The following is a 144,179-nucleotide window of genomic DNA, read 5'->3' as shown; positions in this document are numbered from 1 at the left end:
ATGTCCAGTAAGTCTTTGGTTATGTTGCTGTTTTTGTCGTTAAAGAACGACGTGGCCAGGCCTGTGGGTGAAAACACCAAATCAAACATTAAGAGTACCTGTGACATGGGTGTGCAAACGATGCAATAGATAATTGAGTAATCCAAAATTTATCTCATTATTAATTTGTTGTGTCGGTCAGTGATGTTTAAAGGACAACCGACATCTCAGACAAGTTGCGTCCATAATTTGTAAAATGTGCTCAGTAGAAGTCATTTGAAGTGATTTTACAAAGATTCCACCGCATATAGCTATATTTCATGTTTTCAAGTTGATGACGATGCCCTACGTGACGTCACGGAGGGAACGCCCGTGACCGAGAAAGCGACACACAATGGATTTTGGCTACTTTTTTTCTTCTGAAAACACAGTGTTAATCGCGAAATTAGAAGGAAAACTACATAAATAACGTAATGGTGAATTGTTGTGTGTCGCAGCCAATTGCGATAATACGCATAAAGAAGGTGTAAGCTGACACAAATTCCCAGTGGACAAATCAGCCCATTTCCAACGGAGCTGGTGCGCCATCTTGTGCATTTTCTGGGCGCTACATTGGAGTCCAGATGGCTCGAATTGATACGGAAGGACTTCTTTAATCGATTGCAAACATTTATGCTTTACTCTTCAGAACTATTTGAATCCGTTCCGAGCTCATTTTGTGGCAGTTATGGGACACCAAGTCATTTTTATTGGCGGTTTGCATTTGACTAAAAATATCAGCCTGCGTGTTTTGGCTATTTTAGATGCTAAAAAACGTTTTTCTGATGTCAGTTAGAAACAAAAAAATGCCGTTGGTTATCCTTTAAGACTTAGGCGCAGATTTTGTATTTAAAACCCCCTTCCAATTCATGCGCAGGCCTATTCTGTACAGCATATGTGATATAATAAATTGAAAATTGATTCATACCAAGATTGCCCACACGTCCCGTTCGGCCAATACGATGAACATATTCTTCAATGTCACTGGGCAGGTCAAAGTTAATGACATGCTTCACATTGGAGATGTCCAGACCTCTTGCAGCCACCTGATAAACAGAGATCACCATTTTGTCATGTCCTTGACTTGAGCATGTAATTTTTTTTTCATGGATGACTTACAGCCGTGGCCACCAAGATTGGGCAGCGGCCTGAGCGGAATTGGTGGAGAGCTTCCTCACGGTCTCTCTGAGACCGATCACCATGGATGCTGGTGCAGGCGTAGCCCTCATGATACAGAAAGTCCTCCAAAGCATCCGCACCTTTCTTGGTCTCCACAAAGACAAGAGTCAGCGAGTCTTTGCCTGCATAGAGTGGGGGTCAGGGGTGGGTGAATGACAATTTACTTCATTCACATTTTGTGCATTTCTGCAGGCAAAGACCAGAACTAGACGTATGAAGTCTTCTCAGCCATGACAAAAGTAAATTAAAATGACGACTTTGAAAGTGAAAAATGGATTTCAGTAGCTTTACGTCTGACGACAAATAATTTGCATTTATTTCAGTTAATCAAAATAATGACAAAAGATGGGCGCAATAATAGCTTATGAGGTCAAATCTTTGAACATCATATTTTCAATTCCCGAACAAATCTTTGATCCACATGACATTTACTCCAGCAGAAGGGAGAACAAAAACATTTTCATTCCTCAAGCACAAGCAGATTCTAGTGTCAGCCATAATGACTGGCAGAAAACACTGAGCGTAAAGCTACTTGAAACACTTAACATCCACAGCGTGGATGTGAAATGAACAGTTTTCAATCGCTGCTTAACTAAATTGATCTCAGATGTGGCACAGATCATGTAGCAATATGCGCCAATCGTAATAGACTTGCACTTGCGGAGTGGAGTTACAAAGCTGCGCCAGTGAGGTGTCATAATGCGCGAATGGCGCAGGGGTGCAGCCCAGATGCTTTCCTGTAACTAAGAATAAACGAGGCCAGAGTGCAAGCCTGCGTGGTACACAGTATTTGGACTTTTTTCCACACTCTCTATGAAACACTGAACAAATTCTCCAACCCCCATTTGGCTAGTTATGGGGGTACTACAGAGAAAGCACCATAAGAATTTACACTACAGAGGGAAAAAACAAAGGGGTCTTTCACCCGTGGCATTCAGAAGGTCTAGGAGAAAGGACCTCTTGTCGGTCTCCTCGACCCAGACCACCTTCTGAGTGATGTTTTCTGAGGTGGATCCAACGCGGCCGACCGCCAGGAAAATGTAGTCCTCAAGGAAATCGCGTGCCAGGATCTAAATGAAAGAAAACCAGTTGTTACAACTTGCAAATTCTTTGATGTGGTCAGGATGAAATATTAATCAATTTAATTGTGATTTCTCAGAAGCGCAAAAAGTTGATAATCCAGGTGCCAAATGTGCCCTTACTTGCACCTATCTTGTGACGCATGCCATTCGGCCAAATTTCGGCATGCATTTAATTTTTTCTTTAAACGGCCCAATGCTTCTTGCCCATATTTTGTTCAAGAAATAGTAGAGGATAACTCGTTTTCCAGACACCACTGACATGATGCAGTGCTCTGGAAAGTAATCATTTGGTTCCCTTTGAGTTCACACAGCACAACGCACCAATTACCTACACTGCAGTGAAAAATCAGTGAAGTTTTTGTTAATAGCATAGTGCACTAAGGTGGTGGGATTTGGAAGTGTGTACCCCAACTTTGTTGTGTGCCCCTGCTAACCCCCCGAGCAGTCAATAGATATGACACGCTAACATAAATAGCATTAAGTTACACTCTCTCAGAGGGCACAGAATGCACAACAAAGACCGTCTATTTGTTTCAAATTTCCATTATTTTAGCATTTTGGATTTGCTACATTTATTTTGTGTTTTTTTTTCATTTGGTTCCTATAGATTTTAAGTAAGGTTTTAGAAGTTGAATAAATGCTACGTTTTGACTTAAAAAACCTTGTTTATTAATGCTCAGACTGACTGGTGACCAGTCCAGGAATAACCTTCCCTCTCACCCTAAAAAATGTGGTGGTATACTCCAGCATGTTCGAAACCCAGGTGAGGACAAGCGGTTCAGAGAATGAAGGCATGGATAGTATTGTTCTCATAATCCAACAGCCTTATACAATACATATTGATTTATAAAGCGGTTTAACAACAGCTGAAGCTGCAACAAAGCGCTTATTAGATAGTATTGTTATACAGACCTGGATCTCCTTTGGGAAGGTGGCACTAAACATCATGGTCTGACGGAGTCCTTTTGGCGGCATGGTGTCTTGCTCCACAATACGTCTTATCTGTGGCTCAAAGCCCATGTCCAACATGCGGTCAGCCTCATCCAGCACCAAGTAGCTACACATTTTAACAAATACAGATAAAGACAAAGAGAAAGCTTGTTTATAACTCACATCGCAGGAGCGTCCATGGTTCAAAGTGTACCACAATGACAGATGAAAATGGACTTTCCTGAAATTACAAATGCGAGCACCTGGCCGATCATGCACGCGTGCGTGCGACTTGAACTGACTTATTAGGTTTGTCAACCTTTCTAATGTGGTCGGGTAAAATCTTTGTCAAAGTTCTTTTCCTCAAGCCGTGACAACCTGAACATGTTCCTAATACTCACGTCTATTGCATGCAAGTCAGCTTGCCTGTCTACTTGTTTGAACATTGCGCTGGGGACTCACCTGGCCGATCATGAATTAGTTTAGACAAAATGCTATTGAAATACTCCGCATTCAATGATTATTCTGTATTTTGTGTGTACACATACATGGCTTCTGTTCTCACCACAAATTTGAAATCTCAGAGATACGGTGAGGCCATGAGAATGCTACGCTCGTGAAAGGAAAACAAACTTGTGTTGGTTCGTTGTTGTCAAATAATCTCTGGATTGATTTCAAGCAATTTTCATAAAAATGCATTTCTATACAATGTTATACTGACTTGCAGTAATCAAGACCAATCTTTCCCCTCTCCATCATGTCGACCAAGCGGCCTGGAGTGGCAACCAGCAAGTGGCAACCTCTCTCCAACTCCCTGATTTGCTGGCCAATGTCAGCGCCACCATACACCACACACGGGCGCACACGTGAGCGATAGGCAAACTGGAACCGGAAATAGAAACACATTCTCATTATTGTTACAAATACTATTTAAATCTTCACAGTGGCATCGTCACAAACTCACCTTTCTGGCCTCATCATAGATTTGAAGTGCCAGCTCTCTGGTAGGAGCGAGGACTAGGGAGATTGGGTACTGCTTACGACGGCCATATCTTCCATTCTCCTGTTTGATTCACACAAACACCATAAGACTGAATATATTTTTGTAAGCTGGAAACGCTGTGAAAAATTATTTGCCCTATTCCTCTAATAGCGAGACTGGGTGTTGCCTGTGAAATTGAACTCAGCTTTGCCAAAACTGCCACTCGTCACAGTTACTTTGTGATTTAACAAAGGCGCCACGGGGGCACGCCAGATTCCAAAAACATGCATGACAGGTTGATTTAACACTCCAAATTGTCCCTAGGTGGGAATGTGAGAGTGGATGGTTGTTTGTCTCTGTGTGCCCGGCGCTTGGCTCGCAACCATTTTAGGGTGGCCGCAGCCCAGTGCCCGAAGACAGCTGGGGATAGGCTCCAGCACCCCCCGCGACACTAAAGAGGATGAAGTGGTCTGGAAAATGGATGGCTGGGGCAATTTTCCACAGAGCCAGATATCTTAGAAAGCCCCCCTTTTAGGAAATGATTTAGTAACATTGAAACTGTATTTTAGATTTCCTTGGGTTATGTCTGTGTAATATTAACTAATTCAATGCCAGACGTGCAAAAATGTCCAGTCCAGTGCCGGGGTTTTTGTCACTGTCACTCAAATTCCAGGACCCACAGAATATTGAGTTTTAGGACTACATAAACAGTATGCAATACATACATATTGGTTTATACAGGTAACATCTGACTTATGACCAGATTCCGTTCCGACCAACCGGTCGTAAGTCAAAATGGTCGGAAGTCGAAAACCATTCAACGTGTCAAAGAGAGACTCTGTAATATATGACTTGCAAACGATCTGATTCGGAGACCACGGGGGCAGGCGGGCATGGGTAGCCGGTTGCCCTCGGCCCGGCCTTACCCTGCTCTCCGCGCAGCCTGACCCAGCGGCCGTGCGCAGTGCTGACGCGCTCCACTCGCCAGGGGGCAGAACGAACTGTCTCAAAGAGGCGGCGGCACCGGCCGTCGGCCCGACGCGGCGCTCTCGTCGATCCCGTGCCCCTGAGTGCTAACGCCCTAGGCTCTAGTCCTGACCGGGCCGCGGCCGGCGTCGGGGGAACCTACCCCCGTTCTTTGTGGCAGTCACGCACGCCCGAGCACCGACGCCCACCCGCCTTGGCTCTCGTTCTGCCAGCGCTGCGGCCGGCGTCGGTGGACACTCCCCCCTCCGATGCCATCACACGGCCGATTGCTGAGCGAGAATGAGATGCTGGCTGGCCAAAATCGTCGTACACGTTGCGGGGCTACTAGCGCGTTGGCAGTGCCAGCTGTAGAAGTACAATTTTTTTAAAAAGGGTCTGGCGGTCATGGTCGTAAGTGTGGGTGGTCGCAAGTCGCGCCGGTCGTAAGTCCGATGTTACCTCGCTTTAACAATAGCTGAAGCTGGAAGAAAGCGCAAACATGGGAAAAAGGGAAATACTGCCCCTTGGTGGAAAGGAAAAAAATATCACCAGAGGTCTGGCCAGCGCTTTATCGGTACCCAAGCAATGATTCTGGAATGGCGCTCTACGTCATATTTTCAATTCCCGAATAAATTTGTGACTGGCAGTGAATGAGTTACAAATGGTGTGATGAATACAAACGTGTCAAACAACACACAAATTCGTAATGGGGCAAACAAAGACTTTCACAGCATTCTGTGTTTTCTACACGGGTTACCTGTCCACTACTCTTGGCTGCCTGCAAAGCATCTCCTGGCCCATCTGTGTAGATCTGGCTCAGGACAGGAAGCAGGAAAGCCGCAGTCTTTCCAGATCCTAAAATATAGCACATGGAAAAAGCTGTGAAAAAATGTGTCAATTGATCCTGTCGCTCTGTGCCTGTATGAGTCGAACAAATATTACCAGTCTGGGCACAGGCCATGAGGTCTCTCTTGGACTTGATAATAGGAATGGCATGCTTCTGGACTGGAGTGGGACGCGTGTAACGACTCAGGGTGATGTTGCCCATGATAATCTCGCCCATATCCACGTCATGGAACTACAACAAACGAAATAAGCTTTTGAGAAAACATGAGCGGATGCATGCAACTGTCGATGACCAACTCACACTTTCAATGTGAGGTGGGCAGTTGCTTCCCGTGGCTTCTACGGGGATATCATCATACTTCTCAAAATTAATCCCCGTATTGCTGCCTGAGAACAGCTCACTAGATAGAAAATGAGATAACTACATGTTTAAAAAGACACGAGCTGATATAGTCGTTTGATATTTCAGTTCATATGTGGCTTACTGTTCGAGACGCTCATTTGGGGCAGTAGGCTTGGACCAATCCTCATCTCTGGATTCTTCAGCCCAACGACTGTTTCCGCCACTAGAAAAGCCCCCGCGTTCATACCTGAACACACCGAATTTAAATACAGCGCTCTCAACGAGTTTTCACTCAAACACAATGAATAAAGCAAGGTTGTTTCTTGGTGGCAATTAGGCCTTTGGAAAAGCATATTAAACATGTCAATAACTAAAGCCTTCATTTTTAATATACAGGTAACATCCGAGTTACGACTGGGTTCCGTTCAAACAAAACGGTCGTGAATCGAAAAGCAATCAAAATGGCTGACGCGAGGATCACGTGATCATAACAGATGACGACACGCTGGCACCTCCGATATGACAGGTTAGTATACGATGTCAATCTGTTGCTTTTAAGCAACATTTTCTATTGAATACTATTATATACCAAAATGTTGAAATCTTTATTACTGTCGGCGCACACGCTTTCTGATGACCCAATACGCACGGCTTCCCACGCATGCGAGCTTTCCAAAAATCGCTCTCCCTGCTAACGGAGAAGCCAGAAGAGGTCACCTGTCTCAAAGAGGAGGCTGCGCGGACATAGAAATAGATAGGTTTAGAAGTGGCGTAGAGACGAGGTTGATTGCAAAGCCGGAAGTGACGGCACGAGTTGTAGCGTCCATAGTAACGTGGCTTGGTTTGGCATAGAAATAGGATAGTTTTGAGCGTATTTAGGTCTATTTAACGTATGGATGCTGTAAAAAGGAACAACAGTTGGGGGCCGCAATGTTTCGCTTACGGATGCTTCAACTACAAGCTGAAAAACAAAGGAATTTCGTTCTTCAAGTGAGTGAAAATGAAATTTCTATAAAAAAAAAAAAAAAAAAAAAAAAAAAAAAAAATCGCTTTGCGATGTTTTAGCGACTAATTTTCATCCTGTTTTCGATCTTCGACCGTGTATAAGTACGTTGCTGTACGTAGCTGTACGTAGCTGTTCTTCATTAGTATGAAATTGAATTGGCCCTGCCTCCTCAAGCATGTAACTAATTCGACACTAAATTTGAACTGCAGGGGTGTGCGTTTCACTAAACATTGCTAACTTAGCAATATTGCTAATATATTGCTAAGTTCATTGTTAAAACGCTAAAAACGTGTCTCACTAAACATCATTTAGCAATATTGTTAACGCTTAGCAATATTGCTAAATAGCAAAGTTTAGTGAAACGCGCCCCAGGTTAGCCGACTCTGCTAATACAACATACTAATAATTACTTCTTGATCTTTTTGATCCGTTGTAGATTTCACACATATATACACTATACACAGTGTTACCTAATCCTCTACAATTTCTGATTTAGTCCAATTCCGATCACCAATTAAGTATGATCATTCTTTATGAATGTTATTTTTTTCACGTTTGAAGATTGGTTACAATCACACTCAAAAGATAATTATACTATGTACAGTAAAGTCTCGTTATATCGATATTCAAGGGAGTCCGAAAAAATATCGATATAACCGGGACTATCGATATATCCGACCCTGTTTTCATGTAATTTTCTCCGTACGTGCATAGAAATGGTATCGATATAACCGGGACTATCGATATATCCGATATCGATATAACGAGACTTTACTGTATTTGAATTTTCAATCTTAAAGAGCTGTCATTTCTATTATTCATAACATTTTTAGACTCTGAATAAATATACATCAATAGTGGTGTATTTAATTGCAATTGTATGTTTTGGATTATAAAAAAATTATAATCCAAAGCATATCTGATCTTGAAAGTTGAGGTTTTTGGACTTGTCCGACTTCACATCACGCCGAAAGACGACGTGAGAGTGAAGTAGTTGTCTTCTAAAACATATTTAGCCACAAAGTATTAGAATTTCGTCGAATACCGGAAGAAAATCGACGAAAAACGAGCAAAAATTATTCATATGGTACGGAACTGTGTCAGAGGCTACAACTCGTGACGTCATCAGTGACGTCACGACCTGGTGACCGCGGGGCGCAATGCTATTGCCTCCTTTGGGCACTTCTAAACCTATCTATTTCTATGGGCGCGGACCGTGAGCCCGACGGCGTCACGGGGATCCCACCCGCTCCGCCTCAGCGTCGGTGGACACCCCTCCCTCCCCCGAATGTCACGTTCGGATTGACAGCTGGGGGCTGGGCCAGGCCTCCACACTACACCACTTCCTTCTTCAGAACAGCGGGTACGAAAACGGTACGCTGTCAACTTGTATTTGCACTTTGTATTACCCTGGACTTTCTATATCTTTGTCCGTTATTTCAAGTTTGAGGTTTTATCTTGCCTCCCAAATTGCATTATGGGTCAAATCAAATGCTCTCACTATTGATAACCCTATAAAGGTTAACGGCACAAGTCTTACCTTCCCCGTGAGCCTGCTCCGCGGTCATTGAAGAAGGCAGACTTTGACCTGTCGTTACGTCCTCCGAAGCTATTGAAGGAATTGTCTCTCGTCTGTCCACCCCAACCGCCATCCTTGCTCTCGTAACCGCCAAATCCTAGAAGGAGCAAAAAGAAATAATCCAGATATTTTCTGGAAATCAGCTTTCAGGCCAGCAGGTGGCCCCCAATGATAACCCAAGTATATTCCTTCATAATACAGACGCTCCCCAATTTACGAACGATAACGTTTCGAACGGTAGTTTGTCAGGTGAATTTGTTCATAACTTGCATCAGTGCAATATTTTGTATGGAATGTATGTTTAAGTCTTAGATAAGTATGTTTAAGGCTCGTTTAAGTAAGCTGTATTGGTTTGTACTGAAAAATAAACATTTAATAAAATAAATGCTTATGTGCAACTGGAGAGAAGACTACATATGTTACTACAAAGATGTTCGTATGTACCATTGTTCGTAACTCAAATGTTCCTTAGTAGGGGAGTGGCTGTATCCACATCATTTAAATCGCTCTTCCTCAAATGGGTTGGGGGAATCCTCATGCTGCAGCCTATTCATGAAATGGTTGCCAGGTCTGAGTTTTAATCAGAATCATCTTTATTGCCAAGTATGTAGAACACACAAGGAATTTGTTTCCGGTCGAACACGCTGCACTAGTAAGTAACTAGTAAGTAACTGCACTAGTAAGCAGACTAAGAACTGGTAATAGTTTAGAATGGTCAATGTGTGGTTTCAGAGCTTATCTTAGACCAAATTTTGCCTCCCTCTGAGTGGTTTCAGATCACTAAAGTCCTGTGCCTTCTAATTGGTCCAAACAAAAAGTAGACATTTTTTGTGCACGTAGTGCGGTTCACATTCGCACAGTACCATTTGCATGTGAGATTTATTCTGTAAACACCTCACAACGTGTGACAATTTGTGCTCCCATAGGACAGCAATGAGGGCAGCCCCAACGTCAAAAATTTCTACATGCTGCAGTTTTGCTCTGCATATTTGTGCTGTGATTAGATTGCAAAATATTTTTTAATAAAATAAAACTAGCCCAATAAATGCAGGTTTCACAACACAAAACTTGGGAACGGCGTCAATTGAATGTGTGCAGTATCCCACAAAACTGTGTGCTCTGACCCATAATATGCCAGAGGCGGGGTGACCAAAGGAAAAAACAACTAAAGACCTTGTCTCAGCCTGGTTTATGTGTGTGAATTCACACATAAAAACGTCCGGATCACCTAGTGTGGTTTAAGTGGACCAAACACTACAGTTGAATGGAGCGAATACTTATGGTGGGTCTATTGGGAACATAATACATTTGTTTTGGTAAAATACAGTCTCCCAACTTGCATAAAGTAATGTGTATTTAAAAGGAGTCATTATACAGACCTCTGTCGTGGCGAGGAGGTCCACGCCCTCCAAATCCACCGTTTGTGCGGCTGTCGTGGTAACCATTCACATATCCATTGCTGCGGCCACTATCCCATCCAGAGGAATCTTGAGAGGTAGAAAATAATAATAAAATAAATAAAAAACACCAGATTAAACTTTGAGAGAAGCAACACAAAGTTGCAAAATTGGATTTGCGAAGAAATAACATTCAGTCCCTTCACAATTGAGGGATGAAAATATGGACACCGCATCTATTGAGAAAGCTGGTCGAATTCAATTTTAAAGCAGGAAAAAGGCAAGCATTGTCTCAAGGAGTACGTCTCAAATTGAGATATATGAAGGCCCTTTAGTGGGGCTACAGATAATTTCGATCCAACCATTAATATTGTTATCTACCTATGCCACTGCAAGAGTGACGGGCATTTCCTGTTCTTAACTCATCAAAAGCTGGCTACACAGTACAGTACAAATGTCAATATGCAAATACCACATTTTGCTTTGCAGCCAGTTTTACAGTTATCAGGGATCCCAACCCAGGGAAATTAAAAATAAAAGAAAATGAAACAGATCAGCCTGGGGTCAAGGGGGCTGTAAATTTATGAATGCAGGTTTGCATAGTAAATATCTGCTACATAATTATACAAATACCATTTATTATGTTTATAGAGGTTTTTCACCAACCTATGTCATCCCCCATCAGGTCTTATTCAAGTTGGTTTAATATTCTAAATCAAAATTAAAATCATTATATACTACAGGCCCACGTCTCACAGCGAGGTGCGCATGTTTCCACAAAACGTATCTTTACGGTTAACAGCAGCCCTTAAGTAAGCTGCTACAGTCAGTGATTCAATCAAAGATCTGAATACACCCATGCATTGTGACTGAAAACAGAGGTACGCTATGTTTTCTTCAAAAGCACACTTGAGTACATGGAATTTTACAGGACACCGGAACTATGCTAATTACTTTTCATGAATGCAAAACATGTAATTACACTATAACGTCATCCTATGCCTCCCATGGGCACATAACCGGTTTGACAATCTAACTGTAGTCTAAAGCAGAGGTCCCCAACCGCTGGGTACCGGTCCGTGGGTCATTTGCTACCGGGCCGCGCAAAAAGAATAAATAATTTACATAAAATGAACAATGAAAAATTACCAGATTACATCCGTCTATGACTTACTCTTGACGCATGTCAAAACGCTTGTGTACGTCACGTGATACATACCGCTAAAATTAGCCCACCGTATAATAGCAAAATGAGTAAAACACAAACGTCTTTGTAAGGTTTCTTTATCCGCCGGTCCGTGAAAATATTGTCTGACATTAAACCGGTCTGTGGCGCAAAAAAGGTTGGGGACCACTGGTCTAAAGAACTTCGATTCAATCACGAATGATATGTTGGATTACACAACTTCCTCACTCCAGAAACACTATTCTTGCGAAAGTTAAGTAAAGCTGAGCAAAAGACTCACGAAACACCCACCAAGTTGAGATGCCATGCACTTACACACCCATAATGCGCATTATTTGCAACCATAGCACATGTGTACTACATTTCGGATAGTGTCTGTCAAAAGATCACATCTGCATATTTGACATTAAAGTGTATATGCAATAACTCGCAGACCTGTACCTTCTGTCAGAGGTGCCTTCGTCCTCCACTTGTCACCACTGTCATAATGACACCTATTTGAACTTGTTTAACTGTATGAAAGACACTGATCTACAAGCCCAAAACAGTCAGACTCTAAACTCCACTATGGCAAAACCAGAAAGTTGTGAAAGGACACGAGAAACAAGAATTGCAACAGGTAGGGAGCACTGACTCTGCAATAGGTAACCAGCTTGAGGTGAAGAAATTAACTGAGGGTACAATAATTAGAAAAATCAAGACACACAAGGCCAAAGGTAAACTCCCTAGAACCGGGACTCCATGCAAGATCTCAGCTCAATGTGTTGACAAGAACACATTTCTACACGTCTGTGATTGAATCCATCCTGTGTTCTTCCATCACCGTTTGGTTCGGGGCCGACACAAAAATTGACGAAAATCGAACTTCAATGTACAGTAAGGAGGTGTTTTATGAAAAATTGCCTTGTTACAGGTTCGGAGAGATCGCAGCAGAGAAATGACCACAAACAACTGTATATATATATATATATATATATATATATATATATATATATATATATATATATATATATATATATATATATATATATATATATATATATATATATATATATATATATTATTAATAGAACACACAACAATTTACAGCATTTCCCGATCATGAGTAATTACGCTAGACACAAACTGTCACCTCTATGCCCCCACGTAAAGACTCCAACATCACGGTTAAAATCCAGAATAGTATACCTTACCGTTGACAGAGGGCGGAGAGCCGGCAAAAACACCCCGGTAGAGGAATCTGGACTGGAAAACCCAAAGCTAGACACTCGTGCACAGTTCACAGCAGACTAACCGATATTGAGGAAAACCTCATCTTATAGACCCACTCTTGCTAAAACAGGTGGCCAGCCTGTCCACGCAGGAGATGAGTCATTCCTCCTCCTTTCCCTCAGCCCCGGACAAACAAGCAATTTTTTGGCAAGCACACAAAGGCGTGTGAAAACATGCAGTTTCCAAAACCAAAACAAATTGGGTCAGTGTGACCGATTGTGCCAGTGTAAACGAACAAACCGTACCCAGGTGTTTCGACTCAGAAAAACAAAAAGGCGAATACCAAACATCAATGTGAGAAGCAAAAAAGCGAATACAAAACAATCAGTGTACCCAGGTGTTTCGACTCAGATACAAAACAATCAATGTGAAAAGCAAAAAGTGAAACTATATATGAGTCAGCTCAGGACACCAATAACCATTTTTTTCTTCCTTCAGGAGGGCGGGAAAAAAAATCATTGGCACCGCACTACCCACTCCCGAGGACTTGCAGGAAGACACCAACTCCACCCTGAGAAAGGCCCAGAGGATATACTTCCTGAGGCTGCTAAAGAAGCATGGCCCGCCACAGGACGTGCTACAACATTTCTACATGGCTGTCATCAAATCCATCTTGTAATTCCATCACCGTTTAGTTCGGGGCCGCCACAAAAATGGACAAAACCTGACTTCAACGGACAGTGAGGACGGCGGAAAAAAAAAATCATTGGCACTCTCGTGGACTTGCACACTGCAAGAATCCAAACAAGGGCGCGGAAAATCCCACTGGACCCTCCACACTCTGCCCACCACCTTTTCCAGCTACTCCCCCCAGGCAGGCGCTACCAATCCATGCGCACCAAATCCAGCAGACATTAAACAGCTTCTTCCCCCAAGCCATTAACTCTCTTAACAGTCACCCAAATAGAACTGTATAGTGCCTCAATTATTCTTGTGATACTAGTGCAGCGTGTTCTACTGGAGACGAATTTCTTGTGTGTTCTACATACTGTGCAATAAAGATGATTCTGATTATGAAGAACACTGAGCAAATATCCCACAGCCACACAAAGGACCCGCAAAAAGCTGGCCATCCATCATCACCAACACATTAAACAATCAGACTCAAACGCCTGCAATGGCAAGCATGCACCCTCTGCTTAAAACAGTACTCGTCCAAGTTGATTGAAGTTTGCAAGTTTGCAGAGAATTGGGGTTTCTGCAGTTAGCCCAACGTTTAAGTTTACTCGAGAGCATTTACGTCTCTCCAGTTAGCCTAACAGCAGATGTGGTGGCATCCATGAACACAGACAAATTCCTGGCCGTGACTTGCCATTTTATTGATGAACATACATCATTGCTCAGTGTTTTGGGGATAAAACATTTCCATGAGATGAATACTACTTAACATCTTGTTTGGGTAAAAACTGAACACGTCTGACTAGTGTACAATTGACAAAGTTATTTGCCTTGTGGAGCGGCTGACATGGGTGCAATGAGCTGGCCAGCAATAAAAGGCTCATTCAAGAAGTCGAGACACATTGTTCAGCAAAGTGGACCAAAACTATGGAAGATTTAGACCTGTACTGGTCAAAGATGGCCAACAACACAACTGACTGGGCTCCGAGTATGATGGGCACGTCTTGAGGGTCTAACACGCATGAATGATAATGAACGCATGAACAGGGAGATGGAAGTACACGGTTTCAAATTCATTGTGCTGCAAAATGTTGACATTGGATTTGTTGTGGTGTCATGAATAAATCTCATCAGAGCAATGTTTTTTATTATTTTCATAAATGGTGGAATGTATTTCATGCTTTTTTTCCTGTGAAGAACCCATGGAGACTTTTAATTTCATTCATATTGTTATTTCCTGACTTTTGCTTTGTGAACAATCTAGAAAGGGACATTTTGTGTGGGTTTCTGGATTTTTTTTTAGGTCGTGGGGGGTAACGTTAAGGGACTCTCGAAGTCAAACTGTTACAAATTGAGCCTGGTCCCCCATTGGAGAAGCAAAAAATTATGTGTACCCCAAAGGGAAGTTTTGGGATCAATGATTTAATCCATGCTTGTATTCAAACTAAGTTAAAATACAACTAAAATGTCGTAAAGCTTTGCGTCCAAATCTTTGTCTACCCATGTTCTGGGTTATTTTTGGCAAACAATGTGAAAGCCATGGCTACCATTTGTGGAAAAAGTAATCATTTTATGTTCGAGTCCTGATTGTGCTAAAGGCGGGACCATACAAAGGATTATGCTTGAGAGCTTTATATCTCGTATTAGTAGAAACAGCCACAAGTGATGCAGTGCATTATTTTTTTAAAAGCACCAGCACCATGCTTCTGAGGTTTTTTTGCTCAAAAGGTTAAGACACACCGACTATATAGTCGAGGGGGCATGCCAGGGTATACCACATGTGTTTCTCCAGCCCCCGCCGTAGGCATGGTAAAGGGTAACCTCTTCAGAGGCCAGTCGTGGGTAACCTGAGCAAAGGTAGGGAAGCAGGCTATAAAATGACTCATGTGGAGTGACCAACTCATGTGATATGAGTGGGTGAGGTCTCGACTCAGTACTAATTGTTACCAATGTTGGGGTCAGCCCATTCTGAAACAGAGGGGTTATTTCATTGGGTCGCGTGGCTCTTTCCCTGCCACGGCTTTATGGGAACTTGGGAACCATTGCAAGTGACAAATGGTCTTGGGGTAGCACAGAACAATGAGGGAATTCAACTACATTTTCTGGGAAAATGATCCCCAAAAACTCTAATTACAGTAAAGTCTCGTTATATCGATAGTACTGCTTATTACGATACTATTTCTATGAACGCAAGGAGAAAATTTACATGCCGCAGGATCGGATATATCGATAGTCCGGTTATACCGACATTTTTTCCGACTCCCGAGAATAGCGATATAATGAGACTTTTCTGTAGTTCCAAGGCAGTTATTTTGTCATATTACCATGGGAAAGTTCCAGTGATTGAAACAGGAAATTGTTGATAACCGTAAAAATGCCAATAGTATTTTATGAATATGTCCGCTGCTTAGTACTTTTAACATTTCAAGACGCAATTTTGAACTACGAGTTGGAGAATTTTGTAGAAAACAAAGGAATCTTTAATTTTGTTTTTTATTTGATTAATACATTCTATTCAATTCCAATTGCATCCACAATGTTTAAAAACATTGATGCAAATTGTATTTTGCAGAAAGTGTGATTGCTAACAATAAGCAAGAAAAGGGTCAGCAGCGGTTAGAATTCCACTAAGACTAATGTGGTTTTCAAATCGTGGGTATTTTTTTTAATACACACAGTTAACTCCGCATTATACGTAACGAGTAATCATTTACAAATAGCATCTTCCAATCAGATGCTAATAAATGTAATATTAGATTATAAAAACATTTTGTCAAGCAGACACAAATGAATTTATGCTAATGAATTGCATGACGGAAAAAAACCACACTAGACTACACTAAGTACTATTGCATGATTGTGAAAGATAAAGAAATAAGAAATAAACCAGGGTTAAAATTGAAGAGCATCCATCATTACATATGCTTGCCTCCCCCCCCCCCCCCTTCACACTGGCTTTGCTACGGCTACTTCATGCATGTGGATATGCAGATTTGCCCTCAGCAAAAGCAGACAGAAGGGACTTACAAAGATTTACTGGTGCCACTGAATAACCACACTGTCTAGCAGCGGAATAAGCATTTCCTGTTGTGGAATAAGAGCAGAGTAAAACAAAAACGAAAAAAAAAATTGTCAGGCATGTTACACAACAAGACTTCCAAGATTTAGTAAAGTGTAAAATCAAGAGAGCTTGCTGTGCCTGGCACATGACATGTCATCGGGGCGGCTGTTGCAGCTGAGGTAACTCAATTTGTGCAAATGAACATATATGGGCCAAAAATTCACCCAATGTGCAAAAGTAAATCCATTTTGCCACAGTGGAGGTTCAGGGTGAACATTTTATCCCATTTACATCTTCAGGGATGCGTCTGGGACATTAAAAAGGGGGCTCGTTGGCCCACTTATGTTTGAAAAGGGGGGCAAATTCAATAATTGATGGGCCCGATTTAACTAGAGTACCAAAGTATATAAAACGTTTTGAAATAAACCAAAATAAATTCATTGGTGCATGATATTTCTAAACTGCAAATGAAAAACCATTATTTTTCCAATACAGTGGTACCTCGAACGCCTCACAGTTCGAACAAATCGGTGTTCGAACAAAATATTTGAGATATTCTTGCTTCGGCGTTCGAACATCAATCGGTGTTCGAACGGCAATACGTGACGCGTGAGTGCGTACGCGAGGGTGGGGAGCTGAGCAGCGCACGGGTGTATCGCTCTCTCCGTGACCAACTGTTGTCACGTGCGGGCGTGCAACGTTTGCGTTGTGTTGCCTGCTAAACACTACGAGGACTCCACTTTCTCAGCGGCTTTCAAAGCTCTGAAGTACACTTTTGAGTCAGGGTGTAGTCCGAAGCAGGCTTCTGATTGGCCGAATGTTCGTTTGGCAATTTGCGAGAGGATTTAACAAACATTGTGTCATAATTTTTCGCGTCTTCGAACGTTCGTTTGGCAATTTGCATACTCGGCACCGGCGGCCAATCAGAAGCATGCTTCGGACTACACCCTGACTCAAAAGTGTACTTCAGAGCTTTGAAAGCCGCTGAGAAAGTGGAGTCAACGTTGCTCGTAGCGATTTGTTACCCGCTTACTACGCCAAAAAGCAAATGGCATACGAGGGTGCCAAATGACACAATCCCGGAAGATGACATAAATTTACGGGACGCAGGGAAAATACCTCGGACCAGGTGCACTCGCGCATCGAAGGAAGAGTCCAGGTACGGTGGCGAGTTGAGTCAATCATCCGGCATTGGCGAGGTGATCGCGAACCGTATAAATGCCCCGTGTCCGTGATAAGAGAATTGACAGCAGGTGGAGAACGGCCGGGAGAGGCAGCCCCACCCCCCTCCCCCGCTGTCAACTCACAAGTGACAGGAGGAAGGAGATGGTTTCGGTGTTTGGGGAAAAAAAAAAAAAAAAAAACACGCTTTTCGAACAGGGTCCTGGAACGAATTATTGTCGAGAACCGAGGTACCACTGTATATCAAAAAACAATTCTAATTCAAGTAAAAGAATTTATTCAGTCAAAATAAACAAACATTTTCAATTTTCTTTAGTTACTACACAATCAATCCTGTGCTATTTTGATACTCTATGGCAGGGGTCGCTCTTTTCATGATTGCATCTGGCTTGCCGAGAACACTAAATTCATATTCTCGCTTTTTCACTGTTCATTTCCTTTTTGGGCGGCAGTTGGACGGAAAGTGCAATGTTGCTTGGATGATATTGACCTAGGTTGCCTGAAATCTCCTTTTGATTTGATGATTCTGACCTAAGGTGGCCATGGATGTTCAAAGAACAATTTTGATTGGATGATAATGACCTAGGTCGTTCATGTCGAAACAGGTAAACGCCCCCTTTTAATAAAGATGCCGAATATTGAACACTTCAGGTTGAATGGACCGAAGGATTCTCCTTTGTGGAGAGAAAATGTTCTGATTCTAATTTGCTATGAAACAATACCATCGATGAACCAGTGGAATGTCAGTGGCCCATCGACAAGCCCCATGCTAACGTTAGCATCAATATACTTCTGCGAGAGACAGCAGAAAGCAAGTGTGCAAGCTAGCTAGCAGTAACTTCGCAAATGGACCCGGCAAGCTGACTTTCATTCTGATCGTTCGGCTGGATTTTTACCAATCATGAGGAATGGAAAACCATTCACATTAATGGTGAGTATTATCACAAAGTTATTTTAACTAACACATTCTGACAATTTGTTGAAATCACATGCGTGCATGTTTGTGTGCGAGTTTGCGTGTGTGTGGCTCTCACTGAAAAACATTACATTTTACTTTTATGGCTCTCTCAGTCAAAAAGGTTCCTGACCCCTGTTCTACGGTATTACAGAGAAGACAGAGAACAGACAGGCAACCAATTGTCACTATCCTCTGCAGACTTATTCGATACTTTCTTAAAAAAATGAGAATATGTTTGTTTGCTGCCTATTTTTATAATGTCTGTGAGAGTGTTACTCCTTGTTCTAACGCTCCATATTTCAACCAGCTTTCATATATTAAGCAGATTCTTTACTTACAGACAGTGTGGGTGTTCAATTAGCTGACATGTTTCGGCGACTACACTCTGACGAAGGCGGAAGTAGTCGCCGAAACATGTCAGCTAATTGAACACCCACGCTGTCTGTAAGTAAAGAATCTGCTTAATATTAGATATCAAGTAGACAGGATGAACTTAGTACAATGAACCAGCTTTCATGTTCGATGTAAATAGTGCAGCATGGGTAAATTAATATTTGATTATCCCTTTCGGCAGTTTCCGGCAGATAATGGAAAAGCCCAATATCCTTTACCGCGATTTTGATGGCAGACAACGAAAGTTAAAACCTCTGAAGGAAAACAGTTATCAATTGTTGATTAACTAAAATTGTTTCGTAAGCTATTGTAACAGAAGTATGTCATATGTGGCGGAGATCATGTAGCAACATGCATTAATCGTAATAGACTTGCGCAGGTGCAGTAGAGTTACATAGTTGCACCAGTGGTTGTGAAGATGCTTAAATGGCGCAAGGGCGCGGCCCAGATGCATCCCTGCATTATGTGAATCATTAGCCTTATGGCACCCGATATGAACTAAAACGTCGTCAGTTGTTCGCAAAACAAACTAGCATTGCAAACGTTGTCACAGTATAACCGATTAATGTTTAGGAAATAATGAAGTATTCGCCTGAAAAAAAGGGAGCTTTCTATCATCTTGGCTCTCCAACATGATTTCTGTAACTTAAAACTGAGACGTCATTGCTGAAAACTCACCATTTTTGGGACCATCTTTGTTCCTCAAGTGAGGTGGAATGTAACGTCCTGGAAAAGGAAGAGCAAGAGAGGCAGTTTCAAAATTCAAAAGTTAACTATTGATCAATAAAAGTTGAAGAGCAATTTACAACAGTAAATGGAGAAAAACTATACGAAGCACATTTTGAGGCATGTGTTGATTACGCTCGTGGACACGCCCAAAGCCTATGAACTTGCGTTGTTCCTACGTCATCGCCAACTCATAGTTTCGCGGGTGATGGTTAATAAAATAGCACACTGAGACAACAATAAGCTGACAGGTGACACTGACACACCCTGCTTGTATCTTCAAACCTCAAATCAATCACATTTGTTCTGCATTGGACGCATGGTCCACAACAAGGAGAACATCCCCTGTCTGGGATGATTTTAATCAGATCTCTCCTATGAAGGTACAAATTATAATATATATTGTAAACTATTGTGAAAACACAGTGAATATCTCATTTTAATGTCTTGCTTCTACTTGCTGATAATAAAAAGGTTAAATGTAAACTTTGTTCTAAAGAACTTGGATACCAAGTGAACACCTTTTCCTCAACAAAATGAATAAAAGGTGTCTTATTCTTTGTTTATGTGTAAATGTGAAAAATAAAGCAATCATTGTTTCAAGTAACACACACACACACACACACACACACACACACACACACACACACACTCATTCACATCACAACTCTCTGCCATTTTTACGGTAGAGGATTAGGTGCCATAAAGAACAAAAATAAAGTTGGCAAGACTTACTTTTATCTCAGAATAAAGTCAGAATTCTGGGGTTAAAGTCAGAACAGGGAGATTCAAATAAAGTACGGTATATGTAGGGAAAGACATGCCCCTTTCATGGTAAGATCGGAGCATTGTCATCAAATGGTGAGTATAGTTTTGCTTTGTTGCAATGCCGCTGTTACAATGAGCATTTTGTGTTTGGAAGCCTTTTCCTGAGCATCTTCATCTTTATTAAGTTCATAGAGATGCTGCCGGACCCAAGCTCGGATAAATACAGAGGGTTGTGTCAGGAAGGGCATCCAACATAAAAGCTTGGCCAAAACAAACATGCGAATCAAACGTCTGAAGATGGAGGACACTGAGGCACTGTGGCGACCCCTTGAAGGGAAAAGCCGAAAAGAAAAGAAGAAATGCATGGTAGTTTTTAATCACTCTCTCTGTCCTGACATTTATTTTCCACATGATGGTGCAATAGAACACACGATGCCTCATAATGCTTCGGCCCAGGGGCAAACCGTATGGATGGAAAGCCTCATTGCTTCAAGATGCTTCAGTTTACCATCACTAATATACAGAAAGGGCACCATGAGAATAAAACACACCAAGTAGATAAAACCACAAATTCGATCTCAGGGGAGCACAGTGGGGGGGGGGGGGTGTCCCCCAGTTATTTCGTTAAAATATGTTTCATTATTGAACCTCATGTTTCATGTAAAAGAACAACCATAGCAAATTGTTAATCAAATACTTACTGCCAGATCCTCCGCCTTGTCCCTCAACAGAGTTCAAGTCTAGGGCAGCAAGCTAAGCCGAAAAGAGAAATATGAGATTGCATAATGAAACATTCCGGTAAATCAATTGAATTTGAAAAGATGACAATGTGCAATTATTTAATGTTATTTGATGTTATGATATTCCTCCAGCGTTATCATGGTTGGTACATGCCTATAAAGGCCGCGAATTAACAAAAAAATAATATTGCGACACGTACTTAGTGTCAAGTACTGACGACACAATTCGGGTACCAACCATGAATGTTCGTGTCTCAAGATTGTTACTATGTGCCTTTTAGACCCGCTCCCAACGGTCCTCTTTTTTTCCTCCTGCGCCACGTTTCAGGTCGAGAAGGCCCAATGTTAGCTAACCCACTATACAGGCCGGTAAAATGTTTTAAATACCCGTACATCGTAGATGGACGCTTGACAGCCTCCGTATGGTGTTTCATAAGATTTTTTAAACTAGGGAATTAAACCAAGCGGTTTGGAGAATAATTTGTGGAGTCGGACTATTGAAAGGCATCCGCCATCGTAACTTTGCTTAACAAGCGAAATCGTCGCCTCCATTTTGCTAGTCGCCATATTAGCTTTAGCCGAAGCTAGCAAATAGACTCGACACCAGACGCACAGCCGGCAAACCGCGACATTAACACAAAAATTTGGAATTACACGACTGGAAAACAGACTTACCTGCTGATCTAGACCGTGTGGATTGTCAACGACCACATGACTCATAACTAGAAAGTAGTGGGGGATTATTTTTTTAAGGAGAAAGGATTTTTTTTTCTTTGTTAGCGCGACCGGGCTACAGAGAGCAAGCAACTTTGTTTCCTCGTCTGTTTCGACAAAAATAATGTATAGTTAGTTTAAAGGGTAGACGAGACAAAAACGCTCACTTAAAAATAAATAAAACGCCGACACTTATGTTTAAATCTAAACTTAAGTTTCGAAAAGAAGCGGCCGCTATTGCTAATGCCGGCGGGATTGACCGTGCTGGACTGAGACGCTCGACAGAGGTACCGCGAGATATCGCCTCTACTGACTGTCGAAGGGGAATGGCAATATCGCGAGACTCTTTTTATGTCTCATCGGTTGAGGTGCAGCGTTGTGTAATTCGATCAAAACGAATACCGTAATATGATCGGCGTTTCTCTGTCATGGAAAAACGACATTTATTGCAAAATAGAAAGCATTTCACAATCTATGAACCACGCTTTCGAAAACTGACAAGTAACTACAACATATATACAGTTGACACTTTATTTTGTTATGCTTAGAATATCTTGTTTTCTATCCTTTCACCCCCACCCCTACCCCATCCCTTTTCAATTGCTGCTGTGGACTGCAAATTTCCCCATTGTGGGACGAATAAAGGTATTCTGATTCTGATTCTGATTTTGAACGTTCCATCCATCCATCCATCTTCAACACTGCTTCTTCTTAACCGGATCGTGGGGAGTCGCTGGAATCCATCCAAGATGACTTCTGGAAGACAGATTACAAATGAACGGATCATCAAACTGTTGCCAGTGGTGGGCCGTCAAGGCCAGCAAGGCCTTCTCTGCTGGCCTAACATAATCAGACATAATTATCATAATTATAATAAAAGTCAATTTCATTAAAAAAGTATTTTTTCCAAATATATATATAATTATTCTACATACTGTTTTCTTGATGTTATATTATATCCATTTGGTTATGCTCCTTTCAGTGTTGTAGTTTTAAGTCAGAGTTTTTAATCCAATCAGAATTCAGCTAGTTTGTGTCGCCAGGCTATATGAAATCTGACCGACGCCCTCAGAATCAACTGTGAGGGCGTCTGTGTGCTGTACATGAATGGGCACATGTAGTTGATATACAGTTGCGATAGCCAATCAGATCACGAGTTGGCACAGTAAGGCCAGCTAGAGGGCCTCGCGTTGAACATGACGTACGCGTCCTGTGATTGGATACTCACTTTAACTCAGCCCTCAGCCCAGAAACCCGGAAACTTTAGCAGAAAAAACAAGTATATCTACTCGCTTTTTTAACCCACAATGGCTGAAGGAGAGGACAACTCGCTGTCGCATGTAGGTAAGCCTATTCTCAAGAACAAATGAAAAAGATTTGTTTAATTTTATTTTCTACAAATAGTTCGTTTTGTGAACGTCTTGTTGTTTTTCTTATATTAAACTGACATTTCGTCATTTAGCGTAAAATCTTGTTAAAGATTGCATATTCTTGGTGGACTTCATAAAACTTTGTGGACAAATTATTTTAAAAACATTTTATTTTTAAGTGTTTGCAGTATCACGTATAGTGACAAGTTCTAATTGCTGATGCAGATTTATTGATGTGTAATTGCTCCGGAAAATAGCCTGTGTTGTAGACGATTAAGGTGATGCCACGCTAGTGACGTGCGGTGAGGTTCATGGCTGGTGAGGCACTGACATCATCACAGTCAGATTTACAAACATATGAACTCTACCGAGTAGTTTATTCACCATTTGATTGGCAACAGTTAACGTATTTTGTTTAAAATTTCATGTCAGCATTCTTTATATATACAAACTGTAGCATAGAAAAAAATAATTAAAAAACGTTTTTATCGTGTTACCTTTACTTGTAAATGAAGTCCATGCGCCGCTCCTTCTGAAGAAAGGCATCGATAACTTCTTTGTAGAAGCCTTCCTTATCTTTCTTCAGTTTTAAAAGTCTCTCTGTCTCAACGGAGATCACTGCCAGTGAAGAAAGTCGTCCTTGATCAGTCCTGTTCCGACTGTATGTTTTCAGGGCTGAGAATGACAATCTCGTCTACTTCTACAGCAACAAATGGGGCTGCACCGATCTCCTTTTTAATGTCATTTCTAATGACATCACCAACTGCTTCAATTAAATCGTTCTGTATTCTGTTTCACAGGCTAGAAAATACAGTGGATGTCCCAAAATGACTCGCTAGCCTGGCATCTTTCTCAGCGAAAGCATGTAATAGTTCAACATAGTTGCCACGATTAGCAGAGAATTTACTTTCATCATTTCCACGAAATGCCAGCTGTTGTTTGGCAAGGAAGCAGGTGGCATTGATGAGATCTTTTAAAATTTCCCGGTTCTCCTTTACCTTAGCATTGTGGATGCTGATGTTGAGTCTTCGCTCATTTTTGATGAAGCTCCATTGTAAATTTTTCAGATCGCAATATCCCATTTGAGTCCAGACATTGTCACAAGTTGAGAACAGAAGGCAGGAAAAGCAGAAAAGCAGAAAATACATATAGCTGTTTAATTTATTTTTTAATTTAATATTATATATTTATAATATCAAATATAATATATTTGATATACACTGCCTCACCTGCCTCCCCTGACTGACCGTCACTGTGCCACGCCCAGTACTGCGTGCGTGTGCTTTTGTAAATGATATCTTCAGCCGTTGTGTCATAAATTATGGTATTACGAGGGATATTTGTTCAAGTCGGACTAAGCAGGACTTCACTGAAGGCCTAGGTGTGAACTGCACGGACCGCCACTGACTGTTGCATATGATTTATAGAGACAAACACCCACACCAACAACACTGGTAATATTGTGAAATGATCGTCACGATTGTCATTTATATTGACTCGATATATATATATATATATATATATATATATATATATATATATATATATATATATATATATATATAGTAAAGTGCCCTGCGATTGGCTGGCAACCAATTCAGGGTGTCCCCCGCCTCGTGCCCGAAGACAGCTGAGATAGGCTCCAGCACCTCCCGCGACCCTAATGAGGAATAAGCGGTACGGAAAATGAGACGAGATGAGATATATATAGTAAAGTCTCGTGATATCGATATCAGTTATATCGATAGTACTGCTTATTACGATACTATTTCTATGAACGCAAGGAGAAAATTTACATGCTGCAGGAACGGATATATCGATAGTCCGGTTATATCGATATATATATATATATATACAGTAAAGTCTCGTTATATCGATATCGGATATATCGATAGTCCCGGTTATATCGATACTATTTCTATGCACGCACGGAGAAAATTACATGCAAACAGGGTCGGATATATCGATAGTCCCGGTTATATCGATATTTTTTCGGACTCCCTTGAATATCGATATAACGAGACTTTACTGTATATATATATATATATATATATATATATATATATATATATATATATATATATATATATATATATATATATATATATATATATATATATATATATATATATATATATATATATATATATCCTCGCCTCACCCCTCATGGGTGGTGTCTGTCCCCCATTTTTTAGCTTGGGTCCTCTACCAGAGGCCAGGAAGCTTGAGGGTACTGCGCAGTATCCGTGCTGTTCCCAGCACTGCGCTTTTCTGGACCGAGATATCCGATGTTGTCCCCGGGATCTGTTGCAACCACTCGTCGAGTTTGGGGGTCACTGCCCCGAGTGCTCCGACCACCACAGGCACGACTGTCACCTTTACCTTCCAGGCTCTCTCCAGCTCCTCTCTGAGCCCTTGGTATTTCTCATGTTCCTTCTTTCTGATGTTTCCATCACTCGGGACCGCTACATCCACGACAACCGCTTTCCTTTCCCATTTATCTATGACCACGATATCTGGTTGGTTGGCCATTACCATCTTGTCAGTCTGTATCTGGTCCCACAGTCTCTGGTCCCACAGGATCTTTGCTCGGTCATTCTCTACTACCTTGGGAGGTGTTTCCCATTTTGACCTTGGGGTTTCCAGTCCATACTCCGCACAGATGTTTCGGTAGACTATGCCAGCCACCTGGTTATGGCGCTCCATATAGGCTTTCCCTGCCAGCATCTTACACCCTGCAGTCATGTGTTGGATTGTTTCGGGTGCCTCTTTGCACAACCTACACCTTGGGTCGTGTCTGGTGTGGTATATCCCTGCCTCTATGGCTCTCTGGTGTTCAGGGCCTGCTCTTGAGCAGCCAGGATGAGTACCTCTGTGCTGTCCTTTAGGCCAGCCCTCTCTAGCCACTCTCTAGGACTTGAGATCAGCCACTTCTGTTATGGTTCGGTGGTACATCCCGTGTAGGGGCTTTTCCTCCCATGACTGTCCCTCTTCCAGCACCTCATCCTCTGTTCCCCATTGTCTGCGACATTCTCTGAGTACATCATCCATTGGAGCGTTCTCTTTGATGTGCTTGGATGTTTCATCCTGGACAGTGGCTCTCACACTCACTAGTCCCCGGCCTCCTTCCTTACGGCTTGTGTACAGTCTCAGGGTGCTGGACTTGGGATGGAACCCTCCATGCATGGTGAGGAGTTTTCGGGTCTTAACATCCATGGTCTGAATCTCCTCTTTTGGTCACCTTATTATTCCTGCAGGGTATCTGATCACTGGCAGGGCATAGCTGTTTATTGCCCGGGTCTTGTTCTTGCCATTGAGCTGGCTTCTGAGGACTTGCCTCACCCGCTGGAGGTATTTGGTCGTAGCCACTTTCCTTGTTGCTAGTTCGAGGTTGCCATTGGCCTGTGGTATACCAAGGTACTTGTAGCTGTTTTCAATGTCTAGTATTGTTCCTTCAGGGAGTGAGACCCCTTCAGTGTGGACTACCTTGCCCCTCTTAGTCACCATCCGACTACATTTCTACAGCCCGAATGACATTCCGATATCACTGCTGTAGATCCTGGTTGTGTGGATCAGGGAGTCTATGTCCCTTTCGCTCTTAGCATACAGCTTTATGTCATCCATGTAGAGAAGTTGACTGATTGTAGCTCCATTTCTGAGGGGGTTCAGTCCTATGTATAAAAGCAGTGGAGAGAGTGCATCACCTTGGTATATGCCACATTTGATGGACACTTGCGTTAGTGGCTTGCCATTGGCTTCAAGTATGGTTTTCCACATCCTCATCGAGTTTGCAACGAATGCTCTCAGGGTCCTGTTGACCTTATACAACTCCAAGCATTCGGTGATCTATGTGTGTGGCATCGAGTCATATGCTTTCTTGTAATCAATCCAGGCTGTGCACAGGTTGGTATGTCGGGACCTGCAGTCTTGCGCGACTGTTCTGTCAACCAGCAGCTGATGTTTGGCACCTCTAGTATCTCTACTAATGATTTTCTGTGCTTTGCTCATGTATTGAACCATGTGTCCACTTATCTTAGCCGCAATTATGCCTGACATGAGCTTCCATGTTGTGGAGAGACAGGTTATTGGCCGATAGTTGGAAGGCACTGCACCCTTTGAGGAATCTTTCATGATCAGGATTGTTCTCCCTTCGGTTAGCCATCCTGGGTGAGTCCCATCCATCAGCAACTGGTTCATTTGTGCTGCTAGGCGCTTGTGGAGAGCTGTGAGTTTCTTTAGCCAGTAGGTGTGGACCATATCCCATCCATCCAGTTTTTCATACCTGAGACTCTTTCTTGTATATCCGCCGCTGTGATGGTAACTGGGTTCTGTTCAGGGATGGCTGTTTCAGAGTCACCAGCCATTGTGCACTGCTGTTATGTGCGACCTCCTTCCCCCATATGCCTTTCCAATATCTTTCAGTTTCCAGCCTTAGAGGGTCTGCTCTGCTGTTAGAACCCTGCCGCTGAGCGTACACTTTCACAGGTTGTGTTGCGAACAGCCTGTTTATTCTTCTGGCCTCATTCTCTTGCGTGTACCTCTTTAGGCGACTGGACAAGGCCTGGAGCCTTTGTTTGGGTTTCGAGTTTCGAGTGCTTCAGGTATGGTTATCTGCATGTACCTCTTGGGTATTGGCCTTTTATTCACACCTCTCTGGGTCTCCGTCAATTGACTCACATCTTTCCGAGCCGCCTTGATCTTAGCCTCCAACCACCTTTTCCATGGTGGGTAATGACTCTCGTGGTTCTCATGGTTGCTCTTGTAGCCAAGCATCTCTAGGATCACTGATGCCACCTTTCAGGTGGTACTTCACATAGCCGTTGTAATCGGTTTCTTAGTTGCCCGGTTTTCAATCTTGTCATGATTTTATCTCTCAGTTGCCGCTTCGCTCAGCATTTCATTCATTGGGGCAGGCTTCCCAATCTCATCATTCATTGGGGCTTGCCTCCCAATCTCTGGTTGAACCTCTTCCTCTGATGTGGCAGCCTGGGGCCCTTCACCTCGGAATTTGTGTTGTACCTCATCAATCTCAAGTTGTGATAGCAATTGCCATTTGTGGATATTGGAACACTGAGCTACTAGTTGTTTCGTGGTCAACCGTGACTGTGGGTTTCGAAGTAACCATTCAGCCCCCATTCTCCGCATGTAACCCCTCTGACTAGGGTTACTTGAGTAGTAGCATTCCAACAGAGCCATGTTATCGCATCTCGTCCGTCTCCGCTTTGTTCCAGTAGCCCATTTTTCATCAAGGTGCTCTGGTTCCCCAGCACCTGACGCAGACCTTGTTTGGCCGGGCATGTCATTCCATTTATTGTCTCTCATCATTGTATGAGGTAGGCATTAGCGTGAAGGGTCACACTGGATGATGGTTTTTTGTGCTCATTTTCTCTGCCACAAGTGGGAATCGAACCCCCGTCTCCCACATGATGCCTTATCAACTGAGCTATCCAGCCGCTATATATATATATATATATATATATATATATATATATATATATATATATATATATATATATATATATATATATATATATATATATATACATATATAGGGCGGCCCGGTACTCGAGTGGTTAGCACACCGGCTTCACAGTGCAGAGGTCGCCGGTTCGCGTCCCGGTCCGGCCTCCCTGTGTGGAGTTTGCATGTTCTCCCCGGACCCGCGTGGGTTTTCTCCGGGTCCTCCGGTTTCCTTCCACACTCCAAAAACATGCATGGCAGGCAGATTGACCACTCCAAATTGTCCCTAGGTGTGAGCGTGAGAGTGACTGTTGTACGTCTTTGTGTGCCCTGCGATTGGCTGGCAACCAATTCAGGGTGTCCCCCGCCTTGTGCCCGAAGACAGCTGAGATAGGCTCCAGCAACCCCCGCGATATGGTGTCATTGCAACAAAAATCATCACATATGACTCGAGCCACTCCTGAACCAAAAACATCAGAAAAGCTATACTAAGAGGAAAAAAAAGTACAAGTCTGTAGCTAAGTCGTTCCAAGTCTTTTCAGTGAAAAATCTTTTTCAATTTCATTTGCAAATGAAGGTCTTACAGTGTAAACAAAAGTCAAACCATTTCAAGCGCACTTGACGTTTCCACGAATGGAACTGGGAACCATATGAGTTGCAGAGTTGGAGTAACTACAGAGGAATAACGTTGATGAGCCATAGAATGAAACTATGGGAAAGAGTACATAGTTGAAGCCAGACTAAGAGCAGAAGTGAACATTTGTGAGCAGGAGTATGGCTTCATGCCAAAAAACAGTACGACAGATGCAGTGTTTGCTTTAAGAATGCTGATCGAGAAGTACAGAGAAGGTCAGAAGGAATTGTTGCATTGTGTCTTTGTAGATCTGTAGAAAGCGTATGACACGGTGCCCAGAGAAGAGCTGTGGTATTGCATGAGGAAGTCTGGAGTGACAGAAAAGTATGTCAGAGCGGTGCAAGACATGTATCATGACTGTAAGACAGTTGTGAGGTTTGCTGTCACGAGGTTACGGAGGAATTCAAGGTGGAGGTGGGACTCCACTCGGAGTCAGCTCTGAGCACCTTCTTATTTGCTATGGTGATGGACAGGCTGACAGACGATGTTAGACAAGAATATGTATGACATTGTGATCTGTAGCGAGAGAAGGAAACAGGTGGGGGGCGAAACAAGAAAGGTGGAGGTTTGCCCTGGAAAGGAGAGGAATGAAGATCAGTAGCAGCAAGACGGAATATATGTGTGTGAATGAGAGGGATCCAAGTACAAGAGTGATGCTACAGGGAAAAGAGATAAAGAAGGTCATAGATTTTAAGTACTTGGGGTCACCTGTCTAGAGCAAAGGAGAGTGTGGAAAAGAGGTGAAGAAGCATGTCCAGCCAGGGTGGAACGGCTGGAGAAAAATGTCAGTTGTGATGTGTAATAGAAGGGTTTCAGGTCGGATGAAAGGAAAGGTGTATAAAACGGCGATTAGACCAGCCATGATGTTTAGACTGGGCACAGTGCCACTGAAGAAAATACTGGAAGCAGAGCTGGAGGTAGAAGAGATGAAGATGTTGAGGTCTTCTGTGGGATTGACCAGGTTGGATAGGATCAGGAATGAGTATATCAGAAGGACAACTCCTATTAGAGGCTTCGGAGAGAAAGTAAGAGAGGCCAGACTGAGATGGTTTGCACATGTCCAGAGCTGGTTCCCTTGCTCGTCTTTTCTCTTCAAATTGTACACATGGGTGTACTGTTATTATTGATTGATTGATGGGATATTGTAACCTGGCAGTTTACACTCTGCCATTGAACTACAGTAAAGTCTCGTTATAGCGATATCGGATATATCGATAGTCCCGGTTATATCGATACTATTTCTATGCACACACGGAGAAAATTACATGCAAACAGGGTCGGATATATCGATAGTCCCGGTTATATCGATATTTTTTCGGACTCCCTTGAATATCGATATAACGAGACTTTACTGTATTAATAAAGTTGAAATGAGTTCAAAAGTCATTGTGTTTTCTATCCATTTTCTCCCCTTTTCACTTTTGTTTTTTTCTTTATAGTTCTATCAAGCCCTGTCTCCCTTTCCTGTTTCATATGCTAATCACATTGTGCTGCTGTTTCTCCAACCACTCTCTCTTCTCACTGCTGCGTGTGTCTGTAATTTTCCCTTCCCTCCTCTACCACGGATTTTAACCAATCACGTGCGGCTTTAACCGAGGACTAGGCGCAGGGAATAGAGAGAAAAAAAGTCGGCTCCCATTTCCGGCTCTTTGTAGGAGCCGGCTCTCTCAAGTGAACGGAAGAGAGCCGTCTCTAAGAACCGAGTTGTTCGCGAACGACACATCACTACTTGTTCGCAGTGTGTGCTCCTTCTTAAACTGGCACAATCTATTTATTTTACTTGCACATTCAACTAATTGGATTGATCCCTTTTCGGTGTGTGAGGAGTGTTGATTGGTCTGGCGGTTATAAAGCACTTGCCTTTACGTCACAAAACGGGGAAGAAGTACTTCATTCACGAACGACACATCACTAATGAATAGTTTCTGTCGAAATTCTTTGTCTGCTCTGTTCAATGTGCTGAATTGTTCAATAGAAAAGTCTATTCAATGTGAGGCCTGTGCTGTGCTCAGTGTTTTTATTTTATAATGTATGTATCTTCTCACTGTTTGCACCATTCAATTAAGAGGAAAAGTACGAAAAATATGATCTGGTTTACATAAACATGCGAATGACGATGGCACATTCGTTGCAGTGATTGGTCAGCACAATGGTTTGGTGGACGCGCAGGATCACCATTCCGCCCAACAACTCGAAGGATTGTACAGAATCCCGCCTTCCCTGAACATTTTCACTGAGCAGGACCGGATTAGCAGTGACCGACTTCCTGTTCATTCACGAACAACCACCACCAAAATGGCGAAAATCGCCAAAACCCACGACGGTAACTAAAAAAAGCAATCTATTCGCCGAAGTTTGGCATATAACCAACAATTTTATATTGCAACAAATGTACTGCGTCGAATAATCATCGAATTGTTAGCATTTTAATGTACGTTTTATTTCTATAAAACGGCAAAAGCAACGGGCCGCGATGCGACGCAACGCGGTCAGATTTAGATAATGGCGCTGGTTGCTGTCTTGTTAGCGTGTTAGCGCTTAAATTGTCCACGTCATTCGGTGTTTGTTGTTTACAGTGTCGATCTGTCGACATTCAAGAAGCAAATCGTTTGGTTAAGACCGAGTAATTGAAAAAAAAATCCCATATATATGCTGACGCGTTGAGTACCAAGTTTAGCATCAAGGTTAGCGCAGCTGTACGACAGTTACCGCAACGCGTTGAACGTAGTTCTTATCCTGCGACTAAAGTACAATTGTGCATAATTCACTTTAGCTTTGCTCGATACTTGGTATGTTGTCTCACAGTTGTTGCTGAGATGTACCAACGCGCGACGTTTCACTCATATTACGGAATGTAATGTATTATTATGATGCCTTTCCAAAGGAGTCCAAGATGGCGCCCGAGTAGGCAGCCGTCAGCAAGTGCTCTCATGAGCCTTGCTTTTTGTTGTTGTTTTTTTATTGTTTTGTGTTTTCTTTTGTCACTTTGTGTTGTTGTGCGTCGTGTGGATGGATACGGATTGTTTTTCAGCATTTTTTAATTCTGGATTTTTTTTTAGATATCGAGGCCCAGATCCTGGAGATCCAGGGGATGAAAGCCAATCTAGTGGAGGAAGGAGATGAGCAGGGAGTCGGTCTTGTTTCAACTGGTTTTTTTGACCAGGAAATCTATGGAGGAAGTGACAGCCGGTTTGCTGGTTATGTCACATCCATCGCAGCCAATGAACAAGAAGATGTAAGATGCCCTCCCCCATTTCATGTGCACTCACAAACATGGTTCTAATTGGTGCATTGATTGGTTAAGATGCTTACCACATTGTCACGCTGTGTTTACCATAATGCCATTTTCCACCTTTAGGATGATGAAGAGGAAACTGCAACGAGTTTGTTGGGTCAGAAAAAGCAAGGATACCATGCTCCAGTGGCCATTCTCAATGCCATTCCTCAGTCAGATGAACAAGTACGTGATAACTAATGATATACACCGTAAAGCGTTTTAAGAATACCTCAGTCAACACAAAAACACAGTCAGTTACCATCACACTTACTATTTTTCTTTTGATTGTTTTATATTTACGGTCTGTAAGGCTGGTCATTAAAATGGGCTGTGGCACATTATTTTGAAAATACAGTAAAGTCTCGTTATATCGATATTCAAGGGAGTCCGAAAAAATATCGATATAACCGGGACTATCGATATATCCGACCCTGTTTGCATGTAATTTTCTCCGTGCGTGCATAGAAATAGTATCGATATAACCGGGACTATCGATATATCCGGGACTATCGATATATCCGATATCGATATAACGAGACTTTACTGTATATTGTCACGGCAAAAATGGCACATCCAATATATGTACTAGAAAATGACTGCTAAATGGGCTGTCACTTTTTTATCTTTGGTACTCACAGTGCTTCACACTGTTACCTCATTGAGCTACTAATGAAAGCATCATATGCTATTGGTGATTTCAGTATCTTGTTCAAGGACACTTTGACATGGTTGCAGTGGCTGGTGATTTAATCCCCCAACCTCTGGGTTTTGCAAGGACCACTCAATAATTGAGTTACGGGATAAATTCATATGGTATTGCATACCTGCCAACTACTCCGGTTTTGCCATAATGAGTACGGTTTTCATTATCCCACTCCGGCTACGGTTTTAATTAATGAAAATTACGGTTTCCAGTAAAAGCAATAAGTAAAAAATCGTTAGTATAGTAAATACCCAACGTTCATTCAAAACACTAGATCACTAAAGATCACATCCAAATGTAGAACTGGCGATCGGCAGAGTGCCAGCTGGCAGCCTCCTTTAGATGAATTGTGCATGCACGTGCTACAGGTCTTTTCTGGAATCAAGACTTGGCATCGGTTTTATCATTGTCATCTCATGGCATTTGCCGGAGAAAAGGCACCAAAAAGTGTGAAATCTAAAAGAAAACTGCCGTTGTTTCGTGAGGAATACTCCCAAGCATTTGCAGGAGTTATACTTTGGTCAAGAAAAGTTGAATCTGGATAATGTTAATGTGGATGTCTTTCAAGTTATAGTTTGTTCATAGCTATTTTTGTCAACACATCAGAATGTAGGTTAGATGTGCATATTTGAAGTTACTAACAATGTCTTACAATTCATTGTACTTTTCAACAAGATTGATTGTTAAATGTTTGGTTGATTGTAACATAATTCTGTTTTGTTTTGTCAAAATAGTAGCAAATGTAATATTTTCATGATTGACGAATTGAAATGTGTATTTTTTCACGAGTATATCTTTGACCTTGATCAACATTTGTATGGTGTTTTTAGTCTCATTTTAAATAGCCGTAATGTTGAAAATCGTTTGGCTTCAGGGCAGAGGCCGCCTGACCGCCTCACTAGGACTTTGTCCTGGACCGACTGGGGCCTGCGCCCCCTGCACCCCTGCATATTACTAGGTTTTTCTGGTTACAGAAGACCAACCAATTGCAACCTTACATAAGCATTGCCATTCAACATGAGAAACGAATCTTGGGGAATTGCTAACTCTAAATGGCCAGAGATTTATGAATGAATTGAACAAGAATACATCGAACCTGCTTATTTTTCCACTTTATTGTTTTTCTTTCATTTGATAGTAAGGGTGTGAGTTCTTTAGGTACATGTTAAATTTTGCAACAATATTAGTATTTGTTAGTTATACCCGGGCAAGTTTCAACGAAAGAACTAGACTCAGGGAAGCTTATTGGTGCAGCCAAAATCCTAATAGCGAACAACAGACAGTTGTTGATCACACTCAAAGATCACACTCTGGTCCCAAACCGTCTTTTTTTAATTGTCCAACAATACTTTTTTACTACCATGACATTATTTTGCTCATAGACTTCTCTATCATCATTCCAATATTCAACATCCATATCATATAAAGCATGGTTTTCTAATGTGGAAAACCATGCAAATGTTTATCATAAGAATGACTCGACGACTGCATTTCTGTAGGTTACACATAAGAGTTTCTCATTTCATTGGTGATGTCCAAATTCACTTCTGTTGGAAATGAGTACCCCCCCTCCCATTATACATATATAGTTCAGATCCACATAAGAGAGAGGCCTGGATCAGATTTGAATAAAATCGAAATTGTACTGTTCGAATTGTATGAAGAAATTCAGATACATGTGTGGACCAATAAAAAAATAGAATTGAACTATAATGTGGCTTAAGTGACTACGGTGTGTCAAAAAACGTCTGATCATGTTAGTAGATCAATATAATCGTTTTTGCTTTATTAAATATGAAAAATAGTTATGTCTGTTGTATTTTGTTTTTACAGTACGATCCATTTGCGGAGCATCGTCCACAGAAGATCGCAGAGCGTGAGGACGAATACAAAACTCGACGCATGCAGATGATTATCTCGCCAGAGCGCCTCGACCCCTTTGCAGATGGTAAATTTGGCCTTTTTCCTCATCTCCGTTATAACACGGTCCAACATATTATTCCCCTGCTTTGTCTTTTCTGATAATCACAAAGTGTGGTAGCTGTTCAATCCTTCGACTACAATGCAGTTGCTTGCCTCCCAGACTCTATGCCTTCCCTTTGGCCAATCTTTTGTTGTCTTTTGTCTTTCTAAAATACAATCATTTCAATCAAGTGATATAATTTTTTGGGGGGCGGGGAACTTGGTGGATTGGGATCCATAGTTTGCAAAGAGAAAGAGAAGCTAAGTTCTGAATAGGATTGCCATGTTTTTGAGTGGGAGAGGTGGTTAGGTGCTAGAATGCTAAATTTGATAATTTACCTAACAAACGTGGGTAGCAGATGGGTTGTGTGTCTGAGTCGAAGGGTTAACAATCTTGTGCGGCCGACATGTACAGTATATTAAGCGCAGCAACCTGTGAGGTTCATAATTTTCCTAAAGAGTGGCCAGCCATTTTGCTCAAAGTAATGAAGAGGCTCCTGTTCGGAAAGAGTCTGTGTAGGCACATTTTTAATTTTTTAAATTTATTTCTTTTGCAAAAACAATTTTAATTCCAGTGGATTTATCACCACCAATAGCCTTTTGGCCGTAGGAAATAGTGTAGCACAATATTATTCTTAACCTCTGTGATGCAAATGACATTTCAATGTTTGCAGCTACTTGGGGTGGGCGTTATAAACATTTTTGGCCCAATCGTTTAAGGGGAAGTAAACCTTTTCAACTTTTGAGAAAGTTGACAAGGTACGAAAGGAAGCACAGTTACCATTTTTCCTCATATAATGTGTTTATTTACTCAAATGCAGTTCTACAGGTGAAACATAGGAAAATGATAATCATCACGGCAGAAAGGACTGTCCTGTAGTACCCTCTACTTTAAACATAGATGGACAAGGCATAGTGGAGTTGCTGGCTGTTAATGCAAGATACATGTAATTTATAATTTTTTAAGACACTTTTCATCCGTTGATGGGTACATCTTTTTCATTGTGCAACAGGGTGAAATTGGATTAACAGTTTACACTGCATTCTTTTCCTTTATTTGCAGTAGGTGTTTATTGGTCTTAAGCCATCTCTCACCTTGGGACAAGTTGAGGCACACCATTGTTTTAGTTAAATTTAAACTGTTTCAACCCATGCAATGTAGTACTTTATTCAAGATAAATCAGCCATCAATTCCATACAATCAATAGAATGCTCACATTTAAGTGGATCAGTTATGCCCATCCCTAGTAGCAAACAAAGCAAACAAAAATGCTTTCCAACCACAGTGAGTTAAGACATTTAATTAAAGCGTTAGCATTACCAACAGTGAGGCTTATTTTGAGCCTGCATGTAGAAAGAGCAAAGAGAGCTCTGTGTACAAACATTGTTGTTGTAAAAATATATTTTTATTTTACAAGGCTCTCTGTAAAATAGAAATATGTTCACAAAGCAAATTGTGTGCCACCATACCACAGGCCCATACTAACTGTCCTTAATTTCTCTCCTACAGCAGTACTGCTTTGCCAGTCCTGTACTGCACTCTGTTAAGGGTGCAGCAACTCATCCTGTGTAGGTTATGGGGGACACAGAGAGAACTGTGCACTTGTCAGTTTTGGTCAGGGTCCACTTACTCCTAGTCGTTGAACCCAGCTGAAGCTTGTTTTGATTCTCTCAAATATCTTAGAATTTTTTTGCCTTGTTAACTCATTCACTGGGATTCCCGAATTTATTCACGCATTCAAACTTGACTTAGAGGGCCATTCCCGAATGTGTTTGCGTTTTAGTTTTTCTTTCTGTGGTGCTGATAAAACGTTGACCAGACTTCTGGCAATGTTGTTTTTCTTGCCCTCCCCAATGGGGCAGCATTTCCCTTTTTTCATGTTACCGCTTTTTTTTCCCAGCTTCAGCTGTTGTTAAAGTACTATATAAACCAATATATATGTATTGCATTATATTTTGGACAGCAGCCCTCATTTCAAGCGGATATAACTCCAGACCCATATGATTTAGGAATTTATTATTTTTTTTCCCATGAAAGAAGAGGGTCTAAGTTTTCTTACGCTGCATTGAATGTTTATGTAGTCCTAAAACTCAATATTCTGTGGGTCCTGGAATTTGAGTGACAATGACAAAAACCCTGGCACTGGAGTTGACACATTTTTGCGCGTCTGTCAGTGAATGAGTTAATAAGCTACATGTTTAAAAGCTACCTTTTTATCAGAAAGGAAGTCAAGGTGACATTGAACTTACATCAATACTGATGATGTCAAGCCAACGTGGATCTGGCATTTGACCTCATTTTTAGGCAAATTTAAGACAAGCTTCAAAATCAAGTCTTCATTTATATTGACTTCAGTCCCCCTCGAAGTAGATTTCTTTTTTCCTTGTTTCTTTGAGTGTCACAAATCAATGCAAAACAGGTGGTATACTATTGTGTGTGAGTTCAAACCCTTTTCCAAAGTGTTACTAATGGTAAAGAAACATTTTCTAGGCTGCTTTTCTGCTGGTTGAAGTCTGACTGCAGAAGGACCCTTGGCACTGAAAGTGTACGTATTCTGAAGAGCGCAGCCCAGGACCCCCTCTGCATCAGTGATGGCTCTATCTACTTAAAAGAAAGCAACACAAATTAAGCCCTGCTTTCCATATATCTGCTTTTTTTCTCCAATGATGCTATGTGTATGTAAGAGAGGGTGTAAACATGTATATTTCATTGAACTCAGTACGATATTCTGTGATTTCAGTTTTTAAAAACGGGAACATAAATTGTAAAGAAAGCCAGGGTTAGCTGGCTATGTTTGTGCTTGTTGTGAATAATTGGGTCCCGAGAGCATTCACTAATGAGTGTCCTTTGTTATGTTGGTGCTCTTTCGCACAGGGGGCAAAACGCCAGATCCCAAGCTCCAGGTCAGGTCTTATGTGGACGTCATGAGAGAGCAAAATCTGTCCAAGGAAGAGGTATGGAAAAGAATTCGCCAATTTGCCAAGCAAATGCAGATTTTATTGGTTCAACTTATTTTTGGCTTTGCGTTTTCAGAGAGAGATTCGCCTGCAGCTCGCAGAGAAGGCCAAGTCGGGTGACCTGAAAGTTGTCAATGGGTCCGCTGCCAGCCAAGCTGCTGCTGCTGCTGCCGCCGCTGCTGCTAAACGCAAACGTCGTTGGGATCAGACGGCTGACCAAACCCCTACCAATTCTACACCCAAAAAGTTGTCCAGCTGGGACCAAGCTGATGCAAATGCTGAGGTGTGTTTTGCCACACAAGCACGATCATTGGGTTTTCTCTGCAAAGTCACTTTATCAATGTGTTTAATGCTATAAAGACTCCGGGACACACTCCAGCGCACACACCATCAAACAGCCGTTGGGACGAAACCCCTGGCCGCCCCAAAGGCAGCGAGACCCCCGGGGCAACACCCAGCTCGCGAATGTGGGACCCAACACCCAGTCACACACCGGCCGGTGCTGCCACGCCAGGCAGGGACACACCAGGACATGCCACACCGGGCCACGGCGGAGCGACGGGAAGCGTCCGGAAGAACCGCTGGGACGAAACCCCAAAGACAGAAAGGGAGACGCCTGGACACGGGAGCGGATGGGCTGAAACCCCACGCACAGACAGGGGGGATGAGTCTGTGGGAGAAACTCCCACTCCAGGAGCCAGCAAGAGGAAATCTCGCTGGGATGAAACACCTGCTAGCCAAATGGGCTCCTCAACACCACTGCTTACCCCTGGAAAGACCCCTATTGGGACCCCTGCCATGAATATGGCAACCCCGACACCTGGTAAAGAGGCGTTGCATTTTAAATGTCTTATATTATCTTAGTTTCCACTCATCGCTTTGGTGCAATATGATTACGCTTATTCATCCCATTTCACGAGCTGGACATATGATCCAATGGCATATCATAAACCCAGAGACTAAAACCCTGCTATGGTGAAATATTGCCATACCACTGTGCGTTTTCGCACAGCAACATGCTATCTCACAGTAAGAAGATTTGGTGTCCTTTGTGTCTGCTGTTAAATTTAAAGCACTTGTCAGAAAACCTCAATTTGCTGTCAACACAATTGAGCGTTCAACTTCTCACTGTTGTCCTGGCATTACAGGTCACCTGATGAGCATGACTCCAGAGCAGCTGCAAGCGTGGAGGTGGGAGCGGGAGATCGATGAGAGAAACCGGCCTCTCACAGACGATGAGCTTGACGCTATGTTTCCTGAAGGATACAAGGTCCGTGCAGTATTCAGCTGCATACAACATGCCATTAGATTTTTATAAATTGAGCACTTTCTTTTTCTGCTCTTTAATCGTTGAGCCCCACGGCCAGCTTATTACCTGCACTCGATACCTCTTCCTAATGCCTTTGCCTTCCTGTACAGGTGTTGCCTCCACCAGCTGGCTATGTGCCAATCCGCACGCCAGCCCGCAAGCTCTCGGCAACGCCTACCCCAATTGGTGGCATGACAGGATTCCACATGCAAGTGGAAGACCGCACCACCAAACAGATGAATGACCAACCATCTGGAAACCTCCCCTTCCTCAAACCGGATGACATCCAATATTTTGACAAACTGCTGGTGAGAACTCAGTCACATTCTCATAAAATATAGTCCAACCGGGTTGTCTGATAATTCAACATATCCAAATGTGTCTTTGTGTTAGGTTGAGGTGGATGAGTCCACGTTGAGCCCTGAAGAACAGAAGGAAAGAAAGATAATGAAGTTGCTGTTGAAGATTAAAAACGGAACGCCACCCATGAGAAAGGTTAGTAACACCTGTAGCTTTTATTCCTCTCAAACTATAGAAGCGGATGATAACCAAAAAGTGCTATTATTGTACAATTACCGACGAAGTTGATGATGATGATAATAATAAAAATAATACATTTAATTTACAAGCGCCTTTCAAATCACCCAAAAACACTTTACAATTAATAGAACAAGAAACGCCAGAACAATAAAACCATAAATAAAATGATCAATGATAACAGCTGATTAAAGGACAACCGACACCATTTTTTTGTTTCCTAACTGACATCAGAAAAACGTTTTATAGCATCTAAAATACCCAAAACACGGAGGCTGATATTTTTGCTCAAATGCAAAACACCAATAAAAATGACTTAGTGTGTTAAAACGGCAAAAAATTGAGCTGCGAATTGGGCATTTTCAGAAAGTTCCGCCCCCAGTTCGTGACGTCACGCCAAGATGTCTTGTCTTGCTCGAAAATCAAAACTATGGCTTCATATTCGGAGAAGATGCTTTCTTGTTACTCATCCAGTTATGAATATGATTCAAATAGTTCTGAAGAGGAAAGCATAAATGTTTGCAATTGATTAAAGAAGTTCTTCCTGGTCATTTTGAGGCACCAGAAATGATGTGTAGCGTCCCAGAAAATGCAGTAGATGGCGCCAATGCTCCGTTGGAAATGGGCTGATTTGTCTGCTGGGAATTTGTGGCAGCGAATATCAAATAGTTGTCTTAGTGCAACACACAACGATACACCATCACGTTATTTATGTGTTTTCCTTCTAATTTCGCCATCAACACGGATCAACACGAAGTTTTCAGACCAAACAAAGTACCGCAAAATGCATTGTGTGTCGTTTTCTCGGTCAGGGACGGTCCCTCCGTGACATGACATCAGGAATCGTCACCAACTCAAAAACAAGACTTCCTGAATATTCAGTGCGAGTCTTAAAACGGCAAATATTGCTACAGTAAACTCTCGTTATATCGTTTATATTGATAATACTGCTTATTACGACACTATTTTCATTTCCCGTGCACATTTCTAGTCTTTTTATGTATAATTAGTTCTGTTTAGTACGATTCGTGGTTTTTACGATAATCCGGTTACTACGGCTCTTTTTCATCTCCCGCCGGCCATTTTGCTATGTTTATATCGATACACGCCATCGGTCGCGTCATTGGTCGACTTGGTCACGTGAGTTTGTTACGTGACCAGCTCCCGTGTAGCAGAGCCATTTTCATTTTCAGACGCTAGCTCGTGTGTAGCAGACGAGATTGAAGTGTTTGTGTTAAAAGGTGAAAATGGGAAGCAGAAGAAGATTGATGACTTTTTTAAATTGCATACATAATACAGTAAGATGTAAGCTTTGCAGTTTCCCTGTTGTGTTATGTACATGCCCACTGTACTGTATATGAATGCAATCGTTTTTTGCAACAATGTTTCTTGTTTTGTCTGCTTCTGCAGTGATGATTTTGAAAATTACCGTACATTCCATACTGTGTATTAAAGGACAACCGATGTCACTTTTTATTCAAATGCAAAACACCAATAAAAATGACTTCATGCCACACGGAGACAATTGATATTACGGAGGTGGAAATATGGCAACTGAGTTATGTTATTTATATGGGTATATGGGACTGGAAAGATAGTGAGTGTTCGAGGATGACACCCAGGCTCTTGACCTGACGGGAGAGGGACACGGTTGAACTGTCAATGGTCAGAGAACAACTGATGACTTTGTGTCGGGTGGATTTTGTACCGATAAGGGAAAAATTACGTTTTTTCACTCTTAAGTTTGAAGAAGTTATGGGAAGTCCAGGATTTAATTTCTGAGAGGTAGAGTGAAAGGGATGAAGCCGTGGGGTTTGCTAGAGAGGTAGAGTTGGGTGTCATCCGCGAATGAGTGAAAGTGGATGCCAAAATTGTGCAAAATATTGCCAAGGGGAAGAAGGTAGATAATAACGAGAATGGGCCCCAGGACAGATCCGTGGCGGACACCAGAAGACACACAAGACCACAAACTATTCTGTTCAAAATGATAACACATAATTGCGTTTAGTTATAGTTTCAGCCATAAATATATGGAAAAAAAGAAAAATGCTCCTAAAACTCAGAAAGTTATAAACTCATCTTTATAACGCAAAAGAATGGCCGAAAAATTACTTGGTTTCTGAGATATTTACTCAGAGACACTAAAGTAAAGCCACTTAAATATTACAGTCGAAATTTATCACTTTAACAGTCTTTTTTTGACAAAATTGCACCTTCTTTTGCACTTCAAATGATATCTCACAAATGGTATCTTAGAAATGCTGCTGTGTCCGCTTATTTGCTCTTGCCCTCATATCTTGAATCTCAGGGACAAGCTGCTAAAAGCATAAATCGTGCAATTGCAGGGTTCCATACCTACATCACATGTTGGGATTTCTTGAATTAATTTTGTAAAAGCCATTTGCTGTTTTCAGTGGTGCTGTCTGTCTGGGACTGTCATGTTCTCCTTGGCGTTACTGGCAATAATCATATCTTCTGTGAAGAAAACATATCCTGACACAAACAGTCATTTGATCCCATCTCCCTGTTTGTTTTTGTCTGTTTTAGGCGGCCCTTCGCCAGATCACAGATAAAGCTCGTGAGTTTGGAGCAGGACCTCTATTCAACCAGATCCTCCCACTGCTCATGTCCCCCACCCTTGAGGACCAAGAACGCCACTTGCTGGTGAAAGTCATCGACCGTATTCTATACAAACTCGACGACCTTGTTCGACCCTACGTACACAAGGTAGACAGACATGCACACACCAAGTGCCATATCCAGAAAATTATGCTAAAGTGATGAACTATCTATTTTTTGCCAAGATCCTGGTGGTGATTGAGCCCTTGCTCATTGATGAGGACTACTACGCCAGAGTAGAAGGCAGAGAGATTATTTCCAATTTGGCAAAGGTAACGTGTAGCATGTAATATGTTTCGCCCCGTCCTGCGAAATATTCTCGCCTGTTCGACCTATTGGTGGTCAGATAAGGGCTAGCCGTTCGCTAGATTCATACCAGTACGAGAGCTAGCAGGCCTGACTTCAATGCCTAGTTTGTTCTCACACTGCACCGCTGGATACAAAGAAGCTTTTTACAGATGCATGTTTACCTCCTTGTGGAAACATGTTTAGGGGCCGAAATCAGGCTTGGTCGGAGATGAAGTTTTCCTGCTTGTTGATTTGAAACCAATGCAAACACACAGACTCACTTCATTGTGTTTATAGAGAGTTGACTTTTATATGCAAGATTTATATTATAAAATAGGTGGGAAATTGCTACTTCTGCAGTCAGTGAAAGGTTTCAGCTGTGATACCTTTTCCGGACATTATTTTTTCAGGCTGGCGATAGGCAACAATTACTTTTGGCTAAGGGTGTGTGAAGAACATGCTTTTGATTGACATGCTGAAACTTTTCTGATTGCATAACCTCCCATATGTTTCCAGGCAGCTGGATTGGCAACCATGATCTCCACCATGCGTCCCGACATCGACAACATGGATGAGTATGTGAGAAACACCACTGCAAGGGCCTTCGCCGTGGTGGCATCCGCACTTGGCATCCCTTCCTTGTTGCCCTTCCTCAAAGCCGTGTGTAAAAGTAAGAAGTCTTGGCAGGCCCGGCACACGGGCATCAAGATCGTGCAACAGATCGCCATCCTAATGGGCTGCGCTATCCTGCCTCACCTGCGCAGTTTGGTTGAAATCATTGAGCATGGTTAGTGGCATTCAAAAGCAAGATTGGTGTTATTGCAGGACCCACTACAGTGTCGCTATTCATCCCTAACTGATAAATGCTTTTGACTGTGGCGGTGCAGGTTTGGTGGATGAGCAACAGAAAGTGAGGACCATCAGCGCCTTGGCCATTGCTGCCTTGGCTGAAGCCGCTACACCCTATGGCATCGAATCCTTTGATTCTGTGCTCAAGCCTCTCTGGAAGGGTATCCGACAGCACAGAGGAAAGGTGTGGTATTTGGGTTTGTTGCGATCTTTTTAGGTCATAATGGCCACAAATTCTACTCTGGCAGCCCTAGATAACATTGCACTGAATTCCAAATCAGTGTGAGTTAAGTTTGAAAAATTCATGACTGTCTCCTACTTTTGATGGCAGGGCTTGGCTGCATTCCTCAAAGCTATTGGCTACCTGATCCCTTTGATGGATGCCGAATATGCCAACTACTATACCCGAGAAGTGATGCTTATCCTCATCAGAGAGTTCCAATCACCCGATGAGGAAATGAAAAAGATTGTTCTAAAGGTAAGAAGCAAGAGTGAAAGAATAATTTTACGACTACCGTGCGACAAATTCTCGCCTGTTCTACCTGTGTGTGGTTGAATCGGGGCTAGTAGGTCGCGAGATGAACTCCCAACATGAGAACGAGCAGAGTCGACCCGTGTCCTCTCTTTTCTCACCCTGCAATCCGTTGGGGACAACATCTAGTTTTCCCAAATTTTGACCCTACTGATCAGTGCCTCCGTCTCATCTTGTAGGTGGTGAAGCAGTGTTGTGGCACCGATGGTGTGGAGGCCAACTACATCAAGACTGAGATCCTGCCCCCTTTCTTCAAGCACTTCTGGCAACACAGAATGGCTTTGGACAGACGTAACTACAGACAGGTTGGCACTCACATGAATATAAGCAATGAAGTACCATTAAAGCCACAATAGCACTGAGGCATGTTTATGATGGACAACCGACACAATTTTTTTGTTTCCTAACTGACATCAGAAAACCGTTTTATAGCATCTAAAATACCCAAAACACGCAGGCTGATATTTTTAGTCAAATGAAAAAGACAAATAAAAATTACCGTATTTTCACGACCAAACGGCGCACCGTGTGAAAAGGCGCAGTCTCATTTATGTGTGCCATTTCTGTATTTAACACACACATTGGGCGCAGCGGATGAAAGGACGCAAGTTTTATATACCGGTACATATCCTCTACTGCTATACGTACGTCCGCCTCACAACAACACACAGGCATACAAGTACAGTAAAGTCTCGTTATATCGATATCGGATATATCGATAGTCCCGGTTATATCGATACTATTTCTATGCACGCACTGAGAAAATTACATGCAAACAGGGTCGGATATATCGATAGTCCCGGTTATATCGATATTTTTTCGGACTCCCTTGAATATCGCTATAACGAGACTTTACTGTATGTGTATTTTAAAAAACAGATCGGGAGCAAAACTGAGTTTGGTAGTGCTTTATTTATTAAGTACAAAGGAATAACATTTTGTAATCATCACTCAATATGCGTCGGCATGGTAAAAAGGCGCACATTACCGGTACCGACTTTTCCGAAAGCTCAAACCACCGTGCTATCAGACACGTTAGCCCAAGCATCCACAATCCATTGGCAAACTGTGGCGTAACATCCAGCCCTTTTTGTTTGCCTTAAGAATGACGCCTGCTGGAAATGTCTCTTTAGGCAAAGTATTTCTTTAAAAAAAAATCACAATCACCGGGAGTTTCTCTCTGTTAGCATGGCAGCCTTTTCGCCAGCTTTTCAGAATAATTCGCCGGCCGTCGCTACAGTAGTCCCGGTCCGCATGGAAAAATCGCACAGTTTCATAAAACGCCAGCACCAAGACGGACCTCCTTGGAAATGTTCAATTTTCATTTCCTCCGCTAGCGTTACTGCTCTGAGTGGGACGGTGACAGTCGAAACGCTCCTTCCGCTCGCTCTTAGCTCGCCGATCGATTGCTTGAAGCTTTCCTCCAACTCCGGCCACCTTGCCTTATGTCCGCGTATTATGTCACGGCGGCTCCATTCCCACGTTACTCGGCGTAGTTGATAGCCTTCAGTTTAAATAAACTGAGCTTCATAACCATGTCTCTTTGCCATTTTCAGGGTTGTTAAAACAGCAATGTTCTACGTAAAGCACATACCTGTTCGTTTATACACAAACCACGCCCGCACACCCCCCTCGTTTTCTCTACACTCCTCCTCATGGTGGTCTCTAACACGTCCGCACTACAGGGCACACCGCACATTTTGATAAAAATCTGAGACGTTTATATGCGCCTTATGGTCGTGAAAATACGGTACTTAAAGTGTCCAAAAACTACTTCAAAATGAACCCGGAAATGGCCAGTTTCAGAAGGTCCCTCCCCCCTGTTGATAGGCATCTGGACTGAAATGTAGCCTCCCAGAAAATGCACAAGGTGGCGCCCAAGCTCCGTTGGAAATGGTCTGATTTGTCTGCTGGGAATTTGTGTCAGCTCGTATCAAATAGTAGTCTTGGTGCAACACACAACGATTCACCATCGCATTATTTATGTTTTCCTTCTACAGTAAAGTCTCGTTATAAAAATATCGATATAACCGGACTATCGATATATCTGATCCTGCGGCATGGAAATTTTCTCCTTGCGTTCATAGAAATAGTATCGTAATAAGCAGTACTATCGATACAACCGATATCGATATAACGAGACTTTACTGTAATTTTGCCATCAACACGAAGTTTTGAGCCCAAACAAAGTACCCAAAATGCATTGTGTGTCGCTTTCTCGGTTAGTGACATTACCTATCGTGACGTCACTTAGGTGATCGGCGTCAACTCGAAAACAAGACTTCCTGAATATTCAGCGCGCGTCTTAAAACGTAAAATATAGTTATATGCGGTGGCATCTTTGTAAAATACGCTCAGTAGAAGTCATTGGAAGTGATTTTACAAATTATGGACACAACTTGTTTGGAGGCGTCGGTTGTCCTTTAAGGCCTTTTCACATTGCACTTGGTTGTCTTGGTCTTCACTCGGCGCAGTGTGCAAGTACGACAGCAACGCGGCGTGAGCCTAAGCAAATTTGGAAGTCCTAACTCAGTGGCCTGCCAAAAAGTAGCAGGGAATGTTTTCCTGGTGGTCTAAATGAAAAGTCGACTGCACCTCTGCAAGATGCATTTATTTGCCAAAATTGACCACCACATTTATTTTTACTTCTTCCATGTTCCCAATGCCATGTACTGTATAGATGTGCAAAAATCATACTCCAGAATTTAGATGCATCTGTGGATGACATTCTGACACTAACATTTTTTTTATTTGGTGGTGTGCTGCATTGTGACCACCTACCACGTTGTGCTGTGACGCGACGAGATTCTGTATTTGCACCCCTGAATCACATACACAATGAATGAATTTCATAGGAGTGTCGCGAACTATTAAAAAGAAGGCCTTCAGACAAACAAGAAGAGAGATGGTGTGAAACAATTTCGACATTTTGTCAGATTATTTTTAAAATACAGTAAACCCACTATGGTTCGCTATAATTAAGTACGAGCCTTGCTGCAAATTATGAAAACCCGTTTTCCTTTAGAGGTTTTAACTTGCGTCGTGATCTGCCGGAAACTGCCAAATGAGATAATCGAATATTCATTTACCCATAGTGCGTTGCAGTATTTACATCGAACAACATCAACATAGTTGGTTGCAATATGGAGCAAGATAACAGGAGTAACACTTTAAAATATATTAAAAACATTTTCGTTTTTTAGGAAACAACAGAAGGTAGTGACAATTCCTTTAAAGGACAACCGACACATCCGGACAAGTTGCGTCCATAATTTGTAAAATCACTTCAAATGACTTCTACTGAGCGCATTTTACAAAGATTCCACCGCATAAAGCTATATATTACATTTTAAGACTCACGCTGAATATTCAGGAAGTCTTGTTTTCGAGTTGATGACAATGCCTTAAGTGACGTCACGGAGGGAAACGAACGATCGTTTGGCAATTTGCATACTCGGCACGGCAGCCAATCAGAAGCCTGTTTCGTGCTTCGGACTATACCGTGACTGTAAAGTGTGCTTGAGAGTTTTAAAAGGCGCTTAGAAAGAGGAGTCCACGTGGCTTTTAGCAGACAACGCAACGCAAACATTGCATTTTGTACCATGACGACAAACAACAATTGGAGCAAAATCTTCAGCAAGGGATATTTACCATAAATTAAGCAATGGAGCATTTGTGGTGGGTACTTCTTTAATTTAAAAAAATCCTTTATACTTCGCAACAATGTTTTTTTTTTGATTAGTCGTCTTATTGTGTTTCGAGTTGTGAAAAATGGGGCAGGCAACTTTTCAGAGTTGTCTGCCCTGGGGTACGCTAACTTTTTGTCACGAGTTTCAGATACTGCTTTAAGTCATTTTTATTGGTGTTTTGCATTTGACTAAAAAGATCAGCCTGCGTGTTTTGGGTATTTTAGATGCTATAAAACGTTTTTCTGATGTCAGTTAGGAAACAAAAAAATGGTGTCGATTGTCCTTTAAGCAAACTGCCATTAATTTAGTGGCAGTTAATTTAGTGGCTAATGGGAGTGATTTCAGAGCTGATGCAGCACGTTGGTCATCTTAGAAGCAAAGAAATGTGTTAAAGTAGACACTGGTAAGAAATATTGTGCTATGTGTTGTCTGTTGTCTGTCTTTTCTGTAATACCGTCCAATATCAAAATAGCACGGGGTTGATTGTGTAGTAACTAAAGAAAATAGAAAAGGTTTGCTTCTTTTTTGTATGAATATATGATTTCACTTGAATTAAAATTGTTTATTTATTAGGAACATTTATTTTAGGAATATATACTTTTTGTCAATTTAAAAATATCATGCTCCAATGAATAATAATAATACATTACACTGTAAGCACCTTTCAAAGCTCTCAAGGACACTTTACAGTCACAGACAAGCATATGTACTATAATAAATAAAACACAATCACAGATAAAATGCAATAAATAAAATACAATTGTATATAGAAACGAGAGATAGCTACACAGAAAATGCAATTTTAAATAGTTGGGTTTTGAGATGGGACTTGAAGGTGGGAAGAGAATTGATTTTACGAATGTTGTAAGTAAGTTCCAGAGTTTGGGGGCAGAGCAGCTGAAGGCTCTGTCACCCATCGTGATGAGACGGGCAGGTGGTTGGGGGGGCACACAGAGGTGAAGGGAGGAAGATGATCTGAGGGAACAAGAGGGAATCGAAATTTGAAGAAGGTCAGATAGTTATGGGGGGGGCAAGGTGATGGATAGCTTCAAATGTATAAAGAAGAATTTTAAAGTTGATTCTATATTTGACCGGGAGCCAATGGAGCTCTTGGAAAATGGGGGTGATGTGGTGAAAGGATGAGGTTCTGGTGATAATCCAGGTTGAAGAATTCTGGACGAGTTGAAGTTTGTGGAGAGGTTTCTGAGGGACACCAAAGAGAAGTGAATTGCAATAGTCCATCCGTGAGGTGACAAGACTAGAACGAGTATAGCAGTGGTGTGAGCAGTGAGAGACGGTTGATATAGCGTAGGTGGAAGTATGCAGATCGGATTGTGTGTTCTACATACTTGGCAATAAAGATGATTCTGATTCTGATTAAGTTATTTATATGGGAGTGGAAAGATAGTGTGCTGTCAAGAACGCCACCTAGGCTTTTGACCTGATGGGAGGGAGAAACGGTCGAATTGTCATTAGTGAGAGAGAAACTATTAGCTTTGCTGGATTTGGTACCAATCCACCTTGGTTTGTGTCAGGGGAATTTCAGTTTTTTCGCTGTTTAGTTTAAGGAAGTTATGGGTAGACCGGGATTTAATTTTAGAGAGACAGAGTGAAAGGGAAGAAGGTGCAAGAGCGACGTCGGGTTTGCTAGAGAGATAGAGATGGGTGTCATCCGCAAAGCAATGAAATTGTATACCAAATTTCGGAGAATATTGCCAAGGGGAAGAAGGTAGGTGATAAAGAGGAGCGGTCCCAGAACAGAGCCTTGGGGCACACCAGAAGATACAGGAGAGGACTGTCAAGTGAAGGAGTTAATTTGGATGAACTCAGAGCGGCCAGACAGATAAGAGTGGAACCAGCGTAGTGGTGTGTAGGTGATCCCTATGGAGGAAAGTCTGTCAAGGAGGATGGGATGAGAAATGGTGTGAAAAGCTGCAGTGAGGTCAAGAAGGATGAGGATGGGGAGTAAACCGGCGTCAGCTGCCAAAAGAAGATCATTCGTGACTTTTAAGAGAGCCGATTCTGTACTGTGGTGGGGGCGGAAACCAGATTGGAATGGTTCGTATAGATCAGGGGTCGGGAACCTTTTTGACGAAGAGAGCCATAAAAATAAAATATTTAGAAATGGTTTTCAGTGAGAGCCACAACACGCGAGCGTGCGCACGCACGCACGCACGCACGCACACACACACACACACACACACACACACACACACACACACACACACACACACACGCACAGGGGGCCACTTTTCAACAAAATGTCAGAATTTCATATTCAAAATAACTTGATAGTACTCACCGTTAACATGAAGGGTTTTCCGTTCCTCATGTTGGTAAAAATCCAGCGGAACGATCGGAATGAAAGTCAACTTGCCGGCTCCATACGCAAAGTTAGCTAGCCTGCACACGGCTCATTAGCTTCCACACTTGCTATGCAACATACTTCTCACAGAAGTATATTGATGCTAACGTTAACATGGGGCTTGTTAAAAATGTAATTGAGATTTGAATGTTTCATCGATGGTATTGTTTCATTACAAATTCTAATCAGAACCTTTTATCTCCACAAAGGCAAATCCTCGGTGTATTCAAGCTGAAGTGTACTTTGTTTTGACTCCTCGGGCTCATTTAAACGGGCGTTTACCTGTTTCAACTGACGGCCAGTATCATCCAATCAAAATTGCGCTTTCCGCCAACGTCGGTCAGTGTAATCCAATCAAAATTGCGCTTTTCGCCAAACGCAGCCCCAACAGAAAATGAACAGAAAAAAAGCGAGAATATGTATTTAGATTTATCGGCGAGCCATATGCAATCATCAAAAGAGCCATATATGGCTCGCGAGCCATAGGTTCCCGACCCCAGGTATAGATCATTCTGGAGAGGTGAGAGTGTAGCTGAGTAATGTATTTTGGTTTATTGCAATCAATTTTGTATACTATGGCAATCTAGTTATATCAGGCCCATCAATTTTAGAAGTTGGCCCCCTTTTCGGACACAAGGGGGCCAACTGGCACCCTTTTTAAATTTCACAGATGCATCCCTGCTATCTGAACTAGCTTTCTAAAGCTAAACATACTCTAAACTTTGCACTCAATGCAGTTGGTGGACACCACGGTAGAGCTGGCCAACAAGGTGGGAGCCGCAGAAATCATCTCTCGCATCGTGGATGACCTTAAAGACGAGGCAGAACAGTATCGTAAAATGGTGATGGAAACCATTGAGAAAATTATGGGCAACTTGGGCGCCGCGGACATCGACCACAAGCTGGAGGAGCAGTTGATTGACGGCATCCTGTACGCCTTCCAGGAGCAGACCACAGAGGTCAGCGCAACAGTGATTTAGCATTTACTCAGGTGTACTGTATATAAATCAACGTAGGTAATGTCGTTTCCTTCACAGGATTCTGTAATGCTAAACGGCTTTGGCACAGTGGTGAACGCGCTTGGCAAACGCGTCAAGCCCTACCTGCCTCAGATCTGTGGTACGGTGCTGTGGCGTCTAAACAACAAGTCGGCCAAAGTGCGTCAGCAGGCCGCTGACCTCATCTCTCGTACCGCTGTGGTCATGAAGACGTGTCAGGAGGTATGTTGAAAAGTCGTAGATATTGTTTTCTTGTCCCCAAAAGTCATTACTCGTTTATCTTGCATCTACAGGAGAAGCTCATGGGTCACTTGGGTGTGGTGTTGTACGAATACCTTGGTGAAGAATACCCTGAAGTACTGGGCAGCATCCTGGGAGCACTGAAGGCTATCGTAAATGTTATTGGTATGTCACAACACGTTGAGCACAGTTACTCATGTTTAAAATAAATCCATACCCCTCATTTGTTGAAACAGTGTACAAATTAATTATTAATATTATTCATCTTCTTTGCAGGTATGCACAAGATGACTCCTCCCATCAAAGACCTCCTCCCTCGTTTGACTCCCATCTTAAAGAACAGACATGAAAAGGTGCAGGAGAATTGCATCGACCTGGTGGGCAGGATAGCGGACAGGTTAGTATTCTGTAACGCAAAAGTAAACTCCCAGGCCGACCTGATTGCACATCGTCTTGTTATTTCAATTCATTTATTCCAGGGGTGCCGAGTATGTGTCAGCCAGAGAGTGGATGAGGATTTGTTTTGAGTTGCTGGAGCTTCTCAAGGCTCACAAAAAGGCAATCCGCAGAGCCACTGTCAACACTTTTGGCTACATCGCCAAAGCTATTGGGTGAGTGCCTACAAGTTACGTCATTCATGTGTTCAATATGTCCGCACGGAAGCATTGGAATAATGTACACAACGAAACCCATGTTTACAAATGAAACATTTAAGTATTCAATCACAAACAACTCAGCACAAAATTAAGTGAAAATACTATAAGCAGTGTCTGAAACTCATGACAAAAAGTTAGCGGACACCCGGGCAGACAACTCTGAAAAGTTGCCTGCCCGGCCATAAAGTTGCCTGCCCCATTTTTCACAACTTTAAACACAATAGGCCGACTAATCACAAAAAAAAAAAACATTGTTGCGATATAAAGGATTTTTTTTAATTACGGAAGTATCTACTGCAAAGGCTCCCTTGCTTAATTTATGGTAAATATACCTTGCTAAAGATTTTGCTCCAGTTGTTTTTTGTCGCCATGTTGCACAATGCAATGTTTGTGTTGCGCTGTCTGCTCAAAGCCACCTGGACTCCTCATTCTAAGCGGCTTTCAAAACTTTCAAGTACACTTTTCAGTCACAGTATAGTCCGAAGCACGAAACAGGCTTCTGATTGGCTGCCTTGCCAAGTATGCAAATTGCCGAACGAATGTTAGTTTGCGGTTTGCTTGTAGCTTTTGCTTTATTGAATAAAACAAATGTTTGATTTGAAAAAAAATCTTTATTACCGTATTCTCACAACCAAAGGGTGCACCGTGTGAAAAGGAGCAGTCTCATTTATGTGTGCCATTTCTGTATTTAACATACACATTGGGCGCACCGGATGAAAGGACGCACGTTTTATCTTCCGGTACCTATCCTCTACTGCCATACGTACGTCCGCCTCACAACAACACACAGGCATACAAGTGTGCGTATTTATAAAAACAGATCGGGAGCAAAACTGAGTTTGGTAGTGCTTTATTTATTAATTACAAAGTAAGAACATTTTGTAATCATCACTCAATAGGCGTCGGCATGGTAAAAACAAGCACATTACCGGTAACAGTCAGTAATCAAACCCATCAAAGTCCTCATCCTCTGTCTCAGAATCGAATAGCTGTGCTAAACCAACGTGGCAGGTTCGCTTTCCTCACGGTCAGTCACTTTCTGTGCTGTGCGGCTCCTCAGAAATTATGCCGGCTTTTCCGAAAGCTCGAACCACCGTGCCAGCAGACACGTTAGCCCAAGCATCCACAATCCATTGGCAAACTGTGGCGTAACATCCAGCCCTTTTCATTTGCATTAATAATGACGCCTGCTGGAAATGTCTCTTTAGGCAAAGTGTTTCTTTTAAAAATCACCATCGGCGGGACTTTCTCTCCGTTAGCATGGCAGCCAAGCATAACAGGAAACGAAACCTTTTCGCTAGCTTTTTAGAATAATTCGCCGGACGTTGCTGCGCTGCCGTAGTCCTGGCCCGGATGGGAAAATGGCACAGTTTCATAAAACGCCAGCACCAAGACGGACCTCCTTGGAAAGCCTTCAGTTTAAACTGAGCTTCATAACCATGTCTCTTTGCCATTTTCTGAGTTGTTAAAACGGCAATGTTCTTCATAAAGCACATACCTGTTCTTGTATACACAAACCACGCCCACACATCCCCCCTCAAGTTCTCTACCATGTCCGCCTCATGGTGGCCTCTAATACGTCCGCACTACAGGGCGCACCGCACATTTTCAAAAAAATCTGAGACCTTTATATGCGCCTTATGGTCGTGAAAATACCATATTATTTTTCTTGAAGTTGTCGGCCACCTGGGCCGAGACGTTTTGGAAGTTATACGCCCGACGTAAAAGTTGTACGCCTCCAGGCAGACGTTATTTCAAACACTGCTGTAAGTATTGAGGGGTGCTTTGAATGTTCTCTGGCCTTTGCGATATGGCTAGCATGTTCATGGTGGAATCGATGATGAATACCACTTGTGGATATAATGATCGAATCAAGAAAATAACAAGTACAAAACCCTGCCAAAACGAATCAAAAACATTTTCCAAAAAGTGGACAACACATCAAAATGTACCTTGTCCGGAGGCATACAAATTTTTACTCTTAAATTTGTTGCATTCAATTTGTTTATAACAGTAACCCTTTGCAATGTCGGTTCTACATATGTATGATACAAAGTGTTCTCATTAATCAGTTAATGTAGCCCAACAGCTACTACAAAATGTCAAAAGTCATCATAAAGCATTTTAGCTAATCATATGTTCACGGATAATGTCCACCTCAATTTTGACTCTTGTTTTGCCTTAAAGGACAACCGACGTCACTTTTTTGTTTGCTAACTGACGTCAGAAAAATGTTTTATAGCATCTAAAATACCCAAAACACGCAGTATGATATTTTTTTTCAAATGCAAAACACCAATAAAAATGACTTACTGTCCAAAATCTGCAAAAAAATTGAGCTGCGAATTGGGTATTTTCAGAAAGTCCCGCCCCCACTTTGTGACGTCACGCCAAGATGTCTTGCATTGCTGGAGAATCAAAACAATGGCTTCAGATTCGGAAAATATGCTTTCTTGTTACACATCCAGTTATGAATATGATTCAAATAGTTCTGGAGAGGAAAGCATACATGTTTGCAATCGATTAAAGAATGTATTCCGTGCCATTTTGAGGCAACATTGGGAGGAAATGTCTCACCCAAAAAGAGGCAGAAAATGGCCACCAAGCTTCTGTGTGGAATGAATCAGCCCATTTCCACAGGCTGATAAATTCCTTACATGGAGCTTGGACGCCCTCTTCTGGCTCTTTCTGGTGCAACACGAGGTTTTCAGACCAAACAAGCATTGATGTTATGGAAGGACTGCTACAATGTGTCCTTTTTTCGGTCAGGGGCGTTCCTTCAGTGTACGGACTCGTCACCAACTCAAAAACAAGACTTCCGGAATATTCAGCAAGAGGCTTAAAACCTAAAATATAGATATATGCGGTGGAATCTTTGTAAAATACGCTCAGTAGAAGTCATTTGAAGCCATTTTACAAATTATGGACACAACTTGTCCGGAGACGTCGGTTGTCCTTTTAACAGGTTGAATGAAGAAATATTTGCGTGACCAAGTGTGTTGCCATTCTCTCATTCCTTAGCCCACACGACGTCTTGGCCACTTTGCTCAACAACTTAAAAGTGCAGGAGCGTCAGAACCGCGTCTGCACTACAGTGGCCATCGCCATCGTAGCTGAGACATGTTCGCCCTTCACCGTCCTGCCTGCGCTCATGAACGAGTACCGCGTGCCTGAGCTCAATGTCCAGAATGGTGTGCTTAAGTCGCTGTCCTTCCTGTTCGAGTACATCGGAGAAATGGGCAAAGACTACATCTATGCCGTCACACCGCTCCTGGAGGACGCGCTTATGGACAGGTAACCATAACCCTAACATATGATCAGGGTCAAACTTCATCCATCTGTTCGAAGCATTTTGTATGAGTTGCCAGTATTAAATCACGTCACATTAAATTGGACTTGCCATACATTTGCGTCTTTTCTGTGTTTAATTAAGAAATCGAGTAGTGCAACTTCAAAAAAAATCTTCCCATTTTGACTGAATCATTAATTTATGAAGTACGAAGGTTAGTAATATTTTGGAAGATATTACACATAGACAATTATTGTGAGAATCTTCCTGGCGCAACATCAAAATTGACCTGGATGATGGAAAATGAACAGTTTATAAAAGTTAACCAGCGTACTGCATTCCCGCAGAGATCTGGTCCACAGGCAAACTGCCAGCGCCGTGGTCCAGCACATGTCCTTGGGCGTTTACGGATTTGGTTGTGAGGACTCCCTCAACCACTTGCTCAACTACGTGTGGCCCAATGTCTTTGAGACGTCGCCTCATGTCATCCAGGCTGTCATGGGCGCCCTGGAAGGCATGAGGGTAGCCATTGGGCCCTGCCGCATGCTGCAGTACTGCTTACAGGTAAACAGCTTGACATTATTGCCAAACCCCTGTTTATGTTTCAGACTTAGCTGTCAGAGGCCACAATACCATATTTTTATGTATAATAAATGTGTTATGGTATCATAATTAAAGAAATAAACTGTGCTGTATAATAAAATGGTTCTATTCACCTTTGTGATGGTCGTTGATGGCTTGATGGAATGGAGCGGCCGGTTTCCTCAGCCAAGGGGTTCTAAACCGAGGTATCACTGTACAACTACAGTAAAGTCTCGTTATATCGATATTCAAGGGAGTCCGAAAAAATATCGATATAACCGGGACTATTGATATATCCGACCCGGTTTGCATGTAATTTTCTCCGTGCGTGCATAGAAATAGTATCGATATAACCGGGACTATCGATATATCCGATATCGATATAACGAGACTTTACTGTATTTCAACAAAGTTCAGTGCTGTCTGGGAGGTTGTGGCACAACATGGTACTGCATTGAAGGCACACGAACTGAAATTCACACTTGACCACAGTATACCATGTCAAACCCAGATAGCTACCATCAGGGATCCCAGACGGAATTCCGCTATTTTTTTCTGCCAAAGACATATTTTCTATTTACATGTAAAAGTTATTTTATTTCCATATACAACTGTGTAAAACATTGTTTTGAAGGGTGATAGGATGATCAGAATGAGTTGTGCTTGAGTCGACATGTTTTCGTGTGTTTTGGTCGATGTCAGTTGCTTCCGTTGACAATCTGTATCGATCAGGAGTAAAATACCACGAGACTGTGCGCGATAAAAGGAGAAAACAAATATGGGAGCTCACTTACCGCGCTTTTCGCCAATAAACTTGCTAAACATCGGCACATTTTTGGTACTTATATGTTTCATGTGTTAATAGTATAGACAGTGTAGGTTGTATATATATATATATATATTGTTTTGATGTAAAGTTTACGTGCACGTGTTCCGTGTGATTTCTCGCCCGGGAGAGCACACGACCTTTCACATTGAAAAGATGTGGAAGAGAGATATCCTACACAAGAGTCATAGTGGAACAGTGACGTCTCTAGATGGAGGGATCAAGTATTCGTTGAATTAGACAGGGTAGGACAAACAAGTCGAATAATGCCCGCTTTCAGATTTCATATGCAAACATAAAAATCCGTCCAGAGAAAACCCTTGCAGGGTTTGCGATGGAAAAGTGATCAACTCTGGCGGCAAAGGTTGGCTGTCACTCAAACAGCATTGTGAGGGAAGCAAACATGGAGAGAAAAAAAGATTGAGAAAGCAGAATTACAAACTACCTGGTGAATCATTCGAATTCATAAATTATTATTCTAATTAAGGAAATTATGATAGGGCATGTTTATTACTGTTGACCTGTAGTATACAATGATTTTAATTTTGATTTATAATACTAGACTAACTTGAATAAGAGCTGATGGGGGATGACAAAAGTTGGTGAAAAACCTCTATTAACATAATAAATGGTATTTGTATAATTATGTAGCAGATGTTTAATATGGAATCTTGCATTCATAAATTGACGGCCCCCTTGACCCCCTGCTGATCTTTTTTATTTTCCGGTATTTTAATTTCCCTTGGCTGGCATCCCTGTACCATACTACAGATTTGAAAATGACTGCAATATAGTGTAAGGAATTAAATTGAGGTGGGATTTAAATTTAGTCCCCTTTTCCATAAATGGAGACCTCAAAATAGAGGCGTCAGATCTTTAACATGGATCCCAACAAAGGAGAATGTTGTCTCACTTGTGCCAAGCACTATCTGCCACCAACAAGGCATTTTGCAATCTAACAATAAGATGACGTAAAGCCAATGTCTGATGTTACCTCTGTTTAAATATGGCTAAGTCGCCTTTGTCATTCCCTGTGACGGAACAAAGGGCCATTCAGAAATTACGGGCAGTTCGAAGCGGTAAAGAAACGCTCAAACTTGAGATCACCTTTTACGCAACCCTGACAAAGGCAGATTCGTCACAGCCGCTGTACTAATTGGTTTGCCTACTATATAACTGTTGATCAAATTCCTCATTCCTGACGAGCTAATTCTTAGATCCGGTCTATCAAAAAATAAAATAAAACCTTCCCTCTTGTCCAATGTTTTCAGGGTCTGTTCCACCCGGCGCGGAAGGTGCGTGACGTATACTGGAAGATTTACAACTCCATCTACATCGGCTCCCAGGATGCTCTCATTGCCCACTACCCTCAAGTGTACAATGACGAGAAGAACATGTACATTCGCTACGAGCTGGACTATGTCTTGTAAATACTTGCCCCCTCGTTCCCCTGCTTTTTTTGTCTGAGCTTGTATTTGCTGCTCAAATTTTAGTTGTTCTTGAAGTACATAAAATCTGGCCAAGAAAATTTAGAATTTGTATGTACTCTTCCAATGTTATTCACCTACACCCACCCTCCTTTATTTTTCCCCATCAGTGTTCAAAATGAGTGGAAGCAGTTTATCTTTGGAAATGTTTTCAATATTTGGGTATTTCATATGCATTGATAGACATTGAGATTAGTCTTTCCCACTTTGTACCTTTCCCCGCATTTCACGTATCCTTTGTTGTTAGGATTTAATTGTTTTTATTTAACCAAATAAAAGGTATCTGTACACTTCTTTTTACATGTACTTTGGGAATATACATTTCTGAAACGAAATTCATGGGAACTCTTAGGAAAAAAATCAGGGCCTCTATTAAAGCATCCGAAGATCTTGTAGTGCCTTCCGAAATGGGACATCAGGGCATCTTTGGTGCATGAAATTCATGCTGCTCAGACACAACAAGCAGACAAATGAACTTCTGCAATGGGGGCTCTGCGGGCGATCTTCAGCCGTGATGTCACCGTGCGTAGCAAGCCACACTCTCAAAAGCTTCTTTCTTCTGAGTTAAAATGAACTGCTCATGGTTAAAATCGTCATTACACCCAAAAAAATCAGCAGCTTCATGTCACACGGTGTCTTCAATAATGGTGCATTGCAGCTCTAACAGAAGACATGAAATTTATCTTCCTATGCACACAGCCCAGCAAGGGCAGAGATTGCATTTGCTTTTGCATCTCAGTGCTAGTGGTCATTTCCCAACCCAGATGTTGATGTTTCAATCCCAAAATGTCTGACCAAGATGGTGAACCTCCAATCACTCCTTATGCTGTTTCATCATTAGATGAACGAGGTAATAATGTAAAGTGCTTTGAGTACTTGTGGTACAAACACACTTTATACTACTAATAATAATAACAACAATAATAATATTTTGCCTTTATAAGCATTTTCAAAACTCAAGGACACTTTACAGACACAAGATAAGAACATTTTATTTCTGCGGGTGAACAGCGGCAGCCAGACGCGCTAGCGTTCACTCAACCCGGAAATGTACACCACTAACTCCAATATAAAATAGTCATCTGCACAATAACATTCAAATAAAGTAAAACTACTCACCATTTGATCACAATGCTCTGATCTTACCTCGAAATTCCATCATTTCTCAATGCTAGCTAGCTGTGTACATGTACTAGCTTTAGTTGTACAAAATGGAGGGTGACTGGGATTGAGAAATTGCTTTAATTAAAAACAACATGCGATCACATGTTTTCGTATGTGCTCTCTAAAACCCGAGCAAATTCTGGAATAGCATTCCATGTCTTGCTTTTCATTTCCCGAATAAATTTGGGAATGGCAGTGAATGAGTTAAGGTGATACACTGTCACTATCCCATCGTGATTAAAGTTTAAATTGGATCAGACATTTTTTTCTGACAGCCGTGGGAAGATTGGATTGACATGGCAGCACATATTGGCTGAAATCTGGTTGCCACAAACAAAAAATACTACTAATAAAATCTATCATCCATATACTGTACTTACAAGTATAGTATTAACAGTTCATGCAAGACACATACACCCATACAAGTTTATGGCGCAAAAATTTATTTAGGTTGTCAAATGACAGACAATTGACCATGTTTTCCCCAAATCTATTTCAACAGTCTTCTTCTTTTCCTTTCGGCTTTTCCCTTCAAGGGGTCGCCACAGCAAATCAGTGTCCTCCATCTTTAGAGGTTTGATCCGCATGTTTCAACAGTACTATTACATATTTTCCTAACGGCCATATTTGTGTCAGCATTTGGCGTGGGGGTCACAATACAAATATGTAACTTGGTAAATGCATGAATGAACTATCACTGAACACACTGCAAATGGGTAAAAAAAACACCCTCCCCACTCCTAACCCCTTCTTCCCGTTCACTTTCAATGTGGCCTACATTCCTTCACCACGCGCGCACACACACACGCCATCCGATTCTGCTGAAAGGCGGAACGTTTGTTTTCCCCGATGTCCCCTAAACTTCGTGTTAAAACATGCTTGGAAATTTTTATTTGCTTTGCGGCTCATTTGTTTGGTAGCAAGTGGAAGCATGCGCTCATCCACCGACAGGCCACAACATTGGATACAGCCACACAATCGAATGTTGACCTGCCTTTATGAAGATACCAGTCCTTAGTTTTGATTGACCCTTTTTACTGTCTCATAACTGAATGACCATTTTGGAACAGTTCTCATGATGATGCTCTGCACTGGACTAAACTCTTCTCGGAGTATGTTAAGTATTACCTATACAGAACTGCTTCATGTCACAAAGAAGGAACAGCAAGTGCGGAAGAATTAATGACTGTCTTTGTGTTGTCATATTTGTTAGTTTGTTTTTTTACTTCAAGATGGCGCCGCGAGAGTGGCTACCTTTCCAGCAGCTCCTGTATTTTGTTTTTCTACTTTCCGTTCCTCTTCCTTTCATAACATTGCTGCTGTGAAATGTGAATTCCTCCACTCAGAGATGAATAAAGGTACAGTACATCCAATCCAATAAGGTATCTGCTTTTGCAATGTGAGCATTTTGGTATTTCATCTTTTTATGTCGAGTGTCTACATTATATTTCATATTTTTGATAGTTGCATTGCAAAAACAATGTCAGTTATGGACACAAGAGGAGTTTGGTAAGTCATCAATATTCATGCTCATTCCCGCGGCCTCTGTACAAAGCACACAGACTAATAAGTGAATATTTTGCCTTTATTATTACTCCTAAAAGGCACAATAAGATCTGCGAGTAAAGTAAAATTGAAATCTACATAAAAAAGATCCCCTTAAATTGATTAAACATGTGGCTATGCAACTGTTTCTACTATTGTTGTTGATGTTTGGCTTTTCTTTGCAATTCAAAGCACATTGAACATCTGTTAGTGAAGTAAAGAATATCTGAATCTTGAAAGGCGTGAAAAATAACCCCCCCGTCACCTCAAATCATTTATAAAGAGGGAATACACCTCCAGTGCCTTTCGATTAAAAACGAGGGTTGTTTCCCTGGTAATACATTGTAAAATAAAGATCCATCTATTTTCCAGACTGCTTTATACTCATTCGGATCTCGGGGTGTGCAGGAGGGTATCCTAGCCATCTTCGGGCACGAGGCGCGGAACACCTTGAATTGGTTGCCAGCCAATCGCAGAGCACACCAAGGGACAACCTGGCAGTGACGTGCAGTCAGGAGCGGCAGGTGAGGCCGTGCCTCACCTGTCATCACGGAAATATCAAATGAAAAAATAAACTAAAGTTATATTTATTTAGTGATTTGTACTTTAAAGTACTTTTCCAAGTACTTCACCATTTTTGGATTTGTTTTGAAAATTGCTGAATTTTCACATTTACCGTTCAAACACTAAGTACATGTACAGACGACGAGCGGTGAGGCAGCAGCTGGCTGAGCCTCACCATGGATTGCGCAATGACTATGCTAACTGTGCTGGCTTGCTCTGCAGTGAAACCGCATTGCTGTACCTCTGCATATCGCTATTAAAGTGTTCAAACACTTTTAGTATATTGTAACGTCCAGTGCTTGTGAGTTGCATGTTTGGGGGCTGGGCTAGTCGGGGGAGCATGACATCACGGAGAGAAGGGAGGACCCGACAATGAGTAGTCCGAGAGAGCATGCATGAATGCGTGTGAGTTGTGACATAACAACTCCAGTATGATTGTGCTAACTGCAACGTTTGCTTAATAAAAGCCTGACCAGCTGTGCCAGCGATTGTGCGCATCCTTTATCACGCCGAGAGGCATTACAATATGAACTAAATTTCTACAGTTTAGCTGTTGTATATAATGTACAGGTACTGTACACAAACAACACTGTACTACAGTGTTTATTTTTTTATCAAAACCGTGTGCATAGGTGAGGCACACAGGGAGACCTGAGCAGGACTCGAACCGACGAACTCTGCACTGTGTAGCCGGCGTGCTAACCACTCGACTATCGGATTGCCCTGCAAAATGAAGATAGATACATTTGGAAATTTGTTTTTATGGAGTCCGTTAATCGTACCGCGAGTACGTGCGTGTGGCGATGGTAGTGTGTGTGCGTATGCGTGTAGTGAAGGTGGCCCTGTACCTAATGTAGCGGGTAGTGTTTACAGTACTCTATTGTGTTCTTTTTCTTGCCGGTTGATGGCAGCAGCGAGAAGCGTGTGCGGTTGTGTACGCGTTTGTTGTAGTGCATGCACGCTTGCAGTAGATTTGTTGATGCCGAGGGAGCCCTTGTTACAAACAACAGTGGAAGCTAGAGACAACCTCCGACTTTCACTGCCTCGACTCGATTAGTCTGACTGCCTAGCGGCTCCTGCACGCCGGGGCGGAGCAACTCTCTCCGGACACACACACACACTCCGAGCCCTCCCGCCCTCCATGAGAGGTCTTGCCGGTTGCCGCCATCCTGGTGCAGCAATCGAGAGTTTCGGCAGCTGCCGACGCCGGGCCCCGGCGGTGGCTCGTGCCGGGTTCGGCCTTTTCCCATCAGCGTCAACTCGGGAGACGGTTCGGTCGCGGAGACGAGAAAGAGGAGGAAGACTAGAAGGAGGAGTTAGGGTGGATGAGGACGACGACGACGAGGAGCAGTTTCAGTGGTCCTCGCAGCCGGCATCGCCCCGAGGTTGCAGCGTTGTCCGAAGGCTTTGGATGAGCCGCCGTCGCCTCGGCAGAGATGGCTGTTCTCAAACTGGCCGACCAGGTAGATACGCTAGCCGCCGCTAGCTTTAGCACGCCCGCATCTAGCGAGTTCAGCTCTTCACTTTCACACACAACCTCATTTCGAATCACGTTTGTATTTCGAACAATTCGGCGCTTCGCGTTTGGGGTGGAAATATTGACTAATGGCACACTACTGCAGCATTCTGCAAACCAATTAATTACAAGAAGGGAAACTGGGAAGTGGAGGCGTTCATGTTCTGAATTGTCCATGGAAAAATTGATGAAGTCCATTAAGAAAATTAACACTGAAACACCGGACGCTCATCTGGTTTTCTCATATGATGTATCATTGTTTAGCCCAATATTCAGACCGTCCGACTTAAAACAGTTCTTAAAAATATTGTAATATTGTATGAAAGTCTGCACAACCGTTATACAGTGAGACCTCAACTTACAAACACCTTAACTTACAAGCTTTTCATCTTACAAACGTCAAATTTATGAAAATTAAACCTTATAATAAGCACTATTTTCATAATACACACCCACCACTGCTGGCGGAGTGATCTTCGGCGGAAGCACACGACCGAACAGCACCAACAGTCCTTATGGAAGGCGACTCTCCTTCCATAAGCCATCAACGACCATCAAAAAGGTAAATAAAACTTTATTTTCCAGCACAGTTTATTTCTTTAATTACAGTCGTCATGCGATTCCCTTTGACCTTTGACCTCCAACGACATTCCATCAAGCCATAAATGACCATCACAAATGTATATAAAGTGACTTTATGATACAGTGCAGTGTTTTTCTTTCATTGCAATACAATAGCACATTTATTATACATAGAATAAGGTATGTTGTGTGTAGTTTTAAGGCTTATTTAGTTGAAAAGTATATTTTATGCAAACCCTGTATTTTCTGTACTGTATTTTCAAATATCTAGTATATATATGACAAAAACATGCACGGGAGGCTGATTGAGCACTAAATTATCCCTTAGTGTCAGTGTGAGAGTGAATGGTTGTTTGTCTCAGTGTGCCCTGCCATTGGCTGGCAACCAATTCATGGTGTCCCTCACTGAGTGCCCGAAGATAGCTGGGATAGCCTCTTTATACAATGCAAATATGTCTCTAGAACCTGTTAGCAATGTCAGGAAGATCAATCAGCAATCTGATTGGACCCTTGGGAAATTGGATTGGATTGGATTAGCCTTTATTCGTCTCGCAGTGACGAGTGAGTTAATAATAATAATAATAATAATAATAATAATAATAATAATAATAATAATAATAATAATAATAATAAATAATAATAATAATACATTTAATTTCTAAGCGCCTTTCAAAACTTTCAATGACACTTTACATTCACTGGATTTTTTTGTGCGGGTGAGCAGCGGCAGCATTTCTCGCCAGCGTTCACTCTACCCGGAAGTCACATAGCAGCAAAGTTATGAAAGGAAGAGGAAAGGAAGGAATACATGTGACTTCTTGATTCAAATGAATTGTTCTTCATTAATTTGTTGTAATAATCTGATTAATCCCTTAATAACTAAAGGTTGCTCTGATTTGATTATTGTATTCCACTGCACTGCGTTATCCATTTAAATTCAACGATTCAGCCTAGTTTCCTTTCATCTGAAATTCATGTTCAAATGTTTTTCTCTTGGTAAAATCAGAAAGAAAACAATCACAATTGTGGAAATACGCACTTCTTATGGCATAGTAGCCCAAATGTGACTCCATAATACGCTCAGTAAATGTATAGAGGTGTGTGTGTGAGTTTTTTTCACATTATCACATGATTCTCTTTAGCACTTATGAGCAATAAGCACTTAAGCACCTTAAGACCCCCCCACAACCCTTTAAAAATGTACTAACATCTTTCAAACATTATTTTGTACATCAAAAAAGAAGATTGAGGCCCCCCAAACATTGAACAAGTTTGGGAATTATTCTGGTCAAATTGGTTTCTTTGGGTCTCCTCCAGATTTGTTATACAGTATATCTGGTGATGCAGATTTCATCCCCCCTCCTGCTCGCCTAAATGAAATGTACTCAAATCCAGCTTGTTGCTTATGCAGCGCACAGCCCTTTTATCCACCTGCATGTATACGTACTAGTAGTACGTATATATTGATATCATTGGTCACTTTCACTGACCTCACAGACTTCTGTGCATTCCTGTAGCTGTCATTGTCTTCCCAGGTGTCAGCAGGAGTAGTGCCAGTCACATTTCACTCGAAGAGCATCAAACATAAAGTGAGACTCTGGCCCTACCAGGTCTGTGAGAACTGTAGCTGCCTTGATGACAGGAAACATTGGCTTGCCTTTCCTGTAACTCTCAGGTTTTTCTGTTTCTGACAGCTTGACTGCAAGCTTCTCTTTTGCAGACTTGGTCATGCTGGCATGTGAACCGAACAAGGTGAATGGCATTAGTTCCTGGGTCAGATACCAGCGGTGGTTGTTCATTTTCTTGATAACAGAGGTTGCCAGTTCATAGTAATATTGCTTGTATTGCAGCATGTTCTTCATAAGCTGGAGGTCATGGATAGGTACATCAGCTGCATATGTGGTGGTCACCCAGTGGCTGGTATAGAATAAGGCCAGGAACTTGTTCATCCTCTCCAGCTTGAAGATAGTGTCCGTGTTGTATTTTAGTTCCTTGGAAAACATGAGCATCTTCATACAGTAAATGTTCCTGGCCATCCAGCGGGCTTGGTGAATGGCACCTGGCTTGGCCCAGTGGATACCTCGAGGAGGTTCCTCACCAAGCAGGATCAGGCACAGCTCTGCCACCTCTCTGTAATGTGCCATCGGACTTGCTTCCTCAAGGAAATTGCTTAAGACTGCAATTGTGCTTGTCTTCTTCTCTTTCAAGTCTTGTTCAACTAGGCCCAGAACTCTTGGGCAGTCCTTGGCCAACTTGTCCCACTTCTCTTTCACATTACTGAACATTGCGTTGTCAGGACTCTTGACCTTGCTAAACACAGCCTCCCATACACTTCCAATTATTACCTCTTATGTGATGGCGTCAAGCGAAGTAGAATAGTTTTTTGCCTAGTTTTTCTTCAATAAGCTTCGCTGCACCCGTATTGATGCCACTGTTGCTTGCTGTGGTATCAAAATTAATTGATTGAAGTGATGAAAGGAATGAAAGTAGAAAAACAAAATACATGAGCTGCTGAAAAGGCAGGCACTCTTGCAGCGTCGTCTTGAAGTCAAAAGAACAAAAAATAATAATTAAAATTAACACTGGTGTTCATGTGTTTACGACCATATGCAAGAAAATTTTATTAGCCTTCATTTGGTACCACTTTCAATGCTATAGAATCAACCTCTGGAAAGCTACAATGAAAATAAGGACATAATATCCCACATTTTGCAGCGTTTTTGAAAAATGTTAACAATAAAATTACATGGCTCTTGAGGCAGGCATAGCCAAGGTCCAACAATAACTGGTATATTTTGCTAATTTAGACCTTGGAGAATGGAAATAATATCAGTTTCCATATGTTTGAAGAAAAAGGTCAATTTTGAAGAGGTCTAACGTACTACATATTTCAACATTATAATGAGTTTTCCCCTCTCTGATCACTATTATGATGATCAGCAAAACATTGTTTGCTCCATGACTGCCTTCTTTTTTTGAATCCCACCCCCTACCCCTCAATGTTGTGCAATCAAAATACAGTATTACACTACCTGTAATACAAATATTTTTTACAATCCTAATTAGAGCAGCAATTATTCGATTGATAGGCAACATATCACTACAGATGCTTCAGATAAATAAAATTGAAGAATGAGCCATTATTTGGAGAAATGATCTTTCCATTATCTAAAACCTTTTAATCTTCATGAGGGTCCCACGCATGTTTGAGCTCAGGTGCCTTCGGGCAGTCAGTGGGGTACACCTTAAATTGGTCACCAGCTAATTGCAGGGCACACATTAACGAACAATCATTCAAGCTCACAATCATGGATGTTTTCCAAATGTGGAAGGAAATCGGAATATCAGAAGAAAATCCACACTGGCACAGGAAGAACATGTAAACCTCCAAACAGGAAGTCCTTGACCAGAATTGAACACTGCACTGTGAGGTCGACATGCTAATCAGTTAAGCACCGTGTCAACCTATTTGGACAAATAGGAAAAACATGAGGGTAATAATACATAAAAAAGCAATGGACTGCAAGTATGAGCAAAAGTATTTAGATAGATAAAAAAATATTTAGACAATCAAATGCTATCAACTAAATGATGCAATATAAAAAATGGCTAAAACTGAAAAATCAAAATTATTTAAAATACAGATGGAGGAAGATCATGCTTACCATGCAAGGGTACCTAATGAAGTGGCTGCTGTGTGTCATTCCCGAAAGGCTTCGGGCTCGTGTTTTCACAATAGCAGAAATTCCTGACGTGTTGTAGTGTCATCCTTCTGCAGCCGGAATAACGTGATTTTTTCCCCTTCTTTTACGTAACTCCAAGCAGTGGGACTTCCTGTTTTTTTACAAGACAAAGTTGCAGTGTCTGATAACAGGATTCCTCAGCTGAAGAGATTTTTCTGTGGGTTTTATTGGTGGATTGACATAGAAATTACTTCCATTGCAATATGATGATCCACATTTGAAAAGTCCAGGTCAATGGTTGGTGCCTGCTTTTTCCCATAATCGGGACTACAGCAGGAAGCTCAGGAAGTAATTTGCCCAGGATATGTGGAAAGAAGAAGACCAACACAAGTGTGTTGTTGACCCCGAGGGGAGGGGAAAAAATGAGCCAGCTTTGCCCCTTCTCAGGCCTTTGCAGAAATGTGGACTATCCAATCAACTAAGTTTTTGTGTGCATGTTTACATTTTAAAGGACAACCGACATCATTTTTTTGTTTCCTAACTGACATCAGAAAAACGTTTTATAGCATCTAAAATACCCAAAACACGCAGGCTGATATTTTTAGTCAAATGCAAAACAGCAATAAAAATGAGTTCAAGTGTCCCAAAACTACTCCAAAATGACCTCGGAGATGCCGAGTTTCAGAAGGTCCCGCTCCCTTGTTCGTGATGTCACGTCAGGACATCTTGCCTTGCTCTAGAATCAAAACAATGGCTTCAGATTCGGATTAAGATGCTTTCTTAGTTGTATTAAGTCCATCCTGTCTACTTGATATCTAATTTACTGAAAAAGGCCCGTCACAACAACATCCGTGACAGTCTGACGAAGTATACGCCGAAACATGTCAGGTAATTGAACACCTAAAATACAAGATGCTTTCTTGTTACTCATCCAGTTATGAATATGATTCAAATACAGTAGTTAAGAGGAAAGCATAAATGTTAGCAATCGATTAAAGAAGTCCTCCCGTATCAATTCGAGGCATCAGGACTCCAATGTAGCATCCCAGAAAATGCTCCCAAGCTCCGTTGGAAATGGGCTGATTTGTCTGCTGGGAATTTGTGTCAACTTGTATCAAATACAGTAAAGTCTCGTTATATCGATATCGGTTATATCGATAGTACCGCTTATTACGATACTATTTTCATTTCCCTTGCACATTTCTAGTCTTTTTATGTATAATTAGTACCGTTTAGTACGATACCCGGTTATGACGATAATCCGGTTATTACGGTGCTCCTTTTCATCCCCCGCCGGCCATTTTTGTTGTTTATATCGATATATCCGTCGCGCCATTGGTCAACTTGGTCACGTGTCTTGTTACGTGAGCCGCCATCGGTCGCGCCATTGGTCGACTTGGTCACATGAGCCGCCATCGGTCGCGCTATTGGTCGACTTGGCCGTGTGACTTTGTCACGTGACACGCCATCGGTCGCGCCATTGGTCAACTTGGTCACGTGTCTTGGTTACGTGTCACGCCATCAGTCGCGCCATTGGTCGACTTGGTCAGGTGACTTGGTTACGTGCCCAGCACCCGTGTAGCAGAGCCATTTTCATTTTCAGACGCTAGCTCGTGTGTAGCAGACGAGATTGAAGTGTTTGTGTTAAAAGGTAAAAATGGGAAGCAGAAGAAGATTGATGACTTTTTTAAATTGTATACATAATACAGTAAGATGTAAGCGTTGCAGTTTCCCTGTTGTGTTATGTACATGCCCACTGTACTGTATATGAATGCAATCGTTTTTTGCAACAATGTTTCTTGTTTTGTCTGCTGAAGCGCGATGATTTTGAAAATTATTAACATTCCATACTGTGTATTAAAGGACAGCCGATGTCACTTTTTATTCAAATGCAAATAAAAATGACTTCACGCCAAGACGTCTTGCATTGCTTGTGAATCCAAACAATGGCTTCAGATTCGGATAATATGCTTTCTTGTTACACATCCAGTTATGAATATGTTTCAAATACACTGTAGTTCTGAAGATTAAAGCATACATGTTTACAATCATTAAAGAATTATATGTTCCATTTTGAGGCAACATTAGGGGAACATCTCCCCAAAAAAAAGGGAGCTAATGGCCAGCTCCGTTTCTTATATGGCGCTTGGCTGCTCTCTTTTGGCGGCTTTTGTTTAATGCAGTTCGGCGCAGGATCGGATATATCGATAGTCCCGGTTATATCGATATTTTTTCGGACTCCCTTGAATATCGATATAACGAGACTTTACTGTAGTAGTCTTGGTGCAACATACAACGATTCACCATCGCGTTATTTATGTGTTTTCCTTCTAATTTCGCCATCAACACGGATCAACACGACGTTTTCAGACCAAACAGAGTACCCAAAATGCATTGTGTGTCGCTTTCTCGGTCAGGGGGCGTTCCAGACGTGACCTCACATCAGGCATCGTCATTAACTCGAAAACATGACTTCCTGAATATTCAGCGCTAGTCTTAAAACGTAAAAATATTGCTATATGCCGTGGAATCTTTGTAAAATACGCTCAGTAGAAGTCATTTGAAGTGATTTTACAAATTATGGACACAACTTTTTTGTTTTTTAACTGACACCAGAAAAACGTTTTATAGCATCTAAAATGCCCAAAACACGCAGTATGATATTTTTAGTCATGCAAAACACCAATAAAAATGACTTAGTCCAAAATCTGCAAAAAATTGGGCTGCGAATTGGGCATTTTCAGAATATCCCGCCCCCAGTTCGTGACATCACGCCAAGACGTCTTGCATTGCTAGTGAATCAAAACAATGGCTTCAGATTAGGAGAATATGCTTTCTTGTTCCACATACAGTGATGAATATGATTAAAATAGTTCTGAAGAGGAAAGCATACATGTTTGCAATCGATTAAAGAAATTATTTGTGCCATTTTGAGGCAACATTGGGGGAAAATCTCTCACCCAAAAAAAGAGGCACAAAATGGCGACATCCTGTGGCCACCTCCGTTTACACAGGCTGATAAATTCCTTATATGGCGCTTGGACGCCCTCTTCTGGCCTTCTGGCGGCTTTTGGGTGCAACACGACGTGCCCAGACCAAACAAGTACAGCAAAATACATTGATGTGATGGAAGGACTGCTACAATGCGTCTTTTTTTTACGGTAAAGGGCGGTTCTTTAGTGACGTCACGTACGGACTCGTCACCAACTCAAGAACAAGACTTCCTGAGTATTCAGCGCAAGTCTTAAAACGTAAAATATAGCTATATGCGGTGGAATCTTTGTAAAATACGCTCAGTAGAAGTCATTTGAAGCCATTTTGCAAATTATGGACACAACCTGTCCGGAGACGTCGGTTGTCCTTTAAGGCTTGTACTGTATTACATTTGGAAGACAGCACCATAAAGTAATGGTTGTCCTATCTGCTTCCCAGTCTTGATGATCTGTGTTGAAATCTGTATGAAGTTTTCTTGTTCCGCCCAGTCAGCTGGGACAGACTCAAGTGAGGATAAGTGCGACAGAAAATGGGTGGATGGAAAGCTCTGGAGTGCAGTGTGATGTGGCAAACGTGAAACAATGTCACGTGATGATGATGATTAATGTCAACGGGGAATGGCAGCGTTGAACAAGGTGAGAAGAAGAATAAGCGGTTTGTTTTTGCGTTTGAAAGCAGAAGTGAAACGCTGCGCCGCACTTCCTGTCTTTCGAGTCTCAGAAGGATGGGGTGAGCGAACAGGAAGTAAGACAGGAAATACACTTTGACTGCAAGATTAAATTCATTGCCTCCAAGTCAGTTGTCAACATTTGAGTTCTGAGTTAATATGCACTTACAGGGTTTCAACATTTAATATAGTCAAGGCGCAAGACTTGATTTGTCAGAGCTGCTGTAGTCAGCAAAAAATAAACAAATGCAACCTTTGATGATCAGATATAAATGGGAAAAAAATTGAAATCGCAATAGCAAATATTTAAGATGGAGATCAGTCTAATTTTGGTATTATGATAATGATGATGATTATTTAAGATTTATAAAAAGTAGAATGTATAAATGTGGATTTTACTCCATAAGTATTTAAGAAATTCAGGACCCCTCTTTTAAAATTTGCCAATTTCAACATTTGGCCTAAATCAATCAATCGATCGATTGATCGACCGACCGGTCGATCAATCAATCAATCAATCAATCAATCAATCAATCAATCAATCAATCAATCAATCAATCAATCAATCAATCAATCAATCAATCAATCAATCAATCAATCAATCAATCAATCAATCAATCAATCAATCAATCAATCAATCAATCAATCAATCAATCAATCGATTGATCGATCAATCAATCAACTAACCATTTGATCTGCTGATGAATAAAAAAAAATCAACAGTATACCACCAGCAGTCTTGATCCCTCAGTGCTTACAACAATAAAAATGTCTTTTTTTGGGTGGCTGCAATGTTGAAATGACATTACTGTATCTTTGACTTGGTATGTTTGAATGTGACCCTACCACCAACACCCCCAAAAAGCTAACAATTGGCCCATTTTCTGTTGATTTGTGCCAATATAGATCCATCTTTTAATTAATTATTATTTTAGAATTTTAAATAGAGTTTGGTTGATTAACCTTTTGAGGGACAGCAGTTACTACAGTGAACAGCTTTGCCATTGTGTTATCAGGTTAGGGTGCGTGAAAGGGTTAAATTAGCCAAATGTTTAATTTGCCCTCATCTTAACACAGTTGATGTGGAGCACAGTTGCTGGTTGAGTTCATAGTTGTTTCAAAACATTTTCTCCCAAGGGATATACAGTGATACCTCACCTCACGAACTTAATTGGTTTACAGAAAGTGTGTGTAAGGCGAAACGTTTCTCTGCCGAACATTTATTTCCCATAAGAAACCATTAAAAATTAGAATAATCCGTTCCCAGGTCCCCATAAAACATAATTTTCTACTAAATAATCAGAATCAGAATCATCTTTATTGCCAAGTATGTAGAACACACAAGGAATTTGTTTCCGGTAGAACCCGCTGCACTATACAGTTCCATTTGGGGAAGAAGCTGTATAAATGTCTGCTGGATTTGGTGCGCATGGATCGGTAGCGCCTGCCTGAGGGGTGGGCAGGGTGCGGAGGGTCCAGTAGGATTTTCTGCGCCCTAGTTTGGATTCTTGCAGTGTGTCCTCGAGAGTGGATAGGCCGGTGCCAATGATTTTTTTCCGCCATCCTAACTGTCAGTTGAAGTCGGATTTTGTCAATTTTTGTGGCGTCCCCGAACCAAACGGTGATGGAAGAACACAGGATGGATTCGATGACAGCCATGTAGAAATGTCCTGTGGCAGGCCATGCTTCTTTAGCAGCATGCTTCTTTAGCAGCCTCAGGAAGTACATTCTTTGTTGGGCCTTTCTCAAGACAGAGTTGGTGTTGACCTCCCACTTCATGTCCTGGGAGACCGTGATTCCCAGGAACTTGAAGGTCTCAACGGTTGACACGAGGGAAGGATGTTTCCTGAAGTCCATGATCATCTCTACTGTCTTGAGCGTGTTCAGCTCTAGGTTGTGATGGCTGCACCAGAGCTCCAGCTGCTCCACTTGTTGTCGGTACGCAGACTCGTCGCCGTCTTTGATGAGACCGATGACCGTGGTGTCGTCTGCGAACTTTATGAATTTGACAGCTGGGTGCATTGAGGTGCAGTCATTCGTGTAGAGAGAGAAGAGCAATGGAGAGAGGACGCATCCCTGCGGGGCTCCAGTGCTCGTGGATCGTGTTGTGGATGATATATTTTCCAGTCTGACCTGTTGTGTCCATCCTGTCAGGAAGCTGAAGGTCCACTGGCAGATCGTAGGGGACACACCAAGCTGGAGAAGTTTGGGGATGAGGAGTTCTGGGATGATGGTATTGAACGCAGAGCCGTAGTCCACAAACAGGATCCTTGCGTAGGTTCCTGTGTTGTCAAGGTGGTCGGGGATGTGGTGCAGTCTGATGTTGACTGCATCCTCCACAGACCTGTTTGCCCGGTAGGCAAACTGAAGAGGATCTAGCAGAGGTCGGGTTATGTTCTTTAGGTGGTTCAGCACGAGGCGTTCAAAAGACTTCATGACCACAGACGTCAGAGCAACAGGTCTGTAGTCGTTCAATCCCGAGGGTGCTGGTTTCTTTGGAACTGGGACGATAGTAGACTGTTTGAAGCAGGAATGGACTTCACACTGCTCCAGGGATCTGTTGAAGATTCGTGTGAAGACCGGAGCCAGCTGGTCAGCGCAGACTTTCAGGCAGGAGGGGGACACTCTGTCAGGTCCCGCAGCTTTCTTGATCTTCTGCTGCTTGAAGTGTTTTCGAGTTGATGACGATAATAATTTTACTCATACTGTCCCCTGCTGTTCGACCGTGTGGTTGGAGGTGGGTTTGGTGTTTGGTGTTCATCCGCCGAAAACTAGTCCGCCAGCCGCCGTGGCGCTGTGTGGTTTGGTTCGTCCGCCGAAAACTAGTTTGTCATCCAAGACTGTATGCTCGCAAATTTAATGTTCGTGAGGTGAAAAGTTTGTGAGCTAAAGCCTCCGTAAGCTGAGGTATCACTGCACTGTAAATAAAGACATCTCATGTTCAATCAATTTTAACAACACCGCACAATAATGTTATCTTGTTGAACAAATATTTTCCTTTGCAGTGGAAAGTGAAGAAATAGGTGTTAGCAAAAAGATATACATATTACCTTCATGGCAGTATTAGAACTATTGCTGCAATTAAAAGCCTTGAAATATTCATTACATAGTTGATTTGATCATCTTTACGAAGCAGTCAGATTCTTTCAAGACTTATAAACTTTACTGGTAACTGATAGAAAAACAAACCGAAAAAGCAAAGGACAGCTCTTTTTGAGTCAAAGTCTCAGAATGACACAAAAGACCATTGCGTGCACCAATGTAGACACGCACATTTAGAATTGACAAAAATGTGTCTCATTGCAAATATTTCGTACATGACAAGCTATCTGTTGTATCTGCGAATGACATTTCGAGGTCAAAATTTGTGGTTTAACTAATGTTGTCGCACTCTGTTTTGTTTTTCACATGAATGCATGTGTATGTCATGGCGTGTCCATTGTTTGTCCTCTTTGCAGCCCCCTCTTATCCAGGCCATCTTCAGCGGTGATCCAGAGGAGATCCGAATGCTCATATACAAGTCTGAAGACATCAACGCTCTGGTGAGGACACTTAACGGTCTGCGCTTTATCCATAACTACTTAAACGGAGGTTGAATTACATCTCTCCATTCGTCACAATTGTGTTCTGTCACTTTATTTTGGTACCAGCTTAGGGGAAACCCTTCCAAAATTTCAATGTGATTGAAATGTTCATGCTTAGCATTTTATTTGTTTAAAAAAAGGACTATCGTCAACACATCAAATGGACTTCCATTAACATGTCTGTCTCTTCTATCCATCGCTTTTTTGTAGGTGTTACGTCTTTTTTGTGTGTGTTCCATCATTCTTGCTGTATATGCAGCGTGCTGTGCAATTTTTGCGGAACCCGTAGTGCTTAATGAAATAGAGGAACATATGATACATGCAAAATCAATGTCATTGTGTATTGATGAATCTGCCTTGCGGGTCTCCAGGATGGTGAGAAGCGCACTCCACTTCACGCAGCGGCTTTTCTCCGCGATGCCGAAATCACTGAGCTTCTCATCACTTCTGGTATGAACACATTTTTTCCCTCACTCTTCACCTCCACCTCACATTAACCACACCTCTATCCCCCATATGTGCAGGCGCCCGTGTCAACGCCAAGGACAACATGTGGCTCACCCCACTTCATCGCGCCGTGGCGTCCCGCAGCGAGGTAATCATCACGCACACATACGCACGCACACACACGAACGCGCACGCACGCACGCACAAACAGTTTGGGACGGGTGGAGAAAGTCTGAATCAATGACAGTATATTGACTAAGCTAATTAACCTCACACATGGACTAGTGTATAAAAGGTGATGTTCTGGATTGTTTAAAGTTTGTTGTGTACAACAAGGCACGCACTTGTGCTAAAAGAGGCCTTACGTATGTCATGAATGGCTCCAAATAAGAAAATAATGATTAAATAAAATAAAAACTGGTCTTCCCATGTTCCTACTCTAATTGTTTTCGTCCCTTGCTCTGCTGGGTTGAGCAATGTACAGTGATACCTCATCTTACGAACACTTAAGCTCACAAACTTTTCCCCTCACAAACTTTAAATTATAGCCTTGACAAACTAGTTTTCGGCGGACGAACCAAACCACACAGCACCACGGTGGCTCTTGGACTATTTTTCGTCACCCCCCTTCTTTAAAGGACAACCGACACCATTTTTTGTTTCCTAACTGACATCAGAAAAACATTTTATAGCATCTAAAATACCCAAAACACGCAGGCTGATATTTTTAGTCAAATGCAAAACACCAATAAAAATGAATTAGTGTGCTAAAACTGCAACAAATGGAGCTGCGAATTGGGGCTTTTGAGAAAGTCCCGCCCCCAGTTCATGACATCACGCAAGACGTCTTGCCTTGCTCGAGAATCAAAACAATGACTTCACATTCGGAGAAGATGCTTTCTTGTTACTCATCCAGTTATGAATATGATTCAAATACAGTAAAGTCTCGTTATATTGATATTCTCGGGAGTCGGAAAAAATATCAATATAACCGGACTATCGATATATCCGATCCTGCGGCATGTAAATTTTCTCCTTGCGTTCATAGAAATAGTATCGTAATAAGCAGTACTATCGATATAACCGATATCGATATAACGAGACTTTACTGTAGTTCTGAATAGGAAAGCATAAATGTTTGCAATTAGAAGAAGTAGAAGTCATTTGAAGTGATTTTACATACCGGAGGCGGAGTCCTTTAAGTGCAGATGTGGTTTTTTATCAAGTGGAGTACTTTTGCTATTATGGGACCGAAAAATACCCCACCACAGGCTAGTGTTAAGCCGAACAGTACACAAAAGAAAATTACGGTCGAGCAGAAGAAGGAGATCTTCGAAAAACACTAACGAGGTGTGCGTTTGTTTGACCTAGCGTCCCAGTACTTCATGATCAGGATTGTTCGCCCTCGTGTAGTGCTATGAGTTTCTTTAGCCAGTAGGTGTGGACCATATCCGGGCCTGGTGCAGTCCAGTTTTTCATACCTGAGACTCTTTCTTGTATGTCTGCCGCTGTGATGGTAACTGGGTTCTCTTCATGGAGGTTGCTGTGCTCCTCTTTCAGAGTCACCAGCCATTGTGCACTGCTGTTATGTGCGACCTCCTTCTCCCATATGCCTTTCCGGTATCTTTCAGTTTCCAGCTTTGGAGGGTCTGCTCTGCTGTTAGAACGCTGCCATTGATCGTACACTTGCGCAGGTTGTGTTGCGAACAGCTTGTTTATTGTTCTGGCCTCATTGTCTTTCGTGTACCTCTTTAGGCGACTGAACAAGGCCTGGAGCCTTTGTTTGGCAGTTTTGAGTGCATCAGTATGGTTATCTGCATGTAACTCTTGGGTATTGGCCTTTTATTCACACCTCTGTGGGTCTCCGTCAATTGACATCTTTCCGAGCCACCTTGATCTTAGCCTCCAACCCTCTTTTCCATGGTGGGTAACGAATCTCGTGGCTCTCACGGTTGCTCTTGTAGCCAAGCATCTCTAGGATCACTGATGCTGAAGCGTATATCAGCTCATTGGTTTCCGTGATCGTTCCGGTCGGGATCGCTGTCAGTGCTGCATTCACAGTTTCCATGAGACTTTCAGGTGGTGTTTCACATAGCCATTCTTGCCATGAAATATACACATACAAGATACAATATATATATATATATATATATATATATATATATATATATATATATATATATATATATATATATATATATATATATATATATATATATACACAGTAAAGTCTCATTATATCGATATTCAAGGGAATCCGAAAAAATATCGATATAACCGGGACTATCGATATATCCGACCCTGTTTGCATGTAATTTTCTCCGTGCGTGCATAGAAATCTATCATAGAGATGAGTTGAATTGGGATCAGGTGCCAATTTCAACCACTCATCCCTCCCCCTTGCGGTCTTGATAAAAAAATTAGGTTTTGAGGACAAATATGTTACCTTGGTTAAGGTTAAACCCATTGTGGTCTTCGTGGCAACTTTGTGTTAAATGACACACTGCACCAGGCGTTCATTGATTATTTTTTTTCCTCACATTCTTACATTAACTTATCTGATGTGATGTGGCAGACAATTTTATATGTGCCCACAAAGTAAATATCACTACAATCTGACATGGGACATAACTATTTTATTTCTGAAAGAGAGCATAGTCGTCCAAGAATATTTAAATACTGAAATAAAATTCAATACATGAGTGATTGAATATACATAATAAAATTAGTTAGTTAGTTAGATGAGTTTCAATGTTTGCAAACATTGCCTCCAATATGCACATCTTAACTCATTCACTTCCATTCCCGAATTTATTCGGGAATTGAAAGTATGACGTGGGGCGCCATTCCCGAATTAGTTCGGGTTTTGTTTTTTTTTTCCTGTGTGGGGTAAGAATCATGCTGCGGTCCGACCTCTGGCAATGTTTTTTCCTCTCACGAGGAGGCATCATTTATCTTTTGTACAGCCGCCCCTACTTTCAATGCAGATAACTCTACAACCAAGTAAGCCCCAAATGAACTGTTTTTTTCTGATGAAAGAAGAGAGTCAAAGGTTTTTTACACTGCATTGAATGTTTATGTAGTCATATAACTTAATATTCTGTGGGTCCTTCAATTTGAGTGAAAATGACAAAAATCCTGGCACTGGACTGGACACATATTTGCACATCGTCAGTCAGTGAATGAGGTAATGACGTCTGTTGTTTGTAAATACGAGTATTCAATCTTCGGTCCAAAAGTTTTTTTCCAAACCTCAAAATAAAATGAGATGAAAAAGTCAATTTCTTTATTGCATTTCTTTACTTTCATCAAAGCAATGAAACATACTGGAATTCATTTATATTTTAATGAAGTTAAACTTCAGGTGACATCCTACAACAGAATAGTCCCATGGTGCGTCATTGTCCACAGAATGCTCTGCAAGGAAAATGTAATCATGAAGGTTCATTATGTATTTGTAAACAACTTAGTCATTTCGATAGTAGGCTGATATAGCTAATGCAGATACATACCACACAAGGCTTATATAATGTTCTTATTTATTTTTGGACTCCAAACTACATTTTGGGTTGCCAAGGCTTGGTCATAACCATCATATCATACCAGTGTATGTTCATTGCACCCAAAGCATCCTATCAATTTCACTTTCACAAAAAGATATTCAAAAAAGCAGTTCACTGTTTTGTTGCGGTCAGCAGTCGACAATCGCAGCTTGCAATCACAGCTGTTTCGATATGGTTAGACGGGCCCCCAAAATATATCTATACCATACAAGATATCTAAATTCACAATCTGGATCAGATTCAGGTACAATATTCAAAACAATATGTAAAATTCACAAAAATTGAACAGTACCATTAAAGAAAGGCAATGTTAAACATATAGGTGTCATTCTCTTTGAAAAAAAAAAAAAGAATAACACGCTCATGTTTTCCCTGCAGGAAGCGGTGCGAGTTTTGATCCGCCACTCAGCGGACGTCAACGCCCGCGACAAGAACTGGCAGACGCCACTCCATGTGGCCGCTGCCAACAATGCGCTGCGCTGCGCCGAAATCATCATCCCGATGTTGAGCAGTGTCAACGTGTCGGACCGCGGTGGGCGCACCGCTTTGCACCACGCTGCTCTCAATGGCCACATGGAGGTATACCACACATTTTATCTGCTTTTGTTCTTCAGCCACTCAAATGCACCGATGGCAGCCTTCGACACACATATTTTTGCCTTTCTTCAATTTTCTGACCAAATAGCCAACCAATGAATAGGTTCACCCACTGTACTTTCGACAAAAGGATATATCTTATTTTTTATATTGTATTGTTTCGTTAATTCAGCCATTTTGGTGGTAATCACATCACAATAGCAATCCACGCATGTTTTTACCAGGAGGAATTTCTGCCTACATATCACACATTTACCCAAATACAGATGGCAAAAGCAGACTTTCGTCAATTGAAAACGCTCGCTGGTGATTCCATGAGCAAGCACTCCTAAAATTATTTTTAAAAATGGACAAAAAAAAATGGAGAAATCAGTGGAGCCGCAGGGAGTAGTCCTCTGCTCCCCCCAACCTGAGAGCAGGGACCTATCATGGCAGAGTCCGGCATCGCCATGTCTGGACAGTAGGGATATATATATATATATATATATATATATATATATATATATAGGGCCTAAACTACCGGCTGAAGAAACCTTTTCATCGATAGATTTAAAATGACTATGTGAGGTCCGGCCCCCTGCTATGGTGATGGGCAGGCTGACAGACGATTTAGACAAGAATCTCCTTGGATGATGCTGTTTGCAGATGGCATTGTGATCTGTAGCGAGAGCAAGGAACAGGTTGGGGAGGTGGGGGAGAAACAGGTGGGGGAGGTTTGCACTGGAAGGAGAGGAATGAAGATCAGTCGCAGCTAGACGGAATATATGTGTATGAATGAGAAGAACCCAAGTACAAGAGTGATGCTACAGGGAGAAGAGATAAAGAAGGTGGAGGATTTTAAGTACTTGGGGTCAACTGTCCAGAGCAATTGACAGTGTGGAAAAGAGGTAAAGAAGCGTGTCCAGGCAGGCTGGAACGACTGGAGAAAAATGTCAGGTGTGATGTGTGTTCGAAGAGTTTCAGCTAGGATGAAAGGAAAGGTGTATAAAACGGTGGGGAGACCAGCCATGATGTTTGGACTGGAGACAGCGCCACTGAAGAAAAGACAGGAAGCAGAGCTGGAGGTAGCAGAGCTGAAGATGTAGAGGTTTTCTTTGGGAGTGACCAGGTTGGATAGGATCAGGAATGAGTACATTAGAGGGACAACTCAGAGAGGCCAGCCTGAGGTGGTTTGGACATGTCCAGAGGAGAGAGAGTGACTATATCGGGAGAAGGATGCTGAGCCTTGAACTGCCAGGCAGAAGACCGAGAGGAAGATCAAAGAGGAGGTTTATGAATGTTGTCAAAGATGACATGAAGGTTGCTAGTGTGAGAGAAGAGGATGCACAAAACCGGGTTAGATGGAGGACCGTGATTCGCTGTGGCGACCCCTGAAGGGAAAAGCCGAAAGGAAAAGAAGATATGGTCCCACATTATGATTTTTTTGGGGAGGGATTGAAAATGTGGACATTCATTTTAAACCATACATTGGTCAAAAATGTATCTATCACTTAGTTTGGGGCTAGAATGAAATCATTGAATTTTCATTTATTTCAATGGAAGACATTATCTTTATGAACATTTGAGGTAACAAACGGGATCACATAATCACAAATTAAGTTAATTAATTCATCTTTTATTACAATCAGATTGTGTGTGTGTGTGTGTGTGTGTGTGTGTGTGTGTGTGTGTGTGTGTGTGTGTGTGTGCGCGTGTGCGTGTGCGCGTGTGTGTGCGTGCGTGTGCATCTGTGTTTCAGATGGTGAATCTCCTCCTTGCCAAAGGAGCCAACATCAACGCTTTTGATAAGAAGGATGGCCGAGCGCTGCACTGGGCAGCCTTTATGGGTAAAACATTACACTGCTCATAACATTAAAGTTCCTAAAGAGATGTGTTTCTCATTACATTATGCTTTTTTTCGATAAATGCTGAAAATGTGCAAAGACTGAGGACTATGTTGTACTCAGATACCCTCAGATACTCATCCTCCCTGCACCTTTGTCTGCTGCTCTGCTCTGCTCCCAAACGCTGGAACTCACTTCCACCCAACATCCGTAATTTTGACTCTCTTCCCACTTTTAAATCCCACCTCAAACCACATCGGTTTAAAATGGCATTCACAGTTTAGTTTAATCAGCTCTTTTATTATTGATAATTTTATTTATCGTTTTATTGTTCTGGTGTTTCTTGTTCTTTTAATTGTAAAGTGATTTGAAAGGCACTTGTAAATTAAATGTATTATTATTATTACTTCTGGAGATACAGTACAGCATGAAACTATTTTTACCATTTGATTTTCCCTGATTTTTGCAGCCTGGTAAAATTTGTCTTGGAATCCACTTCAGTCCCAGCATGAGTCCCCCCCTCTCCTACTATATAAACATTTTAGCACTTTGTTTCACACCAGCAGTTATCCGGCATAATTCTAAGATTCCATTGGCAAGCCAGCCTGAGCATGCATCTTCTATTGGCAAATTTGCTGGCCTGGCTACTTTAGAGTGGCCCATTGTCGGATGTGAGTGTGCGCGTATCATGCTGACAGAGAAAGAACATCATTTATGTATGTATGTATTTATTTATTTATTTATTTATTTGGATGGCACAGTTGGCTACGGAGACAAAAACGTGTAGAAACACAACGAGCACAAGCTGCACAATCAAATACAGTTAAAAAAAACATACTCACAGCATCTTAAAATAGAAGCAATAAAACAAAGCCAGTTTTCTTCACTGCTCAGGACCGCCTAAAAAATTGGCAAACTTAGAGAATGGGAATCGTCATTTAGCAGACAACATTACAAAAGGTCACAGTGATGTTGAGGAGAACTTCCTCTGCCTGGTTCCAAGTGAAGAATTTAGGTTGTAATTATAGGCTTTTGGTGGTGCTAAAGGCAGAAGACTTGACAAGGTGGTCGAGTGATGAGTGCGTCGACCTCACAGTAGAGGTACCGGTTTCCTTCCTTCCTTCCTTCCTTCCTTCCTTCCTTCCTTCCTTCCTTCCTTCCTTCCTTCCTTCCTTCCTTCCTTCCTTCCTTCCTTCCTTCCTTCCTTCCTTCCTTCCTTCCTTCCTTCCTTCCTTCCTTCCTTCCTTCCTTCCTTCCTTCCTTCCTTCCTTCCTTCCTTCCTTCCTTCCTTCCTTCCTTCCTTCCTTCCTTCCTTCCTTCCTTCCTTCCTTCCTTCCTTCCTTCCTTCCTGTGAGTGTGGATGGTTGTTGGTCTCTGTGTGCCCTGAGATTGGCTGGCCACCAGTTCAGAGTGTCCCCCGCCTCCTGCGCTAAGCCGATTGGGATAGGCTCCAGCATGCCCCGCAACCCTAATGGGGATTAAGCGGTCTGGAAATCAGAATCGGAAAACCTTTATTCGTCCTAAAATGGGGAAATTTGCAAATAGATCTATATGGAGTATTTATGTGTTGTGTTCCCCTGCAGGTCATTTAGACGTGGTGTCTCTTTTGGTGAGTCAGGGGGCGGAACTCTGCTGTAAGGACAAACGAGGGTACACACCTCTGCACACGGCTGCATCTAGCGGACAGATGGCAGTGGTGAAGCATCTCCTCAACCTTGCTGTGGAGGTACTGACCTCTAGTTCGTCATTCTTACCAGCAGGTTGACTGAAATCATAATTATTCATTTTGTTGGGCACAGATCGACAAATCCAACGCCTTTGGCAACACACCGCTCCATGTGGCGTGTTTCAATGGTCGGGATGCTGTTGTCAGTGAGCTCATCGACTACGGTGCCAATGTCAGCCAGCCTAACAACAAAGGATTCACGCCGCTGCACTTTGCAGCCGCTTCGACGCACGGAGCCCTCTGTCTGGAATTTCTAGTTAACAACGGTGCCAATGTCAATGTGCAGGTATGACGGACAACTTTTTCCCCTCCAATTTCTTTTCTACTTACTGTGCAAACGTGAATTTCACTTAAAAGACAACCAACACCATTTTTTGTTACCTAACTGACATCAGAAAAACGTTTTATAGCATCTAAAATACCCAAAACACGCAGGCTGATATTTTTAGTCAAATGCAAAACACCAATAAAAATGAATTAAAGTGTCCCAGTATCGGAGAAGATGCTTTCTTGTAACTCATCCAGTTATGAATATGATTCAAATAGTTCTGAAGAGGAAAGCATAAATGTTTGCAATCGATTAAAGAAGTCCTACCGTATCAATTCGAGCCGTCAAGACTCCAATGTAGATTCCCAGAAAATGCAGAAGATGGCACCCAAGCTCCGTTGGAAATGGGCTGATTTGTCTGCTGGGAATTTGTGTCAACTAGTATCAAATAGTAGTCTTGGTGCAACACACAACGATTCACCATCGCGTTATTTATGTGTTTTCCTTCTAATTTCGCCATCAACACGGATCAGCACGAAGTTTTCAGACCAAACAGAGTACCCAAAATGCATTGTGTGTCGCTTTCTCGGTCAAGGGCGTTCCAGACGTGACGTGACGTCAGGCATCGTCATCAACTTGAAAATAAGACTTCCTGAATATTCAGTGCAAGTCTTAAAACCTAAAATATAGCTATATGCATGGAATCTTTGTAAAATACGCTCAGTAGAAGTCATTTGAAGTGATTTTACAAATTATGGACACAACTTTGGCATCGGTTGTCCTTTAAAGTTGATAAAGAATCTTCTTCTTTTCCTTTCGGCTTTTCCCCTCAGGGGTCGCCACAGCGAATCAATGTCCTCCATCTATCCCGGTTTTGAGCATCCTCTTCCCTCACACCAGCTACCTTCATGTCCTCTTTGACCACATCCATAAACCTCCTCTTCGGTCTTCCTCTCGGTCTCCTGCCTGGCAGTTCAAGGCTCAGCATCCTTTTCCCGATATAGTCGCTCTCTCTCCTCAGGACATGTCCAAACCATCTCAGTCTGGCCTCTCTGACTTTCTCTCCAAAGCCTCTAATATGAGTTGTCCCTCTAATGTACTCATTCCTGATCCTATCCAACCTGGTCACTCCCAAAGAAAAGCTCAACATCTTCAGCTCTGCTACCTCCAGCTCTGCTTCCTGTCTTTTCTTCAGTGGCACTGTCTCCAGTCCAAACATCATGGCTGGTCTGACCACTGTTTTATACACTTTTCCTTTCATCCTAGCTGAAACTCTTCTATCGCACATCACACCTGACATTTTTCTCCAGCCGCTCCAGCCTGCCTGGACACGCTTCTTCACCTCTTTTCCACACTCTCCATTGCTCTGGACAGTTGATCCCAAGTACTTAAAATCCTCCACCTTCTTTATCTCTTCCCCCTGTAGCATCACTCTTGCACTGGGATCCCTCTCATTCACACACATATATTCTGTCTTGCTGCGACTGATCTTCACTCCTTTCCAGGGCATATCTCCACATCTCTAGTTAAAGTTGATAAAGAATATGTGGAGTATATAATAGCAAAAAAATAAACATTCCCAAAAATATCAGGATTAACATATTGCAGACAGAAGACGTTATTACTAATTTCTCACCGGCACACACTAAAGTAGAAAATATTTTTTTGGTTTCTTTGTTTTTTTTCTAACATGAGTATTTTTGACAAGCAGATATTTCTCATGACGGTATTCTTTCCTTCCTACAGAGTCGAGACGGGAAGAGTCCTCTCCACATGACAGCAGTGCACGGTCGCTTTACTCGCTCTCAGACTCTCATCCAGAATGGTGAGTTGTCAGTTTGATGTGTTATTTTTTTTTGGATTGGGGTGAAATTTTTGTAACAGTACTTGACCTGGTCCAAAAGTTGTTTTCTCTTTCTTCAAGATTGTACTGGTACAGTACTGGAAATTTTAGAGGGTAAAAATTGTGTCATACCAGAATTTTCATATGTCTGTCCGTCCGTCCATCCATCCATCCATCCATCCATCCATCCATCCAATTCGATTACACAGTAAAGTCTCGTTATATCGATATCGGTTATATCGATAGTACTGCTTATTACGATACTATTTCTATGAACTCAAGGGGAAAATTACATGCCCGCAGAAGCGGATATATCGATAGTCCGGTTATATCGATATTTTTTCCGACTCCCGAGAATATCGATATAACGAGACTTTACTGTATATACAATTGTCCAATTCGAAATAATTTTAGAGATAATTCAAATGCTGTATTTCACAGTGTACTGTATTTAATTATTACCAAGGTTTATTTATTCTTTTCATCCATCTCTTTTCTGATTCGCCTTATCCTCACAAGAATCACGGGGTATGTTGGAGCCTATCCCAGCTATCTTTGGGCAGCGGCCGGGGGACACACCCTGACCTGGTTGCCAGCCAATTGCAGGGTACATAGAGACTAACAATCATCCATCGATGAACAATTTAGAGTGTTCAATCAGCCTGTCATGCATAATTAAAAAATGTAACGTGGGACAAGGCCGAAGTACCCAGAGAAAACCCACACAGACATTGGGAGAACCTCCAAATTCTACTCGAATCCTGCACCCTGGTACTGTGAGGCGGATGTGCTCACCAGTCAATCACCATGCCGCCCACCATAATTTCTAATATTTGGAGAAAAGAAATGCAGCAACACTGTGCCCAATTCTGTGCCAGATGGGGCAGATTGTTACATTTTCCACAATCATGATCACGCGTTATAACTTAACTAGCGAGTGCACATTTTGAGCCAGTGAACTTGATCGCCCCTTTCACTGGAACGTGACTTGACCCATTCCGTAAGTTTTGCAAATGGCGACTGGGTGCTTATCTATTTCTTCTCGAACGTATATGTGAAATTATAAATATTTTTTCGATACTGTTTTCAAATATGTATTGGTTGGGTGTTGAACTATAAATCGATTCCAAGCTTAAATGCAGAAACATAGTGAATTAAAAGGTTTCTTCAGCCGTCATCTGTACTTCTTTGACATACATACATACATACATACATACATACATACATACATACATACATACATGCATGCATGCATGCATGCATGCATGCACGCACGCACGCACACACACACACACACACACACACACACACACACACACACACACACACACACACACACACACACACACACACACACGCGCGCATACATATGCATGCATATATAATATATAGTGAATGTAATTGTGTGAAGGCCACAATCTGCATGTGATTCTCAGCTCATTCATGCCAAACAACTGGTAGGTGTTTGTTTTTTAATATTTGTCTTATCATTTTTAATACATACTTCCTTTGTCATTCATGGAGGTAAGCAATGATGTCACTCATTCACAATGTGGATTCAAAGACTGATTATACAAAAGGACATTCCATACTGAGACGAACAAAACTCCATAAGTGCGTGATGCGAAAAATCTATAGTTGGCCTAATATTAGCTTTCACATCACAATAATTATAATCGTTGGAGCAAATGCATAATGCGCATGCAGCAACAACACATACAAACAACGAAAACTACACCCTCGAGCAAATAGAGGTGCAAAGTGTGCACTTTAATCTTCGCTAACATCAGGCGTTGTGTATCAGGCGGAGAAATCGACAGCGTGGACAAGGACGGCAACACGGCGCTGCACGTCGCTGCTCGTTATGGCCACGAGCTGCTTATCAACACACTCATGACATGTCCAACCCACCGAAGTTGCCTCTTTGCCAGTATGGCCTCGATACTGGTGGAGGCAGTGCGTTGAAGGATGTCGGTGTGTGGAACACGATCCTGCCAGGTGATGCCAAGGATTCGTTGGAGGCACCTGATGTGGAATGCATCAAGGCGTCTCACATGGCGTCGATAGACGGTCCAGGCTTCTGCGCCATATAGCAGCGTGGACACACACACTGCTTGGTAGACTGCGACTTTTGTTGGAGTTCTTAAGTGGTTGTTTTCGAACACACGAGTACGCAATCTGCCAAAAGCTTTGGAGGCTTGATGGATGCGGGCCTGGACGTCATCATCAATTAGACAGGAGGGTGTTAGAATGCTGCCGAGGTAGCTGAATTGTTGGACAACCTTGAGGGGTGTGCCACTGAGGGTGAACGCTGGGGTTGGAGAACTCTCTTTTGCCATGACCTCCGTTTTGGTTACATTGATCACGAGACCGAGTGATCGGTAGACGGAGGACATGGTATCAAGGGCATTTTGCATGGCAGCTGGGCTGTGGGCCAGCAGAGCACAATCATCTGCATACTGTAGCTCGTGGATGCCGCTGATCAGGGTCTTGGTCTTGGCCTGTAGGCGTCTGATGTTAAACAGGTTACCATCCAGGCGGAATTGGATTTGTACGCCGCCACCTTCCTGGATGGACTTATGGAAGAGGAGCGTAGCTGCCATCAGGAACAGGTTGAATATAGCAGGGGCCAGTACACAGCCCTGCTTCACCCCGACTTCCACAGGGAACGGGGAAGATTGCTGGCCACCAACAAGTACAGTTGCTTGCATGCCGCTGTGGAACTGTTTTAGGATGCCAAGAAATTTGGAGGGGACGCCAAATTTCTGCAGTATGGTCCAGAGAATGTCACGGTTAACTGTGTCAAATGCCTTTGTAAGGTCAATGAAGGTGATATAGAGGTCCTTATTTTGTTCCTTGCATTTCTCCTGAACTTGGCGCGCAGCGAAGATCATGTCCAGAGTGCTTCGATCCTTCCTGAAGCCGCATTGTGTCTCTGGGAGGATGTCTTCGGTAATGTGCGATGTAAGACGGAACAGCATTACTTTTGCAAGAATCTTGCCAGCAACAGAAAGTAGGGAGATGCCACGGCTGTTGCCACAGACTGACTTGTCCCCCTTCCTTTTGTAAATGGTGACAATGTTGCTGTCTTTCCATTCCTGAGGAAGTGTCCCGTTTTGCCAGATGTTGCAGATGAGGTGGTAAAGCTTCCGTGTCAGGAGATAACCGCCGCTCTTGAAGACCTCAGCTGGAAGTCCATCAGGGCCAGGGCTTTTGTTGTTTTTAAGGCTCCGGATTGCAGAGAGGACCTCTGTGAACTGAGGAGGTTCATCAAGGGAGGGAACTGTTGGAAGCTCTGGGAGGGAGTCAAGGACAGATGTGTCTGAAGGGTTTACTTGGTTGAGCAGGGAGTCAAAGTGCTCTGCCCAGCGCTCAAGTATTAGCTGTTTGTCCTTCAGTAGTACAGAACCGTCTGCAGATTTAACTGGGACAATGTGTTGTCTTCGTGGGCCGTGCAGGGATTTTACAGCATCATAGAAGGCGTGTGTGTTGTTGTTGTCTGCATGCCTCTGGATTTCTTGGGCCTTGCTGAGCCACCACTTGTTCTCCATCATCCTCAGCTGTTTCTGTGTTTCACCACGGATGGCCTTGTAGTGAGAGAGGAGAAGTGGAGAATGAGGGTTGGAGAGAAGTGTGGTATGGGCTTTGCGCTTGGCTTCCAGAAGCTCCTGTATGGCAGCTGAGCTGTTATCGAACCAGTCTTGATGACGTTTCTGAGTGAAGCCGATGGTCTCAGAGGCAGCTTGATGAATTGTTGTCCTCAATTTTTTCCACCTGCTTTCAACATCAAGGTCACCGTTACTGGTGTCGTTGTCCAGGCTGGCAAGTCCCTCTGCCAGCTTGTGGCGGTAGCTGGCTGCACATTCTGGGGACTCCAGGGCCCTGGTGTTAAGGCGCCTTTGGGGCTGCTGTTTCTTATGAGGAGGTCGAATTCTCAGCTTGAGCCTGGACTTGATCAGTCGATGATCAGTCCAGCATTCAGCCCCACGCATGGCCCGCGTGATGCAGACATCATTTTGGTCTCGTTGCCTTGTGATGATGTAGTCCAGTAAGTGCCAATGTTTGGACCTGGGGTGCATCCATGATGTGATGTATTTCTTTTTCAGCTGAAAGATGGTGTTAGTTACAATCAACTGATGCTCAGAGCACAGAGTGAGGAGTCGGAGGCCATTGCTGTTTATTTTCCCCGTCCCGTGCCTTCCGATTACTTGTTTCCAGAGCCTGGCATCAGTACCTACTCGGGCATTGAAGTCACCCATCAGAACAAGTTTATCAGAGGCAGGGATTTTGGATATGGTAGCATCCAGGGACTCGTAGAAGGCATCTTTGGTGTTATCGTCAGCATCCAAGGTGGGAGCATAGGCGCTGATTAAAGTTGCGAAGCGACCTTTTACCAGGGGAATACGCCAGGTCATAAGCCGTTCACTGATGCCTTGGGGGGACTCGGGGATGTTACTGAGTAAGCTGCTTTTCACAGCAAAGCCAACTCCATGGAGTCTTCGCTCATTCTCTGGGAGACCCTTCCAGAAGAAGGTGTAACCTTCACCAACTTCTGTGAGTGAATCCTCGCCTGAGAACCGAGTCTCACTGAGTGCGCCAATATCGATGTTGTACCTCCTTAGCTCATGTGCGATGAGGGCAGTTCGTCTTCGAGGTCTCTCCATCCCGTCTCGAGCATCGAGGAGGGTGCGAACATTCCAGGAAGCCAGGTTCATAGTCATGGGTTTGATTATATTTCGTTTTCGACCGCAGAGGGGGGATGCCTTGGTGGCTGCGGTGGGCCACCCAGGTGTGGTGGAACAAGCAATGATTAGGTCACCTTTTCTAGACCCTTCCCCTATAAGGGGTGAGCAGTGCGGACCCTGAATAGGGCTGCTCAGACGCACAGGATGCTGCCGAAGGATAATGTTGCTCCATCCCATCTTCGCAACGACCATCAATCCTGTACCGCCGCTGTGTAGGATTCAAGCTAGAAGCTTCCAGTCACATCCATGACCTGCCCCCGTCACTTTATCCTATCGCCAGTGGACTTATATGGTGGAAGCTGAAACCTGCGCTACTAGTGGATTTAGTGTGAGGGACGGGGCGCGCAATTCCTTCCCCCACATACTTGGCCGCACTCACTGTATTCCAGTGGCAAGAGTGAAGACTCGAGACGACCTTCAGGTGAGTGCGGTTGCAAGGGGCTGCCGGTGGTCCGATCTGTTGGACTCCGCCTACGCCTACCCCTGGGTGCGGATTTGGGATCACTCTTTGTCTGGCCTCTACCCTCCGACCTGTTCGGCTTGGGTGACCCTGCCAGGAGTACAAGACTCCAGCCGACATAGCTCTCGGGGTCACGGAGACGCGCAAAGTGCCTCACCACGATAAGGTGGTGATCCCAGTCGAGGCACATACATACATACATACATACATACATACATACATACATACATACATACATACATACATACATGCATACATGCATGCATGCATGCATGCACGCACGCACACACACACACACCCACACACACACACACACACACACACACACACACACACACACACACACACACACACGCATACATATGCATGCATATATAATATATAGTGAATGTAATTGTGTGAAGGCCACAATCTGCATGTGATTCTCAGCTCATTCATGCCAAACAACTGGTAGGTGTTTGTTTTTTAATATTTGTCTTATCATTTTTAATACATACTTCCTTTGTCATTCATGGAGGTAAGCAATGATGTCACTCATTCACAATGTGGATTCAAAGACTGATTATACAAAAGGACATTCCATACTGAGACGAACAAAACTCCATAAGTGCGTGATGCGAAAAATCTATAGTTGGCCTAATATTAGCTTTCACATCACAATAATTATAATCGTTGGAGCAAATGCATAATGCGCATGCAGCAACAACACATACAAACAACGAAAACTACACCCTCGAGCAAATAGAGGTGCAAAGTGTGCACTTTAATCTTCGCTAACATCAGGCGTTGTGTATCAGGCGGAGAAATCGACAGCGTGGACAAGGACGGCAACACGGCGCTGCACGTCGCTGCTCGTTATGGCCACGAGCTGCTTATCAACACACTCATTACCAGCGGAGCCGACTGTACCAGGTATTGCATTGTCCCCGCTTACAAAAAGCAACAATTGCAACCTGGTGAAACGTCCTTCATTGATGTCCGTCTGCTTCCTGTAAGGCGAGGCATCCACGGCATGTTCCCCCTGCACATGGCTGCCTTGAACGCTCACTTGGACTGCTGCCGCAAGTTGCTATCCTCAGGTAAGATGCTGAACGTTTCGTCAATGTGACTTAAGTCGCGACTTAGGCTGCTGTTGTGGCATTGTTTTAAACGCTTTCCTGCACCCTGTAGCCTGTTAACATTAGGTGTCCATTGTAGTATACGTTCATTTAAAGAAAACGTATGCAAAAACAAGCATATTGATTACTGGGCACACCCTGGATTGATCAAAATTGTTCTGTTGTTCATTTTGTACATGCTGGGAGGCACAGATACAAATCGTGCAGATGAATTTAGCATGTACAACATAATTTAAGAAACCCAAGATGAAATTATTGAATGTTCATTTTGACTCATTCGCTGCCATTCCCAAATTTGTTCAGGTTTTGGTTTTTCTTGCGGGGGTGCCGAGCGCTGGTCAGACCTTTGACAATGTTTTCCCTTTCCACAAGGGGAAAACATCCCTTCCATTTGCCTTTTGTACAGCCGCCCCGACTTGCACCTCATATTACTGCAGCCTCATAATTTAGGAATTTTGTCCATGTTAGCGCTTTGTTATAGCTTCAGCTGTTGTTAATGCACTATTAAATCAATATGTATGATTGTATTTTGTACAGCCGCCCCCATTTTAAGCTCAGATAACTACAGACCCATATAATTTAGGAGTTAACTCTTTTTTCTGATAAAAGAAGAGTGTCTATAAGGTTTCTTACGCTGAAATGAATGTTTATGTAGTTATAGAACTAAATATTCTGTGGGTCCTGCAATTTGAGTGAAAATGACTCTTCTCAATGATGAAATTCTGATTACAGACAATCACGATTGGGAGTCATGTTGGATCACCAATGACGACACTCCTGTCAGATCTGTTTCTTTGCGCGTCTGGTTTCAGCAAACCGAAACAATTGTGTGCTGCTCATGGAGCAGTCTTTTTTTAATAATAATAATAATAATAATAATAATAATACATTTCATTTACCACATTGTTATGTAAACTGAGCACATCAATCAATATTCATGCTCTTGGGACACGTTTATATCAGACAAAATATTGCTGACCTTGCCAAAAATTATCAGAATGCTAACTTACTATTCTGCTGCTCAGTTATACACTTACTGTATGTTCACATTTCCAGTTAACTAACTTCAAAATTTATTTTACACTTGTGAGGCTCTCAAATTTTCCATGGTATAAAAACAAAAAACAAAAAAAACACACAAAAAACGCTATTTCAATAGCATGCGGTTTTTGGATACATAATCAGAAAGCCTTTAATAGTCCGACAATTGGGAAATTTGCATCAATGCGTTTGGAAATATTTCGATTTCCAAGCCAAAGTGAGAGCAGTCAGAGAGCTTCTAACCATTTTTTTTTCATTTCCCAATACAGTATACATATGACACTTTGGCTCCAATCATTTGGGTATATCAACTTCCCAAACTAACTCAGACACACAGCACAAAGATTTTCTGTAAACAATAAAAAAGCAGATTTGAACTTGTTCTACTAAATACTTTCTGTACAATAATACATTTTTTTTAATTTGACACTTCCAGTGAGTTTAATTTAAAACAGATTCTTATCTTACAGACAGTGTATTGTAGGTCTTTCAAATACCTGACATGTTTCGGCATATACATGGCGGATCACCTCCCAACAACCTACAAAGCCTTCAAAGCCAGCAAGCTTCAACAGTTCCACCTGGCGGAGCACCTTCGGCCCAACCAAGGATCCAGTGGCCTCAATCCTCGAAGAGAACTGATTGGAAGCAGTTTGATGAGGACATGGACAAGGTTCTGGAAGCGACATCCAAGGGGGATGTGGACCAGCGGCTGAGAACTATGACCACCCTCATAGTGAACATCGCGGCTGAGCGATTTGGAACTCAGGCACCAAAGCCCACGCCAACGGCCTATGCTCCATGCCGCAGAGCAAGGAAAATCCAGAGCCTGAGGGAAGAGTTGAAGCTGTTGAAGAGGCAGTATAAGATCGCAGGGGAAGTTGAGAGAGCTGGCCTAGCGGACCTGAGAGCAATCCTCAGGAAACAACTCTTGACCTCGAGGAGGGCAGAGTTCCACAGAAGAAGGCGGAAAGAGAGAGCCAGAAAGAGAACAGCTTTTCTGGCCAATCCCTTCAAGTTGACCAGGCAGCTTCTTGGTCAGAAGAGGGCTGGTCACCTTACCTGCTCTAAGGAGGCCATCAACAACCACCTCAAGGCCACGTACAGTGACCCTAGCAGAGAACAACCGCTAGGTCCATGCGATGCAATGACAACACCACCAGAGCCTACATCAGACTTCAACCTCAAGGAGCCTTGCCTAAGTGAAGTGGTGGAAGTGGTGCGGAGAGCAAGGTCGAGCTCAGCACCAGGCCCAAGCGGAGTACCGTACAAGGTATATAAAAACTGCCCAAAGCTCTTACGTCGGCTTTGGAGGGCCCTGAAGGTGATCTGGAGGAGAGGCAAGATCCCCCAGACATGGAGGTATGCGGAGGGAGTATACATACCCAAAGACGAGAGGTCTGAGAACATCGACCAGTTTCGAGCAAGACCTTCTTCAGCATTGTAGCCAGAAGACTCTCCAGCTTCCTCTTGGGCAACAAGTATATCGACACGTCAGTGCAGAAGGGAGGAGTACCGGGCGTTCCTGGTTGCCTGGAGCACACAGGCGTGGTAACCCAGCTCATCAGAGAGGCAAGAGAAAGTAGAGGTGACCTGGCAGTATTATGGCTGGACCTCACCAATGCCTATGGCTCCATACCCCACAAACTGGTGGAGGTTGCACTGGTGAAGTATCATGTACCCCAGAAGGTGAAAGACCTCATCCTGGATTATTACAGCAAGTTCAGTTTGAGAGTCTCCACTAGCCAGCTGACATCTGACTGGCACGAGCTGGAAGTAGGCATAATCACTGGGTGCACCATCTCAGTCATCCTATTCGCACTGGCTATGGGCATGCTGGTCAAGGCAGCTGAACCAGAATGCAGGGGCCCTCTTAGCAAGTCCGGAGTAAGGCAACCTCCCATCAGAGTCTTTATGGACGACCTCACAGTGACAACAACAGCTGTACCAGGAGCCAGGTGGATCCTCCAAGGGTTGGAGTGTATCATGGCGTGGGCACGCATGAGCTTCAAACCCGCAAAGTCCAAGTCCTTGGTTCTAAAGAGGGGGAAAGTCACAGACAAGTTCCGTTTCAGGCTGGGACAACACCAGATCCCCTCAGTGTCCGAGAAGCCAGTGAAGAGCCTTGGCAAGGTCTTCAACTGCAGCCTGAATGACAGCGAGTCCATCAAAGCAACCAGCGCTGAACTGGAGGGCTGGTTAAAAACAGTGGACAAGTCTGGGCTCCCGGGAAGATTTAAGGCCTGGGTCTACCAGCATGGGATCCTCCCAAGAATCCTCTAGCTGCTGCTAATCTACGAGGTCCCCATGACCGTGGTGGAAGGTTTTGAGCAAAGAGTGAGCAGCTATCTGCGCAGATGGCTGGGACTGCCCCGCAGCCTAAGTAGCATTGGGCTGTACGGGAAAACCAACAAGCTCAGGCTCCCCTTCAGCTCAGTCAGGGAGGAATTCATCGTAGCACGGGCACGGGAACATCTGCAGTACTCTGGATCCAGAGATGCCAAAGTGTCTGGGGCAGGGATCGTTGTGAGGACTGGGAGGAAATGGAGGGCAGCCGAGGCAGTTGAGCGTGCAGAAACTCGACTGAGGCACAGGACCATTGTTGGAGCAGTGGTGCAAGGTAGAGCTGGACTGGGGAGCCGAACAGCGACCCGCTATGACTCTGCCAGCGCGAGGGAGAGGCAGAGGCTGGTGCAGGAGGAAGTCCGAGCTGCAGTCGAGGAAGAACGAACCAGCAGAGCAGTGGCCATGCGGCAGCAGGGTGCCTGGATGAAGTGGAAGCAGGCGATGGAGCGCCGCGTCACCTGGAAGGACATCTGGTCATGGAACCCACAGAGGATCAAGTTCTTGATTCAGGGGGTGTACGATGTCCTTCCAAGCCCATCTAATCTGTGCACTTGGGGCACCACAGAAACACCAGCATGCCCCCTGTGCTCCAAGGTTGGGACTCTGGAACACATCTTGAGCAGCTGCCCCAAGGCCCTGGGTGAGGGTCGGTATCGGTGGAGGCACGACCAGGTCCTCAAATCCATCGCTGAAGCAATCAGCAAGGGGATTGCGGCAAGCCGTTATACCCGAGCCACTGCGAAGACCATTCACTTTGTTAAAGAAGGACAAAGGTTGAATACATCAAGCAACCGCTCTGCTGGTTTGCTCTCCACGGCCCGAGACTGGGTGATGACAGTTGACCTGGAAAGGCAACTGAAGTTTCCAGCACACATCACCCAGACCAGGTTGAGACCTGACATCATCTTGGTCTCTGAGGCCACAAAGCAACTCTTCTTGCTGGAGCTGACGGTTCCCTGGGAGGAGAGGATGGAGGAGGCTCAGGAAAGGAAGAGGGAGAAGTACCAGGAGCTGGTGGAGGAATGTCGGAGGAACGGGTGGAGGTCGAGGTGTATGCCAGTGGAGGTGGGCAGTCGGGGATTTGCCAGCCACTCCCTGAGCAAAGCCTATGGCACACTGGGCATAACAGGTGCAAACCGCAGAAGAGCCATAGGCAACAACGTGGAGGCAGCAGAAAGAGCCACCAGATGGCTCTGGTTGAGGAGGGGAGAGCCGTGGGGGCAGTGGAGCAGTAGCATGCCACTTGGACACAGGCCGGGGCCTTGCAAACCCCGGTCGGGTCGCCTGGAGGAGGGTGTCTGTTGAAAGACCCGAAACACCCAGTGATTCTAGGAATCAACACTGATGATGTGTCCAAGTTTGTGCATCAGCAGATGTATTGTTAACTGAACTCTGTAAGATAAGAATCTGTTTTAAATTAGATATCAAGTAGACAGGATGAACTTAATACAACTACTTCCAGTGAGTGTTGCAGGATACCCCCACTGCACAGAGAGAGATAGTGAGACAGAGAGAGACGCCACTTTCTGTCAAGCCAAGGGTGTCAAACTCAATTTTTGCCGCGGGCCACATTCTAGTTACGCTTTCCTCTCGTTGGCCGTTATGATTTTGGATAATCCATTAGAACATTTAATCCCCTGCACATATTACACATACCTGTAGATTGCATAACAAATTAATGAATAACTAATTTTCAAAATTGAAGTCAAAAACGGCTGTTATTGTAGTTTACATGGGACAATTTGAAATTTTGGTTCAGACTTTATCTAGTATCTTGCACATCACATGTTTGATTTGCTTTCAAGGCCCAAATAAAATGATGTGGCAGGTCTGACTTTGACACCTGTCTGTTAAGCGGATTCAAAAATGGGTGGATGCTGGTAAAGAGTTTGATGTTTCTCTTTATTTGTAAGTAGGTTCGTTGTCAGATCTTCCAGGCAGATGATGCGCAGAGCTTGATCGTGGCGTAGAGTCGAGCAAGTCGTGCTGTGAAACTCCGTGCGATGCTGAGCAGGTCTCTGCGAGCGGTGCGTCTGTCTGGGTCTGAGTCCGAGATGAGTCTGCCCCGTGGTTCGCCCAATCTCTCTGTCCCGCGACAGCTCCTTTTATACAATTTGCAAGCGTGTGCTATGCGTCAGGGTGATACGCACAACAAGGAGATCAAGGAATTGAAAGACATGAAAGTGTTGAAAAGCGCACTTCAAAATCATACACTCGTGTGACGCAACAGTGGCTATTTGTGCGTGGTTAACTGTTAGCATTTTTTCTGTGTTTGTGGTTAGTGAGGTGTTCCTGCACCTGAATGCACTCTCACCTAACCCCTTTCCTTACCACCGATCTCACTAATGCCTGTCTCTCCTTCTCTGTCTCTCTTTGTCCCACCCCTTCCCTTTCTCTACCGCTTCCTATCCTTCTGTCTTTGTGTTGGCTGCTGCTGTTTGTCTACTTCTGTGTCACTGCTTGGCCTTCTTCAGGTCGGAGATTTAGCATAATGTGTAATGACTCGGTCCTGTGTGCAGGCTTTCAGATTGACACCCCCGACAGTCAGGGGAGGACGTGCCTGCACGCTGCCGCCGCCGGAGGGTGAGGGTTGTGTTCCGAAAATGTCCCCTTTCTTATACAGTTTGAGGAATGTAGGCCAACAGAACACAAATGAATCCAAAACAAAGCTCGTTTGGATTTATACTATTGTTCCTAGTGCCCATGTTATTTAATTTCAGCTGTTTGCCCATCTTTGCAATAACATGTTTTATGCGACCCCATTAGTAAAAACATGGTTTTCCTTTATCTCACGGGGCTGACATTCAGGCACTTTAACGTTTTGTGCTGTCAACTGAAATTTACATCAAATTGCCCAGGGCTGCAATTAGCCAAAATTTTGCCATTCGGATATCCTACTCAAAATTCAAATGAGTAACTGTTTTTTTTGCTTGGTCCTTCGGACTGAAAACTAAAGTACAATGGGGCCTCGGCTTACAAACTTAATTGGTTCCCCGACAGAGTGTGTAAGGTGAAAAGTGTGTACCCCAAAAATTAATTTCCCATAGGAAACCATTAAAATTAGAATAATCCGTTCCCAGGTCTCCATAAAATATCAATTTCAACTAAATAGGCCTTAAAACTACACACAATATACCTTATTTTATGTATAATAAATATGCTATTGTATTTTAATGAAAGAAATACACTGCACTGTATAATAAAGTCACTTTATTTACATTTGTGATGGTCGTTGATGGCTCTTAATTGACACCTGTTGCTTTCTGACTTGTAAGGTCTTACGAAACTGAGGCATCACATTATCATTCATCATGTTGATGATTCTCATAGCCACAGTCTTTTCTGGGGGGAACTGTTCAATAAAAGCGTGCACATCATTCCACCTCGTCCTCAAATAAAACTCCAGAATTGCTTGCTTGTGCTTGTCATCTTGAAGGCAAATCAAATCCTCTGTGTTGAGGACCTCATTATGGTCAGCAACAAGCTCCTCGATGTCATCTGCATCCACTTCGAGTCCCGTAGGTGCTCGCAGAGATTTTATTACAACAAAAGGCACGAGTCCGATGATTCCACGGCCCTGGAATCACGCGACAAAAGAAGGCGGGCGGGGGCGAGCCGTCCAGCCTATCAAGCCAGGTAAAATAAAATGGAACACGGAGGTGCAAAAGCTCGCGATCCCGGAAAGCAACAAACTTACGCGATCGCGGCTAACAATCAAAAGTTGTGGTGGGGCTGCGCTCCGTGTGTATCCCGAAAAGTAGTGCTTAATCCAAGGTTTAATTTTCATAAATTTAACGTTCGGAAACCGAAAATCTAAATTGTGGTAAACATCTGTCTGGTTTTCATTTTTACATTTATAATATTTTACACTTAAATTTAAGGCTTGTGGTACTCAAGTGGGTTGTTATGGCCAAGCAAAACTGCTTCTGACATGACTTTGTCTTCCTAGAACTGGCTAGAGCTAGACCCGTTACTCATTACTGGCAACAGGCGCCATGCGATACGTCAGTGTAATCAAGTCGTTGGTTTTTCGAGCCCTGAATTGGGGATTGAAGGTTGTTTTACAAGGGTGTCAGTCATTTTTTGCTGCGAGCTACATTGTCTTCTTGAGAGCCGTTATGAATATGGGGAAGCCATTCGAATGTTTCTTCCCCTCCACATATTACATATGGAGCGCACAACATATTAATGAATAACTATTTTGTAAATTTGAAGTAAAAAGTAATGACTGTTATTGTGGTTTATATGGGACAATTTGACATTTTCGTTCGGATTTTAGCAAGCATCGTGGAATTTCAGAAGTTTGACTTGCTTATGTGGCGGGCCAGATTTGGCCCCGGGGCCTTGACTTTAACAACAGTGATATATTAGGAACCTGTTATATTGGTAACAACAGGCTTTGATGGCAAGTCAAGTCAGCCATTATGTCTTGACATGCTGCCAAGGGACAACTTGAAACTGAAAGCATACTTAGGCATGGGTGTTATTATTGATAGGAGAAGGTTTAGTTTGAAATTGGCTTTTTACCGTGTTGGCAATGTGTTACTGTCATGTATATGCAATTGTAGCTGGGGTGATCTTGGCTTCTTTTTGGCAATGTACACGTAAAAAAAGTGGACCTCCCAAGAATCCTCTAGCTGCTGCTAATCTACGAGGTCCCCATGACCGTGGTGGAAGGTTTTGAGCAAAGAGTGAGCAGCTATCTGCGCAGATGGCTGGGACTGCCCCGCAGCCTAAGTAGCATTGGGCTGTACGGGAAAACCAACAAGCTCAGGCTCCCCTTCAGCTCAGTCAGGGAGGAATTCATCGTAGCACGGGCACGGGAACATCTGCAGTACTCTGGATCCAGAGATGCCAAAGTGTCTGGGGCAGGGATCGTTGTGAGGACTGGGAGGAAATGGAGGGCAGCCGAGGCAGTTGAGCGTGCAGAAACTCGACTGAGGCACAGGACCATTGTTGGAGCAGTGGTGCAAGGTAGAGCTGGACTGGGGAGCCGAACAGCGACCCGCTATGACTCTGCCAGCGCGAGGGAGAGGCAGAGGCTGGTGCAGGAGGAAGTCCGAGCTGCAGTCGAGGAAGAACGAACCAGCAGAGCAGTGGCCATGCGGCAGCAGGGTGCCTGGATGAAGTGGAAGCAGGCGATGGAGCGCCGCGTCACCTGGAAGGACATCTGGTCATGGAACCCACAGAGGATCAAGTTCTTGATTCAGGGGGTGTACGATGTCCTTCCAAGCCCATCTAATCTGTGCACTTGGGGCACCACAGAAACACCAGCATGCCCCCTGTGCTCCAAGGTTGGGACTCTGGAACACATCTTGAGCAGCTGCCCCAAGGCCCTGGGTGAGGGTCGGTATCGGTGGAGGCACGACCAGGTCCTCAAATCCATCGCTGAAGCAATCAGCAAGGGGATTGCGGCAAGCCGTTATACCCGAGCCACTGCGAAGACCATTCACTTTGTTAAAGAAGGACAAAGGTTGAATACATCAAGCAACCGCTCTGCTGGTTTGCTCTCCACGGCCCGAGACTGGGTGATGACAGTTGACCTGGAAAGGCAACTGAAGTTTCCAGCACACATCACCCAGACCAGGTTGAGACCTGACATCATCTTGGTCTCTGAGGCCACAAAGCAACTCTTCTTGCTGGAGCTGACGGTTCCCTGGGAGGAGAGGATGGAGGAGGCTCAGGAAAGGAAGAGGGAGAAGTACCAGGAGCTGGTGGAGGAATGTCGGAGGAACGGGTGGAGGTCGAGGTGTATGCCAGTGGAGGTGGGCAGTCGGGGATTTGCCAGCCACTCCCTGAGCAAAGCCTATGGCACACTGGGCATAACAGGTGCAAACCGCAGAAGAGCCATAGGCAACAACGTGGAGGCAGCAGAAAGAGCCACCAGATGGCTCTGGTTGAGGAGGGGAGAGCCGTGGGGGCAGTGGAGCAGTAGCATGCCACTTGGACACAGGCCGGGGCCTTGCAAACCCCGGTCGGGTCGCCTGGAGGAGGGTGTCTGTTGAAAGACCCGAAACACCCAGTGATTCTAGGAATCAACACTGATGATGTGTCCAAGTTTGTGCATCAGCAGATGTATTGTTAACTGAACTCTGTAAGATAAGAATCTGTTTTAAATTAGATATCAAGTAGACAGGATGAACTTAATACAACTACTTCCAGTGAGTGTTGCAGGATACCCCCACTGCACAGAGAGAGATAGTGAGACAGAGAGAGACGCCACTTTCTGTCAAGCCAAGGGTGTCAAACTCAATTTTTGCCGCGGGCCACATTCTAGTTACGCTTTCCTCTCGTTGGCCGTTATGATTTTGGATAATCCATTAGAACATTTAATCCCCTGCACATATTACACATACCTGTAGATTGCATAACAAATTAATGAATAACTAATTTTCAAAATTGAAGTCAAAAACGGCTGTTATTGTAGTTTACATGGGACAATTTGAAATTTTGGTTCAGACTTTATCTAGTATCTTGCACATCACATGTTTGATTTGCTTTCAAGGCCCAAATAAAATGATGTGGCAGGTCTGACTTTGACACCTGTCTGTTAAGCGGATTCAAAAATGGGTGGATGCTGGTAAAGAGTTTGATGTTTCTCTTTATTTGTAAGTAGGTTCGTTGTCAGATCTTCCAGGCAGATGATGCGCAGAGCTTGATCGTGGCGTAGAGTCGAGCAAGTCGTGCTGTGAAACTCCGTGCGATGCTGAGCAGGTCTCTGCGAGCGGTGCGTCTGTCTGGGTCTGAGTCCGAGATGAGTCTGCCCCGTGGTTCGCCCAATCTCTCTGTCCCGCGACAGCTCCTTTTATACAATTTGCAAGCGTGTGCTATGCGTCAGGGTGATACGCACAACAAGGAGATCAAGGAATTGAAAGACATGAAAGTGTTGAAAAGCGCACTTCAAAATCATACACTCGTGTGACGCAACAGTGGCTATTTGTGCGTGGTTAACTGTTAGCATTTTTTCTGTGTTTGTGGTTAGTGAGGTGTTCCTGCACCTGAATGCACTCTCACCTAACCCCTTTCCTTACCACCGATCTCACTAATGCCTGTCTCTCCTTCTCTGTCTCTCTTTGTCCCACCCCTTCCCTTTCTCTACCGCTTCCTATCCTTCTGTCTTTGTGTTGGCTGCTGCTGTTTGTCTACTTCTGTGTCACTGCTTGGCCTTCTTCAGGTCGGAGATTTAGCATAATGTGTAATGACTCGGTCCTGTGTGCAGGCTTTCAGATTGACACCCCCGACAGTCAGGGGAGGACGTGCCTGCACGCTGCCGCCGCCGGAGGGTGAGGGTTGTGTTCCGAAAATGTCCCCTTTCTTATACAGTTTGAGGAATGTAGGCCAACAGAACACAAATGAATCCAAAACAAAGCTCGTTTGGATTTATACTATTGTTCCTAGTGCCCATGTTATTTAATTTCAGCTGTTTGCCCATCTTTGCAATAACATGTTTTATGCGACCCCATTAGTAAAAACATGGTTTTCCTTTATCTCACGGGGCTGACATTCAGGCACTTTAACGTTTTGTGCTGTCAACTGAAATTTACATCAAATTGCCCAGGGCTGCAATTAGCCAAAATTTTGCCATTCGGATATCCTACTCAAAATTCAAATGAGTAACTGTTTTTTTTGCTTGGTCCTTCGGACTGAAAACTAAAGTACAATGGGGCCTCGGCTTACAAACTTAATTGGTTCCCCGACAGAGTGTGTAAGGTGAAAAGTGTGTACCCCAAAAATTAATTTCCCATAGGAAACCATTAAAATTAGAATAATCCGTTCCCAGGTCTCCATAAAATATCAATTTCAACTAAATAGGCCTTAAAACTACACACAATATACCTTATTTTATGTATAATAAATATGCTATTGTATTTTAATGAAAGAAATACACTGCACTGTATAATAAAGTCACTTTATTTACATTTGTGATGGTCGTTGATGGCTCTTAATTGACACCTGTTGCTTTCTGACTTGTAAGGTCTTACGAAACTGAGGCATCACATTATCATTCATCATGTTGATGATTCTCATAGCCACAGTCTTTTCTGGGGGGAACTGTTCAATAAAAGCGTGCACATCATTCCACCTCGTCCTCAAATAAAACTCCAGAATTGCTTGCTTGTGCTTGTCATCTTGAAGGCAAATCAAATCCTCTGTGTTGAGGACCTCATTATGGTCAGCAACAAGCTCCTCGATGTCATCTGCATCCACTTCGAGTCCCGTAGGTGCTCGCAGAGATTTTATTACAACAAAAGGCACGAGTCCGATGATTCCACGGCCCTGGAATCACGCGACAAAAGAAGGCGGGCGGGGGCGAGCCGTCCAGCCTATCAAGCCAGGTAAAATAAAATGGAACACGGAGGTGCAAAAGCTCGCGATCCCGGAAAGCAACAAACTTACGCGATCGCGGCTAACAATCAAAAGTTGTGGTGGGGCTGCGCTCCGTGTGTATCCCGAAAAGTAGTGCTTAATCCAAGGTTTAATTTTCATAAATTTAACGTTCGGAAACCGAAAATCTAAATTGTGGTAAACATCTGTCTGGTTTTCATTTTTACATTTATAATATTTTACACTTAAATTTAAGGCTTGTGGTACTCAAGTGGGTTGTTATGGCCAAGCAAAACTGCTTCTGACATGACTTTGTCTTCCTAGAACTGGCTAGAGCTAGACCCGTTACTCATTACTGGCAACAGGCGCCATGCGATACGTCAGTGTAATCAAGTCGTTGGTTTTTCGAGCCCTGAATTGGGGATTGAAGGTTGTTTTACAAGGGTGTCAGTCATTTTTTGCTGCGAGCTACATTGTCTTCTTGAGAGCCGTTATGAATATGGGGAAGCCATTCGAATGTTTCTTCCCCTCCACATATTACATATGGAGCGCACAACATATTAATGAATAACTATTTTGTAAATTTGAAGTAAAAAGTAATGACTGTTATTGTGGTTTATATGGGACAATTTGACATTTTCGTTCGGATTTTAGCAAGCATCGTGGAATTTCAGAAGTTTGACTTGCTTATGTGGCGGGCCAGATTTGGCCCCGGGGCCTTGACTTTAACAACAGTGATATATTAGGAACCTGTTATATTGGTAACAACAGGCTTTGATGGCAAGTCAAGTCAGCCATTATGTCTTGACATGCTGCCAAGGGACAACTTGAAACTGAAAGCATACTTAGGCATGGGTGTTATTATTGATAGGAGAAGGTTTAGTTTGAAGTTGGCTTTTTACCGTGTTGGCAATGTGTTACTGTCATGTATATGCAATTGTAGCTGGGGTGATCTTGGCTTCTTTTTGGCAATGTACACGTAAAAAAAGTGGATGCCCAAAAATGCTTTGGGCCCGCATTACAAATGTCATGACTCACCTCCATTTTGGATTTGGTCAAGATCAGAGCCTCGTGAGATGAATGAAAACAAGTGGATAAATTCACTTGATTATTATTCCACAAACACAATATTAATTTGAATTATCTTTTTAAACTAGCAGGAGTACATTTACCATATTGCCCCCCCCCCAAAAAAAAACCAAACAAACAAACAATTGAGTTCCCTTTTAGGTAATGAAAACGTTTATTCAAAATGTTCAATTGAATGTGTTATTTTGTGCCTTGTATGATGCTGGTGTTTCCTATTTGAGTGCAGTAACGTGGAGTGTGTCAAGTTGCTCCTGACGAGTGGCGGGGACCACAACAGGAGAGACAACTGCGGCAGGTGGGGTGTGCTTTGTATGAACAAGGACAGAAACTACATATAATCAGGAAATATTCTTGTTGACTGAAATAAATATAAAACCGTTAAAAAAACAACTGAAAACTGAATAGTCAATGATAAAGCATTTTCCCCTTCTCAATGATTCATCTGTGTAAGCTCTCAGTCGTACAGGAGTGGTCCATCGATGAAAATGTTTCTTCAGCCGTCATCTGTGCTTCTTTAAAGGTGTTGGACGTTTCGCTTCTTATCCAAGATGCTTCTTCAGCGAACTGAAGTCTCACTGGTAGTTTCGGCCCTATATATACCCATACTGTCCAGACATGGCGATGCCGGACTCTGCCATGATAGGTCCCTGCTCTCAGGTTGGGGGGAGCAGATGACTACTCCCTGCGGCTCCACTGATTGCTCATATTGTCCTAACTAACGACTGGCCTGATTGCCCTATTTGATCTGGTATCACATCATCAGCATTACTAATCCTATGTTGCCTAAGCAAGCTGTCCAAATTGAACCTCACCCCACCATATCGGTTTAGTGACAGATTTAGCTGTTTTATGAAAATTGCTTATTTTACTCCCCTTTCAAACCATCTATGTTCGTTCGCTAAGATTTTAACCTCATTGTCGTCAAATGAGTGGTTGCTAGGTTTTAGGTGATTACGTACTGCCGATTGAGGCCCACTAGTATTAAAAAAAAACATTAACTTCAATCGCTCACAATTTATCCAAATCAACTCGTTCACCTCACGGTCCTCTCCTGTGTCCTCTTGTGTGCCCCAAGGGTCTGTCCTGGGGCCCCTTCTCTTTATTACCTACCTTCTTCCTCTTGGCAATATTTTCCGCAAGTTTGGCATTCACTTTCACTGCTTCGCGGATGACACCCAACTCTACTTCTCCAGCAAACCCGACGCCTCTCTTCCACCTTCATCCCTTTCACTTTGCCTCTCAGAAATTAAATCCTGGCTTTCCCATAACTTTTTCAAGCTTAACGGTGAAAAAACTGAACTTCTACTTGTTGGTAGCAAATCCACCCTACACAAAACTAACAGTTTCTCTCTCACCATTGACAGTTCTACCGTGTCCCCCTTCCTACAGGTCAAGAGCCTGGGTGTCATCCTCGATAGCTCGCTATCTTTTCACTCCCATATAAATAACATAACTCGGTCTGCATATTTCCACCTCCGTAATATCAATCGTCTCCGTCCCTCGCTCACCCCTCACTCCGCTGCTATCCTTATCGACAGTCTCGTCACCTCTCGCATCAATTATTGTAACTCACTTCTCTTCGGTGTCAATCAGAAATTTCTCCATAAACTCCAACTAGTCCAAAATTCTTAAGCCTGCATCATCACTAAAACCCCCTCCTTTCACCACATCACTCCTGTCCTCCAGCAGCTCCACTGGCTCCCTGTTAAACATCGGATCGAATTCAAAATAATTCTGTTTAAATTCAAAGCCATCACCTTGCCCCTCCCTATCTGTCTGACCTGCTTCAAATCTTCGTTCCCTCTTGGTCCCTTAGATCCTCATCCTCCCTTTACCTCTATGTGCCCTCTGACCGTCTCACCACAATGGGATGCAGAGCTTTCAGCCGCTCTGCTCCCAAACTCTGGAATTCACTTCCACCCAACATCCGTAATATTTACTCCCTCCGTTTGATTTGCTTTCAAGGCCCAAATAAAATGATGTGGCAGGTCTGACTTTGACACCTGTCTGTTAAGCGGATTCAAAAATGGGTGGATGCTGGTAAAGAGTTTGATGTTTCTCTTTATTTGTAAGTAGGTTCGTTGTCAGATCTTCCAGGCAGATGATGCGCAGAGCTTGATCGTGGCGTAGAGTCGAGCAAGTCGTGCTGTGAAACTCCGTGCGATGCTGAGCAGGTCTCTGCGAGCGGTGCGTCTGTCTGGGTCTGAGTCCGAGATGAGTCTGCCCCGTGGTTCGCCCAATCTCTCTGTCCCGCGACAGCTCCTTTTATACAATTTGCAAGCGTGTGCTATGCGTCAGGGTGATACGCACAACAAGGAGATCAAGGAATTGAAAGACATGAAAGTGTTGAAAAGCGCACTTCAAAATCATACACTCGTGTGACGCAACAGTGGCTATTTGTGCGTGGTTAACTGTTAGCATTTTTTCTGTGTTTGTGGTTAGTGAGGTGTTCCTGCACCTGAATGCACTCTCACCTAACCCCTTTCCTTACCACCGATCTCACTAATGCCTGTCTCTCCTTCTCTGTCTCTCTTTGTCCCACCCCTTCCCTTTCTCTACCGCTTCCTATCCTTCTGTCTTTGTGTTGGCTGCTGCTGTTTGTCTACTTCTGTGTCACTGCTTGGCCTTCTTCAGGTCGGAGATTTAGCATAATGTGTAATGACTCGGTCCTGTGTGCAGGCTTTCAGATTGACACCCCCGACAGTCAGGGGAGGACGTGCCTGCACGCTGCCGCCGCCGGAGGGTGAGGGTTGTGTTCCGAAAATGTCCCCTTTCTTATACAGTTTGAGGAATGTAGGCCAACAGAACACAAATGAATCCAAAACAAAGCTCGTTTGGATTTATACTATTGTTCCTAGTGCCCATGTTATTTAATTTCAGCTGTTTGCCCATCTTTGCAATAACATGTTTTATGCGACCCCATTAGTAAAAACATGGTTTTCCTTTATCTCACGGGGCTGACATTCAGGCACTTTAACGTTTTGTGCTGTCAACTGAAATTTACATCAAATTGCCCAGGGCTGCAATTAGCCAAAATTTTGCCATTCGGATATCCTACTCAAAATTCAAATGAGTAACTGTTTTTTTTGCTTGGTCCTTCGGACTGAAAACTAAAGTACAATGGGGCCTCGGCTTACAAACTTAATTGGTTCCCCGACAGAGTGTGTAAGGTGAAAAGTGTGTACCCCAAAAATTAATTTCCCATAGGAAACCATTAAAATTAGAATAATCCGTTCCCAGGTCTCCATAAAATATCAATTTCAACTAAATAGGCCTTAAAACTACACACAATATACCTTATTTTATGTATAATAAATATGCTATTGTATTTTAATGAAAGAAATACACTGCACTGTATAATAAAGTCACTTTATTTACATTTGTGATGGTCGTTGATGGCTCTTAATTGACACCTGTTGCTTTCTGACTTGTAAGGTCTTACGAAACTGAGGCATCACATTATCATTCATCATGTTGATGATTCTCATAGCCACAGTCTTTTCTGGGGGGAACTGTTCAATAAAAGCGTGCACATCATTCCACCTCGTCCTCAAATAAAACTCCAGAATTGCTTGCTTGTGCTTGTCATCTTGAAGGCAAATCAAATCCTCTGTGTTGAGGACCTCATTATGGTCAGCAACAAGCTCCTCGATGTCATCTGCATCCACTTCGAGTCCCGTAGGTGCTCGCAGAGATTTTATTACAACAAAAGGCACGAGTCCGATGATTCCACGGCCCTGGAATCACGCGACAAAAGAAGGCGGGCGGGGGCGAGCCGTCCAGCCTATCAAGCCAGGTAAAATAAAATGGAACACGGAGGTGCAAAAGCTCGCGATCCCGGAAAGCAACAAACTTACGCGATCGCGGCTAACAATCAAAAGTTGTGGTGGGGCTGCGCTCCGTGTGTATCCCGAAAAGTAGTGCTTAATCCAAGGTTTAATTTTCATAAATTTAACGTTCGGAAACCGAAAATCTAAATTGTGGTAAACATCTGTCTGGTTTTCATTTTTACATTTATAATATTTTACACTTAAATTTAAGGCTTGTGGTACTCAAGTGGGTTGTTATGGCCAAGCAAAACTGCTTCTGACATGACTTTGTCTTCCTAGAACTGGCTAGAGCTAGACCCGTTACTCATTACTGGCAACAGGCGCCATGCGATACGTCAGTGTAATCAAGTCGTTGGTTTTTCGAGCCCTGAATTGGGGATTGAAGGTTGTTTTACAAGGGTGTCAGTCATTTTTTGCTGCGAGCTACATTGTCTTCTTGAGAGCCGTTATGAATATGGGGAAGCCATTCGAATGTTTCTTCCCCTCCACATATTACATATGGAGCGCACAACATATTAATGAATAACTATTTTGTAAATTTGAAGTAAAAAGTAATGACTGTTATTGTGGTTTATATGGGACAATTTGACATTTTCGTTCGGATTTTAGCAAGCATCGTGGAATTTCAGAAGTTTGACTTGCTTATGTGGCGGGCCAGATTTGGCCCCGGGGCCTTGACTTTAACAACAGTGATATATTAGGAACCTGTTATATTGGTAACAACAGGCTTTGATGGCAAGTCAAGTCAGCCATTATGTCTTGACATGCTGCCAAGGGACAACTTGAAACTGAAAGCATACTTAGGCATGGGTGTTATTATTGATAGGAGAAGGTTTAGTTTGAAATTGGCTTTTTACCGTGTTGGCAATGTGTTACTGTCATGTATATGCAATTGTAGCTGGGGTGATCTTGGCTTCTTTTTGGCAATGTACACGTAAAAAAAGTGGATGCCCAAAAATGCTTTGGGCCCGCATTACAAATGTCATGACTCACCTCCATTTTGGATTTGGTCAAGATCAGAGCCTCGTGAGATGAATGAAAACAAGTGGATAAATTCACTTGATTATTATTCCACAAACACAATATTAATTTGAATTATCTTTTTAAACTAGCAGGAGTACATTTACCATATTGCCCCCCCCCCAAAAAAACAAACAAACAAACAATTGAGTTCCCTTTTAGGTAATGAAAACGTTTATTCAAAATGTTCAATTGAATGTGTTATTTTGTGCCTTGTATGATGCTGGTGTTTCCTATTTGAGTGCAGTAACGTGGAGTGTGTCAAGTTGCTCCTGACGAGTGGCGGGGACCACAACAGGAGAGACAACTGCGGCAGGTGGGGTGTGCAGAAACAGGACAGAAACTACATATAATCAGGAAATATTCTTGTTGACTGAAATAAATATAAAACCGTTAAAAAAACAACTGAAAACTGAATAGTCAATGATAAAGCATTTTCCCCTTCTCAATGATTCATCTGTGTAAGCTCTCAGTCGTACAGGAGTGGTCCATCGATGAAAATGTTTCTTCAGCCGTCATCTGTGCTTCTTTAAAGGTGTTGGACGTTTCGCTTCTTATCCAAGATGCTTCTTCAGCGAACTGAAGTCTCACTGGTAGTTTCGGCCCTATATATACCCATACTGTCCAGACATGGCGATGCCGGACTCTGCCATGATAGGTCCCTGCTCTCAGGTTGGGGGGAGCAGATGACTACTCCCTGCGGCTCCACTGATTGCTCATATTGTCCTAACTAACGACTGGCCTGATTGCCCTATTTGATCTGGTATCACATCATCAGCATTACTAATCCTATGTTGCCTAAGCAAGCTGTCCAAATTGAACCTCACCCCACCATATCGGTTTAGTGACAGATTTAGCTGTTTTATGAAAATTGCTTATTTTACTCCCCTTTCAAACCATCTATGTTCGTTCGCTAAGATTTTAACCTCATTGTCGTCAAATGAGTGGTTGCTAGGTTTTAGGTGATTACGTACTGCCGATTGAGGCCCACTAGTATTAAAAAAAACATTAACTTCAATCGCTCACAATTTATCCAAATCAACTCGTTCACCTCACGGTCCTCTCCTGTTTCCTCTTGTGTGCCCCAAGGGTCTGTCCTGGGGCCCCTTCTCTTTATTACCTACCTTCTTCCTCTTGGCAATATTTTCCGCAAGTTTGGCATTCACTTTCACTGCTTCGCGGATGACACCCAACTCTACTTCTCCAGCAAACCCGACGCCTCTCTTCCACCTTCATCCCTTTCACTTTGCCTCTCAGAAATTAAATCCTGGCTTTCCCATAACTTTTTCAAGCTTAACGGTGAAAAAACTGAACTTCTACTTGTTTGTAGCAAATCCACCCTACACAAAACTAACAGTTTCTCTCTCACCATTGACAGTTCTACCGTGTCCCCCTTCCTACAGGTCAAGAGCCTGGGTGTCATCCTCGATAGCTCGCTATCTTTTCACTCCCATATAAATAACATAACTCGGTCTGCATATTTCCACCTCCGTAATATCAATCGTCTCCGTCCCTCGCTCACCCCTCACTCCGCTGCTATCCTTATCGACAGTCTCGTCACCTCTCGCATCAATTATTGTAACTCACTTCTCTTCGGTGTCAATCAGAAATTTCTCCATAAACTCCAACTAGTCCAAAATTCTTAAGCCTGCATCATCACTAAAACCCCCTCCTTTCACCACATCACTCCTGTCCTCCAGCAGCTCCACTGGCTCCCTGTTAAACATCGGATCGAATTCAAAATAATTCTGTTTAAATTCAAAGCCATCACCTTGCCCCTCCCTATCTGTCTGACCTGCTTCAAATCTCCGTTCCCTCTTGGTCCCTTAGATCCTCATCCTCCCTTTACCTCTATGTGCCCTCTGACCGTCTCACCACAATGGGATGCAGAGCTTTCAGCCGCTCTGCTCCCAAACTCTGGAATTCACTTCCACCCAACATCCGTAATATTTACTCCCTCCCAATTTTCAAGTTCCACCTCAAAACCCATCTGTTTAAAATTTCTTTCAATGTCTAGTTCAATCTGCTATTTTATTATTTATCATTTTACTTATGGTTTTATTGTTTTGTGCTTTGTTTTTAGTTTTTATGGTAAAGTGTCATTGGGTGTTTTGAAAGGCGCTTGAAATTAAATTTATTATTATTATTATTATTATTATTATTATTATTATTATCTCTTTAATGTCCCCGCGAGTAAATTTAATGTTGATGTCTACTGAGTTGAGGTGATCTGTGAAGGATTGAATTTCTTGTTTTTTAATTATGACGAAAATATCGTCCAGATGTGAGGGCCTGTTTCTCCATCTCTTCCATGTACAGATTAGCCACTATGGGTGAAACTGGTGAGCCCACAGCACAACCATGAATTTGTTTGTAAAATTGAAAATACGTAGTATTATAGTATAAGATACAAAAAGGAGAGGAGTAGCAGTACCTTACATTGCAGGAGTTTCTGAAAAACTACAGAGTCCTTTGGCAACACAAAATTCCTACTTATTTCAAACCGATAAACACCTTCAGGCAAAAATTAGTGCACCCAAAAATAGGCTGCCAAATGAAAAACAAAGTAATGTAGTTTATTCAATACATTGTAAGAATGAAAATTGTAAAGAACAATACATTGGGGAGACAAAACAAATTCTCAAAAAAAGACTATCAACATCGCAGGGATTGGATTGGATTGGATTTGCCTTTATTAGTCTCACAGTGGAGAAATTTACATTTCACTGCAGCAAAGTGATGAAAGGAATGAAAGTAGAAAAAAGAAATACATGAGCTGCTGGAAAGGCAGCCACTCTCGCGGCGCTGTCTTGAAGTCAAAAGAACAACAAAAAAACTAAATAACAAATAATATGACAACACAAAGACAACATGACAAAACAAAGACACAGAGTCATTCATTCTTCAGGACTTGCTGTACCCTCTTTGTGATGACATGACGCAGTTCTAGAAAGAGGAGACAATCAAAGCGTCTTTCCACCAGTGGATCAGGGAAATCATGGTGGAATGTGCACGTCGACTACAAGCTAAGTGTTGAAAGCAAACACGCAGCTGTAGCATCCATTGACGAAAAGAGATCGTCTCACATCTGTCCCACATAAATCTGCTTCAATTCCAAGCCGCAACAGTCCCACATACACATCGGCGCTCTGCGCTGACGCTCCTTTCTTCTTATCGCGGGCTCCTCAAGCCATGCATCCATCCAGCCGCATCCAGCCGCAGACTGTCCAACAGCACTGACCTTTCCGCTGAACAAAGCGGGGCTGTGAAGATGCTGCCCATTACAGGCGCAAAAAAGCACAATGGCCCCTTTGGTGTCCAGCGATGGCAGTCGAATGGCACCGACATTCCTCCCATTCAAAAACAGTACTGGCATATTCATGCTGCCGAAAAGGCGCAACCGCTTAGCACAGTCTCCTCCTTGATGAATGTCATGGTCAAAAATGCTGAAAAACAATCCGTATCCATTCCACACAACGCCCAACAACACAAAGTGACAAAAGAAAACACAAAACAAGACAAAAACAACAAAAAAAAGCAAGGCTCATGAGAGCACTTGCTGACGGGTGCCTACTCGGGCGCCATCTTGGACTTCTTGGGATAATACTAGTGGGCCTCAATCGGCAGTACATATGCACCTAAAGCTACCAACCACTCATTTGACGACAATGAGGTTAAAATCTTAGCGAAAGAACATAGATGGTTTTACAGGGGAGTAAAAGAAGCAATTTTCATAAAACAGCTAAATCCTTCACTAAACCGATATGGTGGGGTGAGGTTCAATTTGGATCGTTCGTACAACAGCTTGCTTAGGCAACATAGGATTAGTAATTCTGATGAGGTGATACCAGTTCAAATAGGGCAATCAGGCCAGTCGTTAGTCAGGACAATAGGAGCAATTAGTGGAGCCGCAGGGAGTCGTCCTCTGTTCCCCCCAACCTGAGAGCAGGGACCTATTATGGCAGAGTCCGGCACCGCCATGTCTGGACAGTAGGGATATATATATATATATATATATATATATATATATATATATATATATATATATATATATATATATATATATATATATATATATATATATATATATATTATGTATGTATATATGTATGTATGTATAGGGCCTAAACTACCAGTAAGACTTTAGTTCGCTGAAGAAGCATCTTGGATAAGAAACGAAACGTCTGACACCTTTAAAGAAGTACGGATGACGGCTGAAGAAACCTTTTCATCGACTTCTCAATGATTATAAATGTGGTGTACACAAACAGAACATGTCAGTTATTTGAATTATATAGTTTGTTGTGCCTTTGGGAGGTCTGTGCTCTACTGAATAACAACCCAGCACAGAACTGTATAGTGCCACTTAGCAGTTTTTTTGACAACGATACTAGTGCAGCGTGTTCTACCGGAAACAAATTCCTTGTGTGTCCTACATACTTGGCAATAAAGATGATTCTGATTCTGATTCTGTTGAGATCCAGAAGAGTCATATGTGGGCATTTTCCACTTCTGTGTCTTGTTCAGGACTTCCCTGCACTATGCTGCCGCCAGCCGACACTATCAGTGTCTGGAGACGCTGGTGGTTTGCGGGATTGCAATCAATGCCACTGACAAATGGGGGCGCTCCGCTCTGCATTATGCTGCAGCTTCCGACTTGGACAGAAGGTAAGAGGACAACAGGTCACTTAATTCATTGGTTACTCCTGCTGTGTCATCTCCAGTGACATGCGGTGAGGTTCATGGCTGGTGAGGCACTGACGTCATCACAGTCAGATTCAAAAACATGAACTCTGCAGAGGAGCTTATTCACCATTTGATTGGCAGCAGTTAACGTGTTTTGTTTAAAATGTCATGTCAGCATTCTTTGTATATATACAAACTAGCATAGAAAAAATAATTTTAAAAAACGTTATTATTGTGTTACCATTACTTATAAATGAAGTCCATGCGCCGCACCTTTTGAAGAAAGGCATCAATACCTTCTTTGTAGAAGCCTTCCTTATCTTTCTTCAGTTTTAAAAGTCTCTCTGTCTCAATGGAGATCACTGCAAGTGAAGAAAGTCGTCCTTGATCAGTCCTGTTCCGACTATATGGTTTCAGTCTTGTCAGTGATAATGACCGCTCCACTGATGCTGTAGTAGCTGGAACAGTGAGCACGAGCTGGAGCAACTTTGTCGCCTCAGTAAATAGTTTCAATGAGATCCTTCTGGGCCAAAAAGCTGAGAAGCTGTCCAGGAGATTTACATTCATCCCTCACCGTTTGTGTGCTATACAGTCCAGTGTTGGTCTTCCTTTAATTATTATCTCCTGCTTCGATTGAAAGTCCAGTTTAGAAAATTCTTTCAACTTAGATATGTAATCCGCCATTCTGAAAATAAGGCCAAGCAACACGAAAAAAGACTGGATGGTTGCACTTTACTTGCTAACTGTTTACTGTAGCTTGCTGTCACTAATTCTATTATTCTGCAACCGAGGAGTCGCAAGAAGAATCTCTGGAATCACCAGCGCCCCCTGTCATGAGGCAGGAGAACTGCAGGAGAACCTATGCACACAGTTTTGATAAAAATAAAATAAACACCGTAGTACAGTGTTTATAATGTACAGTGACTGTACATTATATACACCAGCTAAACTGCAGAAATTTAGTTCATATTGTACATATACTAAAAGTTTTTGAAACACTTTAATAGCGATATGCAGAGGAACAGCAATGTGGTGTCACTGCAGAGCAAGCCAGCACAGTTACCATAGTGATTGCGCAAGCCATGGTGAGGCTCAGCCGGCTGCTGCCTCACCGCTCGTCTCTACTTAGTATTTGAACGGTAAATGTGAAAATTCAGCGATTCTGGAAAAAAAATGCAAAAATGGTGAAGTTAAATGGAAAATAACTTATCACAGTACAAATCACTAAATAAATATAAATGTTTAATTTCTTTTTTTCATTTGATATTTCCATGATGACAGGTGAGGCATGGCCTCACCTGCCTCCCCTGACTGCATGTCACTGGTCAGTCATCTCACGAAATCCAATACAAGACTGAACAGATACTGTTGTAATTTTGACCTGTGGAAAATCATAATAAAGTGGCAAAAAAACACACTGAAAAACATCGGTGCTAAAGTCCCATCTTCGAACGTCCCTTTCCATTCTGGTTTTTGTTCGGTTAAAACTTCTTGTTCGTCTTTCCTGGTTCGGTATTGTCGGAAGTTCACTTGATAAAAATATCAGCAAGTACGATAGATGGTGAACAAAAAACTACTTTATTCTAATGGGACAGAAAAAGCACTTCTCGTCTCGGTGGGACGAAGACATGAGCACACGAGCAAAGAGCAAAAGAGACAAAGAGCAAAAGAGCAAAAGAGAACGAGCTCCCGCTCTGACAAGTTTTTAAACATACACAGTGGCGATCTGTTGTCCAATCAGTTGCGGACAAGTCGACCTTTCCCGTCCAATCGGTTACGAACAACTCAGTGTTGGGCGGGTCTCAGATTGGAGTTGGAGCTGTTGCTTCTTTCCAACGACTATTGAACTAATAAGACTGATAGTTTTATTTAACTAAATTAGACTGAAATTAAACGTGCACAATTCATAATATATACTAAGCTAAACATGAAAAAACATATGTTTACTTAATCTAAACATGAAATAACGTAATATGTTTACTAATGTGCATAAACACTCTATCAGTTTTGATTATTCTTAACCTTCACATTCCTGTGACTGTCTCAAAAAGTTTCATTTCATCGCCGTCTTTGTGTTTTCACAACATCCACTTTCAAGCGCTTGGCAATTTTAGTGCTTCTGCTTTCTGGTTTTGACAGGCTACGCTTGGGTTCCGTTCAAAAGACTGATTTATAGTTTTAGAAATCAATATTAGCTGATGATAAGGATACTTGATTCGATTCGATCCATCAATATTTTAACTCATTCACTGCCAGACGATGTGCAAAAATGTATCCACTCCAGTGCCAGGGTTTTTGTCATTTTCACTCACATTTCAGGACCCACAGAACGTTGAGTTTTAGGACTACATAAACATTCAATGCAGCGTAAGAAACCTTAGACTCTCTTCTTTAATCAGAAGGAAAGAGTTAATTCCTAAATTATATGGGTCTGGAGTTATATGAGCTTGAAATGCGGCTGTCCAAAATACAATACAATACAATATGATGCATATTGGTTTATATAGCGCTTTAACAGCTAAAGCTGGGACAAAGCGCTAAGAATAAAAAAAGGAAATGCTGCCCCCTTGTGGAAAAGAAAAAAAACATTTCCAGAGGCTATGGCCAGCGCTTTATCGGCACCCAAGCATGAAAAAAACCCGAACAAATTCGGAATGGCGCTTTTTGTCAGTACTGGCATATTCATGCTGCCGAAAAGGCGCAACCGCTTAGCACAGTCTCCTCCTTGATGAATGTCATGGTCAAAAATGCTGAAAAACAATCCGTATCCATTCCACACAACGCCCAACAACACAAAGTGACAAAAGAAAACACAAAACAAGACAAAAACAACAACAAAAAGCAAGGCTCATGAGAGCACTTGCTGACGGGTGCCTACTCGGGCGCCATCTTGGACTTCTTGGGATAATACTAGTGGGCCTCAATCGGCAGTACATATGCACCTAAAGCTACCAACCACTCATTTGACGACAATGAGGTTAAAATCTTAGCGAAAGAACATAGATGGTTTTACAGGGGAGTAAAAGAAGCAATTTTCATAAAACAGCTAAATCCTTCACTAAACCGATATGGTGGGGTGAGGTTCAATTTGGATCGTTCGTACAACAGCTTGCTTAGGCAACATAGGATTAGTAATTCTGATGAGGTGATACCAGTTCAAATAGGGCAATCAGGCCAGTCGTTAGTCAGGACAATAGGAGCAATTAGTGGAGCCGCAGGGAGTCGTCCTCTGTTCCCCCCAACCTGAGAGCAGGGACCTATTATGGCAGAGTCCGGCACCGCCATGTCTGGACAGTAGGGATATATATATATATATATATATATATATATATATATATATATATATATATATATATATATATATATATATATATATATATATATATATATATATATATATGTATGTATGTATGTATGTATGTATGTATAGGGCCTAAACTACCAGTAAGACTTTAGTTCGCTGAAGAAGCATCTTGGATAAGAAACGAAACGTCTGACACCTTTAAAGAAGTACGGATGACGGCTGAAGAAACCTTTTCATCGACTTCTCAATGATTATAAATGTGGTGTACACAAACAGAACATGTCAGTTATTTGAATTATATAGTTTGTTGTGCCTTTGGGAGGTCTGTGCTCTACTGAATAACAACCCAGCGACAGAACTGTATAGTGCCACTTAGCAGTTTTTTTGACAACGATACTAGTGCAGCGTGTTCTACCGGAAACAAATTCCTTGTGTGTCCTACATACTTGGCAATAAAGATGATTCTGATTCTGATTCTGTTGAGATCCAGAAGAGTCATATGTGGGCATTTTCCACTTCTGTGTCTTGTTCAGGACTTCCCTGCACTATGCTGCCGCCAGCCGACACTATCAGTGTCTGGAGACGCTGGTGGTTTGCGGGATTGCAATCAATGCCACTGACAAATGGGGGCGCTCCGCTCTGCATTATGCTGCAGCTTCCGACTTGGACAGAAGGTAAGAGGACAACAGGTCACTTAATTCATTGGTTACTCCTGTGTCATCTCCAGTGACATGCGGTGAGGTTCATGGCTGGTGAGGCACTGACGTCATCACAGTCAGATTCAAAAACATGAACTCTGCAGAGGAGCTTATTCACCATTTGATTGGCAGCAGTTAACGTGTTTTGTTTAAAATGTCATGTCAGCATTCTTTGTATAGCTAGCATAGCATAGAAAAAATAATTTTAAAAAACGTTATTATTGTGTTACCATTACTTATAAATGAAGTCCATGCGCCGCACCTTTTGAAGAAAGGCATCAATACCTTCTTTGTAGAAGCCTTCCTTATCTTTCTTCAGTTTTAAAAGTCTCTCTGTCTCAATGGAGATCACTGCAAGTGAAGAAAGTCGTCCTTGATCAGTCCTGTTCCGACTGTATGGTTTCAGTCTTGTCAGTGATAATGACCGCTCCACTGATGCTGTAGTAGCTGGAACAGTGAGCACGAGCTGGAGCAACTTTGTCGCCTCAGTAAATAGTTTCAATGAGATCCTTCTGGGCCAAAAAGCTGAGAAGCTGTCCAGGAGATTTACATTCATCCCTCACCGTTTGTGTGCTATACAGTCCAGTGTTGGTCTTCCTTTAATTATTATCTCCTGCTTCGATTGAAAGTCCAGTTTAGAAAATTCTTTCAACTTAGATATGTAATCCGCCATTCTGAAAATAAGGCCAAGCAACACGAAAAAAGACTGGATGGTTGCACTTTACTTGCTAACTGTTTACTGTAGCTTGCTGTCACTAATTCTATTATTCTGCAACCGAGGAGTCGCAAGAAGAATCTCTGGAATCACCAGCGCCCCCTGTCATGAGGCAGGAGAACTGCAGGAGAACCTATGCACACAGTTTTGATAAAAATAAAATAAACACCGTAGTACAGTGTTTATAATGTACAGTGACTGTACATTATATACACCAGCTAAACTGCAGAAATTTAGTTCATATTGTACATATACTAAAAGTTTTTGAAAACTTTAATAGCGATATGCAGAGGAACAGCAATGTGGTGTCACTGCAGAGCAAGCCAGCACAGTTACCATAGTGATTGCGCAAGCCATGGTGAGGCTCAGCCGGCTGCTGCCTCACCGCTCGTCTCTACTTAGTATTTGAACGGTAAATGTGAAAATTCAGCGATTCTGGAAAAAAAATGCAAAAATGGTGAAGTTAAATGGAAAATAACTTATCACAGTACAAATCACTAAATAAATATAAATGTTTAATTTCTTTTTTTCATTTGATATTTCCATGATGACAGGTGAGGCATGGCCTCACCTGCCTCCCCTGACTGCATGTCACTGGTCAGTCATCTCACGAAATCCAATACAAGACTGAACAGATACTGTTGTAATTTTGACCTGTGGAAAATCATAATAAAGTGGCAAAAAACACACTGAAAAACATTGGTGCTAAAGTCCCATCTTCGAACGTCCCTTTCCATTCTGGTTTTTGTTCGGTTAAAACTTCTTGTTCGTCTTTCCTGGTTCGGTATTGTCGGAAGTTCACTTGATAAAAATATCAGCAAGTACGATAGATGGTGAACAAAAAACTACTTTATTCTAATGGGACAGAAAAAGCACTTCTCGTCTCGGTGGGACGAAGACATGAGCACACGAGCAAAGAGCATAAGAGACAAAGAGCAAAAGAGCAAAAGAGAACGAGCTCCCGCTCTGACAAGTTTTTAAACATACACAGTGGCGATCTGTTGTCCAATCAGTTGCGGACAAGTCGACCTTTCCCGTCCAATCGGTTACGAACAACTCAGTGTTGGGCGGGTCTCAGATTGGAGTTGGAGCTGTTGCTTCTTTCCAACGACTATTGAACTAATAAGACTGATAGTTTTATTTAACTAAATTAGACTGAAATTAAACGTGCACAATTCATAATATATACTAAGCTAAACATGAAAAAACATATGTTTACTTAATCTAAACATGAAATAACGTAATATGTTTACTAATGTGCATAAACACTCTATCAGTTTTGATTATTCTTAACCTTCACATTCCTGTGACTGTCTCAAAAAGTTTCATTTCATCGCCGTCTTTGTGTTTTCACAACATCCACTTTCAAGCGCTTGGCAATTTTAGTGCTTCTGCTTTCTGGTTTTGACAGGCTACGCTTGGGTTCCGTTCAAAAGACTGATTTATAGTTTTAGAAATCAATATTAGCTGATGATAAGGATACTTGATTCGATTCGATCCATCAATATTTTAACTCATTCACTGCCAGACGATGTGCAAAAATGTATCCACTCCAGTGCCAGGGTTTTTGTCATTTTCACTCACATTTCAGGACCCACAGAACGTTGAGTTTTAGGACTACATAAACATTCAATGCAGCGTAAGAAACCTTAGACTCTCTTCTTTAATCAGAAGGAAAGAGTTAATTCCTAAATTATATGGGTCTGGAGTTATATGAGCTTGAAATGCGGCTGTCCAAAATACAATACAATACAATATGATGCATATTGGTTTATATAGCGCTTTAACAGCTAAAGCTGGGACAAAGCGCTAAGAATAAAAAAAGGAAATGCTGCCCCCTTGTGGAAAAGAAAAAAAAACATTTCCAGAGGCTATGGCCAGCGCTTTATCGGCACCCAAGCATGAAAAAAACCCGAACAAATTCGGAATGGCGCTTTTTGTCATATTTTCAATTCCCTTATAAATTTGTGAATGGCAGTGAATGGGTTAAAATCCATTCAACAGTTCTTTTGACACCAAGATAAAAAATATGAAGAAAAAAAAGAAAATACTAAGTAATATGAGGTGCAAGTGGCGGTGGCTGTACAAAAGGCAAATTCCGCCCCCTTGTGGGCGGGAAAAACATTGGTCTGACGAGCGCTTTGTCAGCACCCCCCACAAGAAAAACCAGAACCCAAACAAATTCGGGAATGGCGCTCCACGTCATATTTTCAATTCCCGAATAAATTCGGGAATGGCAGTGAATGAGTTAAAAGTATCCCTCGTTGACAAATACCGATGATATTACATGCTATCATAACTGTCAAAACAGTCCAAAAAAATAAATTTTGTGTCTCGCTCACAAATACATGGTGATGAAAGCTCAACCAGGTCAAATCTAATCCTGCCTGTTGCATGAGTCAGTGTTGTGAGATAAAGTGTTTTGAATACTGTCTTTCAGGCGACGTGTTGCTCTGGAGCCTGAAAGTCAAGGAGCTCAAGCAGAGAGGGAGAAAGAAGCAGCACTGTAAGTTTGCTTTTCTGACTTTTTCTAGAAAAAATATAAAGAAATACATTTAAAAACCCCTGCTGCAGGAATGAGAGAAGCAATTTCAAAGAATCTTTTCGAGGTCTCTATTACGCTGACTTTCTTCAGCCTTGTGATTGTTTTGCAGATGTTTGGAATTTCTGCTTCAGAGCGGAGCGACGGCCTCGCTCAAAGACAAACAAGGATACAGCCCTGTTCACTATGCTGCAGCCTACGGACACAAACACTGCCTGGAGCTGGTCAGTCCATGCACACAGGCACGCACACGCGCACACATGGTGTGGAGTGTGACAGGTTGGATGCACTGACAACATGTGACATTGCAGCTCCTGGACAAAGACGACGGTTACCATGACGACCTTGAATCTCCCAACGCCAGGAGCCCCCTGCACCTCGCTGTGAGTCTTAATACAGAGCAACATCCTGTCTACTCACTCAACTGACTTATTTTACATCGTGTGTGTGGAATTAATACAACTTCATATGTATGTCATGTTGATTTAAAAATAGCGAAGACATTTGCTCTTGAGAGATTGATGTCTTTTAAAAACGATTGTCTTGGCTGTGCGCAGGCATACCACGGTCACTCCCAGGCCCTTGAGGTGCTCCTGCAGGCGGAGAGGGAGGTGGACCGTGTGGACGAAGCCGGCCGCACCCCCTTGGCCATGGCAGCGCTGCGGGGTCACACCGACTGCGTTCACATCCTCCTCAGCCAGGGCGCATCGCCGCGCACTTGTGACACGCGGCTCAGGCGCACCCCCGTACACTTAGCAGGTTGGGGGAAGCATACACTGTTGTGGTTAAGCCAATGAGTTCACGTTCTGCTAAAGTTGTCAAATTTGGGCCGTTGTGCAGTGTTGAATGGTCATACGACATGTTTGCGCTGCCTGCTGGACGAATCGGGGAGCGCGGATCTCGCTGACATAGCCGACATTCGGGGACAGTAAGTCATGTCTTTGTACACACACACACACACACACACACACACACACACACACACACACACACACACACACACACACACACACACACACACACACACACACACACACACACACACACACACACACACACACACACACACACACACACACACACACACACACACACACACACACACACACACGCACACGCACACACGCACACGCACGGATGCACACATGCACTCGCATGTTGTCTGTGTGTACAGGACACCTCTGATGCTCGCCGTGGCAGGAGGTCACGTCGATGCTGTCTCGTTGCTGCTTGAGCGGGAGGTGGATGTCAACATGGCCGACCAGCAGGGGTTGACTGCGCTGCACCTCGGGGTCAGTGAGCCTCACAATACTTGGATAATTAGGAAACGATCGAGGGCAACAAGGCATTCCTTTGTTGGCTGAAACCCGATCAGAAGCACTGACCTACATTATCAATCTACCGTATTTTCCGGTGTATGAGGCGCACCCAAAAGCCTTCATTTTCTTCAAGAGATTACCCTGCGCCTTATACGCAGGTGCGCCTTATATGTGAAGTGATATTGAGCCACGACAGGTCTTGCAACTTCTGTCAGCAGCCACAATTCCATTTCTCGCTGTAGAAGTCATTCATTACCCCAGCCTCTACTGTAGCGCCTTATAATGTGGTGTGCCTTATACAGTGATACCTCAACTTACGAACTTAATTGGTTCCCAGAAAGTGTAAGGCAAAAAGTTCGTCTTCCAAACATTTATTTGAGTGAACGCTTATTATTATTATTATTATTATTATTATTATTATTATTATAAGAAACAATTAAAATGGGAATAATCCGTGCCCAGGTCCCCATAAAACATATTTTTTTTTTATGTATAATAAATGTGCTATTGTATTGTAATTAAAGAAATTAACTGTACTGTATAATAGTCATTTTATTTAACTTTGTGATGGTCGTTGTCAATGGATGACGAACTTCCAGGGTGCCTCCTGATGATATCCGAGTGAAGTTGCAGTGCTTTTTCGGCGATAATACCCTCACTCACACGTTTCCCTGCTAGCTGCTTTTCATTAATCCATTTCAACAGAGGTTTTTCTTTTGTGTCCTCTTCGGCTTAATACTAGCCTATGGTAGGGTCTTTTTCGGTCCCATAATAGCAAAAGTAATCCTCGAGAACAAACCACGTCCGCACTCAAAGAAAGGGGGTGACAAAAACTAGTCTGCCGCCGAAAACTAGTTTGTCAGCCAAGACTATATGCTTGCGAATATAATGTTTGTAAAGCGAAAAGTTCATGAGCTAAAGCGTTCGTAAGCTGCGGTATCACTGTTTGGAAAACCGTTATACATTTTGATATTATATATATATATAGTAAAGTCTCGTTATATCGATAGTCAAGGGAGTCCGAAAAAATATCGATATAACCGGGACTATTGATATGTCCGATCCTGTTTGCATGTAATTTTCTCAGTGCGTGCATAGAAATAGTATCGATATAACCGGGACTATCGATATATCCGATATCGATATAACGAGACTTTACTATATATATATATATATATATATATATATATATATATATATATATATATATATATATATATATATATATAAAAAACCTTTGTCATTCATTGAAGATGCGCCTGATATATGGAAAAAGTTTGAAAATACACCATTGGGGGCACGCCTTATACACCGGTGCGGCTTATGCACCGGAACATAAGGGTATTTGTTTCATTATTTTTTTTCTCTCTTTTTTCTAACCGCTTTAAAGGACAACCGACACCTCCGGACAAATTGCGTCCATACTTTGTAAAATGCGCTCAGTAGAAGTCATTTGAAGTGATTTTACAAAAATTCCACCGCATATCGCTATATTTTACGTTTTAAGACTCGCTCTGAATATTCGGGAAGTCTTGTTTTCGAGTTGATGACGATTCCTGAAGTGACGTCACGTTAGGAACGCCCGTGACCGACAAAGCGCCACCCAATGCATTTTGGGCACTTTTTTTCGTCTGAAAACACAGTGTTGATTGTGACATTAGAAGTAAAACTACATAAATTACGCGATGGTGAATCGTTGTGTGTCGCACCAAGACTACCAATTGCCGTAATACCATAAAGAAGGTGTTAAGTTGACACAAGCAGCAGACAAATCAGCTCATTTCCAACGGAGCTTGGGCGCCATCTTGTGCATTTTCTGGGACGCTACGTTGGAATCCAGACAAGTAACAAGAAAGCATCTTCTCCGAATCTGAACACACTCAGCAGCAAGGCATTTTATGGAGGAGTATCCGGGCGTGATGTCACGAACAAAGGGGCGGGACTTTCTGAATCTCGCCATTTCAGAGTGCATTTTGTGGCAGTTTTGGGACACTTTAAGTCATTTTTATTGGTGTTTTGAATTTGACTAAAAATATCAGCCTGCGTGTTTTGGGTATTTTAGATGCTATAAAACGTTTTTCTGATGTCAGTTAGGAAACAAAAAATGGTGTCGATTGTCCTTCAAGCACTCTGTGGATTTTTTTTTTCTCATCAGATTTCAGGCTCTATACACTCCGAAAAATGCTTTGCTCCTCCTCCAGATAAGAGTAATAATGAATACAATTTTTTAGTTAAAACTTAAAAAATGAAAATCGGACAGTGTTCTAGAATTGAGGTTCAGCAGAATGAAAAAAAAACAAACACATGAGAGAGGACAAAAATGATGCTACCTTTCGAAATTAAATCGACCTATTTAAAGAATAACAAATTGTCACTATGCTTTCTGGAGAAAATTACACTGGACATGAACCAGAACAAGTGGAGACAGTGATCTCAGGAGATTAGAAAGAAAACTTGATAAGAATGGTAAAAGTAAATGCTGAAAGACTATGTCGAAGCATTTTATGTACAGGATGTGCCGCCATGTCATTCGAATCCTCCCAGGGCCTTTAGAATCAGTCGTGCTAACTATCCAGTGATACCTCGGATTACGAACCCCAAGTCTTACAAATTTTTCGATTTACGAATGGTAAATTATGAACATTTTACCTTGGCATACGAACTTTTTTCTTACAGGGAGCTGCCTCAATGAGTGATGTGTCGTTCGCGAACGAGCCCGTTCTGACAGCAAAATGGCAGCCGACTGTTTTTGTCCTCTATTCCCCGCACCCAGTCTTCAGTTAAAACCATGCGATTGGTCAAGAATGCAGCAGTGAGGGGAGGTGGTTTAAACAATAGACAGGCAGGCTACAGTGAGAGAGTTTCAACTTTGATAGTTCAAAGGCAGAGTTTAGACTGCAAGGTTAAATATCCCATCAATCAGGCTCCACAAACAACCCGCACAAGCCATCTGTACACTTGATGCAGAAAGCTATCAACCCAGCTAAACAGAACACAATTGATGAGGAACTAGATAAAATTATCACAGAGAAAGCACCTACAAGGGAGCATTTCTCAAGATGGTGAAAGAAGAAGGTTACGTTCCTCAAGTGTTTAATGCTGATGAAACCGGCCACTCCTTTCCATCAAGCCATCAACGACCATCACAACGGTAAATAAAACGACTTTATTATACAGTACAGTTAATTTCTTTAAATATAATCCCATATCACATTTATTATACATAAAATAAGGTATATTTTGTGTAGTTTTAAGGCTTAGAAAATTAGAAAGTAGAAAAATATGTTTTATCGGCACCTGGGAACGGATTATTCTCATTTTAATGGTTTCCTATGGGAAATTAATTTTTGGGATACACACTTTTCGCCTTACACACTCTGCCTGGGAACCAATTAAGTTCATAAGCCAAGGTATCACTGTATCAGCAATGTTTTTTTCACCAATATCTGCAGCTACTCTGTGGCCAAGAAGAGTGCGTCCAGTGTCTGCTGGAGCAAGAGGCGTCCATCTTGTTAGGTGACGCTCAGGGCCGTACCGCCATTCACCTGGCGGCGGCAAGAGGCCACGCCTCCTGGCTCAGCGAGCTGCTCGGCATGACCTGCTCCGAGCTTGATTCACTGCCTGCACTCAGAGACCACCAAGGCTACACGCCACTGCACTGGGCCTGCTACCACGGTTGGTGTTGGGAAGCCGTTGCGAATGGGCGGAGACACATCTTTCTCATGTGCGTGCATGTGTGTGATTAGGTCACGAGGGCTGTGTGGAAGTTCTTTTGGAGCAGAAAGGTTGTCGCTGCATCGACGGGAATCCTTTCACGCCTCTGCACTGTGCTGTGTAAGTGCGCAGCAAAAAAAAAAGCACTTGGTTTGTCAAACTGAAATTCTCAACTCATTCAGTGCCAGACGTGCAAAAATGTGTCCCCTCCAGTGCCAGGGTTTTTGTCATTGTCACTCGAATTCCTGGACCCACAGAATATTGAGTTTTAGGACTACATAAACATTCAATGCCATGTAAGAAACCTTACACTCTTTTTCATCAGAAAAAAATTGTTAACTCCTAAATTATATGGGTCTGGTGTTATATGAGCTTGAAATGAGGGTGGCTGTCTAAAATACAATACTATGCATACATATTGGTTTATACAACACTTTAACAACAGCTGAAGCCAGGACAAAGCGCTAACAATAAAAAAAGGAAAAGGTTGCCCCCTTGTGGAAATTAAAAAACATTCCCAGAGGCCATGGCCAGCACTTTATCGGCTTCCAAGCATGAAAAACAAAACCCGAACAAATTTGGGAATGGCGCACTACGTCATATTTTCAATTCCCGAATAAATTTGTGAATGGCAGTGAATGAGTTAAAATCACTTCAACATAGTTCTTTTGATACCAAGATAAAAAAAATGAAAAAAACAAGCTGATTTCCCCCCCTTCTCCCCCAAAAAAACCTGCAAATTTGTGATAAATGCACATTTGTGAATACTGGACCGTGAATATGTGAAGCGTCACTAGTACACAAGTCATAAAAGTTGCTTCTTATCATGCTTCTTCTTGAGGCCAAGTTCAACGAATTTGCTGTCCGAACAGGGTGAATGATCATGAGGCTTGCGCTTCATTGCTGCTGGAGGCAATGGGATCGGACATCGCCGGCTGCAAGGATGCAAAGGACAGGTGTGTTTGTGTCTTTGTGTGCGTGTGCGTGTGCATGTGCGTGTGCGTGTGTGTGTGTGTGTGTGTGTGTGTACAAAAACATGCACATGCACCTGCTCTAGTTTGCAGAGTCCAGTGCTCTTTTTCTTTATTAAAACACCAGAATCTTTATTGGCCAAGTACGTATGTAGAACACACAAGGAATTTGTCTCCGGTAGAACACGCTGCACTAGTATCATAAAAAAACATGAAGAAAATGGAGGCACTATACACTTCTAGATATATAGGTTACTGTTTCGAGAGTTAATGGCTTGGGGGAAGAAGCTGTTTAAAGTCTGCTGTATTTGGTGAGCATGGATCGGTAGCGCCTGCCTGAGGGGAGTAGCTGGAATGTAACAAAAATAATAAATGAATATGAATGACATTTCAATGGGCTCTTTGTCCTTCAGGACACCTCTCCATGCGGCGGCCTTCTCCGGTCACGTCGACTGCGTCCAGCTGCTTCTTTCCCATGACGCGCCAGTTGACGCTGTGGACTATTTGGGTCGCACGGCGCTGATGACGGCAGCCGAGAAGGGTTGCGTTGGGGCACTTGGTATGCATTGGACTTTCCATTGTGTTGGATCTGTTGACAAAGTGCATTTTTTTTCTTGAATTTATTTTGCGTGTGTGTGTGTGTGTGCGTGTGTTTTTGTGTGTCCAGAGGTTCTGCTTAACAGTGCCAACAACTGCCTCCATTACATCGACAAAGAAAGAAACACGGCCCTGCATCTGGCATGTAAAAATGTAAGGGTCCACATGGGCGTTTATTGTTCATTCATTCATTCATTCATTCATTCATTCATTCATCTTCTTGACTCTTGACTGCATTATCCTCATTAGAATCGCATGGGTGCTGGAACCTAGCTCAGCCGTCTTCGGGCACTAGGCGGGGGACACCCTGAATTGGTTGCCAGCCAATTGCAGGGCACTTTACTATATATATATATATATATATATATATATACACAGTAAAGTCTCGTTATATCGATATCGGATATATCGATAGTCCCGGTTATATCGATACTATTTCTATGCACGCACGGAGAAAATTACATGCAAACAGGGTCGGATATATCGATAGTCCCGGTTATATTGATATTTTTTCGGACTCCCTTGAATATCGATATAACGAGACTTTACTGTGTATATATATATAAATATATATATACACACACACACACAGACATTCGCTCTCACACTCACACCTAGGGACAATTTTTGGAGGGCTCAATCAGCCTGCCATGCATGTTTTTAGAATGTGGGAGGAAACCGGAGGACCCGGAGAAAACCCACATGAGCCCCAGGAATCCATGCAAACGCCACACAGGAAGGCCGGAGCTGGAATTTAATACCTCTGCACTGGAGGTTGACGTGCTAATTACTGGGCTACCGGGCCACCGTCTATTGTGCACCTTATCAAAACACATTGAATTGCGAATGGACTTTATGAAACGTCATTGCTATAAACGCATCGTTATATCCACATGATGCAAATAGTATGAGTCAGAATTAATAATAAATGAAAATCTCAAAACACATGTTAAAAACATTATTTAAATTGGTATAAAAACTACATTTATTGATACACGAAGCAGGGATGAGAATTTTCCGATCGGCGGATTCCCAACTTTTTCAGACCAAAATGACCAGATAAAACTAAATATGTATTCTCGCGTTTTCGCTGTTCATTTCCTGTTTCGGCTTGTGTTGGCAGAAAGCGCAATTTTGATTGAATGATCTTGACTTAGGTGCCGTTGATGTCGAAACAGGTAAACACCCCCTTTTGAATAAACGGACGAGTAAAAAAAATCAGGTTGAATGGCCTGAAGGATTCGCCTTTGTGGAGAGAACAGGTTCTAATTTGATAGATTCTAATTTGCAATGAAACAATACCATCGATGAAACAGTCGAATGTCACTGGCACTATGACAAGCCCCATGCTAACGTTAGCATCAATATACTTCTGTGTAAGCTCTCAGCCGTACAGGAGTGGTCCATCGATGAGAAGGTTTCTTCAGCCGTCATCTGTACTTTTTTTGAAGGTGTCGGACATTTCGCCACCTATACAAGAGGCTTCGTCAGCGAACTAAAGTCTTACTGGTCGTATCGGCCCTATTTATATATCCCTAATGTCCAGACATGACGGCGCCGGACACAGCTATGATAGGTCCCTACTCTCAGGTTGGGGGGAGCAGAGGACCACTCCCTGTGGCCCCACTGATTGTTCCTACATTCCTGACTAACCACTGGCCTATTTGCCCCACTCCAACCGGTATCACCTCATCAGCATTACGAATGTTGCCTAACCTGTTTTGCCGAAGCAGGCTATTGTATGAACGATCCAAATTGAACCTCACCCCACCAGACCGGTTTAATGATGGATTTTGTTGTTTTATGAGAATCGCTTCTTTTACTCCCCTTTCAAACCATCTATGTTCTTTCGCTAAGATTTTAACCTCATTGTCGTCAAATGAGTGGTTGCTAGCTTTTAGGTGCAAATGTACTGCCGATTGAGGCCCACTAGTATTATCCCTCCATCTCGGTTTGAAATAAGTAGGAATTTGGTGTTGCCAAATGACTCTTTGTAGTTTTTCAGAAACTCCTGCAATGTAAGGTACTGTTACTCCTCTCCTTTTTGTATATTGAGAATTTTTGGTTTCATTCCCTATTCTTTCTTCCTGACATTTGTTGAATGACCACTGAGGGTACCCACAGTGAGTGAGTGCTCTCCTGATATGTTTTGAGTCAAAACATATCAGGAGAGCACTCCAGACTTTTTTCTCATTTGTCATTCTCATCCCTGATGAAGCCATTTGTGATTAAAATTTGCTGTTGACCTGTGTTGAGCGTATGTGATCACTTCTAGGGAAAGGAAGACTGTGTCCTGCTTATTCTGGAGAAGTTACCTGACTCCACACAAATACATGCCAGAAATTCTGCGCTCCAAACGTGAGTTTCTTGCGAGCGAAATGGAGCAGACACGTAATGAACACCACTGCCTCTAACAACGTCATCCTCATCAGGCCTCTCCACCTGGCGGCGCGGAGTGGACTCAAACAGGCGGTCCAGCAGCTTCTGTCGCGAGGAGCCAACATTCAGACGGTGGACGAAAACGGTAGGATGGACCCGGCTGGGCCGACAAGACACATCTGCCTTTGTGTGCATGCTAATTTCGCCGTCAGTGTTTACTTCAGCTTTTATGCACGCACATACAGGTAACATCCCACTTACGACTGGTTTCCGTTACGACCAACCGGTCGTAAGTCAAAATGGTAGTAAGTCGAAATCCATTCAAAATGTTGAATAGAGACGCGGACGCCACGGGGGGGGCGGGCAGGCATGGGTCTTGGTCGCCGGTGTTCTACCGATTGCCCTCTCTACGGCCATACCCTGCTCTCCGCCATACCCTGCTCTCTGCGCCGATGCGCGGCCCGACCCTGCGGCCGTCTGCGGCGCTGACACGCCTAACCCGCCACCTCACCCTGAAGCAGAACAAACTGTCTCAAAGAGGCGGCGGCGCCGGCTGTGGGCTTGACGCGGCGTTCTCGTTGCGGCTATCCCGTGCGCCCGATCCGCCCGACCTGCCTCGGCTCTAGTCCTGGCTGCGCTGTGGCCGGCATCGGTGGACACTTCCCCCTCTGGTGCTGGCTGGCTGGCCAAAATTTTTCCATGTGTTGCGCTGCTTTGCGTAGAATTAAAATATAAAAAATAAGGTCTGGCGGTCGTGATCGTAAGTATGGGTGGTCGTAAGTCGAGCCGGTTGTAAGTCGGATGGTACCTGTACATTTTTTATGGGCTTTTTGGAATTTTTCACTCAAAGTACAGATGTAGAGGTCGCGAGTTCAAATCCCGCACCGACCTCCCTGTGTGGAGTTTGGGCCCGTGTGGGTTTTCTCCCGGTCCTCCAGTTCCCTCCCGCATCCCAAAAACATGCATGGCAGGCTGACTGAACACTCTAAAGCAGACATGTCAAATTACACTACAATTACATTTAACCCGCGAGATGATTTTAAATATGTATTACATTTGGCCTGCTGGCCCGTGATACAGCGCACGTAACGCTAAAGGTGCCTACACATTGAACGCGTCAAGCGCTGAGTGGCGTCAGCGCAGCTATTCATTGTGTATCTGCGACGTAAGCGACAGGGCACAAGTCCGCGGCGAGGCGCAGAGCGTCGCAACAGGGTGACGTTTCACGCCTTGACGCCCGATTTAAAACATTTTTAATTCGAGCGTGAAAACGCTGTGATGACATGTATGCGCGGCCAATAGCAAAGCAGCCGTTGCTGCGGTAAGCCGTTGCTGGGGCTGCTGCTAAGCGATAAAAGGGGCACTGCCGTCAGCGACACTTTTCGTTCGTGTCTTAAAAACAAGAAGTCAAAGTCAGCTTTATTGTCAAATATGCTAATATGCATGACATACAGCACAAATGAAATTACTGTCCTCTCGGACCCAGCGTGCAAGGCCCTTTTAATTACTTTAACAAACATAATAAACACGAAAACGCCAATTTGCCGGGAGAGAGAGGCGCCGCTGCGTGTTCACGCTCCACCATCTTGTGTCTGGATGTTTGTGTGTTGCTTAAACACTAACCCAAATGCCGCCTCGTGTCTCTTTTTGTCTCTCGCATGGCCACCTCTGCTTCCCGGCCATTTTGTCCCCCCACCTCTCTGTCTCTGTGACGCAGGTTTGACCCCTGCTCTGGCTTGCACGCCCAGCCGCGAGGTGGCCGACTGCCTGGCGCTCATTCTGGCTACCATGATGCCTTTCTGCTCCCCTTGCAGCTCCGGCGCCCCGTCGCCTGGCGCCCTGCTGAGACTGCTGCCCCCTAAGGCGCATAAAGACGTTGCCACGGCTGCCGTCCCACGGGGTCCGCGCGGCGCCAGGAATCCCTCCGGACCCTCCAGCGAGGGCACCACAGAGAACGACTCTGAGGATTCGGAAACTTTCTGACCCTTGCTGGTCGGCAGAATTCTTGTCTTTGCCCACTTCCCAAGCAGAAATTGTTGAGGTGTGTCATTTGCATGTTGCAGTTTCCCCTTTCCACACACGGGTGCTCAAATCCGAAATCAACCTCGGTACTCGCCCTCGGCCTCGGGGCGGTGGTACGACTCGCCTCCCTGTCAGTTCTGTCTTTCCAAGCGAGAAGAAGCCATTTTTGATGGTTTCCATTTTGTACAAAACAAAGTGAAAAGGTCAGTCATTTTGTTGTTTTACTTGATCTTTTTGTTTCATGTGCTAAATCATCTTTTTACACAATAATCATCACAGTGTTGATACTTAAAGGACAACCGACGCCTCCTGACAAGTTATGTCCATATTTTGTAAAATCACTTCAAATGACTTCTACTGAGCGTATTTTACAAAGATTCCACCGCATATAGCTATATTTTACGTTTTAAGACTCACGCTGAATTTTCAGGAAGTCTTGTTTTCGAGTTGAGGACGATCCCCTACGCGACGTCACATTTGGAACGCCCCTGACCGAAAAAGCGACACACAATGCATTTTGCGGTACTTTGGTTGGTCTGAAAACTTCGTGTTGATCCGTGTTGATGATGAAATTAGAAGGAAAACACATAAATAATGCGATGGTGAATTGTTGTCTGTTGCACCAAGACTACTATTTGATATTCGCTGACACAAATTCCCAGCAGACAAATCAGCCCATTTCCAACGGAGCCTGGGCGCCATCTGGTGCATTTTCTGGGACGCTACATTGGTGTCATTGACGGCTTGAATTGATGTGGGAGGACTCCTTTAATCGATTGCAAACATTTATGCTTTCCTCTTCAGAACTATTTGAATCATATTCATAACTGGATGAGTAACAAGAAAGCATTTTCTCCGAATCTGAACTCCGTGAGCCCATTGTTTTGTTTCTTGAGCAAGGCAAGACGACTTGGCGTGACGTCATGAACTGGAGGCGGGACTTTCTGAAAATCCCCAGTTTCGAGCCAATTTGTGGCAGATTTTTGGACACTTTAAGTCATTTTTATTGGTGTTTTGCATTTGACTAAAAATATCAGCCTGCGTGTTTTGAGTATTTTAGATGCTATAAAACGTTTTTCTGATGTCAGTTAGGAAACAAAAAAATGGTGTTGGTTGTCCTTTAATATTCACTGGAAAGACGTGGTGTAGGCACTGAGTCCATTAATGAACGTTTTATTACAAAAGAAGGCTTTGTTGATTCGTTCCGTGAAACAACAATCTGAGTGGTTAGATTTTACACCACCCAAAAAAAATACTACTCGAAATTGTAATTTCATAAATGTAATGAAGTACAGTGAGACCTCAATTTACAAACACCTTATCTTACAAACTTTTCGTCTTACAAACGTCAAATTTATGAAAATTAAACCTTATAATAAGCACTATTTTCATAATACACACCCACCACTGCTGGCGGAGTGATCTTCGGCGGAAGCACTCGACCTAACAGCACCAGAGGTTAAGTTACCAACAGTCCTTATGGAAGGTGACTGTCCTTCCATAAGCCATCAACGACCATCAAAAAGCTCAATAAAACTTTATTTTACAGCACAGTTTATTTTTTTAATTACAGTCTTCATGTAATGCGACTCTCCTTCCAAACAGCAATTCCCTTTGACCTTCGACCTCCAATGCCATTCCATCAAGCCATAAATGATGTAAAGAAAGTGACTTTATGATACAATGCAGTGTATTTCTTTCATTACAATACAATAGCACATTTATTATACATAGAATAAGGTATGTTGTGTGTAGTTTTAAGGCTTATTTAGTTGAAAAGTATATTTTATGGAAACCCGGGAACGGATTATTCCCATTTTAATGGTTTCCTATGGGAATTTTTTTTTGAGATACACACTTTTCGCCTTACACACTGTATGGGAACCAATTAAGTTCGTAAGTAGAGGTCTCACTGTACATGAAAAATCATTTGCCAGAAGCAAGTCAGAACTATTCATTCCTTTTCAAGGTTATGAAATGATGAGAACAAATTTGCCAGTTTAAATTGTTTTTATCAGAATCGACAAAGTTCTATTTATACAGAAAGAAATATTGGAACTGTAATTTTACAAACATTTGATTGGGATTTAAAAATTCACTCAAGTGAAGTATTATAAAAAAATATATATATTGACATTGCCGGAGTAAATGTAATTAAAGAGAGAAAGATGTAATTTACCAGAAAAAGCCTTACACCTAAAAGAACAAAGTCAAGGTTGAAAAATGAGAAAGTTAGAAATGAGATGAAAAAAGGTGGAAAAATCGTAACGAGTGCATGTTGCTTTTATTTATTTGATTGTTACTTGAAGCACGAATGGTGACTGGTTGTGTCGGAAAGATTTCCAAATTGTGTGCCCATTTACTCACTCCGACATTTGCAAATCAGGGTTAGGGATCTTGAAAAAAGACAACAACAAAATTGCCAGAAACATTTCTGTTCATTGCGCGGGTTCTCTTGTCTTATTTCGAAATGCATTTGTATCCACAAAAAGCCAGCACTTCAATGGAAAGCCTCCGCGTGACTACCTACCAGCAATGTGCCATCTAATGCGTGCCTTGATGTCTGCTTTTTTTCTTTAACCTTCAACAATTTTGACTGAAAAAAATAAATCATAAATAAATGTTCAAACATCACTCCAATCACAACTAGAACATTTCATTGATCGTTATAGATGCGTGGGTTTTGTTGGGAGCTTTACAGACACACTCCAAAAGAAAAAAAAAAGCCTGTGAACAGCACAGGACAGAAAATAATGTCAACCCCTCCCTGTTCTCCCCTCCCTCAGTGACGCTAAAAAGAAAGATTTTTTTTCCGCAAGTGAATAAGAATAAAGATTCAAAATAAACCCATCAAGAGTCATCTACAAACTGCCATACCTGTAATTAAAGGACAACCGACGTCTCCGGACAAGTTGTGTCCATAACTTGTAAAATCACTTCAAATGACTTCTACTGAGCGTATTTTACAAAGATTCCACGGCATATAGCTATATGTTACGTTTTAAGACTCGCGCTGAATATTCAGGAAATCTTGTTTTCAAGTATGTGACGATTCCAGACGTGACGTCACGTCTGGAACGCTCCTGACCGAGAAAGCGACACACAATGCATTTTGGGTACTTTGTTTGGTCTTAAAACATTGTGTTGATCGGTGTTGATGGCAAATTTAGAAGGAAAACACATAAATAACGCAATGGTGAATCGTTGTGTCTTGCATCGTGACTACTATTTGATACTAGTTGACACAAATTCCCAGCAGACAAATCAGACTATTTCCAACGGAGCTTGGGTGCCATCTTTAGGTCATTTTTATTGGCATTTGACTAAAAATATCAGCCTGCGTGTTTTGGGTATTTCAGATGCTATAAAACGTTTTTTTTCTGATGTCAGGAAACAATAAAGTGGTGTCGGTTGTCCTTTAAAGTTGTTAAAAAATGACGTTTTTGAAGATCTTCACACACTTTGTCATCATTCAAGTAAGGTGTTAACATTGCTTTTTGGTCTTTGTACTGATTTTAAATGCAGTGTAGTTTCCACACTAAAAGTGAGAATAAGGTGAGAGTATAAAATGGTCTTCAAAGAACGACCAATTTTCAAATGGTTTTCATATATAGAACACAGTAAGGCGCATAAAATAGAAGCTACAATAATGTTTGCGGTTGTGCTATTCATCCACCAGATGGAGGTACGCGATAGGTAATACAATACAATACAGCTTTCTTTATGTCAAGCTTCTGCAGCTGTAAGAGCTTGACCCAACATTTAAACATTTTCTAAAAATGTGAAAATTGACCCATGTATAAAGCGCATCGGATTATGAAACATATTGTCAGATTGTGAGAAGATGGAATGTGTTTATGTGCAGATTACATTGCGCAAAACATGGTACTTCTAATTAAAATATGTGAACAAAATATGTACATGAAATGCGCTCTATCATTGTAAATATTTATAATTTTAAACCTGGGGCACTGTGTAGCTTCAGGTAAATGTGTTTTTTTTCATTTTCATAGCACTGTCTAATTATGACCCAAATTTGGGATATTTTATAATTATTTTAAAATTTGTGTTTTTATGTTGGGTTTTGCAATGAATCAAGGATGGAAAAATTCCCAAAGATGTGCACCCAAAGATGTGCACCGAAAGATGTGTACAGTGATACCTCAGCTTCTGAGCTTAATTGGTTCCCAGAAAGTGTGTGAAAGGCGAAAAGTTTGTCTTTCAAACATTTATTTCCCATTAGAGACCATTAAAATGTGAATAATCCATTCCCAGGTCCCCATAAAACATAATCTGCGACTGAATAAGCCTTAAAACTACACAAAATATACCTTAGTTTATGTATAATAAATGTGCTACTGTATAATAATTAAAAAAGTAAACTGTACTGTATAAGTAAGTCATTTTATTTACCTTTGTGATGGTAGTTGATGGCTTGATGGAATGCAGAGGAAGGGAGGGAGTTACCCTCACCCACACTGTCCCCTGCGAGCTACTTTTCGTTAATCCAAAACAACAGAAGTTTTTCAACCTCTTCTATTGCCTGATACCGTTGCCTAAACAACACAGAAACACCCGTAGCAACACATGCACCCTAAATAGCTTCCTTGTCCTTAAGGATGGTAGCAACAGAAGATTTAGCGTACTGGTACTGGGACGCTAAGTCACGCAAACACACACCTCGTTTGTGTTCTTTGATAATCTTCTTCTGCTCGACCGTAATTTACTTTTGTGTCCTCTTCGGCTTAACACTAGCCTGTGGTGGGTTCTTTTTGGGTCCCATAATATCAAAAGTATCCTCGATAACAAACCACGTGGGGGTGACGAAAACTATTCCACCAGCCAAAACTTAATTGGTTCCCAGACCGAGTGTGTAAAGCAAAAAGTGTGTATCCCAAAAATTAATTTCCCATAGGAAACCATTAAAATGGGCTCAGAGCTGACCCCTGGTGGAGTCCCACCTCCACCTTGAATTCCTCCGTCACACCGACAGCACACCTCACAACTGTCTTACAGTCATGATACATGTCTTGCACTGCTTTGACATTCATTTCTGTCACTCCAGACTTCCTCATGCAATACCACAACTCTTGTCTGGGCACCCTATCATACGCTTTCTCCAGATCTACAAAGACACAATGCAATTCCTTCTGACCTTCTCTGTACTTCTTTATCAGCATTCTTCAATCAAACACTGCATCTGTCGTACTCTTTTTTTGGCATGAAGCCATACTGCTGCTCACAAATGTTCATTTCTGCTCTTAGTCTAGCTTCAACTACTCTTTCCCAGAGTTTCATTGTATGGCTCATCAACTTCATTCCTCTGTAGTTAGTACAACTCTGCACATCACCCTTGTTCTTAAAAATGGGCACGAGTACACTTCGTCTCCATTCTTCAAGCATCTGTTCACCATCTAAGATCTTGTTGAATAACCCAGTCCGGACACTTCCATACCTCGATTGGTAAATCATCAGGCCCGAGTTCCTTTCCCCCCTTCATCCTCTTCAGCGCCATTCCTCACTTCATCCTTGCTAATGTTTGCTACGTCTTGGTCCACAACAGTCACGTCTTCTACTCTTTGTTCCTTCTCATTTTCCTCATTCATCAATTGTTTCAAAGTACTCTTTCCATCTTGCCATCACACTACTGGCACCTGTTAATACATTGCCATCTCTATCCTTAATCACCCAAACCTGCTGCAGGTCCTTACCATCTTTGTCTCTCTGTCTCGCCAGCCTGTAAAGATCAGTCTCACCTTCCTTGCTGTCCAGCCGAGCATACAAGTCATCATAAGCCTCTTGTTTGGCCTTTACCACCTTTACTTTAACCGTGCGCTGCATCTCCTTGTACTGTCTACTCTTGTCCGTCCTCTCAGTGTCCCTCTTCTTTTCTAACATCTTTCTCTGTATACACTCCTGCATCTCCCCATTCCACCACCAGGTCTCCTTATCTACCTTTCTCCCATTCGATACACCAAGTACTTTCCGACCTGTGTCTCTGATTATGTTCGCTGTAATTTGCCAGTCATCTGGAAGGACCTCTTGCCCACCCAGTGCTTGTCTTACCTCCTTCCTAAATGTCATGCAACACTCTTCCTTTTTCAACTTCCACCATTTTGTCCTCACTTCAGCCTTTGGTTTCTTCATCTTCCTCACTGCCAGCGTCATCCTACACACCACCAACCTATGCTGTCTGGCTACACTCTCATCAACCACTACTTTGCAGTCACTGATTTCCTTTAGATGGCGCCGTTGACACAAAATGTAGTCTACCTGTGTACTTCTGCCTCCACTCTTATAGGTCACCCTATGTTCCACTCTCTTCAGCCATTTCCATTCTCTTAGCAAAATCAACCACCATCTGTCCTTCAGCTCTTTCTGTCTTCACCATGATAGAACAACTTAAACCCTGACCCTAAGCTTCTAGTCTTGCTCCCTTTCCACCTGGTCTCCTGGACACACAGTATGTCTACCTTCCTTCTCTGCATCATGTCAACCAGCTCTCTACCTTTCCCTGTCATTGTTCCTACATTCAAAGTTCCTACCCTTAGTTCTATACTCTTGGCGTTCCATTTCTCTCTTTTCCTCCTGGCACATTTCCCTCCTCTCCTTCTTCGACCAACAGTAGTCAATTTTCCACTGGCACCCTGAAGGTCAACAGTACCAATGGCGGCTGTTGTTAACCCGGGCCTCTACCGATGCGGTATGAAATTCTGAGGTTTGATTCACATATTTGTGCTATGGTATTATAATGAAAGAAATAAAAAAAACTAAAAACTACAGTATAATAAAGTCATTTTATTTACCTTTGTGACGGTCGTTGATGGCTTGATGGAGTGGAGTGGCCGGTTTCCTCAGCATTAAACACTTGATGAGGAACATAACCTTCTTCATTCACCATCTTGAGGAATGATCCCTTGTAGGTGTTTTCTCTGTGATAATTTCATCTAGTTCCTCATCAATTGTGTTATGTTTAGCTGGGTTGATAGCTTTTTGCATCAAGTGTACAGAGGGCTTGTGCGGGTTGTTTGTGGAGCCTGATTAATGGGATATTTTAACCTTGCAGTCTACACTCTGCCTTTGAACTATGAAAGTTGAAACTCTCTCACTGTCGCCTGCCTGTCTATTTAATGTTTAAACCATCCCACCCTCACTGTTGCGTTCTTGACCAATCACGTGGCTTTAACCAAAGACTGGGGGTGGGGAATAGAGGACAAAAACAGTTGGCTGCCATTTAGTTGTTAGAATGGGCTCGTTCGAGAACAACACATCACTCATTGAGGCATCTTCGTGTACGAAAAAAGTTCGTATGCCAAGGTAAAATTCTCATAAATGTAACGTCCGTAAACTGAAAAGTCCGTAAGCCAAGGCGTTCGTAAACCGAGGTATCACTGTACGAAGGAAAAAAAAGTTGATTATGTGTAATATTTTTTCTCCTGAGGTACTGTATGACTACATGTAGAATAAGTAGGACAGAACATTTTTCATTGACCTTTTAAATTACTATCTTTACCTATCTATCCATCTATCTATAATTCATTAATTCTACCAAAACATTTGATTAATGGACTTTTTCTTCTGCTTTTCAATGTGGCCTTAATGCTCCTTCGTACACTTTCCAATTATGTTTTTTTCATTTCCTTCTTGGAAAGTCTTGAGTATGATACTTATGTGTGTTTTTATCTGTTGCTTTGACAAAGACAACAAGTAAAACATTCGCTCTCTGATCAAGAAAAAACAAACCACTAGAATAAACCAAATGTTACTTCCTTGGAGATTTGAACAGTAACTTGATGTAAATGACTGCCGAAATTGCTCCAATTGTTGTTTTATCAGTTATTTTAGTGTCAATTAAAATATATATATATTCAACTGTCATTTGACAGTAACAATATTTCAATTTAAATCTGACTTTTTCTTCTGGGCTATGAGCTGATGAACATATTTGTTGGTAGGAAATGTCATGACAAATTCAAGGTAAAACTGGTGACTTGAGAACTGCTCTTTTTGGATCACGTCGAGTTCCAAAGCTTTGTATAACTCTCGACCCTCCAGACATGTTTTTAAGAAGAAGAACCTAATTTAATGCCGAATATGTGTTGACCTGTGTGAAATGTGTCGTTTTAATACAAAGAGCTTCATAAGTCGGGACAATCGTCACTCCGGGTGATTTTCAAAGCAGTTCCTGATGCAGTATGACCGCCCTTTGCCGTTTTTATACATGAATGGTACACTTTGGAAGAATAAATAAATGTGAATTTTGGCTTTTGTGTTTTTCTCACTTAAAATTATTTTTTTTTAAATACAGTAAAGTCTCGTTATATCGATATCGGATATATCGATAGTCCCGGTTATATCGATACTATTTCTATGCACGCACGGAGAAAATTACATGCAAACAGGGTCAGATATATCGATAGTCCCGGTTATATCGATATTTTTTCGGACTCCCTTGAATATCGATATAACGAGACTTTACTGTATTTTTAAAAGGATTTTTGTCAGCAATGGTAAGAAAAAAAGTAGTTACATCTTACAAATTTCTCCAGATTGTTTTTTATTTCCTGCTTGATTGTAGACATATGTGAAACATCGCCTACTCACTTATTAACACATTTTTTCCCCCACCAATAATTGTATTCTTTTTTTTTTAACTCTTATTTTTTAATGATTTTGTTTTTGGGGTTTGTAACTTTTTTTAAAACTGTATTTCAGAGTGCATAAAAATGTCATTATTTGAGGACCCTATCATTGTAGAGTATATATTTTAAAACAACTTTTTTTACTTCAGGTGTGTGACGTATGATTAAATGTACTTTGTATCTTAATTTGTAATTGTCACAACTCAGCTTAAGGTTTTAGAGGCTTTAGTCGGGTAATTTAAAATTTCAACCAGAGTACGAGCAGTGCAGACAACTCTGAAAAGTTGCCTGCCCGATTTTTCACAACTTGAAACACAGTAAGACGACTAATCACAAAAAAAACCATTGTTGAAAAGTATTAAGAACTGATAATCAGAATATATAACAGAACAACACTTTAAAATTAAGTAATTCATGTACCTACCACAAATGCTGCCTTGCTTAATTTGTCGTAAATATCCTTTGCTGATGATTTTGCTCCAGTTGTTGTTTGTCAACACACTTCCCGGCAGGTTGCACAGTGCGTCGTCTGCTGCAAGCCACGTAAACTCCTCTTTCCACGATGCTCTCAATGTACGTTTACGTTTTTGAGCGTCATAAATTTTCACGCACTAAGTTATTCGATGCAGGCTTCTGATTGGCTGCCGAGTATGTCAATTGCCAAACGAACCGAAATTAAAAATTGCCAAACAAGACGAAATTCCCGAAAATTCAAAATGAACGAATATTTTGAAATCGGAATAAAGCAAATGTTTGATTTGAAAAAAAATCGTTTTGTTTTTGTCTTTTTTGTTTTTTGAAAAAGTTGTTGGCCACCCGAGCAGAGAGGTTCTGGAAGTTGTATGCCCGGCGTAAAAGTTACATGCCTCGGGCATCTGGGCAGACGTTATTCCAAACTCTCGTACTGGACAAAAAACTCGTTTGGGCACAAACACATTTGGCAAAACCATTGTATTATTTTACTCAGTTAAATAGATATCCATCACTACTTTCTGAACTGCTTATTCTTTGAAGCGGGGTAAGTGCTGACCTGGTCGCTCGCCAATCAGAGTGGACAAATGTATAGATTAATCAAAATGAATTCACTCATTTGTGGAAAATATGATGCTTAATGTAGCAAGTAAAAATATTTGAAATATTTCCTGATTTTTCAAGCTACATCGTAATTTGAATTTCTCAACCAATATTATATGAACCGGTTGCCAGCCGATCACAGGGCACACAGAAAAACAACCTCCTCCATCCTCACTCACACCGAGGGACAATTTGGAGTGCTCAATCTGCCTGCCATGCATATTTTTGGAATGTGGGAAGAAAGCAGAGTACCCAACGAAAATGCACACAGGCCCGGAGGGACTATGCAAAACTCCACACAGGAGGCCCAAATTGCAATTGAACCACTGCACTGTGTAGTCCAGGGGTCGGGAACCTTTTTGACTAAGGGAGCCATACAAGTAAAATACAGTGAGACCTCAACTTACAAACACCTTATCTTACAAACGTGAAATTTATGAAAATTAAACCTTATAATAAGCACTATTTTCATAATACACACCACCACGGCTGGCGAAGTGATCTTCGGCGGAAGCACACGACCGAACAGCACCAGAGGTTAAGTTACCAACAGTCCTTATGGAAGGTGACTCTCCTTCCATAAGCATCAACGACCATCAAAAAGGTAAATAAAACTTCATTTTACAGCACAGTTTATTTCTTTAATTAGAGTCCTCATGTAATGCGCCTCTTTCCAAACAGCAATTCCCTTTGACCTTCGACCTCCAGCGCCATTCCATCAAGCCATAAATGATGTAAATAAAGTGACTTTATGATACAATACAGTGTATTTCTTTCATTACAATACAATAGCACATTTATTATACATAGAATAAGGTATGTTGTGTGTAGTTTTAAGGCTTATTTAGTTGAAAAGTACATTTTATGGAAATCCGGGAACGGATTATTCCCATTTTAATGGTTTCCTATGGGAAAATGTTTTTTGAGATACACACTTTTCACCTTACACACTCTGTCTGGGAACCAATTAAGTTCGGAAGTTGAGGTCTCACTGTATTTAGAAATGTTTTTCAGCGAGAGCCAAACACATGCGCGCGCGCGCACACATGCAAACACGCACGCACCTGCGGCCACTTTTCAACAAAATGTCAGAATGTATTATTTAAAATAACTGTCATAGTACTCACCATTAACATGAATGGTTTTCCATTCCTCGTGATTGGTAAAAATTCAGCGATTGGAATGAAATTCAACTTGCCGGGTCCATAGGCGAAGTTACTGCTAGCGAGCCTGCACACGGCTCATAAGCTTCCACACTTGCTATCTGCAATATATAGTGCGCTTTCCGCCAACTGCAGCCCCAACAAGAAATGAACAGCAAAAAAATCGAGAATATGTATTTAGTTTTAGCGGCGAGCCATATGCAATCATCAAAAGAGCTATTGAGCCATAGGTTCCCGACCCCTGGTGTAGTCGATGTCTGAACCACTCGCCACAGACCGTCTTCTCATCCAATAATTAACTCATTCACTGCCATCCCCAAATTTCCCAATCTGAAAAGCATGACGTGGAGGGCCATTGCCAAATTTGTTTGTGTTTTGATTTTGCTGGAGGGGGGGGGGGGTGCAGATCAAGCTCTGGTCAGACCTCTGGCAATTTTAATTCTATCCCACGAGGGGGCAGCATTTGCCTTTTATACAGCCGCCCCACTTTCACTGCTGGTATGTAACTAGAACCAAATAAGCTTGACAAAAACTGTTTTCCGATGAAAGAAAGAAAAGAGTCGAAGGTTTCTTACGCTGCATTGGATGTTTATGTCGTCGTAAAAGTCAATCTTTTGTGACTCCTAAAATTCAAGTGAAAATGACAAAAACCATGGCACTGGAGTGGACACATATTTAAAATAAAATAAAAACAAAAAAATGTACCGCTGTTGCCTAAAGTTTGTTACAGCTGCAGCTGTGTTGTGAAAGCACTATATAAATTAGGATGTATTGTATTGTAAAGGAACAGAGAATATTAAAAGAAGACTATTGCATTCTTCACTGGAAATGCTTTTTTTCATGGCCTTTATGACAGCCTCTTTCGGTTCTTGTGTGTTTCGGGATCTCCCTTCAGTGTCCACCTCAGGAGATGAAATGTTAGCTCTATTAGGTTAAGGTCAGTGATAAACTTTTGATGAAGTCATTTTATGTGTTGTCAGTGTCACGCACAATGATACTAATTCGACTGTACATACAGTGATACGAACTTAATTGCTTCCCAGATAGAGTGTGTCAGGCGAAAAATGTGTATCCCAAAATTTAATTTCTAAAAATTTAATCCGTTCCCAGGTCCCCATAAAACATTATTTTCTACTTCCTAATTTTCTAAACCTTACAACTACACAAAATATACCTTATTTTATGTATAATAAATGTGCTATGGTACTATAATTAAATAAATAAACTGTACGGTATA

At 42.5% G+C, this 144,179-nt stretch overlaps 3 protein-coding genes across 6 annotated transcripts in view; 2 read left to right on the top strand and 1 right to left on the bottom strand.

Moving 5' to 3' along the window:
• ddx3xa (DEAD-box helicase 3 X-linked a) overlaps window positions 1-22,225 on the bottom strand; it is a 26,816-nt gene extending 4,591 nt beyond the window's left edge. The window contains exons 1-16 of the mRNA XM_089003395.1: window positions 21,908-22,225; window positions 21,194-21,245; window positions 19,677-19,724; window positions 10,311-10,418; window positions 8,893-9,028; window positions 6,489-6,593; window positions 6,305-6,404; window positions 6,100-6,235; window positions 5,915-6,012; window positions 4,174-4,272; window positions 3,931-4,091; window positions 3,192-3,336; window positions 2,123-2,267; window positions 1,138-1,319; window positions 947-1,064; window positions 1-61 (exon numbers count right to left, since the gene is read on the bottom strand). The exon at window positions 1-61 is cut by the window's left edge and continues 93 nt beyond it. Coding sequence (XP_088859521.1) covers window positions 1-61; window positions 947-1,064; window positions 1,138-1,319; window positions 2,123-2,267; window positions 3,192-3,336; window positions 3,931-4,091; window positions 4,174-4,272; window positions 5,915-6,012; window positions 6,100-6,235; window positions 6,305-6,404; window positions 6,489-6,593; window positions 8,893-9,028; window positions 10,311-10,418; window positions 19,677-19,724; window positions 21,194-21,245; window positions 21,908-21,952 — 1,739 coding nt within the window. The 5' untranslated portion in view covers window positions 21,953-22,225. The remainder of the gene's footprint in view (window positions 62-946; window positions 1,065-1,137; window positions 1,320-2,122; window positions 2,268-3,191; window positions 3,337-3,930; window positions 4,092-4,173; window positions 4,273-5,914; window positions 6,013-6,099; window positions 6,236-6,304; window positions 6,405-6,488; window positions 6,594-8,892; window positions 9,029-10,310; window positions 10,419-19,676; window positions 19,725-21,193; window positions 21,246-21,907) is intronic.
• A 9,359-nt stretch (window positions 22,226-31,584) lies between these two features.
• sf3b1 (splicing factor 3b, subunit 1) lies at window positions 31,585-58,866 on the top strand. 4 transcript variants are annotated; one of them, XM_089002716.1, is made up of 24 exons: window positions 31,585-31,733; window positions 32,470-32,645; window positions 32,769-32,870; window positions 35,224-35,338; window positions 38,228-38,307; window positions 38,387-38,593; window positions 38,671-39,133; window positions 39,459-39,580; window positions 39,730-39,927; window positions 40,013-40,114; window positions 42,704-42,883; window positions 42,961-43,047; window positions 43,580-43,850; window positions 43,951-44,096; window positions 44,244-44,390; window positions 44,624-44,749; window positions 51,236-51,457; window positions 51,536-51,718; window positions 51,790-51,901; window positions 52,013-52,133; window positions 52,216-52,347; window positions 55,414-55,686; window positions 56,029-56,245; window positions 58,361-58,866. In XM_089002716.1, exons 1-24 carry the CDS (start codon window positions 31,706-31,708, stop codon window positions 58,517-58,519), a joined length of 3,969 nt encoding a protein of 1,322 aa, XP_088858842.1. In that variant the 5' UTR covers window positions 31,585-31,705; the 3' UTR covers window positions 58,520-58,866. The 4 variants fall into 4 exon arrangements, with proteins under 4 accessions (XP_088858842.1, XP_088858844.1, XP_088858843.1 ...); XM_089002718.1 differs by lacking the exons at window positions 31,585-31,733; window positions 32,470-32,645 and having other exon boundaries at window positions 32,837-32,870; window positions 35,224-37,898; XM_089002720.1 differs by lacking the exons at window positions 31,585-31,733; window positions 32,470-32,645; window positions 32,769-32,870 and adding an exon at window positions 37,844-37,898 and having other exon boundaries at window positions 35,270-35,338.
• A 3,825-nt stretch (window positions 58,867-62,691) lies between these two features.
• Window positions 62,692-134,697, top strand: ankrd44 (ankyrin repeat domain 44). Its single transcript, XM_089002721.1, has 28 exons — window positions 62,692-63,312; window positions 74,750-74,833; window positions 75,247-75,325; window positions 75,400-75,470; window positions 79,264-79,464; window positions 81,221-81,308; window positions 82,889-83,031; window positions 83,105-83,317; window positions 85,046-85,124; window positions 91,145-91,259; window positions 91,344-91,426; window positions 97,372-97,435; window positions 104,493-104,561; window positions 113,644-113,784; window positions 120,960-121,025; window positions 121,174-121,285; window positions 121,373-121,444; window positions 121,619-121,820; window positions 121,902-121,989; window positions 122,236-122,353; window positions 125,833-126,055; window positions 126,127-126,214; window positions 126,967-127,050; window positions 127,479-127,624; window positions 127,733-127,815; window positions 129,938-130,020; window positions 130,095-130,186; window positions 131,759-134,697. Exons 1-28 carry the CDS (start codon window positions 63,286-63,288, stop codon window positions 132,022-132,024), a joined length of 3,180 nt encoding a protein of 1,059 aa, XP_088858847.1. The 5' UTR covers window positions 62,692-63,285; the 3' UTR covers window positions 132,025-134,697.
• The last annotated feature ends 9,482 nt before the right edge of the window (window positions 134,698-144,179 follow it).

Source organism: Hippocampus bargibanti, linkage group LG08 (assembly GCF_051943395.1).
Source record: "Hippocampus bargibanti isolate YZ-2025 linkage group LG08, ASM5194339v1, whole genome shotgun sequence".
NCBI lineage: Eukaryota > Metazoa > Chordata > Actinopteri > Syngnathiformes > Syngnathidae > Hippocampus > Hippocampus bargibanti.
Note: the sequence above shows the minus strand (reverse complement) of the source record. Positions and strands in the feature narration are given on the sequence as shown.

What these genes read in the sequence shown, in the direction of transcription:
- sf3b1 (XM_089002716.1), top strand. Translation starts at nt 31,706, where the DNA reads ATGGCGAAAATCGCCAAAACCCACGACG. An exon ending in TATGGCAACCCCGACACCTG is followed by an intron (nt 39,134 to 39,458) that starts GTAAAGAGGCGT and finishes CTGGCATTACAG; the next exon opens with GTCACCTGATGAGCATGACT. An exon ending in GAGGACGCGCTTATGGACAG is followed by an intron (nt 55,687 to 56,028) that starts GTAACCATAACC and finishes GCATTCCCGCAG; the next exon opens with AGATCTGGTCCACAGGCAAA.
- ankrd44 (XM_089002721.1), top strand. Translation starts at nt 63,286, where the DNA reads ATGGCTGTTCTCAAACTGGCCGACCAG. An exon ending in TCAGACTCTCATCCAGAATG is followed by an intron (nt 85,125 to 91,144) that starts GTGAGTTGTCAG and finishes GTTGTGTATCAG; the next exon opens with GCGGAGAAATCGACAGCGTG. An exon ending in GCTTCCGACTTGGACAGAAG is followed by an intron (nt 113,785 to 120,959) that starts GTAAGAGGACAA and finishes ACTGTCTTTCAG; the next exon opens with GCGACGTGTTGCTCTGGAGC.